This window comes from Chenopodium album, chromosome 23 (genome assembly GCF_948465745.1).
Source record: "Chenopodium album chromosome 23, dcCheAlbu1.1, whole genome shotgun sequence".
Classification (NCBI taxonomy): domain Eukaryota; kingdom Viridiplantae; phylum Streptophyta; class Magnoliopsida; order Caryophyllales; family Amaranthaceae; genus Chenopodium; species Chenopodium album.
Genome location: NC_137856.1, coordinates 7,028,383 through 7,172,561, shown reverse-complemented (window position 1 = coordinate 7,172,561; position 144,179 = coordinate 7,028,383). Strand labels below are relative to the sequence as shown.

Sequence of the window (144,179 nt, the reverse complement as noted above, 5' to 3'; positions counted from 1 at the left end):
AGTTTTTATTGTCGAATTAAGCCTTATTAACCAAAATTTGGTGAAATTCGAAGCTAATTTCATAATTAAAGGTATGCTTTGATGTTTTTAATGTTCTTTCTTTTGTTTGTTTTTTTTTTTTTTGAAATTTGGTGGTTCTGGTGGCTCGTTGGTGGTTTTAGGGTCAGTTTAAGGGTGGGTCGAGGGAGGTGGTGGTGGGTGCCGCCAAGGCTAAGGTTAGGGTTAGGGTTTGGGTGGTGAGAGAAGGTTCGTTTAGGTCTGGGTTAGGTGTTTGGGTGTTTTAGGTCGGGTCTGGGTTTGGGGGGTTTGGATCTGTGTTTGGGTCTGGGTAAGTCGGGTCTGGGTTAGGGGTTTGGGTCCGGGTAACTCGGGTCTGGGTTAGGGGTTTGGGTCTGGGTAAGTCGGGTCTGGGTTAGGGGTTTGGGTCTAGCTTAGGTTTGGTTTTGTGGTGTGGGTTAATTTAGTGGGTGGCGGTGGTGGTGGGTTGTAGTGGCGGTGGTGGCGGGTTGTAGTGGCGGTGGTGGCAGTGGGTTAGGGTTTGAGAAGGTTGGTTTGGTTGGGGTTGACAGCCTTTGTGGGTGGTTGGAGGTGGTGATTCGTCGTGCCGGTGGTGGCACGGCGTATTTTTTTAATTTCCCGAAAATAGTTTCCGACGGAATTCGCAGGTACCAGAAATTGTCTTCCGACAAAAAATTCCGTCGGAAACTCCGTCGGAATAGTGTTTCCGACGGCATTTTCGTCGGAAAAGGTGGTTTTTCCTACAACGGCTTTTCCGACAACTTTTTCCGACGGATTTTAAGGTGTTTTCGACGGAATTTTTCCGTCGGAAATGGGCCTTTTTCTAGTAGTGATACATACATACATACATACATACATACATACATATACATACATACATACATACATACATATATATACATACATACATACATATATATAAATACATAATATATATACATATACATATACATATACATATACATAAGTTGCAACATTTTGATTTTGAAATTATTTATATCCTTTCCTTTGACTAGTTTGATGATTGCTAAGCTAACATATAGATAGTTAAATTGTGGGATCTTGTTAGATTTGTCTCTATTTTAGTATCAAATGCTTATGATTTATAAGTATTGGTAATTAAATATATTAACAATTGAAATAATGTATTGACATGTATGAAAAAGAAAAGTGTTGCAAGTATTATAAAATGGAGAAAGTATATATTAGTATATCGATTGTATAGAGATGAATTGAAAAAGACTTCAACGATTATGTTCCATCTTGTTGAAGGTTAAAGGTTTTGATAATGATGAATATAAATCATCAAATTTCAACTAATGAGAGTTCTCTAAGTGTTGTGATTAGAACAGGTCAAATCTAAATTAAGAAGACATGAAGAGGTTCCAAGGAAAGGTTAAAGAATATAGAAGGAGAGTTCTCTAACAAGAACTAATTGAGTTCCCTAATAGGAACTTGAAAATAGCAAGTTAAGAACTTCAATTTGGCCTGCGTTAGAGGCAGCAAGTTTCACAAGAACTTGGCCTACAAAGTTCCAGTTGAGAACTAGAAGTAAAGTGACAGCAGGACTTAGTCATGGATTGTGTGAAGCCCAAGTATGTTGGCTTACAAGATATTGGCGAAGCAGGTTTTTATCTCTTAGATTAGCTGTAAATATGATTGTTAAGTTTATGTGTGAAAATCTATTAGAAACGTGACAAAAGGGCTTGGCAAGCTTAAAATAGGAAAGGTTAAAAAGATAAGTTTTTAAGAAAAGATTTTCTAAAGTGCTTTATTTCTTAAAAACTCAATGTCAAAAGATATTATCCTTTTCATTACTTATCTTTGATAAGTTTAACTTTTCTAAAATAGATTTTCTTTGAAATAGATTTACTTAAAACCATGTTTTGTGATTTTGGAAAAATAACTTAATTATCTTTTTAAAACCCTACTTTCTATATGAGCTAGTCTTATATAAATCGTAGTCATCACATTTCATATTTTTCAGTGAGTTTATGTATGAAGGAATCGTAGTGTGCATATTTGTGTAAGTTTGCCTAGTATATCACTTTGTCATGTTTGTTTCAGGCTTCATGCATAGCTTACCTTTCATATACTAGGGTCAATTTATTATATCAGTTGGGTTATTGGATGTGTGTGTGTGTGTATGTGTGTGTGTGTGTGTGTGTGTGAGTGAGTGAGAGAGAGATTTACTTCTTTGCATACTGAGTCGTAGGCTTCTAGGTTAAAGCTGAGAGTTAGAGTTCTCAAGGAGTACGAGTAAATCTTACTTAGGACTTAGGTTAGGTAGATTAGGGACCTACTGTGTAGCAAATTCAGTCTGAAACTTGTGAGTAAAGGTCTGAGTATAATAATATAAGTTGTAACTTGTGTGTTTACCCTATATTATATATAGTAGATTGATTTGGTTCTGGAAATCCGTAAGAGAGTCGAGGTTTTACTTCTAGTTGGACCTTGAAAGGTATCCTCGTAAAACTTTGTGTGCATTGCAAGTTCCTTTACCTTCTGTTTTACATTCCGCAAAATAAGTCATTAGGAACTCACATACAATTCGATCACCCGCTTCTTGTAGTGTTCGTCTCAACTAATAATTGGTATCTTGTTCGTATTAACTAAGCTAACATATAGATAGTTATAATGTGGGATCTTGTTAGATTTGTCTCTATTTTAGTATCAAATGATTATGATTTATAAGTATTGGTAATTAAATATATTAATAATTGAAATATTGCATTGACAACTATGAAAAAGAAATGTGTTGCAAGTACTATAAAATGAAGGAAGTATATATTAGTATGTAGATTGTGTCGAGATGAATTGAACAAGGCTTCAACGATTATGTTTCAACTAATTTAATTTTTATTCACAAAAACCAATTAAAAGCAAGTATTGTTTGTAAAAAGTGAAAACCATCAAACGTCAGCCAAGGAATGTACTTTGTATTCTCATCTTGCTAGTACTTGTAGTAAGGGACTGTTCTGATTGACTGAAATGAGCTAAACTGAACTGAACTGAAATTATTAAAGCTGAACAGAATTGAATTGAACTGAACTTAATATTTTATGAAAGAAGAAAATTAAGATAAGAACTGAACTGAATTGAATTGAATTGATTGGAGCTGAACTGAATTGAATTGAAAATAAGCTGAAGAGAACAGACCCTAAGTTAAGACACAATAAAGTATTTTCTAAGCTTTATACGAAGTATTTAGCTTTCAATTTACGGACTTTTTTCACTTTATTACCCGAAAACAGCATGAGCTTTTAATAGCTAACCTTCCTTTACGCGCATCCATCTCCTTGAAGTTGGTTCCAAATAAATGGTTCAATAGTGTACTTTTCCCTACAATACCAAACACAAGTTACAGTTAGCAAGGTACTTGTGATCGAGGAATTCCTAGTTTATCACTCAGATAAACATATTTTGTTTGTCAAATGCCAAAATTGTAAATAAATCAACAACTTTGTCAACTCAACATGATATAGCTGTAAATAAATCAACAATTGTAGGTCTCATATTTGATAAAAAGTTGTTAATTTATTTACATTTTAACCATTTGATAAACATATTTTGTTGATCAAGAAGATAAATTTGTATTTTCTCCTAAATATCCAATAAAAAAGAGACAGACAATGGACAAAATTTATTGAATTTTGTAAAAATTTTGTATTCAAAATGGTCGTTATAATAAGCACAAAAAATGCTTCATAAAAAATACTCCGTAAATGCAAATATATAAGCTAGTACAGTAATAAAAACAAAAAACGTACCACTGTTTTGTGGGCCGAAAATGGAGACTATTACATATGACCGCCCGCATGTTGCCCAGTTCACTTCTTTTCCAAAACTTTCGATTCCATTCACATTGAATGTACCATCTCCACCGATTAGCTCTATTATAATTTCAACATTTATACCAAATTGTGTTTCACTATCTTTAATTAACGTCTAACATAGAATGTCTTATATCTAGTAGTAGTATGAAATTTTTTATACGAAGTAGCATATTGAGGCGGGCAAATATAAAGCATTAACAAAGTTGTGGAAAATTGGTATTACGGAGCAACAAATAAAAATCTCAATTTTAACCTTTGTCTTTTTTGTACTCCCAACTATGTGGTGGTGCATTTCTTAAAACAGACTACTTTAACACGTGTTGATCTGTAAGTGGTCCAAAATAAACAAAAAATTAAACTAAATTAAAACTAATCTATACCCTCCTATCCAGCCCCAAGCCCCCAACACCATTCCTCCACCATGTTACCCCAAAAATCCAACCCTCCACCATGAAAACTCCCCGATCGCCCTAAATCCCCCAACTCAAAACTACCCTAACAAACCACCATCTTGAAACCAACCCAAGCCCCCTGCACCATCAAAACCAGCGGGTGCTTGGTTTAGGAAAGAGAGAGAGATAGAAATTCCTACTACAAATAAGGGGAGGGTGATTTTCGAGGTGGGGAAAGTGAAGGGGTGATTTTATGTGGGGCTGGGATGGAGGGATTGAGTATTGGAAATAGGGAGGGATCTATTTTAATTTTTTGGACCAATAAATGTACAACACATGACATTTACAAATTAACATTCTTATGTAGTAATTGCAGTTCATCTAGGTTTATAGAAAGAAAACGCATCCCTAAAATTGTAAATATAGCAAAAAAAAAAAAAAAAAAAAAAAAAAAGTCAAACAACCTGATCACGTACGATCCCATCTAAATATAATCCAATTGGGAGTCTAATTAATCACATAGTTAAGCATGCAAGAAAACAAGTACTTATGAGAATATATTACAAGAAAACAGTAAAGATAAGAGTAAAGATCAACATACGACAAGTGGCTGTAGTTGAGTTGTTCATGGCTTCCTCCTTAAACAATTCAGAAAAACTCTAAGAATGAAGAGAGAGATAAATACAATGCTCTCTATAAACTTGATCAAAGAGAGTGGATAATGGAGGGTTGGAGGAGATCGACTCCTCACTATAATTGACCAAGTCAATGATGATGCAGTCGTCGCAAACTCGCAAGTCTTTTACTACTTATGTCGACTAGTATCACCATACTACAAAATTATGCGTCTTCTTATGTGCGTATCATCCATGTCGTTTGCACCAAGGGGCCTTGCTTTGACGTTGTATCATGGTATCCATTAATTCTAATCTAGTAGGGCCGTCGTATCCCTTTTTTTTTTTTTTTTTTTCCGTATGCTTAACAATAATAATGTTAATAATGGTAATAATAATCTAGTAGGGCCGTCATATCCCTTAACTTATTGACTGTTCAATAGTGAATATTGAATAAATGAATAGTAAGAGAGATTTGTTATGAAACATCTAGATATGGATGACTATTATCTCATGTATCATCAGGAATATTCTAGAATTTGAACTTATTCAATGATGGAACCCTAGATAAAATACATGTATATATATCCCATACTATATGGAATAATATACAGAACGTAACAAATTTCTCCCATCTCTCTATATTTTCTCTTCCATATTTAGCACGTTATCAGCACCAGCTCTAGCTAAAAATCAAGACCAAGGTTTAACCTTAGACAACGATCATTTGTTAAAGACCTTGAAAGGTACGCCTACAATGTTATTCCATCATATTATTGTAGATAAATAAATTAACTTATTTCTGGTATTCCATCAAATTATTGTAGGTAAATAAGTTTGCATATAAGAATTTCTTTCAAAAAAAAAAAAAAAAAAAAAAAGTTTACATATAAGAATAAGAATACATACCCATTAGTCAAAAAGAGTAATTCAATCGCAATCATATTTGATTAGAGTAATATACTATATATTATGTACGTAGTATTATGCGCATAGTTGTTTAATATAAGGCGTCATTTATGATGTAAGATAGAGTTGAATTGTACAGATTAGATTTAGTTCTTGATAGTTGTGCTCTCGACAAATACAAGTTCATGCCCCAGATTTGCGAAATTCGTTTATCTAATGGCATGAACCGTAAATACCAAGCAAATACAAGCCCCTTAATTAGTTCAACGAAATTGACAGCTCACCAACTACTCCGTTAACTTGCAAATTGGATGGCAACTTCACGCCAAGTTAACCCTTGTTAACTATGGTTGGTTACTATACAATATACTGTAGCAAATTTTGAAATCACCATGCAAAACATTATTGCCCTGAGCTATTATAGCGATTTCCCTTTGTAGCGATTTTCAACCTATAAGAGAATGGAAATGGTACTTCCCTTCGTAGCGATTTTCAAGCTATAGTATTCTGAGTTGATTTATATTGTAAGATGATTAAAGTTACTCAATATAAATTAAGGGATGAGTGGTAAACCGGCGGTAGCAATTAGCAAGTTTCAAGTAAGTTTAACTTCCTATCTCCTTTATTGAATATAATATGGTTTGATGTATAATAAGTTTATTTATGTAAAATTACTCGATTCAACTTGTAGGCAGATCAGTGTTGAACTATATATGGATACGATTATGGATGAAGCGATAATAGAGGAAGTGTTGTTACTTCTGTTGGTGGAATTAGTTTGGGTGATGATAATCACTACTAGAAAAGTGTCGTTTTCCGACGGAAAATATTCCTTGAAACACCCTATTTTCCGTCGGAAATAGGGTTTCCGACGGAATTCTGTCGGAATATGTCGTCGGAAAACCCTTTGTAGGAAAAATGGCATTTTCCGACGAAATTTCCGTCGGAAACACATTTCCGACGAAATTTCCGACGGAAATCATGCATCGGAAGACAAATTGGGGCCCGGAAACGTCCGTCGTAAATTTCCGACGGAAAACAAATCCGTCGGAAAATTCCGACGGATTTTCTGTCGGAAACTTCTGCCAAAAAAAATAAAAAAAAACCCACCCCACCCTACCACACACCACCACCTACCACCACTTCCAACCCCCACTGCCACCCCACAAGCCAAAAATAAAAATAAAAACCCACCCCACACCACCACCCACCACCACGTCCAACCCTAACCCACCCACCACCACGACCCTAACCCAATTAACCAGATCTACCACCACCTTAACCCATTTAACCCATAAAACCCACCACATCCGACCACCGACACCACCGATCCTATCCCAGACCCAACCACATACCACCACCGACCTTATCCCACCACCATACACAACCACCGACACCATCAACACAACAAAATCGTAAATTAACCCACAAAAAACGATAATTGACCCACAAAAAACGAAAAGCACCCAAAAAAACGAAAATTTACACAACAAAATCAACACAAAAACTCAAAGAATACCTTAATTCGACATAATAAACCTCGAAATTGGGTTTAGAAGGCCAAATTCGACCACAAAAACTCTAGATCTAGAGTTATTGTGGTCGAATTTGGCCTAAAAACCTTTGTTTTCTTCGTGAGAAGAGAGAAAGGGCGAAATTTGGCCACAAAAATTGGTTGATGTTGATGCCGGCGATGGTGTGTTGATGTTGGTGTTGTTCGTTGTTCGTGGTGTTGTTGTTGGTGTTGTGCGTGGGAGGTAAAGAGGGGAAAGAAGAGGAGAGAGAAGGGGGAAGGAGAAGACGAACAGGAGAGAGAAGGGGGAAGGAGAAGACGAACAGCGAAGAGGGGGAGAACGAAGAGGAAAGAGAAGAGGAGAGAGGAAGGAGAAGAGAAGAGGAGAGAGGAAGGAGAAGTGGAAAGAGAAAGTGAAGGGGGAAAAAAGAAGGAGTGGAGGCGGAAGGTGTTATTAGGGTTTTAAAAAAAAATTTCTTTTTTTTTTAATTTGTTCCTACGGAAAATTCCGTCGGAAAGTTCCGACGGATTAAAAATCCGTCGGAAATTGTACTTTCCGACGGAATTTCCGTCGGAAAAGTCATATATTCCGACGGATTTATTTTCCGTCGGAAATTTCCGACGGATTTCCGACAGAATTATTTAATTCGTCGGAAATATCCGACGGAAAAAAAACCCGTCGGAAATTTCGTTTTTTCCGACGGAATAATGGGTCCGTCGGAAGCAGTCCGTCGGTATTAAGCTGTTTTCTTGTAGTGAATAACCCTAAATTCATATGTTTCGAATCGATTCCTGTCAGTACTGAGCCTGACAGTAACACGGTTGATTCTGTTGTTGGTGAGTCGTTGTTGCAAATCCCTGATCGTGCTGTGAGAGAAATTTCAAGTAGTAACCCTGTTGTATACTCATCTCCGATCTAGACAATTGAGACTATTGTCTCTAACAACCGGGTTAATGTTGTTACCGTTGTAGAACCACCGAGGGTGGGTATGGTTTTTGGATCCTAGCAGGATATTGTGATATATTATATACAATACGCCGAGCAAAAAGGATTCAGGGTTACTTACGTTCAAGGAAATTTTTCAAAGAAAACTAAGGAGCGTAGGGGGTCAAGATGGCGATGTGAATGCTGGGGTGCACCTAACATGAGGGCGCTAAGAGAGGCTAAGAAGAGGGCTAAAGCGATGGAAGTGTCCGGGTATGGTTGTAAGGTGAATGAGGTTATAGGACAAAATGAGCTAAAGAAGGGGAAGAGGTCCTCCAAAAGGTGTCAATATTGCGCTACGATATATGCTAGTATTAACGAGGAAAGTGAATGGGTTATAAAAGAAGTGAACAATGAAAATAAGAATCATAATCCTACCCCGAGCAAATCTAAGCTGGTGAAGGAGTATAAAATGAAGAATTACGCTTCTTCTATTCGAAAGCAGTTAGAAAACTTATGCGAACAGGGTGTACTTGTATCTCAAATTCATGGAGGTTTATCTCAACAGAGGGTGGTACCGAGTGTGAAGGAAATTCAACATGAGATGTATAAGGCGAGGAGGCTTCAAATGGAAGGCGGTGACGCTGCAGAAATGATGTGTTACTGTTAATATGCAAGCCAATAATTCAAACTTTTATCACGCTCACCGTTTGGATGCACAAGGTCACCTGAAGGACATCATCTAGGTCGATGCACGGAGTCGGAGCTGCGTATGAAGATTTTGGGGATGTTGTGTGCTTCAACGCTACTTATCTAACAAATGAATATGAACTTCCATTTGCAAACTTTGTTGGGGTGAACCATCACGGTCAGTCGATTATACTCAGCTGTGCTCGTGTTTCTCGTGAACATTGCGACACATAGTCTTGGGTATTCCGTCAGTGGGTACAATGTATGAGGAACAAGGCTCCATTGGCCATACTTACAGACCAAGCAACAGCAACGAGGAAGCCATTAGCTGAAATTGTACCAAACTCCCGCCATCAATGGTGTATATGGCACATTACGAAGAAGTTCCCAGAGAAGCTTTGAAAATGCACCTGTAAGTTATTGGTCACCGTTAGGGATGGCAATGGGTCGAATTCCGATCGGATTTTGCAAAATCCGACTCCGACCCTACAAGCTGTCGGATTTTTTATTTGCCTTCGCCTCCGACTCCGACATCTAACTCCGAGAATTCAACTCCGATCTGACTTAAATTTCTATCCTTTCTCTGCCCCGATCCAACTCCGACTCCGACTTTAAAAGTAATTTTGACCCAATTATCAATAGCAACCAATATATAATCAACTTTAAAGACCAATAAATTCATAAATTGAATGATAAACAATATATAAGTACATGAAAAAGTAAGAGTCGGATCGGATAAGTCGGATTCTAAGTAGACTCCAACTCCGACCCTCCTTTGCCTCATAGTCGGATTTTTTAAACGGAGTCGGATTCGGATACTTGTTTCTCGGATTTGGTTTGGATTTTGTTTTCTTCAGATCGGATCGGACTAGGGGCGGATTCGGACTAGTTTGTCATCCCTAGTCACCGTTGTTTCATATCTTTGACATGATTAAATAATCCTACATTTTCGCAATTATGTAGAAATAAAGATATACGTACACTATCTTACTATTTACAATTTACTGTCTGTGCACAATACGTGGCAAGTACCAGAAATTTAAGAGGTCGTTGAAAGCTGTTATATACGAGAGCTTTACTGTGGAAGAATTTGAGAAAGATTGGCTGGCAATTATCAAGCACTACAAGTTGGAAGAGAATGAACAATTTGATGATCTTTTCTAGGAGAGGCATATGTCGGGCTGGCAAAAACTGACCCGAACCAAAAACTCGACTCGAAAAAAGCGGGTTAGGGTTGAGAATTTCGACTCAAAAACTTCAATGGGTTGACACGAACTCGAACCCAAAATTAAATGGGTTAGGTTAAGTTTGAAAATCTCAACCCGAAAACAACCCACTTAACCCGAATTAAATTTCAGGTCAAAATCAGGTCAGGTCAACCCGAACCCGACCTGATAACCCGAACTATTTTAAGTAAAAAAAAAAAAATTGTAAAATGCTTTAAAAGTGTAAATTAGCCCATCCCAAATTCCTAAGAGGCTTCCACATATAAAATGAAAACCCTAAATTCTCATTTTCTACACTCATTTTCCTTCAGCCGTTTTACCCACTTCTCTCTCTTTAATTTTCTCTCTCCTCAAAAACGACACTGTAGCTTAATAAAGGGACACTCAAAAACCCTAAAATCACTTCACCATTGTTGAATCAGAGTTCTTCAAGTCTTCACAATTATTGAATTTGACTACAATTGTTATCTTCTCACTCTCATACTGTATTTTTCTTGCTTACTGTTCTTAATTTATGAGTTTATAAGAATTAATTTTGTTATTTTAAAAGTATATACAAATTGATTTATGCAAATTTATGCTGGTTTATGTAATTATACGAAATGATTTATGGATTTATGCGAATTTACGCTAGTTTATGTAACTATACGAATTGATTTACGCAAATTTATGCAAATTCATGCTGGTTTATGCAATTATACGAATTGATTTATGGATTTATGCGAATTTATGCTAGTTTTATGTAATTGTATGAATTTATTTATGGATTATACGAATTGATTTTGTTATTTTCATGCTAGTTGTTGATTTTATGTAATTATACTAATTGATGTAAGCATTTTACTAATTATACGAATTGAATTATTGATTTTGTTCTGGATTATATGAATTGATTTTTTTTGTTTATTTACAAGTATCCAATTTTTTGGATGATAAAGGAAGTAATTCTAGTTAAAGTAATTTGGCAGGAAGTAATTACATTCAACTGTACAATATTCAAGAACTTTTTTCCGGAGAGGAGGAAGAAATTGATTCAACAATGGATGGTAAGGGAAAGAGAAAAAGCCACAAAGCTTCCCCTAAAAAACCTCGTGTGCTTCTAACTGGTAAGAAATGCCAACGTTGCCTTTCTTCTGATGTTTGATTTGGGAGTTGTTTCAGTTTTTGGAAGAGCTTGATGAAAATGGTAATTTGATTTGCAAATGTAAAAAGTGTGGTGTATGCTTTAATGGTGATAGTAAGAATGGAAAAGGAAATCTTCATCGTCATCTTAAAAATTGTAAACAAAGGTCATTTAGGGATGTTCGTCAAATGATTTTAGAGAAAACATCTTCTAGTTGTAGAATGCATAAATTTGATGCTACCTATTTTTGTGAATTGTTGTGTCTTGCTATTGTTGAGCATGATCTGCCTTTTCAATTTAGTTGAAGTATAAGGGTGTTAGGAGATTATTTTCTTATCTGAATCCTAATTTCAAACTTGTCACAAGAAACACCATTAAATCTGATGTGCTTAAGAATTAAGATGCATAAAAAGGAAAAAGAGCAATTGAAAAGATTCAAAATTTCTCTTACATTGCCCCCCTCATACCAGTATTCATTTATGTGATCATGTGTATGAGTTGTTAAAGGAATAGGGTATTCAAATAAACATATTTTCAATTACATTAGATAATGCTTCTTCATTTAATGTTGTTGCTCAAAATCTTAAAGGGGAACTTGATTTGATTTGTGGTGGGGAATTTTTTCATATAAGGTGTTGTGCTCCCCCTTATAATGGTATTAATTTGATTCATTTATCTTAAAATCTTAAAATCTTACATTGCTTCCCTCATACCAGTATAGATTTGATTCATTTATCTAGTTGTTCAAGATGGTTTAAAAGAGATTAATGGGGCTGTGTGTGAGATTAGAGAGAGTGTTAAATATTGTAAGAGTTCTCAAGCTAGAAACACAGATTCTTAAGTTGTGTAGTACATGTTGAACTTCAATCAACTCGATCTTTACAACAAGATGTTCCCACTAGATGGAACTCCACGTACATGATGCTTGATAGTGCTTTGTATTTCAAAAAAGCTTTAATTCACTTTCAAAAAGTCGATGCCAACTATGTTCATTGTCCTTCCATGGAAAAATGGGGTAGAGTAGAGAAAATATGCAAGTTTTTGAAAGTTTTTCATGACGTCACACTAGCCTTTCCGGAACCAAATATCCTACTTCCAATCTTTACTTTTCTAATATTTTAAAGGTTAGACTGTTGTTAAAAACTGAAAAGAGAAGTTCAGATCTTTTTATGCAAAAAATGGCTAACAAGTTACTTGACAAATTTGGAAAGTATTAGGTTGATTTTAGTAAATTTATGGTTGTTGCTGTGGTGTTGAATCCATGATATAAGATTCAATGTGTCCAATGGGGTTACAAGATGATCTATGGGGTTGGTGTTGAATATGAGCTTGAGTTCTCTAAAGTTAGCGTTCTATAAGGGAATCATACCATTCTTATGTTGCATCTCATTCTTCATTAAGCAATGTAAATCTCAAATCTACTGATTCTGAGGTTGTGAAGGAACCTTGTGATGATTTTATGAAGGTAAATACTTCTTCCCTTATCTGTTTTATTGTATCATGAAATCTGACTTTACTTATTTTGATTTTCTTATAATCTGATTTGTAAATTTTGAGATTAATATTTATAATTTGATTTTAATATAAATTATGAGATCAATATTCTGATTTTTTTAGTTATGATCTGACTTTTATATATAATTTGATTTTGCATAGTGTGGCTGATTTCTATAATCTGATCCATACAATCTGATTTTTATAAGTTGATTATAATCTGATTTTTTTTAAAGTTAATTATAATCTGATTATAATCTAATTTATATAATTTGATTATAATCTGTTTTATATAATCTTATTATAATCTGATTTATATAATCAGATTTATATAATCTGATTATAATCTGATTTATATAATCTGATTATATAATAATATAATTTGATATTTATGATTTGGTTTTTATAGGATTTTGATGATTTTTCTGCTGAGCAATCATCTGTGGCTATGAAATCAAAGATGGATACGTATTATGATCGAGGAGCCACTTATGCCTCGATCCAGCAACATTGATATTTTAGTTTATTTGAGAACTTGTTCAGTTCGTTACTGTAAGGAGGGTGTTCCTCTCGTAGGGGATCTTCTCCTCTAATACCCATTAGCCCTTTAAAAAAGCCTAGGACTTTACACTTGTTAAGGTGTAGTAGGATTTGAATTCCTAACTTTTTGGGGGACCTTGAATTAGAATTGATTCTGTCATTACGCTTTTTTATAAGAAACAAGTAGAAGTCGCCAATGAGTTCTAGGAAAACTCATAAATCTTGTTCATGCCTTTCTTCCATGTGGAGTTCATGGAATAATTAGCACGAATCGTAAGTTTACCCATGCCAAAATTGGTCTACATGAACTAGAAATGAGTTCAGGAGTGAGGGTACTAAAATAACGTTCCCTTTAGGGGGGAATAGCTATCCTAGCCCTAGTGCGGCCTCTACTAGCTCTTCTCTTTTTACAATTTCATCACCAAACAATATATGCAACGCGATACCTAAAACTAAGTTAGTTGATTTTATTTACACACATCAATTCATGTAGGAATTACATTGCAAAGTCGTTATTCTTTATTTAATCAAATTCGTGAATAGGTTAAAAAATAAACAATATTCGCCTTGGCTTAAGTAATCAACCAACAATTAATTATTCAATTCTAATCTTATTTAATGCAAGATACTATGTGGAATTGATTAATTAATCCTTTTAAGTTGATCAAGGAACACTAATTAATTAATTAAAGTTTTTTTAAACAATAAAGTAAAAGTGATTTATCTAAGTGCTCAGGAATTTACCACATCTCTTTGCTAGATTTCTGTTTAGAACACTTATGGACTCTTTCTTGTTCGGGAACCTCCACCGTAGTAAAAAAAATATCAAAGGGGTGAGTGCTTAGGATAAGAGGGGTTAGGTAACACAAGTTCACAAGTTTTCTGCCAGAGTTTAGGGTTAATTTCTGTGTGTTTAAGCCTCGGGTTAAGCCTCTATTTATAGGGAATGGATATGATTAGATTTTTGAACATTCTGCCGCAGCAGTTGTCGCGTGCAATTGGATGAGTTGCGCGCGGCAACCCAGTGCAAGTGATTTGGTTGCGCTGCTGTAGTCAGTGCAAATAATTGTCTTGCGCCCGTCTTTATAGAAAGATTCGAGTTTCCAATTTTTTGAAATTCTGAATCTTCTGCGAGCGTAACTCTGTTAGTTGTGCTGTGTGTCATGCACAATGGAATTAGTTGCGCGCGCCACCACAACGCGACTCCTTGAGATGCGCGTATTATTTTCTACGGCAATATTTATTTTAACCTAGGCGCTCTTAAATCCGTCATTATTGGGTTTTAAGCACGGGCTTAAGCCTAATTATGATCGGATTTAGTTAATTGGACTTTATTTGGCTGTGTTCTTGGTTTGGGCTAGTCTTTTGTGTTTTGTGGTTTAACCAGTTATCCATAAGCATTCTTCACTTCGATCCAACACGAAGATGGTTTTATTCATCGTGATTGCACTTCCTGTCGGGACAGGAGGCCAAAAGTAGATGTCTATAGTTAGCCCCCCAATTTGATTGAGTCTGGAATAGACGAGGATCAAAGTAGTCAAGGAAATAAATCCGAGACTCATTCTGTGAAGTTCTCAAAGAGTAGAGAATCTTTCAGAAATGTTAAGGATATAGAAACGATCCTCGATTCGCTAAGTGTATGAAGCAAGTAGCTATTAAGGCCAGAAAAAAGTTATTTCTAGCCTTAACTCGCTAAAGAATCTAGATTGATCCTTTGCTTTTGTAGATTGCTTTTACAAGTAAAGGTGTTCTAGGTGATGTCAAATCAAGAGAAGAGATCGGTTTAAAAAAGGAGCAAAGGGGATGATTTTCTCTAAATCATGTCATCGTTGGTCAAAAGTCCTTCGATATGTCATTGAAACTTTAGCTTGACTTTAACAAAGTAAAAAGATGAGAAAAAAGGTGTTTTTGGCAGTTGAGCCTAAACGTTTCGGCATTCGAGTGTAAATGTTTCGGCATTCGAGCCTAAATGTTTCGGCATTCGAGCCGGATGTCTAGAAGATAGAAATACATGTCTCAGGACTGGAGGAACATATCCAAATCCAGTGAGAGAGAACAAATTTAGCAACTCTCTCAGCAGTTTTGTCCACAAGATGAGTACACGTATCTCAAGACTAGGGGCACGTGACTACATAGATGTGATATCGTCTCGTCGTTCTTTATACAGGGGTGATAAGTGATATTTATGTCACTCGTAGGGGTAGTATTTAGGTTATTTTCGTGTTTATTTTCCTTATTTTTCCTTTTATTCTCTTGTTTTCTCTTTAATAAAGTTTCTAGTTTATTTTGGTAAATTTGGTGTGTTTTAGTTTATTTTCTTCATTTTATTAGTTTTAGTCCATTTTCCTATTTTATTTTATTTATTTCTATTTTATTTATTTTATTTTATTTGTCTTGGTTTTATTTTATTTCGTCCTTTTTTTATTTTCATTTTTATTTATTTCTATTTTATTTATCTTATTTTATGTCTCGATTCTCCAACTTGTATTTTTGTTTTTGTGTAAGTATGTTTTCGGGTTGAAGCACGGATTTCAAAGTCAAGTGGTTTGCATTGGATGTTCGAGACCCGAGTCAATCAAGTCAAGCTGCTGCCCATAAACCTTCACCACACCCTACCTTATCCTCCACCACAAGCCACGCACACACACACCACTCACTGTCCCCTGCTTCTCCCCTGCTCCACACACATCGCAGCCTTCACGCGCAAACTCCCCTGTTTCAACCAGCCACCACCAGCTCCACCACACTGCCCTGCTCCTTGCTTCACCCCGCAACACCACACACACACCACAGCATCAACCACCTCCAATCATCACCAGAAATTACCACCGAAACCACCACACAACACCACCAACAGCAACACCAATTACAACCAGCAGCAACCCCTGCTCCAATTCACACACCTTGCGCAACCCCAACAACCACCAACAATCACAACCACAACTCACAATCAACCAGCCGTACACAGCCACCACAATTACCTTCCCCCGCACCACCTCAACAACAACAAAACGACCACCAACAATTAGCAGCTTCAATCAACGCAACTCCAATTGCGACTACCCAGACCTTCGCGGCCGCGCAACTCTGTCAGAAGGCGCACAAATTGAGTCCAAAATCAGAGTCGAGGCAGAAGCTATCGTGCACCTCTGTGTGACGTCTGTGCGGGCGCGCAATTATGGGTTAATCACGAGCTTCTCACGCGAGTTTTAATGAAAATTTAACGGCCTTGATTGATTGAAGCTGATCGACGGTGATGATTGATGATGGTGAATGGCGGTTGAATGGTGGTGATGGTGATGAATGGAGATCAGGGAGCCGAAGAGAAGGAATGAGGGTCTGATGGTTCGTGATTTTTGGGGGAATTGGTGGGTTTTATTTTTATTTTCTTTTTCTTTTATTTTTATTTCTTTTCCTTTTCCTTTTCTTATTTTCTTTTCTCTTTTTTTTTTATTTTCTCTTTTATTTTCTTTTTATTTCCTTTTCTTTCTTTATTTATTTTCTTCTTTTATTTTTCTATTTTTCCTAGTTTTATGAAGTTAGTATAAATACCCATTTTTGGGGTAATTAGGGGAAGAACATTATTATCCATTATTCTACTCTCTAATTAGTTTTAGGGGAGCTTCTCTTTCTAGGTTTAGATTAGAATTAGAGTAGTTTAGAGAGAGAAAGTGAGGGTTTTTTCCATTGATGAACTTGGATATTGAAGAAGGAGCTTGATTGAATCTTTGCAAATATTCATCTTTAATTAATGAGCAATCTCTTACTCTCTTTCTTTGTTTTTGTATTTAGTTTTATTTGCTTATTTTGATTTTCCTTCATTGCTTGTTGATCATGTTGATTCTTGATTATTTGTTGATTAATCTTGTTATTGTCATGATTAGTGAGTAATATCCCCATTGAGGGGATGGTTGTAGTGTAGTTGGATCTTGAGCATGTTCTAGGTTTAGAGTTGATTTATTTGTGATTAAAGTCTTTATATGCTTGATATTCTTTAATCTACTTGCAAAATGCATGTTGTTAGTTGATTAAAGGTGAATCTTTGCTAACAAGGAACGGAAGTTGACTTAGTTAAGGTTCATTGTTATCGATTGTTATTTGATAGTACCTCCTAGTATATGGTTCTAATGTGGAAGCATAGAGGCTATGTTAGGAGAAGCCAATTGACCCCGGAAGGCGGCTAGATTGGACCCTTTATTTCGATATTTAAGCATGTTTAGTTCATAATTAATTCAACTTCCATGCTTTTGTTTATGTTCAAGTGAATGCTATACCTAAACCATTTCCCTTAATGTTTTATTTCTTGTTTTAGCATTTTTAGACTTTAGTTGTTTATCTCCTATTCCGGACTAGCTTAATTGTCGATAACATTTGGTGGTGTTTAACCGTTCTCTGTGGTTCGACCCCTATGCTTGCCTTATACTCGTATTAGGTTTGTTTAGGTTGTATAAATTGTATTTGATCTAGGTGTAGTCGTTTGACGACGCGATTATTCCCTTGTCAAGGGGGTGGACGAACACCCTAACTGTTCGGTAAGCTAGTAAGCTTAGTAACTACCGTATTTATTTCCAATCAAGAAGTGCCTGTTCTTGATGGTTCGGCGCGCTTGTTGACTCGTGAGCTAACCCCTAAAGTAATCCTCTACCTTTCAGTTTCAAGAGGTAGATCTCGCAAAGCTTGGGCTGAAGTGAAATTTTACGCAACACCTACGCCATACAATTTTACGCTGTACGATACGCCTTGCATTTTTACACTGCATGATGACGCCTTCCTTTTTGCTTTGGATGTGAAAAAAGAAGAAAAGTCGGACATTTAAAACGTCAGCACAGTAAAATGACAAACCTGTCTATGGGAGCTTTTACGTAAAGCACCACTACGGAACGTCTTAAGACACATTTACGAAAAACGTTCAAAACGTATGCTTAGGAAGGCACAACCACACTAAAATGCGCCCTCAAAGAAGACTAGGGATATATGTTGGATATGAATCTCCATCGATAATAAAGTACTTAGAGCCTATTATGGGAGATTTATTTACGGCTCGTTTTGCATATTGCCATTTTAATGAATAAGTTTTTCCAACATTAGGGGAGAAAACAAACAGCTGGAAATGGAGATTATTTGGAATGAATTATCATTATCTTGCCTTGATCCTCTTACTAAACAATGTGAATAGGAAGTCCAAAAGATAATTCATTTACAATACTTAGCAAATTAATTGCCAGACTCATTTACTGACCAAAAGAAAGTGACAAAGTCACATATACCAGCTGAAAATGATACTATTAAGATTAATGTCCCAGAAGGACAAGGCCAAGTTGCAAATGATTTTAAAGCACACCTGAAGCGTGGTAGACCCATCGGTTCCAAAGATATAAATCCTCGAAAAAGAAAAGGAGCAACAATTGACAATGGCCAGACCGAGGAAGTTATTAACTTTGACGGATCTCCTGAAGATACCTTAGACATGATGGAAAAGGATATCCAGGTACCTGGCAATGAAGAAATTTCAACAAATTTTATCATGCTTGGAATTACATGGAACCAAAACCAAATCGACGCCGATAATGTTTTTGCAAGAAATGTAACATTAGATGTCATGAATGATGATGAGGATCATGAGCCAAAATCCATTGATGAATGTGGATAAAGAAGCAATTGGCCAAAAAAGAAAGAAGCAATTGAAACTAAATTAAAATCTCTCAAAAAATAGAGGAGTATTCGGACCTGTAATCCGTACACTTGAAGGTGTGATACTAGTGGGATATAAATGGGTCTTTGTACGAAAGAGAAATGAAAATTAAATGGTGATGTTGTAAGATATAAAGCCCGATTAGTTGCACAAGGATTCTCATAATGACCCGGTATTGATTATGAGGAGACATACTCTTCTATGGTGGATGCAACTACTTTAAGTTTTCTAATTAGTCTGGCAATAAGAGAAGGACTTGATTTACGCTTAGTGGATGTAGTCACAACGTACTTATATGGCCACTAGATAATGACATTAACATGAAACTCCCAAATGGATTTAAACAGCCAGAAGCAGCAAATTCAGGTTCTCAAGAACAATACTCAATAATATTGAATAGATTTCTATATGGATTGAAACACTTAGGGCGCTTGTGGTAAAAGCGACTAAGTGAGTACTTGTTGGAAAAAAGGGTATAAGAATGACCTTATATGCCCATGCATTTTTATAAAGAGATTTGTATCGGGATATGTCATAATTGCAGTATATGTTGGTGATTTGAATATTATTGGAACTCCCAAAGAGATTTCAATAACAATGGGGTGCTCAAAGAAAGAATTTGAAATGAAAGATCTTGGAAAAATTAAGTTTTGCTTAGGGTTACAAATTGAACATCTAAAGAATAGAATCCTTGTGCACCAGTCAACATACATAGAAAAGGTTGTTAAAAGATTTTTCATGGATCGGATACATCACATCCATTGAGTAGCCTTGTGGTTGATAGAGCACTTGATGTAGAAAATGATCCCTTTCGACCTCGGGAGAATGGCGAAGAAATTCTTGGTCCTGAAATACCATATTTAAGTGCTATATGGGCATTAATGTTTCTTACTAGTCATACACGACCTAACATATCATTTTCATTAAATTTGTTAGCAAGATTTAGCTCATGCCCCACCCGAAGGCATTGGAATGGGTTTGTTTTTCTCTAATAAATCAAAGAAGGTTTAATTGGTTTTTCAAATACAGAGTACATGTCTGACCCTCATAATGATAGATCACAAACTGGATATGTATTTTTGTGTGGAGGTACTCCTATTTCTTGGCGTTCTATAAAACAAATAGTTGCAGCTACTTCTTCTAACCATGTAGAAATTTTGGTAATCCATGAGGCTAGTCGTGAATGTGTATGGTTAAGGTATGTAATTCAACATATACAAACAAATTGTGGCATAAACTTCGAGAAAGAAGTTCCAACAATTTTATATGAGGATAATGTAGCATGCATCGCCCAACTTAAGGAAGGGTATATCAAAGGTGATTGAACAAAACACATTTTACCAAAATTCTTCTACACTCATGATCTCTAGAAGAATGGTGATAAAAAAGTCCTTAAGATTTGCTCGAGTGAAAACTTGGCAGATTTGTTTACTAAGGCGCTCCCAACAGCCACATTCAAAAAGTTAGCTTACGACATTGGATTGCGTCGTCTAAAAGATCTCAAGTGATGTAGTTATGAGGGGAGTTAATGTGCGCTGCACTCTTTATTCCTTAACCATGGCTTTTTCCCACTGGGTTTTCCTGATAAGGTTTTTAACGAGGCAGCATCTTATGCGCATTATAATATGTTCTTTTGTACGGGTTTTTCTAGTAAATTTTAGCTATTGTTTTATTTAATGTTTAGTCACTCATTCAAGGGGGAGTGTTATGAAATATCTAGATGTAGATGACTATTATTCCATATGTACCATCTAGAACATTCTAAAGTTAGGTATTTAATCTTATCCGATGATGAAATCCTAGATAATATACTGTAGACACCTAAAAATGTCTCCCCAAAACCAAACCCGATGATGAACAACCTTTCACCGCCATTATAGGTCGGGTTGAGTATGTAATCTTTGGAGTGCTTAAATCCATGTTCCATTCAATATATTTCATAAATCTATCCAATTCATAGCCCATTTTCTCAAACCATAACTTATTTTCCTCTTTTCGTGCCTTTAAGCCCAAATAATTCATTTCGTGTCCTTTAAAATCATTCATTTCGTGTCCTTTTTATAAAAACGTTTAGACCAGTTTATTTTGGTCCATAATCTGGGTCCAATGATTAAATATTTGGATGGGACTTTAAAAGAGCTTTCCAATGATATATTATAAGCCCAAATCCAAGTTGTAACGAATAAGTTATGGCCAAAACACTAAACTGGATCTAAACCGAACCTAAGCCCACCTTACCTACGACCCAATGATCATGTGGAGGGTCCAAAGGATTTAATCCCACTCCTAATCCAATTAGGATTAATTGGAAGCTTCTATAAGCTTCTAAAAGATCTTAATTATTCTTTTTGAAAAGATAAGATTAAAGAGTTTGAAATAGAATAAAACTCCTTTAGTAATTTAATTCGAATTGAAAGACGTTCAAAGATTGACAGATATTATTTTCGTTCCTCACTGTTTTTATCTGATTCTTAAATAATTGGATAGCTCTTGAAATTATCTTTCCAATTATATATTATAATATTAATTCCGAGCTATAACGAAAAAGATATGAGCTAAATACGAAACTCTATCAAAAACCGACACCGTTCCCCTATTTCGGCCATATCTTTTATTCTACAAAAGATTTTAATCTGATTCTAATTGGGTTAGAAAGTAGATTTCAAGAGATTTTCAAAAATATCTTATTCATCTTATTTCAATTTCTGGATCAAAAGATATGATAAACGCAAAAACTGCTGTCTATCGCAAGAGTTTTATCCGATTCGAATTCTTATCTTTTCTTGATTCGACCCCTCTTTTTTCCCTATAAATAGAGGTCATATCTCCCCTTTTTCAATCATCAACAAGCTTGATCACCAAATCATTCTCTCTTCCTCTCTTCTACACTAAAAATCATCCTTTCTCCCTACACCAAAAATATTCTCTCCTCTCTCTCTACGTACACCAAAAATCATTCTCCTGCTCTAGCCTAAATTCTAGCCACCCTATTCTCTCATTTTATATCCCTTAAGCACTCTAAGGAGTCCATACAATACCCGAAGTTCTATAGTTAAACCAAGGCGTGAAAGGTAGAATTAACTGAGGGTTTGGACCAAATCAACTCAACCTTTTATTTAATTTAATTTCCATTTGATTTATTATTTATTGAAGTTACTAACAGTTTATTCATGATGTAGCAATTCAAGGAAACGTGAAAAGTGAGTAATTAATCACTTAATTACTCTTGTTATTATTTCTTGTTGCTATTATCATGATTAGGGTTTATTATTATTTGATTTGATTAACGATATTATTGTTGAATTGCTTCCAATATTAATGTTTGTTCTATTATTATTATGATCACCATATTGCATGTTAAAGAGAATATGTAATTGAATATCACGCCTGATAAGATATTTTGGACAACCGGTTTAGGTTCCTTTTTAATCTTGTTGTTTAATCAAGTGATCACCAATATTTTAGAATAATGTGTGCATTAATATTTAACCAATTTAGCATAATTAATAGTTTGGAGCGAATTAAATATTTTGTTTGTATGCCTTTGAGATCGCATGAATACTTTTCACAATAAGAATCGAGTAGAGGCCAATACGGGCGAATGTGACTCAATGACTCACTTCGTACAATCATCCCCGATCCTCCTTTCGTGGTTCCGAACCATATGGAGTTAGTAATCTCATGGATTATGAATGGGGTGTAACCTTCACGGGTCAATCGTTGTTGCCTTCGTTGTCCCTTTTCGTGGTTGCCTTAAATGATCCGTGAACGGTTTACAAGTTCCTTAAAAACTTGTTAGCGGCTCCCTACTTTCCTTGTCCCTAATCGTATATGTCAATTCCCACTTCCTATGAGTGCCAAGCATATTCTTAACATGCTTTAACGTAGGCGCACTTCAAACGACGCCTACATATACATGTATATATATCCCGCACTAGATGGAATAATATACAGAACGTAACAAATTTCCCTCATCTCTCTATATTTTCTCTCCCATATTTAACAAGATTATCTTTTTTATATGTTTTTTCATGCAATCAATGGTCCTAATTTACCTACAAATAATCAAGGGTATAATGTCCATTCTTATAACGGCTATTTCACCAAATGCCACTGAGAAATTTAAAAATTCACGAAATGCCATCGTACTTTTCAGAATTCACTAAATGCCACTCAGTTCTTAAGTAATTCACCGAGTGCTATTTATGACTAACGGTTGTTAACTCCGTTAGTCATTAGGGCATAATCATGACACAAGTGGACACGTGTCAGTCGGTTATTGGTTTAAAAATATAAATAAAAATAAAATTAAAAAAACTCTAAATCCTAACCCAACCCATTCCCACCACCTTAACCACCTACCAAATCCAATCATCAGCCCAAAGCCAACCGCCGAAACTCCTTGACCACCTGCTGGAACCCTCTAACCTTCCGTCGGAACCCATCGGAACCCCCTCACCTCCCGCTGGAACCCCTTGTCCCCATTAAAACCGTCGACTCCACTTAATTTCCCTTTCCTCCTCCCGAAAAACCACCACAACCACCACATTGTTTCACGCAGTACCCAAAACTCTACCTACTCGATTCCAGCACCCACATGCTGACCCATAAAACTCCGTTTAACCGATGACCCCTGCGCTGATCCCCACCCCAGCCCCCACAACCACCTCACGCACCAACACGATGCATCACCATAGCCATCGAAACCGACCATGGAAACCCATAATAGAACCTGACTATTGAAACCTTTCACCCTCAAATGGTCGAAATCGACCATGGAAATCTAGAATGGTCGATTTCTATTGCCGATTTCGTCGTTTCAAGGGTGGAGGATAGGAAGAGGGGTTTTGCGCGGTGGTTAGAAAACGTCGGGTGTTTAAATCAAAGCTCATGTTGGTGGTATTTGGGGTCGGGGAAGGTTGTGTGGGCGGTTTTGGGGGTCGGCGATGGGTCAGGTGGGATGCTAAAGGGGCGATCGGCCGTTTTTAGGTGGTTAAGGGGGTGGGTGGCCGTTTTCTGGCGAGATAAGGGGAGGGTCTAGGTTTGGCGGTGGTGGGAAGGTGGCTGGGAAAATATTGGGATTTATTTTTTTTATATATATATATTTTTTATTATTTTTTATAAATTAAAATAAATAGACCAATCATATCATGACATGTGTCAAAATTAAGCCCAAATGACTAACGGAGTTAACGACCGTTAGTCAATAATGGCACTCAGTGAATTATTTAAGAACTGAGTGGCATTTGGTGAATTTTTAAATTTCTCAGTGGCATTTGGTGAAATAGCCGTTCTTATAACTACTACATTTTTATTGTTATCATCGCAAAAATATCCAAATAACAAGGGTAGAGTGTAGATTTAAAATTGCAAATGATCAGATCTTCAGATGTGATTGAAAAAGAGTACAATGCACGAACAACTACAAAATGTTGTAGCTATTTAGAATTTTCTAATTTGTTGTAGCTATTTTAAAATCATCTAAATTGAAGGTTGTAATTAATAATGACGTGGTCTTTACATAGAGGATACTATTTAATTAATCCTCAAATTAACAAATCAACACACGGATAAAGTAATTTAATAGGCATACAATACAACAATAACAACAAAAGGTTTTGTGTGAGACCGGACACACGTGAGACCGGGTTCAATAACAAAAGTCCAATAAAAAGGCGCGGGCTAACTAAACCCGATCGCGAGGCTCGCAACACCAAAAACATGATAGTGGACTCACATGAATAAGCCTTAGTGTGAAAAATAGGTACACAATGATAATTAAAAAAGTACAGTACATATTACGGAATATGTAAATGCATAGTCTTACACTCTTATGTATATTTGTTTCATGGAATTATTTTCTATATATAGGAGTACTTCGTATTATGAATATGAATATGAATTTACTCAACAATATGTACCAATACCATTCCTCGACTACCCAAGGAATTACTGCAGATTTCCAAATCTTCCATTGTGATGATAAACAACCTTTGACTATAGAGAAGTTTAAAATTAGGGAAATCAGGTTGAGCATTCTAATTATTACTAAAAATAGGACCACCACCTAATATAGTTAATGTCACGTTTGTCACGACCTGTACTATATTAAGAGATAATTTAGCACGTCTTCGGCGTCTCTGAACCTTCTGAGGATTTAAGGAAATAAATCATGATAACTTGTTAGTAGTTAAATATAAAGACAAGAGTTAACAAACATATAAGTTTATGAAAAATAAGATTGTAGATGATCTAGTACAAGGAAATAAAATCACACCTCCCGTTTATGCTCAGTAGCCTCGGCAATAGCACCAACAATAAATGGATTTGTCTCCTTTAGGAATTTCTCCCAAAGTAATAAGCATTGCAACGGAGTTATAACTGTTTCTGATAATGGAATCTACATATATATACAAAAAGATATAATTATAACGTTGTTAGGGTTTAAGCTCCATACTTTTACTTTTAATATATATGGATTATATTAGATCTGGTGTATTTAATGTTTTGTTTCCTAATTTATGACAATCTATTATCTCTCCTTTATTTTTACTCTATTTTTCTCTCTCCTCCCTCTTACGATATCCGTATCATTGTTGAAAATCATCAAATTATATTGAGATAGGAATGTATTAGATAAAACCCGTGCGATACACGATTTATTTGAATTTTTAAACTAAAACCAATTATGTTAATACTTCGTATTAAACATATACAATCATGTGCTTCAATTCATTCATATCGTTTTCCTTTGTTTTTATACAAAGAGTAAGCTAGAAACCTAACCTTATTCCAGCTGGTTGATGTTAGAGCCTGAACCTTCTCCCAGCACTTATCATGGAATAAAGCAACTAAATATTTTTCAAGGTCCTCAAATTTATCATCCAATAAAGCAACTAAATATTTTTCAAGGTCCTCAAATTTATCATCCAACTGAATTGCAGCCAGAGCAGATAAGAGTTTAAGACACTACAAAAATATTTGGATCATAAGAAGAAAAAAAAAAATTAGTACGTTTAACAATTTCCAAAAGATTGAGAAACTACCAAGTAAATTTCACCAAATTTCATTTACATACCGCATAATGAGCAATTTTTGTAATTGATTCAATATTTGTATTCTCAGTCCATTCCCGTTGAACATGACCCTCCAAGCTGAATAAACTTATGAATCTAAAACACAAAATAAAGAATTAAAAAATATAATACACTCTACCTCCGCCCAAAAACACTAGTAAAACTATAAGTTTAAAAATATACAAATTTATTGATATCTCACTTGATAAATTAGATTTACTTTTCCTGTAAATTTTGAGTTTTTCTAAACTATAACCTTGAGGTCGTTAAGTCTCTTTTCCTAAATTACAAGTTGCGTCTTCCAACTTAAGTTGTACAGTATTGTTTAATTAACTGTTCCCTCTAACGTTAACTCAACGTTAGTAATTGTTAAAATAAAAAAGGGGGGGGGGTGGGTGGGGAATAATAAGAAATGGAGGAGAAAAAAGAAGTACATGAGAGCTTGAGAATTATATGAAAAAAAATATGCTTATTGTAATTCCTCTTACATCACTCTAAAAGTCTAACTCAATCAATTTGGATATGAAATTTCTCTCCAAAGTGGCGTAATTAACAATTAACACAACTATTGACATTAGGTTAACATTAAAGGGTACGGTTAAATAAACATCTTAATTTGGAAGACATGCACATTTTATAATTTTGAAAATACATGTGCATACCTTAAAAAAAACTCATCAACCACATAAACATAGCTTTTAGAAAAACCCTAAAAATATTTAAATGAAATTAGCTGAGTTGAATATAGGTCGAGGTGAACTGACCGTACCTAATTTTAGATAAATAAATAAATAAATAAATAAATAAATTACCTAGCTTTCATAAGGCTCGAGATGTTTTGCGCGTGTTCCCTAGCTTTTGCCTCAACCACACTTCTTGCATAATCCTCTAGCTTTGCGCGCATGTTTTTTTGCATTTGTTCATCCAAATCAAACTGAATAAAAACTTCTGCAAGCCCAGTCTCTGCATGATGTATCTCACGTTGAAGAATTTCTTTTATTGATGGCCAGGCTTTATCATTTGTAGTATCCAACAAAACCCTACTAACGGGTCCTATGAGAGCCACACTTAACCTCGCCTACAACATCATATGTAGGACCACTTTGTTAGACACTAATCAAATACTCCCTCCGTCCCATGATATAGTTTTTGTTTGTGTTTTCTCACGATATTTAAGAAATAGGAGGAGAAAGTGAATAAAAGGTGTTAAATTTCGAAACAATATGAAATGGGCCTGGGCAACCCGAACAAGGAGGAGGAGAGTTGGGTCCACAAACAAGGCTTTGAAGCTTCCATACTAAAACCAATTGGCAATAGTAGGAGTTACTCCTCTACCTTATAAAGTGGAACCACCTCTCCTCTTTCTCCAATGTGGGACACTCATAAGTGGGCTACAATGGGATTCAACACTCCCCCTCACTTATGAGTGTCCTTAGAACTAGAGCACACCAGAAGGTACAATATAAATCCTCTTTGGGAATGAACATCCAATAGAGGCCCCTTAACCAGTGGCTTGACAAATACCCAGTTATAAATGGCCCAACAAACCTGGGCTCTGATACCATGTTAAATTTCAAAACAATATGAAATGGGCCTGAGCAACCCGAACAAGGAGGAGGAGAGTTGGGTCCACAAACAAGGCTTTGAAGCTTCCATACTAAAACCAATTGGCAATAGTAGGAGTTACTCCTCTACCTTATAAAGTGGAACCACCTCTCCTCTTTCTCCAATGTGGGACACTCATAAGTGGGCTACAATGGGATTCAACAAAAGGAACGAAAAAAAAGTACAAAGCATGTTCAAAATTCAAAACTAAATTAGGAAGTACAATGCATAAACTTAAGAAGGTGATGGTATAATGATATTTACATACTATCCAAAAGTTCCCAAAATAGGAAAACAGGAACTATATTATGGGACGAAGGAAGCACATGATCTTATTATACGTATCTATTATCTCAAAGCAAATGAGTATTGTATACAAAAACACGTACCTCATAAAGTGAAGTAACTTCAGCCAATTTGGAAAGGCGGACAGTAGCCATATAATCATAGATATCACTGACAAGCTTGGACCTTGCTCTTGATACATTACTGTTTGCGTGCCATTGTTCAACAAATGGATCTGTTGAAGCAAGATACAAAATAAATTTTGATGTGAGTTTGTGTGAAACTTTTCCGTTTGGATTGTATTCAATAAATTATAGACGGGGGTTACAAGGTATTTGATGTTGATGCTGTTGGACTGGACGAGGAGGAGCTTGCTGCTGTGCTTGGCCCAATGTAGCTGCATTGGGCTGTTGCTGCGACTGTGTGGGCGTCGGGGAGTTGCAATGAGATTGAGCATCAAAACATTGGGCCAGATTTTCAAAAAAGACTGCATACCATGTTATTAATTAAATCATGTAAGACTTAGCTTCTTAATAGATCTAATGGAGTAATTAGTTTACTTCATCAAAATTTTAGATATTGGATATTTTAAATATTTCAAGATATTACGCTTTATTCAGAAAATCATAAAATACGATCATACGAAGCTCATAAAGTTAATATTCCATTTTGTAGCTATCAAGTAAAGGTTAACCTGTACATCCTTCTGCAAAATGTGTCACACAGATATCTTTGCATCTATTGAAAGCAGCAGAAAATCCTTGTTCTTGTTTTAGAGATTCGTTGAAGAGCTCCTTAAACCTCTTCACTGAATTTAAACGTAGATGCCGCAAACTGGATTCAACAGCTGGTTCAACAAGCTAATGTAGAAAAAAAAAAAAAGGAGTATTATTATCAGTACAAAATCCTTTATTTCTAAATGGGAGAACAAATAATCTCATGATATATATGATGACCAATTTAATTAGGAGAAATTGATATATGCAATTACACAACTTTCAACTCCCCAAAATAAAATAAAAATTATACAGTATTTATTTATAATTGATATTAAGCTTGTTAAAGTGTGTTGATGTAATTGTGTCATTTACTTTATAGATATGTGAGTAATTTAATGTGCCATATTGCCCATATACCATGTGGTTGTGTGCAGTGTGCTCATGCATCTAATTTTATGTTACTACAAACAACGCCACTAATTTTTTTTTTTTTTTTTTTTTTTTAAAAAAAAAAAACACTATAAGAAAGATTCTCAAATTAACAATTGTAACAAAGATAGAAGGTTTTACTATACTTCTATCAAATCATGTTCTAATTTCTTCTTTGTCTTGGTTCGGATATCCCCATCATAATCTGCAACCTCTAAATCATACCTGAAAAACGAAAAATTCATATACTTATATAATTTAAGCATCTCCGATCCAAATTGTCATGATACATAAGATTTCAAACTAATTTTCATTATAACTAATTTGTGTTCCAATAATTAGCTATATGCTAGTTATTCAAATAAATGAGCCAGGAGAATACTTTCACAAAAAATAAAAAAAAGAGAGAGAATGAGCCAATGATATATCATTAGGGATTTTTGCAATTTTTTCCCAAGCAGTTATTTTGTCAACAAATTTGATAGAGTATAAAACATATTCCTGGGCCTCAATTATCAGCTTAACCTTTTGGTTGAGTTGGTCCACTAACATGGTATCGGAGCCCACCCCCCCCCCCCCCACTTTCAAGTAGAATATTAAGCGCAGGGTATGAGGAGGGCACATGCTGCATCCACACTTCTAGCCCAACAAGTTCTTGTGTGAGGGGGAGTGATAGAGTATAAAACATATTCCTGGGCCTCAACTATCAGCTTAAGCTTTTGGTTGAGTTGGTCCGCTAACACAATCTAATTAATTCCATAATTTAGCTGGAACAGACAAGCTAGTAGATATAGACTTTTAAATATTTTAAGTATTATTGTTCCTAAGGACCCTAACTACAACTATTGAAGATGCTCTCACTAATTAATTTTGGGGTTTTTCTAAGCTATTCCCTTAAGGTATTCGAGTTTCTAAGATGTACCCATGCTTTTTCATGTTTCTAAGTCGTGCCCTTCAACTCCTTATCAATACTAAAATGTACCCATATAATTAGTTGTTTAAAAATTATTCGAGAGTGTAATTTTGTGGCTTCAGTTTTCATTATTAGGGTTGCGGTGGCTAAGATTTATTTCTCCTACCATTTCCTTACCTTTTATCATATTTCTATTAAATTTATAGTTAACTTTAGGTTACGTGGAAGTCTCAAGGAGGGTACCATTAATTAATGGTAGTGAGTTGAGGGGTACAACTTAGAAACTTGAAATAGCATAGATACACCTTAGAAACTCGAATACCTTAGGGGTATAGCTTAGAAAAACCCTTAATTTTATAATAGTTCAATGTAAAGAATTTTGCATGTTTGTCTCATCTTCCTTGTTTCAATTATTTTGTCTTGTTAGCTTATACGGAAATAAAATATATCCGACTTTTTTTTTTTTTTTTTTTTTTTTTTTTTTTTTTTTTTAAAGTTGTTAATATTTGGTTTATAACTTCTCTGTCATTTAGGGTTTTAATCGACAAGGTTGTTGTTGGGTTTTGTATTGTGTGGAGAGTGGTTCAAGAGTATGGAGGCATAAGGGAGATGCAAATGAACTGCTTGTTGGAAGAAGTTCGACCGAACAAGAACAATGGAGTTTGGGGAGTTCGGTCGAACCTTTGAAGCAGTAGCAACATCATTTTCATTTCTAGCAAAGGTGTGGTCAAACCAAGGGAGGTCCGACCGAACCACCTCAAGTTCGACTGAACACAAGGTAGGTTCGGTCGAACCCCTGCTGCTCTGTTCGACGGTTCGATTTTAGTCGATGTAAGCTGCATTTTAATCTTAGCCATTGATTACTCTTGTACTCTTAGACTATATAAACTCATGTATGTCATTTATTAGGGTATGATGTTAGATTTAAGAGAGAGAAAAAGCCTCTTGAGATTAGTTCATCTTTTTAGGGTTTAAGAGAGTGAATTAAGAGAGGTGTGAGCTTTCATGGTGTATTGAGAGCTTGTAATCATCATCATCAAGTTACTTCATCGTGGATTGGTGGGTTTTCTCCCGGCATTGGGTTTTCATGGTAAATTTGTTCTTGTTTTTCGTCTTACTTGATTTTGTTCTTTGATTATTGTTAATTGTCGTTAATCGTAAACTTAGCTAGCACATACATAATCCTTTCAGTTTTTAGCCAGTTGTCTGCCTTTGCCTCATTCTTTTTGTTTGTCGGCAGCAGCAAAACTGGTTATCATAAATTCGATGTCAGTCGCATCATATAATCATATCTTGTCTGTTTTCAAGATACAGTCTTCTGTAGCATCTCAACTAGATAGTATGCTTGCCAGCTTTTGGTGGAGATCGTCTGGTTCTCGGAAGGGTTTGGCGTTGCGCTCGGCTTCTCTACTTCACTTACCCAAAGGTTTGGGGGGTTTGGGTTTGCGCAACATTTCCATCTTTAATTCTGTCCTCCTTGCAGGTATAGAGTGGAGGATGTTTTGAAATCCTCAACTTTTGGTTTCTAAGCTCGTATTTCTCGCCCCTCATGGGGTTGTCGTGGGTTATAGATGGCTCTTTCGGCTGTTGCTTCAGGTGTATGTTGGAAAGTGGCTAAAGGTAATAGGGTCCGCATTACAGCAGGCGAGGGGTCTAGTGTTATTCAAGGATAGTTTATCTTAGTTGGATCTTCTGACTCATGTGTTTGATAAGATTGATCCGCATTCTAACAGGTGGGACTCACTACTAGAATTCGGTCAAGTTGCGACCGTTTTTTTACGACCGTCAATAAAACAATCGCAAAACTAGAAATCTGCGACCATTTTAAAGGCAATCGCAATTTTGCGACCGTATATTACCATTTACACCGTCACAAGTATATTTGAATAATTCTTTTTTAATAAATACATGTGAAAATTAATTAAAAATAATAATAAAGTAGTTGCGACCAACTAAAACAATCGCATATTACGACCGTTTTTACACACGGTCGCAAACAGTCGCTAGTTGCAACCGTTTTCAACAGTTGTAAGTAGTATTTTTCTTTTTTTTTTTTTAAAAAAAAAAGGGGATAAAAGGCCACTAACCCTAGCCTTAATTCCTTTTTAACTCTTTCAGCAGCCGCTTTTTCTCTCTTTTCTCTTTCTCTCTCCTCTCTCTCTTCTCACGTTAGTCTATCTTCATCTTCCGTTCTTTCCTTCTCTCCATTCCTCTTCTCCTCCATCATTCCTCCTCTCCTCCTTCATTATCTGAATTTTATCGCCGGAAATCAAACACACTTCAAAGAAATAGATCAAAATTCGCCCAAACATTCAACCGGCACCAACCATCACTACCATGACCACCACCGTCAAGCTTGAGCCCACCACCACGATCTCCACCGTCACAATCTTATGGCTAAACAAGTTAACGGTTTTAAGGTCAAATTTGACCATGAAAAGTCTAGATCTAGACTTTTAATAGTCGAATTTGGCCTTATTAAATCAAATTTGAGGTGAAATTCGAAGTCAACTCGAGGTTAAGGTATGTTATCATATTTATACTTGTTTGTCTGATTTTTTATTTGAATTTGTTTTGATTTTTTCTTCGAATTTCAGTATTCGAATGTTGGTTTTTGTTCATTTTGGGATTCATATTCGTTTTCATTTTATTTGTTAATGTTTGGGTTTGATTTTTGTAATTTTCGAGTTTGTTTTTCGTTTTTAATTTGGTTTTTATTTTTTTGGTTTATTTTTGGTGGAATTTAGGTTATATTTTTATGGTTGCTTAAAAACAAAAGGTTATATTTTTATGGGTTTTTTTTTTTAATTTTTATAATTTTGATTTTCGTTTTGAATTTTGGTTTATTTGTGGGTTTAATTTTTTGGTTTTTTGGGGTAAGGTTGGAGGTGGTGGCGTAAGTGGGGGGTAGTAGTGATTAAGGGTGGGAGGTTGGCGGTAATGGGTGGGGGGGAGGGAGAGGTGGCTTAGGTAATGCTCTTGGCGGTAGGAACATGGGGTGCAGGATGTGAACAGGGGGTGCAGTTGAGGGTGCGTATGGCCTGGGTTTTGTTTGTTTCCAGTTTTCTTATTTTCTTTTCTTATTTTTTTTTTAAAATATGTAGTGATCGCCTAATGTAGTCGCAAATGGCTAATATTGCGACCACTACTATACTGGTCGTAATTAATTATATTTGCGACCGTTATTATAAAGGTTGTTGAAAATAGAGGAAACGGTCGCAAAAATATTGCGATCGTCAACCAGTTGCAATTATGACTTTTTGCGACCAAGTGAATCACGATAACCACTTTACGACCGTTGACAGCCACAATTACATTTAGCGACTGTTTTTGCTATTTTTTGCGACCGTTTATGACGGTCGTAAAAACATTAATTTTTAGTAGTGACTCCTCGAGGAGTCCATTGGTTTTTTTGATTGCCCAACTTCCGTTAGGAACCTTAGTTTAGATCATCCGCAGGAACTTATTGATGATTTTATGTATTGGAAATTCTCTAAGTATGTCTCCTTTTCTTTAAAGTCTGCCTATGCTCTTTTATTGCAGCAGACTATTAGGTGTCCTCCTTTGGGGTCCTTGCCTGATCCCTATTGGAGGAAATTTTGGGCGCTTCCCCTTCTTCAAAAATGGAAGATCTTTGGCTGAAAATTATTCAGGCCGGTGTTCTGGTAGCCTCAGTTCTAGCTATTCGCGACATTTCTATGGATTCAGTTTGCTGCTTCTGCCAGAGGGAGCAGGAGACGGTCGACCATTCGTTTCGAGACTGTGATTTCATTGCTCCTTTGTGGGTTCGCAACTCGTTTCATTTCAATATCCAGGGTCTTTTTCATCTTCCTTTTCTCCAATTGGTTTTTGTTATGGTTTCTTTATTAGCAGCTGCTAAGGACATGGAGAACCTGGCGCAGTTTTTCTCCCTTCTTTGGGCTATTTGATTGTCCTGTAATAATGTACGTTTCCAGCAACATGTTGTCTTTCTTGATGATGTTTTACTTCTTGCTTCTGGTGCAGGGGATGCAAGCTCATTCAGGATTCTCACCTTCACTCCTCTGCTTTGGGTCCTTAACCCTAGGCCAGCTGATTCGGGGTTTGCTGCCAAGCTTGCTGGGGACCTCACATCGGGGTTTGATATTTATTTGATTTGTGATGGGTCTTGGTCATCCCCCGATAACTCGGCAGATGTTGGTTAGATTTTTCGTGATTATGACGCTCCTTTACTCCGTGGGGGAGGGGCACGTGCTTCCCGAGGGTCTTTTTTACACTGGTTAGCAGGAAAGGCTCGTGCACGAGGGTCTTTTTTTGGCTTTTTAAATTTTCGCTTGTGCTTTTCTTTTTTTGCTCTCACTGTCAAAAAAAAAAAAATGGTACATTGATACTTACATCTATGACTACATTGCTTCTTTAAATATAAACCCCAAAATTAAATAAACTCAAAGGTTACATAAATAGTGTACATGTTAGACTATGAAATGAATCGTAACTAGGATGCTTCCCGACCCCCTGGTTATTGTATGGACCTTTTGATATAGACAATTGTACTAGAGTTTGTAATGTTTAGTTTACGCTAATTAAGTGCCTTTTTTACCAAAAAAAAAAAAAATTTGAATAAAAATTAAAAGTGTACAAAACCATAACATATTCAGACAAGTATAATTTTTGAGGGAAATATAGACACTAACTCGCATAAACAATGAACGATGATTGAATTGAGCTTTTCTCCAAATTTAGAGGCAAGGCCAGATTGTGAGGCTACTTTGAGTTCAAGCCAATCCTGAAAAAATGGTAACAGAAAGGCCAACGAAATTTAAGCAGAGTAGTAGACCAACAAGAAAATCGAAAGTGGGGATGTTGAGTATTTGGGTTTTTATACCTGATTTTGGGTAAACTTCCTATATTTTTCATCAGCAATTTCTTGACACCGAATATTAGACACCATGACCTGAAATTTTAAATTATTTGTACAATAACAATTACATTAATAAGTTCAACAAAAAGAATCAAATCTCGTTCACATTACTAGTTTAATTTGTTTAGCATTCATGATTACTTTGACTGCAGGAAGATTAAGGTCCTTGTTCTCCTTAATAGTTTTCCAAATATGTTGCATACTGAGAGGAAGAGATGAAGCTGGTACAACTTTATCACGGTCTTCGACAAATCCTCCGGGAGCTATTGAGTGTTTGATTTGTTGCCTCAAACTATCAACCTTGATATGCCCATTATTTACATGAACTCAATTAGACAGCTTTAATTAATAATTTTAATTAAGAAAATCAAAATACTGTACTCAACCAATAAATAATGCCACACCTTTTCTTTGAATTTCTTTGTTTCATGTTCATAGTGAGAAAGAGCAACGACTTTAATCTACAAGCAAGTCAAAGTTAATGTGTGAACAATGATACAAAAAGTCAATTTATAACACTTGATAAAAAAAAAATTAAAAAAGAAGAGTTGTATAAGTATCAAAGAAGAGTTGTATAATTATCGATCTTTTAGGAAAAATTAGAAATAATAATCCCAACTTTCATCAATTTTGCTATAATAATCCCAACTTTGGATTATTCTAGAATAATCCGAACTTTGGGAGTTATTCTTTTTCTACAATCCCTAACCGGTCAACAAAAGTCAATGACCTATTATATCAGGTCATTTGACACATGTCAAGTCCTAATTGGTCCAAATATTAAAAAAAAAAAAAAAAAACCAGCCAACCTCCCCTCCCCCCCCCCCCCCCCAAAAAAAAAAAAAAAAAAAAAAAAAAAAAAAAAGAGTAGTTGTATAAGTATCAAAGAAGAGTTGTATAATTTTTTTTTTTTTTGACGGGAAGAGTTGTATAATTTAGCTAAATAAAATGAAAGGTTTTTGTTCAAAAAAAATAAATAAATAAAAAATGAAAGGTTTACTTACTTACCTCAAAAAGCTGACTTAAAGGAATATGTTCTTGGGTTGGTGCCTTGGAAACCGAATCCCATATCTTGCAAAATTTTTAAAAAATTATAAATAAATAATGTAAAATATAATGTCATACATTAGTAAATTTCTTTTTTTTTTTTTTTTCACATTACCTTTTGAATATTTTCTTCAATAACCGGTTTAATTGTTTCAAAAGGTGTCATCTGATATGAAAAGCCAAAAAAAAAAAAAAAAATTGCTCAAAATTGCAAAGTTGTCAATAATACCTCAGCTCATATATATAATTAAATACACACTTGCGTTATATGTAAAAAGACAAACTCACCGTTGTCATATCACGTATTACAAAAATTAGAGTGATCCTACGAGCCTTGAACAATCGCCTCATGACCTTAACACCATCAAACGGCAAACGTAATGATTTTATCATGTTTAGAACCTTGAAAAACATTACTTAAGGAATACTCCATTCTAATTAAAGAACTACATACATAATTAATTAATAAAAATTTTGACAATTACCACCTTCTATTATGTCTATTTTAGCAATTACTACCTTGTATTTTTTTTTAAAAAAAAAATTACCACCTTTGTTGACCCTTATGAGGTTTTGATGATGATACTAAGAATTGAGCAAACTTCCTTTTAATAAGGATTTTCTAGTGTTGTGATGTTGGCAGGTTCAGTAAGCGTAGAGGGGTGAAGTAGGAACTGGAACAAAGAAACTTTAGAAGATCCATGAGGACAAGTAAAGAACAGAAGAAGAGTTTCAGCAATGGAACTTCCCGAAGTTTCTGACTAGGAACTTCAAACGGGTTGTAACGACCTGGTTCTGGTGTAATGCTGGGGCAAGCCTCAATAATCAAGGATCAACGCAAAGATCAAGATATCAACCGAAGAAGATGGACTTCATAACTTATAGTTGTATAAAAGATAAGTTTGTTTTCGTAAGATGATGTAAACATATAAATGACTGTTATGCCTGGAACTTATTAGAAATCAGATAGAGCTTGGCAAACTAACTAATTCGTAAAAGATAAATATGAGTTTTATAAAAAAGTACTTAATTGATTTTATCTAAAATCAGGTTTAACTTGGTTTTATCTTTTTTTATAAAATCTTATCTTTTAACAAAAACGAATTTGATTAAATTTGGTTTTTATAAAAACGAATTTAAATCTGTTTGGACTCGGTTTTATAGAAGATAAGATCAGATTTGTGTTTGATCTATCTTGTTTGCGAAAACCCTAGTTTGAGAAGCTGAGGAACTCCTATAAATATATAAGTATTTCAGCTTAGCAAAGTGAGAGTTTTAAGCGTGAAAACCACTTAGTGCTTAAGAGTAAGTTTGCCAAAGGTTTAAGCTTTATCATTTTGATTTCGGGTTTCATGTGTAGCTTTCCATTTATGTGTTAGAGTGTGTCTTTGAGTTGTAATTGGTTTTGGGGTGAGATCGTGAATTCTCTTAAATTCACACAAGTGTATGAGTTTGAATTCTCTAAAATTCGAGTGAAGACTGTGAGTGCACAAAGAGTGAAAGGTACCTGAGAAGTGTCTTGGGTCACCTGGAAAGTGTCCTGGGTAAGGGGAGAAAAGGGTCCTGAGAAGTGTCTTAGGTCTGGTAGGAAGTGTCCTATCATAGAGTCAAGTGTCTGTGGTGGAACTTGCAAGCAAAGGTCTGTGTAATAGGTTGTACTAGGAGAGTTGCCTATTATAGTGAAATTTGTTTATAAGTCCCAATAGGGCCGAGGTTTTACTTCCAATTAGGCACTGGATGGTTTCCTCGTAAAACTTGATGTGTGCTTTAAGTTTTCTTTACGTTTTTATTGTTTAATTCCGCTTAAGTTCCTCGATTGGAACTTACTACTATTCACCCCCCCCTCTCGTAGTAGTTCATCTAAATTAACAACCTTCTATTTTCAAAAACATCAAAAGTTACCACCTTTTTGCCCTCCAATTATCACTTTCTGTAATGTCCATTTTAGCAATTACCACCTTCTACTTTTTTTTTGGAAAATTACCACCTTCTATTTTCAAAAACATCAAAAGTTACCACCTTAAGAGGCAGAGAAAGCACCTGAAACACAGTCTCTAGTAAAGGATTACATGCTGCATTTCTACGTCCAATGTCATTGTACCACCTAAATTTAAAGATTTAGATCAGTGGAAATAATCATGTATGTAATTAAGGAAATACAACAATAATAATAATAAAAGTAAGTATTTCACAAACTTACATGTTTATAAGCACTATATCGGAAACTGCAAGAGCAAAGAGAGCACTTTGTTTCTCAAAAGCAGTATCATCCTAGTAAATGCAAGAGAATGAGCATACTTGAGGAAAATAGGTTGTTACATGAATTTATGCCAAGAGCATCAAAGTGATTCAAAATCGATGAATGATACAACGGTGACGGCGATCCGGTTACCTCTCTTTATTGACTGTCGGCACCCTCCACATCCATTGCTATAGTTAAGGGCTGCTCCATGCCATCACATGATCTTGCTAGCCAAATACCTTTGGTGGTCGCAGATCTGACAAGAAGAACAAACTTATATATTTTACTTTTTCGCTGTATATATAGGTACTTTACTATTATTGCTTATATGGGCATGAATCGCATGATTATATTACTAGTCAACAAACTCAGATTATACATGTACTCCCTCTGTCCCTTATTCACATGGGAAAAAAGTGGAAGGGGATGAGAATCGAGTTAGGAATGAGAAATGTGAGAGAAATAGGGAGAAAAGGAAAATAATGAGCCCAAAATGACGTCACGTGGTAATTGGGGGGCAAGAAGGTGGTAACTTTTGATGTTTTTAAAATTAGAAGGTACTAGTCAACAAACTCAGATTATATATGTACTCCCTCTGTCCCTTATTCACATGCTTATGTTTCTTTATTATGTTTTAAAGTTTTTTTTAAATTTTTTTTTAAAGTTTTTTTTAATTAAATATTTTTTTTAATAAATTAAATTATTAAATAATTAGATAATGGGACCCACTAACGGCAAAGTTGACAGAATGCTAACGGAAGTACTGATATCTATAGTTTAGTCATTTTTGAGGTGCCAATTTAAAATATAATTTTAGATGGGTAATAAAATTCACTTACTCCCATTTTCGAGGTACCAAAATCCAAATTTTCCTATTTTTAATTATATTTTACTAATTGTTAAAGCAATATTTTGAAAGTATATCCGTTGTGTGTATATATATATATATATATATACATATATATATATATATATACATATATATATATATATATACATATATATATACATATATAATATGTATATATATATATACATATTATATATGTATGTATATATACATATTATATATGTATATATATATGTATATATATATATATATATATATATATATGTATATATATATATATGTATATATGTATATATGTATATATATATATATATATATATATATATATATATATATATGTATATATATATATATATATACATATATATATATACATATATATACATATACATACACATATACATACATATATATACATACATACATATATACCACTACTAGAAATAGGCCTATTTCCGACGGATTGATTCCGACGGATACCTAATTCCGTCGGAAACATAGGAAATTACGACGGATTTTTATTCCGTCGGACATTTACGACGAATTATTAGGATCCGTTGGAAATCCGTCGGAGATTTCCGACGTAAAATAAATCCGTCGGAATATATAAGCTTTCCGACGGAAAATTCCGTCGGAAATGTAATTTTCCGACGGAATTAAAGTCCGTCGGAAATTTCCGATGGAATATTCCGTCGGAAAATATTTTTAAAAAAAAAATTCAAACTCTAAAAGCAGCCCTCCTTTTATTTCACCCCTTAGCCGTTTTATTTCACTTCCCCCTTTTCATTCTCTCTCCTTTCTTTTGCTGTTTCTCTCTCATCTATGGCTTCCTCATCTTCTCCCCCTTCTTTCTCACCCACGACCCTCTCCTTCGTGTACTTCCTCTCCTTCGTTCTTCCTCTACGAGCCTCTCCTTCGTACTTCCTCTCCGACCCTACGTCCTCTCCTTCGTATTTTTGATTTTATACGGTTTTAAGGTTAAATTCGACAATCAAAACTCTAGATCTAGAGTTTTTATTGTCGAATTAAGCCTTATTAACCAAAATTTGGTGAAATTCGAAGCTAATTTCATAATTAAAGGTATGCTTTGATGTTTTTAATGTTCTTTCTTTTGTTTGTTTTTTTTTTTTTTTGAAATTTGGTGGTTCTGGTGGCTCGTTGGTGGTTTTAGGGTCAGTTTAAGGGTGGGTCGAGGGAGGTGGTGGTGGGTGCCGCCAAGGCTAAGGTTAGGGTTAGGGTTTGGGTGGTGAGAGAAGGTTCGTTTAGGTCTGGGTTAGGTGTTTGGGTGTTTTAGGTCGGGTCTGGGTTTGGGGGGTTTGGATCTGTGTTTGGGTCTGGGTAAGTCGGGTCTGGGTTAGGGGTTTGGGTCCGGGTAACTCGGGTCTGGGTTAGGGGTTTGGGTCTGGGTAAGTCGGGTCTGGGTTAGGGGTTTGGGTCTAGCTTAGGTTTGGTTTTGTGGTGTGGGTTAATTTAGTGGGTGGCGGTGGTGGTGGGTTGTAGTGGCGGTGGTGGCGGGTTGTAGTGGCGGTGGTGGCAGTGGGTTAGGGTTTGAGAAGGTTGGTTTGGTTGGGGTTGACAGCCTTTGTGGGTGGTTGGAGGTGGTGATTCGTCGTGCCGGTGGTGGCACGGCGTATTTTTTTAATTTCCCGAAAATAGTTTCCGACGGAATTCGCAGGTACCAGAAATTGTCTTCCGACAAAAAATTCCGTCGGAAACTCCGTCGGAATAGTGTTTCCGACGGCATTTTCGTCGGAAAAGGTGGTTTTTCCTACAACGGCTTTTCCGACAACTTTTTCCGACGGATTTTAAGGTGTTTTCGACGGAATTTTTCCGTCGGAAATGGGCCTTTTTCTAGTAGTGATACATACATACATACATACATACATACATATACATACATACATACATACATACATATATATACATACATACATACATATATATAAATACATAATATATATACATATACATATACATATACATATACATAAGTTGCAACATTTTGATTTTGAAATTATTTATATCCTTTCCTTTGACTAGTTTGATGATTGCTAAGCTAACATATAGATAGTTAAATTGTGGGATCTTGTTAGATTTGTCTCTATTTTAGTATCAAATGCTTATGATTTATAAGTATTGGTAATTAAATATATTAACAATTGAAATAATGTATTGACATGTATGAAAAAGAAAAGTGTTGCAAGTATTATAAAATGGAGAAAGTATATATTAGTATATCGATTGTATAGAGATGAATTGAAAAAGACTTCAACGATTATGTTCCATCTTGTTGAAGGTTAAAGGTTTTGATAATGATGAATATAAATCATCAAATTTCAACTAATGAGAGTTCTCTAAGTGTTGTGATTAGAACAGGTCAAATCTAAATTAAGAAGACATGAAGAGGTTCCAAGGAAAGGTTAAAGAATATAGAAGGAGAGTTCTCTAACAAGAACTAATTGAGTTCCCTAATAGGAACTTGAAAATAGCAAGTTAAGAACTTCAATTTGGCCTGCGTTAGAGGCAGCAAGTTTCACAAGAACTTGGCCTACAAAGTTCCAGTTGAGAACTAGAAGTAAAGTGACAGCAGGACTTAGTCATGGATTGTGTGAAGCCCAAGTATGTTGGCTTACAAGATATTGGCGAAGCAGGTTTTTATCTCTTAGATTAGCTGTAAATATGATTGTTAAGTTTATGTGTGAAAATCTATTAGAAACGTGACAAAAGGGCTTGGCAAGCTTAAAATAGGAAAGGTTAAAAAGATAAGTTTTTAAGAAAAGATTTTCTAAAGTGCTTTATTTCTTAAAAACTCAATGTCAAAAGATATTATCCTTTTCATTACTTATCTTTGATAAGTTTAACTTTTCTAAAATAGATTTTCTTTGAAATAGATTTACTTAAAACCATGTTTTGTGATTTTGGAAAAATAACTTAATTATCTTTTTAAAACCCTACTTTCTATATGAGCTAGTCTTATATAAATCGTAGTCATCACATTTCATATTTTTCAGTGAGTTTATGTATGAAGGAATCGTAGTGTGCATATTTGTGTAAGTTTGCCTAGTATATCACTTTGTCATGTTTGTTTCAGGCTTCATGCATAGCTTACCTTTCATATACTAGGGTCAATTTATTATATCAGTTGGGTTATTGGATGTGTGTGTGTGTGTATGTGTGTGTGTGTGTGTGTGTGTGAGTGAGTGAGAGAGAGATTTACTTCTTTGCATACTGAGTCGTAGGCTTCTAGGTTAAAGCTGAGAGTTAGAGTTCTCAAGGAGTACGAGTAAATCTTACTTAGGACTTAGGTTAGGTAGATTAGGGACCTACTGTGTAGCAAATTCAGTCTGAAACTTGTGAGTAAAGGTCTGAGTATAATAATATAAGTTGTAACTTGTGTGTTTACCCTATATTATATATAGTAGATTGATTTGGTTCTGGAAATCCGTAAGAGAGTCGAGGTTTTACTTCTAGTTGGACCTTGAAAGGTATCCTCGTAAAACTTTGTGTGCATTGCAAGTTCCTTTACCTTCTGTTTTACATTCCGCAAAATAAGTCATTAGGAACTCACATACAATTCGATCACCCGCTTCTTGTAGTGTTCGTCTCAACTAATAATTGGTATCTTGTTCGTATTAACTAAGCTAACATATAGATAGTTATAATGTGGGATCTTGTTAGATTTGTCTCTATTTTAGTATCAAATGATTATGATTTATAAGTATTGGTAATTAAATATATTAATAATTGAAATATTGCATTGACAACTATGAAAAAGAAATGTGTTGCAAGTACTATAAAATGAAGGAAGTATATATTAGTATGTAGATTGTGTCGAGATGAATTGAACAAGGCTTCAACGATTATGTTTCAACTAATTTAATTTTTATTCACAAAAACCAATTAAAAGCAAGTATTGTTTGTAAAAAGTGAAAACCATCAAACGTCAGCCAAGGAATGTACTTTGTATTCTCATCTTGCTAGTACTTGTAGTAAGGGACTGTTCTGATTGACTGAAATGAGCTAAACTGAACTGAACTGAAATTATTAAAGCTGAACAGAATTGAATTGAACTGAACTTAATATTTTATGAAAGAAGAAAATTAAGATAAGAACTGAACTGAATTGAATTGAATTGATTGGAGCTGAACTGAATTGAATTGAAAATAAGCTGAAGAGAACAGACCCTAAGTTAAGACACAATAAAGTATTTTCTAAGCTTTATACGAAGTATTTAGCTTTCAATTTACGGACTTTTTTCACTTTATTACCCGAAAACAGCATGAGCTTTTAATAGCTAACCTTCCTTTACGCGCATCCATCTCCTTGAAGTTGGTTCCAAATAAATGGTTCAATAGTGTACTTTTCCCTACAATACCAAACACAAGTTACAGTTAGCAAGGTACTTGTGATCGAGGAATTCCTAGTTTATCACTCAGATAAACATATTTTGTTTGTCAAATGCCAAAATTGTAAATAAATCAACAACTTTGTCAACTCAACATGATATAGCTGTAAATAAATCAACAATTGTAGGTCTCATATTTGATAAAAAGTTGTTAATTTATTTACATTTTAACCATTTGATAAACATATTTTGTTGATCAAGAAGATAAATTTGTATTTTCTCCTAAATATCCAATAAAAAAGAGACAGACAATGGACAAAATTTATTGAATTTTGTAAAAATTTTGTATTCAAAATGGTCGTTATAATAAGCACAAAAAATGCTTCATAAAAAATACTCCGTAAATGCAAATATATAAGCTAGTACAGTAATAAAAACAAAAAACGTACCACTGTTTTGTGGGCCGAAAATGGAGACTATTACATATGACCGCCCGCATGTTGCCCAGTTCACTTCTTTTCCAAAACTTTCGATTCCATTCACATTGAATGTACCATCTCCACCGATTAGCTCTATTATAATTTCAACATTTATACCAAATTGTGTTTCACTATCTTTAATTAACGTCTAACATAGAATGTCTTATATCTAGTAGTAGTATGAAATTTTTTATACGAAGTAGCATATTGAGGCGGGCAAATATAAAGCATTAACAAAGTTGTGGAAAATTGGTATTACGGAGCAACAAATAAAAATCTCAATTTTAACCTTTGTCTTTTTTGTACTCCCAACTATGTGGTGGTGCATTTCTTAAAACAGACTACTTTAACACGTGTTGATCTGTAAGTGGTCCAAAATAAACAAAAAATTAAACTAAATTAAAACTAATCTATACCCTCCTATCCAGCCCCAAGCCCCCAACACCATTCCTCCACCATGTTACCCCAAAAATCCAACCCTCCACCATGAAAACTCCCCGATCGCCCTAAATCCCCCAACTCAAAACTACCCTAACAAACCACCATCTTGAAACCAACCCAAGCCCCCTGCACCATCAAAACCAGCGGGTGCTTGGTTTAGGAAAGAGAGAGAGATAGAAATTCCTACTACAAATAAGGGGAGGGTGATTTTCGAGGTGGGGAAAGTGAAGGGGTGATTTTATGTGGGGCTGGGATGGAGGGATTGAGTATTGGAAATAGGGAGGGATCTATTTTAATTTTTTGGACCAATAAATGTACAACACATGACATTTACAAATTAACATTCTTATGTAGTAATTGCAGTTCATCTAGGTTTATAGAAAGAAAACGCATCCCTAAAATTGTAATTATAGCAAAAAAATAAAAAAAAAAAAAAAAAAAGTCAAACAACCTGATCACGTACGATCCCATCTAAATATAATCCAATTGGGAGTCTAATTAATCACATAGTTAAGCATGCAAGAAAACAAGTACTTATGAGAATATATTACAAGAAAACAGTAAAGATAAGAGTAAAGATCAACATACGACAAGTGGCTGTAGTTGAGTTGTTCATGGCTTCCTCCTTAAACAATTCAGAAAAACTCTAAGAATGAAGAGAGAGATAAATACAATGCTCTCTATAAACTTGATCAAAGAGAGTGGATAATGGAGGGTTGGAGGAGATCGACTCCTCACTATAATTGACCAAGTCAATGATGATGCAGTCGTCGCAAACTCGCAAGTCTTTTACTACTTATGTCGACTAGTATCACCATACTACAAAATTATGCGTCTTCTTATGTGCGTATCATCCATGTCGTTTGCACCAAGGGGCCTTGCTTTGACGTTGTATCATGGTATCCATTAATTCTAATCTAGTAGGGCCGTCGTATCCCTTTTTTTTTTTTTTTTTTTCCGTATGCTTAACAATAATAATGTTAATAATGGTAATAATAATCTAGTAGGGCCGTCATATCCCTTAACTTATTGACTGTTCAATAGTGAATATTGAATAAATGAATAGTAAGAGAGATTTGTTATGAAACATCTAGATATGGATGACTATTATCTCATGTATCATCAGGAATATTCTAGAATTTGAACTTATTCAATGATGGAACCCTAGATAAAATACATGTATATATATCCCATACTATATGGAATAATATACAGAACGTAACAAATTTCTCCCATCTCTCTATATTTTCTCTTCCATATTTAGCACGTTATCAGCACCAGCTCTAGCTAAAAATCAAGACCAAGGTTTAACCTTAGACAACGATCATTTGTTAAAGACCTTGAAAGGTACGCCTACAATGTTATTCCATCATATTATTGTAGATAAATAAATTAACTTATTTCTGGTATTCCATCAAATTATTGTAGGTAAATAAGTTTGCATATAAGAATTTCTTTCAAAAAAAAAAAAAAAAAAAAAAAGTTTACATATAAGAATAAGAATACATACCCATTAGTCAAAAAGAGTAATTCAATCGCAATCATATTTGATTAGAGTAATATACTATATATTATGTACGTAGTATTATGCGCATAGTTGTTTAATATAAGGCGTCATTTATGATGTAAGATAGAGTTGAATTGTACAGATTAGATTTAGTTCTTGATAGTTGTGCTCTCGACAAATACAAGTTCATGCCCCAGATTTGCGAAATTCGTTTATCTAATGGCATGAACCGTAAATACCAAGCAAATACAAGCCCCTTAATTAGTTCAACGAAATTGACAGCTCACCAACTACTCCGTTAACTTGCAAATTGGATGGCAACTTCACGCCAAGTTAACCCTTGTTAACTATGGTTGGTTACTATACAATATACTGTAGCAAATTTTGAAATCACCATGCAAAACATTATTGCCCTGAGCTATTATAGCGATTTCCCTTTGTAGCGATTTTCAACCTATAAGAGAATGGAAATGGTACTTCCCTTCGTAGCGATTTTCAAGCTATAGTATTCTGAGTTGATTTATATTGTAAGATGATTAAAGTTACTCAATATAAATTAAGGGATGAGTGGTAAACCGGCGGTAGCAATTAGCAAGTTTCAAGTAAGTTTAACTTCCTATCTCCTTTATTGAATATAATATGGTTTGATGTATAATAAGTTTATTTATGTAAAATTACTCGATTCAACTTGTAGGCAGATCAGTGTTGAACTATATATGGATACGATTATGGATGAAGCGATAATAGAGGAAGTGTTGTTACTTCTGTTGGTGGAATTAGTTTGGGTGATGATAATCACTACTAGAAAAGTGTCGTTTTCCGACGGAAAATATTCCTTGAAACACCCTATTTTCCGTCGGAAATAGGGTTTCCGACGGAATTCTGTCGGAATATGTCGTCGGAAAACCCTTTGTAGGAAAAATGGCATTTTCCGACGAAATTTCCGTCGGAAACACATTTCCGACGAAATTTCCGACGGAAATCATGCATCGGAAGACAAATTGGGGCCCGGAAACGTCCGTCGTAAATTTCCGACGGAAAACAAATCCGTCGGAAAATTCCGACGGATTTTCTGTCGGAAACTTCTGCCAAAAAAAATAAAAAAAAACCCACCCCACCCTACCACACACCACCACCTACCACCACTTCCAACCCCCACTGCCACCCCACAAGCCAAAAATAAAAATAAAAACCCACCCCACACCACCACCCACCACCACGTCCAACCCTAACCCACCCACCACCACGACCCTAACCCAATTAACCAGATCTACCACCACCTTAACCCATTTAACCCATAAAACCCACCACATCCGACCACCGACACCACCGATCCTATCCCAGACCCAACCACATACCACCACCGACCTTATCCCACCACCATACACAACCACCGACACCATCAACACAACAAAATCGTAAATTAACCCACAAAAAACGATAATTGACCCACAAAAAACGAAAAGCACCCAAAAAAACGAAAATTTACACAACAAAATCAACACAAAAACTCAAAGAATACCTTAATTCGACATAATAAACCTCGAAATTGGGTTTAGAAGGCCAAATTCGACCACAAAAACTCTAGATCTAGAGTTATTGTGGTCGAATTTGGCCTAAAAACCTTTGTTTTCTTCGTGAGAAGAGAGAAAGGGCGAAATTTGGCCACAAAAATTGGTTGATGTTGATGCCGGCGATGGTGTGTTGATGTTGGTGTTGTTCGTTGTTCGTGGTGTTGTTGTTGGTGTTGTGCGTGGGAGGTAAAGAGGGGAAAGAAGAGGAGAGAGAAGGGGGAAGGAGAAGACGAACAGGAGAGAGAAGGGGGAAGGAGAAGACGAACAGCGAAAAGGGGGAGAACGAAGAGGAAAGAGAAGAGGAGAGAGGAAGGAGAAGAGAAGAGGAGAGAGGAAGGAGAAGTGGAAAGAGAAAGTGAAGGGGGAAAAAAGAAGGAGTGGAGGCGGAAGGTGTTATTAGGGTTTTAAAAAAAAATTTCTTTTTTTTTTAATTTGTTCCTACGGAAAATTCCGTCGGAAAGTTCCGACGGATTAAAAATCCGTCGGAAATTGTACTTTCCGACGGAATTTCCGTCGGAAAAGTCATATATTCCGACGGATTTATTTTCCGTCGGAAATTTCCGACGGATTTCCGACAGAATTATTTAATTCGTCGGAAATATCCGACGGAAAAAAAACCCGTCGGAAATTTCGTTTTTTCCGACGGAATAATGGGTCCGTCGGAAGCAGTCCGTCGGTATTAAGCTGTTTTCTTGTAGTGAATAACCCTAAATTCATATGTTTCGAATCGATTCCTGTCAGTACTGAGCCTGACAGTAACACGGTTGATTCTGTTGTTGGTGAGTCGTTGTTGCAAATCCCTGATCGTGCTGTGAGAGAAATTTCAAGTAGTAACCCTGTTGTATACTCATCTCCGATCTAGACAATTGAGACTATTGTCTCTAACAACCGGGTTAATGTTGTTACCGTTGTAGAACCACCGAGGGTGGGTATGGTTTTTGGATCCTAGCAGGATATTGTGATATATTATATACAATACGCCGAGCAAAAAGGATTCAGGGTTACTTACGTTCAAGGAAATTTTTCAAAGAAAACTAAGGAGCGTAGGGGGTCAAGATGGCGATGTGAATGCTGGGGTGCACCTAACATGAGGGCGCTAAGAGAGGCTAAGAAGAGGGCTAAAGCGATGGAAGTGTCCGGGTATGGTTGTAAGGTGAATGAGGTTATAGGACAAAATGAGCTAAAGAAGGGGAAGAGGTCCTCCAAAAGGTGTCAATATTGCGCTACGATATATGCTAGTATTAACGAGGAAAGTGAATGGGTTATAAAAGAAGTGAACAATGAAAATAAGAATCATAATCCTACCCCGAGCAAATCTAAGCTGGTGAAGGAGTATAAAATGAAGAATTACGCTTCTTCTATTCGAAAGCAGTTAGAAAACTTATGCGAACAGGGTGTACTTGTATCTCAAATTCATGGAGGTTTATCTCAACAGAGGGTGGTACCGAGTGTGAAGGAAATTCAACATGAGATGTATAAGGCGAGGAGGCTTCAAATGGAAGGCGGTGACGCTGCAGAAATGATGTGTTACTGTTAATATGCAAGCCAATAATTCAAACTTTTATCACGCTCACCGTTTGGATGCACAAGGTCACCTGAAGGACATCATCTAGGTCGATGCACGGAGTCGGAGCTGCGTATGAAGATTTTGGGGATGTTGTGTGCTTCAACGCTACTTATCTAACAAATGAATATGAACTTCCATTTGCAAACTTTGTTGGGGTGAACCATCACGGTCAGTCGATTATACTCAGCTGTGCTCGTGTTTCTCGTGAACATTGCGACACATAGTCTTGGGTATTCCGTCAGTGGGTACAATGTATGAGGAACAAGGCTCCATTGGCCATACTTACAGACCAAGCAACAGCAACGAGGAAGCCATTAGCTGAAATTGTACCAAACTCCCGCCATCAATGGTGTATATGGCACATTACGAAGAAGTTCCCAGAGAAGCTTTGAAAATGCACCTGTAAGTTATTGGTCACCGTTAGGGATGGCAATGGGTCGAATTCCGATCGGATTTTGCAAAATCCGACTCCGACCCTACAAGCTGTCGGATTTTTTATTTGCCTTCGCCTCCGACTCCGACATCTAACTCCGAGAATTCAACTCCGATCTGACTTAAATTTCTATCCTTTCTCTGCCCCGATCCAACTCCGACTCCGACTTTAAAAGTAATTTTGACCCAATTATCAATAGCAACCAATATATAATCAACTTTAAAGACCAATAAATTCATAAATTGAATGATAAACAATATATAAGTACATGAAAAAGTAAGAGTCGGATCGGATAAGTCGGATTCTAAGTAGACTCCAACTCCGACCCTCCTTTGCCTCATAGTCGGATTTTTTAAACGGAGTCGGATTCGGATACTTGTTTCTCGGATTTGGTTTGGATTTTGTTTTCTTCAGATCGGATCGGACTAGGGGCGGATTCGGACTAGTTTGTCATCCCTAGTCACCGTTGTTTCATATCTTTGACATGATTAAATAATCCTACATTTTCGCAATTATGTAGAAATAAAGATATACGTACACTATCTTACTATTTACAATTTACTGTCTGTGCACAATACGTGGCAAGTACCAGAAATTTAAGAGGTCGTTGAAAGCTGTTATATACGAGAGCTTTACTGTGGAAGAATTTGAGAAAGATTGGCTGGCAATTATCAAGCACTACAAGTTGGAAGAGAATGAACAATTTGATGATCTTTTCTAGGAGAGGCATATGTCGGGCTGGCAAAAACTGACCCGAACCGAAAACTCGACTCGAAAAAAGCGGGTTAGGGTTGAGAATTTCGACTCAAAAACTTCAATGGGTTGACACGAACTCGAACCCAAAATTAAATGGGTTAGGTTAAGTTTGAAAATCTCAACCCGAAAACAACCCACTTAACCCGAATTAAATTTCAGGTCAAAATCAGGTCAGGTCAACCCGAACCCGACCTGATAACCCGAACTATTTTAAGTAAAAAAAAAAAAATTGTAAAATGCTTTAAAAGTGTAAATTAGCCCATCCCAAATTCCTAAGAGGCTTCCACATATAAAATGAAAACCCTAAATTCTCATTTTCTACACTCATTTTCCTTCAGCCGTTTTACCCACTTCTCTCTCTTTAATTTTCTCTCTCCTCAAAAACGACACTGTAGCTTAATAAAGGGACACTCAAAAACCCTAAAATCACTTCACCATTGTTGAATCAGAGTTCTTCAAGTCTTCACAATTATTGAATTTGACTACAATTGTTATCTTCTCACTCTCATACTGTATTTTTCTTGCTTACTGTTCTTAATTTATGAGTTTATAAGAATTAATTTTGTTATTTTAAAAGTATATACAAATTGATTTATGCAAATTTATGCTGGTTTATGTAATTATACGAAATGATTTATGGATTTATGCGAATTTACGCTAGTTTATGTAACTATACGAATTGATTTACGCAAATTTATGCAAATTCATGCTGGTTTATGCAATTATACGAATTGATTTATGGATTTATGCGAATTTATGCTAGTTTTATGTAATTGTATGAATTTATTTATGGATTATACGAATTGATTTTGTTATTTTCATGCTAGTTGTTGATTTTATGTAATTATACTAATTGATGTAAGCATTTTACTAATTATACGAATTGAATTATTGATTTTGTTCTGGATTATATGAATTGATTTTTTTTGTTTATTTACAAGTATCCAATTTTTTGGATGATAAAGGAAGTAATTCTAGTTAAAGTAATTTGGCAGGAAGTAATTACATTCAACTGTACAATATTCAAGAACTTTTTTCCGGAGAGGAGGAAGAAATTGATTCAACAATGGATGGTAAGGGAAAGAGAAAAAGCCACAAAGCTTCCCCTAAAAAACCTCGTGTGCTTCTAACTGGTAAGAAATGCCAACGTTGCCTTTCTTCTGATGTTTGATTTGGGAGTTGTTTCAGTTTTTGGAAGAGCTTGATGAAAATGGTAATTTGATTTGCAAATGTAAAAAGTGTGGTGTATGCTTTAATGGTGATAGTAAGAATGGAAAAGGAAATCTTCATCGTCATCTTAAAAATTGTAAACAAAGGTCATTTAGGGATGTTCGTCAAATGATTTTAGAGAAAACATCTTCTAGTTGTAGAATGCATAAATTTGATGCTACCTATTTTTGTGAATTGTTGTGTCTTGCTATTGTTGAGCATGATCTGCCTTTTCAATTTAGTTGAAGTATAAGGGTGTTAGGAGATTATTTTCTTATCTGAATCCTAATTTCAAACTTGTCACAAGAAACACCATTAAATCTGATGTGCTTAAGAATTAAGATGCATAAAAAGGAAAAAGAGCAATTGAAAAGATTCAAAATTTCTCTTACATTGCCCCCCTCATACCAGTATTCATTTATGTGATCATGTGTATGAGTTGTTAAAGGAATAGGGTATTCAAATAAACATATTTTCAATTACATTAGATAATGCTTCTTCATTTAATGTTGTTGCTCAAAATCTTAAAGGGGAACTTGATTTGATTTGTGGTGGGGAATTTTTTCATATAAGGTGTTGTGCTCCCCCTTATAATGGTATTAATTTGATTCATTTATCTTAAAATCTTAAAATCTTACATTGCTTCCCTCATACCAGTATAGATTTGATTCATTTATCTAGTTGTTCAAGATGGTTTAAAAGAGATTAATGGGGCTGTGTGTGAGATTAGAGAGAGTGTTAAATATTGTAAGAGTTCTCAAGCTAGAAACACAGATTCTTAAGTTGTGTAGTACATGTTGAACTTCAATCAACTCGATCTTTACAACAAGATGTTCCCACTAGATGGAACTCCACGTACATGATGCTTGATAGTGCTTTGTATTTCAAAAAAGCTTTAATTCACTTTCAAAAAGTCGATGCCAACTATGTTCATTGTCCTTCCATGGAAAAATGGGGTAGAGTAGAGAAAATATGCAAGTTTTTGAAAGTTTTTCATGACGTCACACTAGCCTTTCCGGAACCAAATATCCTACTTCCAATCTTTACTTTTCTAATATTTTAAAGGTTAGACTGTTGTTAAAAACTGAAAAGAGAAGTTCAGATCTTTTTATGCAAAAAATGGCTAACAAGTTACTTGACAAATTTGGAAAGTATTAGGTTGATTTTAGTAAATTTATGGTTGTTGCTGTGGTGTTGAATCCATGATATAAGATTCAATGTGTCCAATGGGGTTACAAGATGATCTATGGGGTTGGTGTTGAATATGAGCTTGAGTTCTCTAAAGTTAGCGTTCTATAAGGGAATCATACCATTCTTATGTTGCATCTCATTCTTCATTAAGCAATGTAAATCTCAAATCTACTGATTCTGAGGTTGTGAAGGAACCTTGTGATGATTTTATGAAGGTAAATACTTCTTCCCTTATCTGTTTTATTGTATCATGAAATCTGACTTTACTTATTTTGATTTTCTTATAATCTGATTTGTAAATTTTGAGATTAATATTTATAATTTGATTTTAATATAAATTATGAGATCAATATTCTGATTTTTTTAGTTATGATCTGACTTTTATATATAATTTGATTTTGCATAGTGTGGCTGATTTCTATAATCTGATCCATACAATCTGATTTTTATAAGTTGATTATAATCTGATTTTTTTTAAAGTTAATTATAATCTGATTATAATCTAATTTATATAATTTGATTATAATCTGTTTTATATAATCTTATTATAATCTGATTTATATAATCAGATTTATATAATCTGATTATAATCTGATTTATATAATCTGATTATATAATAATATAATTTGATATTTATGATTTGGTTTTTATAGGATTTTGATGATTTTTCTGCTGAGCAATCATCTGTGGCTATGAAATCAAAGATGGATACGTATTATGATCGAGGAGCCACTTATGCCTCGATCCAGCAACATTGATATTTTAGTTTATTTGAGAACTTGTTCAGTTCGTTACTGTAAGGAGGGTGTTCCTCTCGTAGGGGATCTTCTCCTCTAATACCCATTAGCCCTTTAAAAAAGCCTAGGACTTTACACTTGTTAAGGTGTAGTAGGATTTGAATTCCTAACTTTTTGGGGGACCTTGAATTAGAATTGATTCTGTCATTACGCTTTTTTATAAGAAACAAGTAGAAGTCGCCAATGAGTTCTAGGAAAACTCATAAATCTTGTTCATGCCTTTCTTCCATGTGGAGTTCATGGAATAATTAGCACGAATCGTAAGTTTACCCATGCCAAAATTGGTCTACATGAACTAGAAATGAGTTCAGGAGTGAGGGTACTAAAATAACGTTCCCTTTAGGGGGGAATAGCTATCCTAGCCCTAGTGCGGCCTCTACTAGCTCTTCTCTTTTTACAATTTCATCACCAAACAATATATGCAACGCGATACCTAAAACTAAGTTAGTTGATTTTATTTACACACATCAATTCATGTAGGAATTACATTGCAAAGTCGTTATTCTTTATTTAATCAAATTCGTGAATAGGTTAAAAAATAAACAATATTCGCCTTGGCTTAAGTAATCAACCAACAATTAATTATTCAATTCTAATCTTATTTAATGCAAGATACTATGTGGAATTGATTAATTAATCCTTTTAAGTTGATCAAGGAACACTAATTAATTAATTAAAGTTTTTTTAAACAATAAAGTAAAAGTGATTTATCTAAGTGCTCAGGAATTTACCACATCTCTTTGCTAGATTTCTGTTTAGAACACTTATGGACTCTTTCTTGTTCGGGAACCTCCACCGTAGTAAAAAAAATATCAAAGGGGTGAGTGCTTAGGATAAGAGGGGTTAGGTAACACAAGTTCACAAGTTTTCTGCCAGAGTTTAGGGTTAATTTCTGTGTGTTTAAGCCTCGGGTTAAGCCTCTATTTATAGGGAATGGATATGATTAGATTTTTGAACATTCTGCCGCAGCAGTTGTCGCGTGCAATTGGATGAGTTGCGCGCGGCAACCCAGTGCAAGTGATTTGGTTGCGCTGCTGTAGTCAGTGCAAATAATTGTCTTGCGCCCGTCTTTATAGAAAGATTCGAGTTTCCAATTTTTTGAAATTCTGAATCTTCTGCGAGCGTAACTCTGTTAGTTGTGCTGTGTGTCATGCACAATGGAATTAGTTGCGCGCGCCACCACAACGCGACTCCTTGAGATGCGCGCATTATTTTCTACGGCAATATTTATTTTAACCTAGGCGCTCTTAAATCCGTCATTATTGGGTTTTAAGCACGGGCTTAAGCCTAATTATGATCGGATTTAGTTAATTGGACTTTATTTGGCTGTGTTCTTGGTTTGGGCTAGTCTTTTGTGTTTTGTGGTTTAACCAGTTATCCATAAGCATTCTTCACTTCGATCCAACACGAAGATGGTTTTATTCATCGTGATTGCACTTCCTGTCGGGACAGGAGGCCAAAAGTAGATGTCTATAGTTAGCCCCCCAATTTGATTGAGTCTGGAATAGACGAGGATCAAAGTAGTCAAGGAAATAAATCCGAGACTCATTCTGTGAAGTTCTCAAAGAGTAGAGAATCTTTCAGAAATGTTAAGGATATAGAAACGATCCTCGATTCGCTAAGTGTATGAAGCAAGTAGCTATTAAGGCCAGAAAAAAGTTATTTCTAGCCTTAACTCGCTAAAGAATCTAGATTGATCCTTTGCTTTTGTAGATTGCTTTTACAAGTAAAGGTGTTCTAGGTGATGTCAAATCAAGAGAAGAGATCGGTTTAAAAAAGGAGCAAAGGGGATGATTTTCTCTAAATCATGTCATCGTTGGTCAAAAGTCCTTCGATATGTCATTGAAACTTTAGCTTGACTTTAACAAAGTAAAAAGATGAGAAAAAAGGTGTTTTTGGCAGTTGAGCCTAAACGTTTCGGCATTCGAGTGTAAATGTTTCGGCATTCGAGCCTAAATGTTTCGGCATTCGAGCCGGATGTCTAGAAGATAGAAATACATGTCTCAGGACTGGAGGAACATATCCAAATCCAGTGAGAGAGAACAAATTTAGCAACTCTCTCAGCAGTTTTGTCCACAAGATGAGTACACGTATCTCAAGACTAGGGGCACGTGACTACATAGATGTGATATCGTCTCGTCGTTCTTTATACAGGGGTGATAAGTGATATTTATGTCACTCGTAGGGGTAGTATTTAGGTTATTTTCGTGTTTATTTTCCTTATTTTTCCTTTTATTCTCTTGTTTTCTCTTTAATAAAGTTTCTAGTTTATTTTGGTAAATTTGGTGTGTTTTAGTTTATTTTCTTCATTTTATTAGTTTTAGTCCATTTTCCTATTTTATTTTATTTATTTCTATTTTATTTATTTTATTTTATTTGTCTTGGTTTTATTTTATTTCGTCCTTTTTTTATTTTCATTTTTATTTATTTCTATTTTATTTATCTTATTTTATGTCTCGATTCTCCAACTTGTATTTTTGTTTTTGTGTAAGTATGTTTTCGGGTTGAAGCACGGATTTCAAAGTCAAGTGGTTTGCATTGGATGTTCGAGACCCGAGTCAATCAAGTCAAGCTGCTGCCCATAAACCTTCACCACACCCTACCTTATCCTCCACCACAAGCCACGCACACACACACCACTCACTGTCCCCTGCTTCTCCCCTGCTCCACACACATCGCAGCCTTCACGCGCAAACTCCCCTGTTTCAACCAGCCACCACCAGCTCCACCACACTGCCCTGCTCCTTGCTTCACCCCGCAACACCACACACACACCACAGCATCAACCACCTCCAATCATCACCAGAAATTACCACCGAAACCACCACACAACACCACCAACAGCAACACCAATTACAACCAGCAGCAACCCCTGCTCCAATTCACACACCTTGCGCAACCCCAACAACCACCAACAATCACAACCACAACTCACAATCAACCAGCCGTACACAGCCACCACAATTACCTTCCCCCGCACCACCTCAACAACAACAAAACGACCACCAACAATTAGCAGCTTCAATCAACGCAACTCCAATTGCGACTACCCAGACCTTCGCGGCCGCGCAACTCTGTCAGAAGGCGCACAAATTGAGTCCAAAATCAGAGTCGAGGCAGAAGCTATCGTGCACCTCTGTGTGACGTCTGTGCGGGCGCGCAATTATGGGTTAATCACGAGCTTCTCACGCGAGTTTTAATGAAAATTTAACGGCCTTGATTGATTGAAGCTGATCGATGGTGATGATTGATGATGGTGAATGGCGGTTGAATGGTGGTGATGGTGATGAATGGAGATCAGGGAGCCGAAGAGAAGGAATGAGGGTCTGATGGTTCGTGATTTTTGGGGGAATTGGTGGGTTTTATTTTTATTTTCTTTTTCTTTTATTTTTATTTCTTTTCCTTTTCCTTTTCTTATTTTCTTTTCTCTTTTTTTTTTATTTTCTCTTTTATTTTCTTTTTATTTCCTTTTCTTTCTTTATTTATTTTCTTCTTTTATTTTTCTATTTTTCCTAGTTTTATGAAGTTAGTATAAATACCCATTTTTGGGGTAATTAGGGGAAGAACATTATTATCCATTATTCTACTCTCTAATTAGTTTTAGGGGAGCTTCTCTTTCTAGGTTTAGATTAGAATTAGAGTAGTTTAGAGAGAGAAAGTGAGGGTTTTTTCCATTGATGAACTTGGATATTGAAGAAGGAGCTTGATTGAATCTTTGCAAATATTCATCTTTAATTAATGAGCAATCTCTTACTCTCTTTCTTTGTTTTTGTATTTAGTTTTATTTGCTTATTTTGATTTTCCTTCATTGCTTGTTGATCATGTTGATTCTTGATTATTTGTTGATTAATCTTGTTATTGTCATGATTAGTGAGTAATATCCCCATTGAGGGGATGGTTGTAGTGTAGTTGGATCTTGAGCATGTTCTAGGTTTAGAGTTGATTTATTTGTGATTAAAGTCTTTATATGCTTGATATTCTTTAATCTACTTGCAAAATGCATGTTGTTAGTTGATTAAAGGTGAATCTTTGCTAACAAGGAACGGAAGTTGACTTAGTTAAGGTTCATTGTTATCGATTGTTATTTGATAGTACCTCCTAGTATATGGTTCTAATGTGGAAGCATAGAGGCTATGTTAGGAGAAGCCAATTGACCCCGGAAGGCGGCTAGATTGGACCCTTTATTTCGATATTTAAGCATGTTTAGTTCATAATTAATTCAACTTCCATGCTTTTGTTTATGTTCAAGTGAATGCTATACCTAAACCATTTCCCTTAATGTTTTATTTCTTGTTTTAGCATTTTTAGACTTTAGTTGTTTATCTCCTATTCCGGACTAGCTTAATTGTCGATAACATTTGGTGGTGTTTAACCGTTCTCTGTGGTTCGACCCCTATGCTTGCCTTATACTCGTATTAGGTTTGTTTAGGTTGTATAAATTGTATTTGATCTAGGTGTAGTCGTTTGACGACGCGATTATTCCCTTGTCAAGGGGGTGGACGAACACCCTAACTGTTCGGTAAGCTAGTAAGCTTAGTAACTACCGTATTTATTTCCAATCAAGAAGTGCCTGTTCTTGATGGTTCGGCGCGCTTGTTGACTCGTGAGCTAACCCCTAAAGTAATCCTCTACCTTTCAGTTTCAAGAGGTAGATCTCGCAAAGCTTGGGCTGAAGTGAAATTTTACGCAACACCTACGCCATACAATTTTACGCTGTACGATACGCCTTGCATTTTTACACTGCATGATGACGCCTTCCTTTTTGCTTTGGATGTGAAAAAAGAAGAAAAGTCGGACATTTAAAACGTCAGCACAGTAAAATGACAAACCTGTCTATGGGAGCTTTTACGTAAAGCACCACTACGGAACGTCTTAAGACACATTTACGAAAAACGTTCAAAACGTATGCTTAGGAAGGCACAACCACACTAAAATGCGCCCTCAAAGAAGACTAGGGATATATGTTGGATATGAATCTCCATCGATAATAAAGTACTTAGAGCCTATTATGGGAGATTTATTTACGGCTCGTTTTGCATATTGCCATTTTAATGAATAAGTTTTTCCAACATTAGGGGAGAAAACAAACAGCTGGAAATGGAGATTATTTGGAATGAATTATCATTATCTTGCCTTGATCCTCTTACTAAACAATGTGAATAGGAAGTCCAAAAGATAATTCATTTACAATACTTAGCAAATTAATTGCCAGACTCATTTACTGACCAAAAGAAAGTGACAAAGTCACATATACCAGCTGAAAATGATACTATTAAGATTAATGTCCCAGAAGGACAAGGCCAAGTTGCAAATGATTTTAAAGCACACCTGAAGCGTGGTAGACCCATCGGTTCCAAAGATATAAATCCTCAAAAAAGAAAAGGAGCAACAATTGACAATGGCCAGACCGAGGAAGTTATTAACTTTGACGGATCTCCTGAAGATACCTTAGACATGATGGAAAAGGATATCCAGGTACCTGGCAATGAAGAAATTTCAACAAATTTTATCATGCTTGGAATTACATGGAACCAAAACCAAATCGACGCCGATAATGTTTTTGCAAGAAATGTAACATTAGATGTCATGAATGATGATGAGGATCATGAGCCAAAATCCATTGATGAATGTGGATAAAGAAGCAATTGGCCAAAAAAGAAAGAAGCAATTGAAACTAAATTAAAATCTCTCAAAAAATAGAGGAGTATTCGGACCTGTAATCCGTACACTTGAAGGTGTGATACTAGTGGGATATAAATGGGTCTTTGTACGAAAGAGAAATGAAAATTAAATGGTGATGTTGTAAGATATAAAGCCCGATTAGTTGCACAAGGATTCTCATAATGACCCGGTATTGATTATGAGGAGACATACTCTTCTATGGTGGATGCAACTACTTTAAGTTTTCTAATTAGTCTGGCAATAAGAGAAGGACTTGATTTACGCTTAGTGGATGTAGTCACAACGTACTTATATGGCCACTAGATAATGACATTAACATGAAACTCCCAAATGGATTTAAACAGCCAGAAGCAGCAAATTCAGGTTCTCAAGAACAATACTCAATAATATTGAATAGATTTCTATATGGATTGAAACAATTAGGGCGCTTGTGGTAAAAGCGACTAAGTGAGTACTTGTTGGAAAAAAGGGTATAAGAATGACCTTATATGCCCATGCATTTTTATAAAGAGATTTGTATCGGGATATGTCATAATTGCAGTATATGTTGGTGATTTGAATATTATTGGAACTCCCAAAGAGATTTCAATAACAATGGGGTGCTCAAAGAAAGAATTTGAAATGAAAGATCTTGGAAAAATTAAGTTTTGCTTAGGGTTACAAATTGAACATCTAAAGAATAGAATCCTTGTGCACCAGTCAACATACATAGAAAAGGTTGTTAAAAGATTTTTCATGGATCGGATACATCACATCCATTGAGTAGCCTTGTGGTTGATAGAGCACTTGATGTAGAAAATGATCCCTTTCGACCTCGGGAGAATGGCGAAGAAATTCTTGGTCCTGAAATACCATATTTAAGTGCTATATGGGCATTAATGTTTCTTACTAGTCATACACGACCTAACATATCATTTTCATTAAATTTGTTAGCAAGATTTAGCTCATGCCCCACCCGAAGGCATTGGAATGGGTTTGTTTTTCTCTAATAAATCAAAGAAGGTTTAATTGGTTTTTCAAATACAGAGTACATGTCTGACCCTCATAATGATAGATCACAAACTGGATATGTATTTTTGTGTGGAGGTACTCCTATTTCTTGGCGTTCTATAAAACAAATAATTGCAGCTACTTCTTCTAACCATGTAGAAATTTTGGTAATCCATGAGGCTAGTCGTGAATGTGTATGGTTAAGGTATGTAATTCAACATATACAAACAAATTGTGGCATAAACTTCGAGAAAGAAGTTCCAACAATTTTATATGAGGATAATGTAGCATGCATCGCCCAACTTAAGGAAGGGTATATCAAAGGTGATTGAACAAAACACATTTTACCAAAATTCTTCTACACTCATGATCTCTAGAAGAATGGTGATAAAAAAGTCCTTAAGATTTGCTCGAGTGAAAACTTGGCAGATTTGTTTACTAAGGCGCTCCCAACAGCCACATTCAAAAAGTTAGCTTACGACATTGGATTGCGTCGTCTAAAAGATCTCAAGTGATGTAGTTATGAGGGGAGTTAATGTGCGCTGCACTCTTTATTCCTTAACCATGGCTTTTTCCCACTGGGTTTTCCTGATAAGGTTTTTAACGAGGCAGCATCTTATGCGCATTATAATATGTTCTTTTGTACGGGTTTTTCTAGTAAATTTTAGCTATTGTTTTATTTAATGTTTAGTCACTCATTCAAGGGGGAGTGTTATGAAATATCTAGATGTAGATGACTATTATTCCATATGTACCATCTAGAACATTCTAAAGTTAGGTATTTAATCTTATCCGATGATGAAATCCTAGATAATATACTGTAGACACCTAAAAATGTCTCCCCAAAACCAAACCCGATGATGAACAACCTTTCACCGCCATTATAGGTCGGGTTGAGTATGTAATCTTTGGAGTGCTTAAATCCATGTTCCATTCAATATATTTCATAAATCTATCCAATTCATAGCCCATTTTCTCAAACCATAACTTATTTTCCTCTTTTCGTGCCTTTAAGCCCAAATAATTCATTTCGTGTCCTTTAAAATCATTCATTTCGTGTCCTTTTTATAAAAACGTTTAGACCAGTTTATTTTGGTCCATAATCTGGGTCCAATGATTAAATATTTGGATGGGACTTTAAAAGAGCTTTCCAATGATATATTATAAGCCCAAATCCAAGTTGTAACGAATAAGTTATGGCCAAAACACTAAACTGGATCTAAACCGAACCTAAGCCCACCTTACCTACGACCCAATGATCATGTGGAGGGTCCAAAGGATTTAATCCCACTCCTAATCCAATTAGGATTAATTGGAAGCTTCTATAAGCTTCTAAAAGATCTTAATTATTCTTTTTGAAAAGATAAGATTAAAGAGTTTGAAATAGAATAAAACTCCTTTAGTAATTTAATTCGAATTGAAAGACGTTCAAAGATTGACAGATATTATTTTCGTTCCTCACTGTTTTTATCTGATTCTTAAATAATTGGATAGCTCTTGAAATTATCTTTCCAATTATATATTATAATATTAATTCCGAGCTATAACGAAAAAGATATGAGCTAAATACGAAACTCTATCAAAAACCGACACCGTTCCCCTATTTCGGCCATATCTTTTATTCTACAAAAGATTTTAATCTGATTCTAATTGGGTTAGAAAGTAGATTTCAAGAGCTTTTCAAAAATATCTTATTCATCTTATTTCAATTTCTGGATCAAAAGATATGATAAACGCAAAAACTGCTGTCTATCGCAAGAGTTTTATCCGATTCGAATTCTTATCTTTTCTTGATTCGACCCCTCTTTTTTCCCTATAAATAGAGGTCATATCTCCCCTTTTTCAATCATCAACAAGCTTGATCACCAAATCATTCTCTCTTCCTCTCTTCTACACTAAAAATCATCCTTTCTCCCTACACCAAAAATATTCTCTCCTCTCTCTCTACGTACACCAAAAATCATTCTCCTGCTCTAGCCTAAATTCTAGCCACCCTATTCTCTCATTTTATATCCCTTAAGCACTCTAAGGAGTCCATACAATACCCGAAGTTCTATAGTTAAACCAAGGCGTGAAAGGTAGAATTAACTGAGGGTTTGGACCAAATCAACTCAACCTTTTATTTAATTTAATTTCCATTTGATTTATTATTTATTGAAGTTACTAACAGTTTATTCATGATGTAGCAATTCAAGGAAACGTGAAAAGTGAGTAATTAATCACTTAATTACTCTTGTTATTATTTCTTGTTGCTATTATCATGATTAGGGTTTATTATTATTTGATTTGATTAACGATATTATTGTTGAATTGCTTCCAATATTAATGTTTGTTCTATTATTATTATGATCACCATATTGCATGTTAAAGAGAATATGTAATTGAATATCACGCCTGATAAGATATTTTGGACAACCGGTTTAGGTTCCTTTTTAATCTTGTTGTTTAATCAAGTGATCACCAATATTTTAGAATAATGTGTGCATTAATATTTAACCAATTTAGCATAATTAATAGTTTGGAGCGAATTAAATATTTTGTTTGTATGCCTTTGAGATCGCATGAATACTTTTCACAATAAGAATCGAGTAGAGGCCAATACGGGCGAATGTGACTCAATGACTCACTTCGTACAATCATCCCCGATCCTCCTTTCGTGGTTCCGAACCATATGGAGTTAGTAATCTCATGGATTATGAATGGGGTGTAACCTTCACGGGTCAATCGTTGTTGCCTTCGTTGTCCCTTTTCGTGGTTGCCTTAAATGATCCGTGAACGGTTTACAAGTTCCTTAAAAACTTGTTAGCGGCTCCCTACTTTCCTTGTCCCTAATCGTATATGTCAATTCCCACTTCCTATGAGTGCCAAGCATATTCTTAACATGCTTTAACGTAGGCGCACTTCAAACGACGCCTACATATACATGTATATATATCCCGCACTAGATGGAATAATATACAGAACGTAACAAATTTCCCTCATCTCTCTATATTTTCTCTCCCATATTTAACAAGATTATCTTTTTTATATGTTTTTTCATGCAATCAATGGTCCTAATTTACCTACAAATAATCAAGGGTATAATGTCCATTCTTATAACGGCTATTTCACCAAATGCCACTGAGAAATTTAAAAATTCACGAAATGCCATCGTACTTTTCAGAATTCACTAAATGCCACTCAGTTCTTAAGTAATTCACCGAGTGCTATTTATGACTAACGGCTGTTAACTCCGTTAGTCATTAGGGCATAATCATGACACAAGTGGACACGTGTCAGTCGGTTATTGGTTTAAAAATATAAATAAAAATAAAATTAAAAAAACTCTAAATCCTAACCCAACCCATTCCCACCACCTTAACCACCTACCAAATCCAATCATCAGCCCAAAGCCAACCGCCGAAACTCCTTGACCACCTGCTGGAACCCTCTAACCTTCCGTCGGAACCCATCGGAACCCCCTCACCTCCCGCTGGAACCCCTTGTCCCCATTAAAACCGTCGACTCCACTTAATTTCCCTTTCCTCCTCCCGAAAAACCACCACAACCACCACATTGTTTCACGCAGTACCCAAAACTCTACCTACTCGATTCCAGCACCCACATGCTGACCCATAAAACTCCGTTTAACCGATGACCCCTGCGCTGATCCCCACCCCAGCCCCCACAACCACCTCACGCACCAACACGATGCATCACCATAGCCATCGAAACCGACCATGGAAACCCATAATAGAACCTGACTATTGAAACCTTTCACCCTCAAATGGTCGAAATCGACCATGGAAATCTAGAATGGTCGATTTCTATTGCCGATTTCGTCGTTTCAAGGGTGGAGGATAGGAAGAGGGGTTTTGCGCGGTGGTTAGAAAACGTCGGGTGTTTAAATCAAAGCTCATGTTGGTGGTATTTGGGGTCGGGGAAGGTTGTGTGGGCGGTTTTGGGGGTCGGCGATGGGTCAGGTGGGATGCTAAAGGGGCGATCGGCCGTTTTTAGGTGGTTAAGGGGGTGGGTGGCCGTTTTCTGGCGAGATAAGGGGAGGGTCTAGGTTTGGCGGTGGTGGGAAGGTGGCTGGGAAAATATTGGGATTTATTTTTTTTATATATATATATTTTTTATTATTTTTTATAAATTAAAATAAATAGACCAATCATATCATGACATGTGTCAAAATTAAGCCCAAATGACTAACGGAGTTAACGACCGTTAGTCAATAATGGCACTCAGTGAATTATTTAAGAACTGAGTGGCATTTGGTGAATTTTTAAATTTCTCAGTGGCATTTGGTGAAATAGCCGTTCTTATAACTACTACATTTTTATTGTTATCATCGCAAAAATATCCAAATAACAAGGGTAGAGTGTAGATTTAAAATTGCAAATGATCAGATCTTCAGATGTGATTGAAAAAGAGTACAATGCACGAACAACTACAAAATGTTGTAGCTATTTAGAATTTTCTAATTTGTTGTAGCTATTTTAAAATCATCTAAATTGAAGGTTGTAATTAATAATGACGTGGTCTTTACATAGAGGATACTATTTAATTAATCCTCAAATTAACAAATCAACACACGGATAAAGTAATTTAATAGGCATACAATACAACAATAACAATAAAAGGTTTTGTGTGAGACCGGACACACGTGAGACCGGGTTCAATAACAAAAGTCCAATAAAAAGGCGCGGGCTAACTAAACCCGATCGCGAGGCTCGCAACACCAAAAACATGATAGTGGACTCACATGAATAAGCCTTAGTGTGAAAAATAGGTACACAATGATAATTAAAAAAGTACAGTACATATTACGGAATATGTAAATGCATAGTCTTACACTCTTATGTATATTTGTTTCATGGAATTATTTTCTATATATAGGAGTACTTCGTATTATGAATATGAATATGAATTTACTCAACAATATGTACCAATACCATTCCTCGACTACCCAAGGAATTACTGCAGATTTCCAAATCTTCCATTGTGATGATAAACAACCTTTGACTATAGAGAAGTTTAAAATTAGGGAAATCAGGTTGAGCATTCTAATTATTACTAAAAATAGGACCACCACCTAATATAGTTAATGTCACGTTTGTCACGACCTGTACTATATTAAGAGATAATTTAGCACGTCTTCGGCGTCTCTGAACCTTCTGAGGATTTAAGGAAATAAATCATGATAACTTGTTAGTAGTTAAATATAAAGACAAGAGTTAACAAACATATAAGTTTATGAAAAATAAGATTGTAGATGATCTAGTACAAGGAAATAAAATCACACCTCCCGTTTATGCTCAGTAGCCTCGGCAATAGCACCAACAATAAATGGATTTGTCTCCTTTAGGAATTTCTCCCAAAGTAATAAGCATTGCAACGGAGTTATAACTGTTTCTGATAATGGAATCTACATATATATACAAAAAGATATAATTATAACGTTGTTAGGGTTTAAGCTCCATACTTTTACTTTTAATATATATGGATTATATTAGATCTGGTGTATTTAATGTTTTGTTTCCTAATTTATGACAATCTATTATCTCTCCTTTATTTTTACTCTATTTTTCTCTCTCCTCCCTCTTACGATATCCGTATCATTGTTGAAAATCATCAAATTATATTGAGATAGGAATGTATTAGATAAAACCCGTGCGATACACGATTTATTTGAATTTTTAAACTAAAACCAATTATGTTAATACTTCGTATTAAACATATACAATCATGTGCTTCAATTCATTCATATCGTTTTCCTTTGTTTTTATACAAAGAGTAAGCTAGAAACCTAACCTTATTCCAGCTGGTTGATGTTAGAGCCTGAACCTTCTCCCAGCACTTATCATGGAATAAAGCAACTAAATATTTTTCAAGGTCCTCAAATTTATCATCCAATAAAGCAACTAAATATTTTTCAAGGTCCTCAAATTTATCATCCAACTGAATTGCAGCCAGAGCAGATAAGAGTTTAAGACACTACAAAAATATTTGGATCATAAGAAGAAAAAAAAAAAATTAGTACGTTTAACAATTTCCAAAAGATTGAGAAACTACCAAGTAAATTTCACCAAATTTCATTTACATACCGCATAATGAGCAATTTTTGTAATTGATTCAATATTTGTATTCTCAGTCCATTCCCGTTGAACATGACCCTCCAAGCTGAATAAACTTATGAATCTAAAACACAAAATAAAGAATTAAAAAATATAATACACTCTACCTCCGCCCAAAAACACTAGTAAAACTATAAGTTTAAAAATATACAAATTTATTGATATCTCACTTGATAAATTAGATTTACTTTTCCTGTAAATTTTGAGTTTTTCTAAACTATAACCTTGAGGTCGTTAAGTTTCTTTTCCTAAATTACAAGTTGCGTCTTCCAACTTAAGTTGTACAGTATTGTTTAATTAACTGTTCCCTCTAACGTTAACTCAGCGTTAGTAATTGTTAAAATAAAAAAGGGGGGGGGGGTGGGTGGGGAATAATAAGAAATGGAGGAGAAAAAAGAAGTACATGAGAGCTTGAGAATTATATGAAAAAAAATATGCTTATTGTAATTCCTCTTACATCACTCTAAAAGTCTAACTCAATCAATTTGGATATGAAATTTCTCTCCAAAGTGGCGTAATTAACAATTAACACAACTATTGACATTAGGTTAACATTAAAGGGTACGGTTAAATAAACATCTTAATTTGGAAGACATGCACATTTTATAATTTTGAAAATACATGTGCATACCTTAAAAAAAACTCATCAACCACATAAACATAGCTTTTAGAAAAACCCTAAAAATATTTAAATGAAATTAGCTGAGTTGAATATAGGTCGAGGTGAACTGACCGTACCTAATTTTAGATAAATAAATAAATAAATAAATAAATTACCTAGCTTTCATAAGGCTCGAGATGTTTTGCGCGTGTTCCCTAGCTTTTGCCTCAACCACACTTCTTGCATAATCCTCTAGCTTTGCGCGCATGTTTTTTTGCATTTGTTCATCCAAATCAAACTGAATAAAAACTTCTGCAAGCCAGTCTCTGCATGATGTATCTCACGTTGAAGAATTTCTTTTATTGATGGCCAGGCTTTATCATTTGTAGTATCCAACAAAACCCTACTAACGGGTCCTATGAGAGCCACACTTAACCTCGCCTACAACATCATATGTAAGACCACTTTGTTAGACACTAATCAAATACTCCCTCCGTCCCATGATATAGTTTTTGTTTGTGTTTTCTCACGATATTTAAAAAATAGGAGGAGAAAGTGAATAAAAGGTGTTAAATTTCGAAACAATATGAAATGGGCCTGGGCAACCCGAACAAGGAGGAGGAGAGTTGGGTCCACAAACAAGGCTTTGAAGCTTCCATACTAAAACCAATTGGCAATAGTAGGAGTTACTCCTCTACCTTATAAAGTGGAACCACCTCTCCTCTTTCTCCAATGTGGGACACTCATAAGTGGGCTACAATGGGATTCAACACTCCCCCTCACTTATGAGTGTCCTTAGAACTAGAGCACACCAGAAGGTACAATATAAATTCTCTTTGGGAATGAACATCCAATAGAGGCCCCTTAACCAGTGGCTTGACAAATACCCAGTTATAAATGGCCCAACAAACCTGGGCTCTGATACCATGTTAAATTTCGAAACAATATGAAATGGGCCTGGGCAACCCGAACAAGGAGGAGGAGAGTTGGGTCCACAAACAAGGCTTTGAAGCTTCCATACTAAAACCAATTGGCAATAGTAGGAGTTACTCCTCTACCTTATAAAGTGGAACCACCTCTCCTCTTTCTCCAATGTGGGACACTCATAAGTGGGCTACAATGGGATTCAACAAAAGGAACGAAAAAAAAGTACAAAGCATGTTCAAAATTCAAAACTAAATTAGGAAGTACAATGCATAAACTTAAGAAGGTGATGGTATAATGATATTTACATACTATCCAAAAGTTCCCAAAATAGGAAAACAGGAACTATATTATGGGACGAAGGAAGCACATGATCTTATTATACGTATCTATTATCTCAAAGCAAATGAGTATCGTATACAAAAACACGTACCTCATAAAGTGAAGTAACTTCAGCCAATTTGGAAAGACGGACAGTAGCCATATAATCATAGATATCACTGACAAGCTTGGACCTTGCTCTTGATACATTACTGTTTGCGTGCCATTGTTCAACAAATGGATCTGTTGAAGCAAGATACAAAATAAATTTTGATGTGAGTTTGTGTGAAACTTTTCCGTTTGGATTGTATTCAATAAATTATAGACGGGGGTTACAAGGTATTTGATGTTGATGCTGTTGGACTGGACGAGGAGGAGCTTGCTGCTGTGCTTGGCCCAATGTAGCTGCATTGGGCTGTTGCTGCGACTGTGTGGGCGTCGGGGAGTTGCAATGAGATTGAGCATCAAAACATTGGGCCAGATTTTCAAAAAAGACTGCATACCATGTTATTAATTAAATCATGTAAGACTTAGCTTCTTAATAGATCTAATGGAGTAATTAGTTTACTTCATCAAAATTTTAGATATTGGATATTTTAAATATTTCAAGATATTACGCTTTATTCAGAAAATCATAAAATACGATCATACGAAGCTCATAAAGTTAATATTCCATTTTGTAGCTATCAAGTAAAGGTTAACCTGTACATCCTTCTGCAAAATGTGTCACACAGATATCTTTGCATCTATTGAAAGCAGCAGAAAATCCTTGTTCTTGTTTTAGAGATTCGTTGAAGAGCTCCTTAAACCTCTTCACTGAATTTAAACGTAGATGCCGCAAACTGGATTCAACAGCTGGTTCAACAAGCTAATGTAGAAAAAAAAAAAAAAAGGAGTATTATTATCAGTACAAAATCCTTTATTTCTAAATGGGAGAACAAATAATCTCATGATATATATGATGACCAATTTAATTAGGAGAAATTGATATATGCAATTACACAACTTTCAACTCCCCAAAATAAAATAAAATAAAAATTATACAGTATTTATTTATAATTGATATTAAGCTTGTTAAAGTGTGTTGATGTAATTGTGTCATTTACTTTATAGATATGTGAGTAATTTAATGTGCCATATTGCCCATATACCATGTGGTTGTGTGCAGTGTGCTCATGCATCTAATTTTATGTTACTACAAACAACGCCACTAATTTTTTTTTTTTTTTTTTTTTTTTTTAAAAAAAAACACTATAAGAAAGATTCTCAAATTAACAATTGTAACAAAGATAGAAGGTTTTACTATACTTCTATCAAATCATGTTCTAATTTCTTCTTTGTCTTGGTTCGGATATCCCCATCATAATCTGCAACCTCTAAATCATACCTGAAAAACGAAAAATTCATATACTTATATAATTTAAGCATCTCCGATCCAAATTGTCATGATACATAAGATTTCAAACTAATTTTCATTATAACTAATTTGTGTTCCAATAATTAGCTATATGCTAGTTATTCAAATAAATGAGCCAGGAGAATACTTTCACAAAAAATAAAAAAAAGAGAGAGAATGAGCCAATGATATATCATTAGGGATTTTTGCAATTTTTTCCCAAGCAGTTATTTTGTCAACAAATTTGATAGAGTATAAAACATATTCCTGGGCCTCAATTATCAGCTTAACCTTTTGGTTGAGTTGGTCCACTAACATGGTATCGGAGCCCACCCCCCCCCCCCCCACTTTCAAGTAGAATATTAAGCGCAGGGTATGAGGAGGGCACATGCTGTATCCACACTTCTAGCCCAACAAGTTCTTGTGTGAGGGGGAGTGATAGAGTATAAAACATATTCCTGGGCCTCAACTATCAGCTTAAGCTTTTGGTTGAGTTGGTCCGCTAACACAATCTAATTAATTCCATATTTTAGCTGGAACAGACAAGCTAGTAGATATAGACTTTTAAATATTTTAAGTATTATTGTTCCTAAGGACCCTAACTACAACTATTGAAGATGCTCTCACTAATTAATTTTGGGGTTTTTCTAAGCTATTCCCTTAAGGTATTCGAATTTCTAAGATGTACCCATGCTTTTTCATGTTTCTAAGTCGTGCCCTTCAGCTCCTTATCAATACTAAAATGTACCCATATAATTAGTTGTTTAAAAATTATTCGAGAGTGTAATTTTGTGGCTTCAGTTTTCATTATTAGGGTTGCGGTGGCTAAGATTTATTTCTCCTACCATTTCCTTACCTTTTATCATATTTCTATTAAATTTATAGTTAACTTTAGGTTACGTGGAAGTCTCAAGGAGGGTACCATTAATTAATGGTAGTGAGTTGAGGGGTACAACTTAGAAACTTGAAATAGCATGGATACACCTTAGAAACTCGAATACCTTAGGGGTATAGCTTAGAAAAACCCTTAATTTTATAATAGTTTTTTTTTTTTTTTGGTGTTTAGAGAGCCACAAGGGCGGGGATGAAAATCGATCCCAGGATCTCCTGAAATCGGGAGGGAAGCTCTAACCACTTGAGCTATCCCTCACTCTCTTAATTTTATAATTTTATAATAGTTCAATGTAAAGAATTTGCATGTTTGTCTCATCTTCCTTGTTTCAATTATTTTGTCTTGTTAGCTTATACGGAAATAAAATATATCCGACTTTTTTTTTTTTTTTTTTTTTTTTTTTGTAAAGTTGTTAATATTTGGTTTATAACTTCTCTGTCATTTAGGGTTTTAATCGACAAGGTTGTTGTTGGGTTTTGTATTGTGTGGAGAGTGGTTCAAGAGTATGGAGGCATAAGGGAGATGCAAATGAACTGCTTGTTGGAAGAAGTTCGACCGAACAAGAACAATGGAGTTTGGGGAGTTCGGTCGAACCTTTGAAGCAGTAGCAACATCATTTTCATTTCTAGCAAAGGTGTGGTCAAACCAAGGGAGGTCCGACCGAACCACCTCAAGTTTGACTGAACACAAGGTAGGTTCGGTCGAACCCCTGCTGCTCTGTTCGACGGTTCGATTTTAGTCGATGTAAGCTGCATTTTAATCTTAGCCATTGATTACTCTTGTACTCTTAGACTATATAAACTCATGTATGTCATTTATTAGGGTATGATGTTAGATTTAAGAGAGAGAAAAAGCCTCTTGAGATTAGTTCATCTTTTTAGGGTTTAAGAGAGTGAATTAAGAGAGGTGTGAGCTTTCATGGTGTATTGAGAGCTTGTAATCATCATCATCAAGTTACTTCATCGTGGATTGGTGGGTTTTCTCCCGGCATTGGGTTTTCATGGTAAATTTGTTCTTGTTTTTCGTCTTACTTGATTTTGTTCTTTGATTATTGTTAATTGTCGTTAATCGTAAACTTAGCTAGCACATACGTAACTCTTTCAGTTTTTAGCCAGTTGTCTGCCTTTGCCTCATTCTCTTTGTTTGTCGGCAGCAGCAAAACTGGTTATCATAAATTCGATGTCAGTCGCATCATATAATCATATCTTGTCTGTTTTCAAGATATAGTCTTCTGTAGCATCTCAACTAGATAGTATGCTTGTCAGCTTTTGGTGGAGATCGTCTGGTTCTCGGAAGGGTTTGGCGTTGCGCTCGGCTTCTCTACTTCACTTACCCAAAGGTTTGGGGGGTTTGGGTTTGCGCAACATTTCCATCTTTAATTCTGTCCTCCTTGCAGGTATAGAGTGGAGGATGTTTTGAAATCCTCAACTTTTGGTTTCTAAGCTCGTATTTCTCGCCCCTCATGGGGTTGTCGTGGGTTATAGATGGCTCTTTCGGCTGTTGCTTCAGGTGTATGTTGGAAAGTGGCTAAAGGTAATAGGGTCCGCATTACAGCAGGCGAGGGGTCTAGTGTTATTCAAGGATAGTTTATCTTAGTTGGATCTTCTGACTCATGTGTTTGATAAGATTGATCCGCATTCTAACAGGTGGGACTCACTACTAGAATTCGGTCAAGTTGCGACCGTTTTTTTACGACCGTCAATAAAACAATCGCAAAACTAGAAATCTGCGACCATTTTAAAGGCAATCGCAATTTTGCGACCGTATTTTACCATTTACACCGTCACAAGTATATTTGAATAATTCTTTTTTAATAAATACATGTGAAAATTAATTAAAAATAATAATAAAGTAGTTGCGACCAACTAAAACAATCGCATATTACGACCGTTTTTACACACGGTCGCAAACAGTCGCTAGTTGCAACCGTTTTCAACAGTTGTAAGTAGTATTTTTCTTTTTTTTTTTTTTAAAAAAAAGGGGATAAAAGGCCACTAACCCTAGCCTTAATTCCTTTTTAACTCTTTCAGCAGCCGCTTTTTCTCTCTTTTCTCTTTCTCTCTCCTCTCTCTCTTCTCACGTTAGTCTATCTTCATCTTCCGTTCTTTCCTTCTCTCCATTCCTCTTCTCCTCCATCATTCCTCCTCTCCTCCTTCATTATCTGAATTTTATCGCCGGAAATCAAACACACTTCAAAGAAATAGATCAAAATTCGCCCAAACATTCAACCGGCACCAACCATCACTACCATGACCACCACCGTCAAGCTTGAGCCCACCACCACGATCTCCACCGTCACAATCTTATGGCTAAACAAGTTAACGGTTTTAAGGTCAAATTTGACCATGAAAAGTCTAGATCTAGACTTTTAATAGTCGAATTTGGCCTTATTAAATCAAATTTGAGGTGAAATTCGAAGTCAACTCGAGGTTTAGGTATGTTATCATATTTATACTTGTTTGTCTGATTTTTTATTTGAATTTGTTTTGATTTTTTCTTCGAAATTTCAGTATTCGAATGTTGGTTTTTGTTCATTTTGGGATTCATATTCGTTTTCATTTTATTTGTTAATGTTTGGGTTTGATTTTTGTTATTTTCGGGTTTGTTTTTCGTTTTTAATTTGGTTTTTATTTTTTTGGTTTATTTTTGGTGGAATTTAGGTTATATTTTTATGGTTGCTTAAAAACAAAAGGTTATATTTTTATGGGTTTTTTTTTTTAATTTTTATAATTTTGATTTTCGTTTTGAATTTTGGTTTATTTGTGGGTTTAATTTTTTGGTTTTTTGGGGTAAGGTTGGAGGTGGTGGCGTAAGTGGGGGGTAGTAGTGATTAAGGGTGGGAGGTTGGCAGTAATGGGTGGGGGGGGGGGGGAGGGAGAGGTGGCTTAGGTAATGCTCTTGGCGGTAGGAACATGGGGTGCAGGATGTGAACAGGGGGTGCAGTTGAGGGTGCGTTTGGCCTGGGTTTTGTTTGTTTCCAGTTTTCTTTTTTTCTTTTCTTATTTTTTTTTAAAATATGTAGTGATCGCCTAATGTAGTCGCAAATGGCTAATATTGCGACCACTACTATACTGGTCGTAATTAATTATATTTGCGACCGTTATTATAAAGGTTGTTGAAAATAGAGGAAACGGTCGCAAAAATATTGCGATCGTCAACCAGTTGCAATTATGACTTTTTGCGACCAAGTGAATCACGATAACCACTTTACGACCGTTGACAGCCACAATTACATTTAGCGACTGTTTTTGCTATTTTTTGCGGCCGTTTATGACGGTCGTAAAAACATTAATTTTTAGTAATGACTCCTCGAGGAGTCCATTGGTTTTTTTGATTGCCCAACTTCCGTTAGGAACCTTAGTTTAGATCATCCGCAGGAACTTATTGATGTTTTTATGTATTGGAAATTCTCTAAGTATGTCTCCTTTTCTTTAAAGTCTGCCTATGCTCTTTTATTGCAGCAGACTATTAGGTGTCCTCCTTTGGGGTCCTTGCCTGATCCCTATTGGAGGAAATTTTGGGCGCTTCCCCTTCTTCAAAAATGGAAGATCTTTGGCTGAAAATTATTCAGGCCGGTGTTCTGGTAGCCTCAGTTCTAGCTATTCGCGACATTTCTATGGATTCAGTTTGCTGCTTCTGCCAGAGGGAGCAGGAGACGGTCGACCATTCGTTTCGAGACTGTGATTTCATTGCTCCTTTGTGGGTTCGCAACTCGTTTCATTTCAATATCCAGGGTCTTTTTCATCTTCCTTTTCTCCAATTGGTTTTTGTTATGGTTTCTTTATTAGCAGCTGCTAAGGACATGGAGAACCTGGCGCAGTTTTTCTCCCTTCTTTGGGCTATTTGATTGTCCTGTAATAATGTACGTTTCCAGCAACATATTGTCTTTCTTGATGATGTTTTACTTCTTGCTTCTGGTGCAGGGGATGCAAGCTCATTCAGGATTCTCACCTTCACTCCTCTGCTTTGGGTCCTTAACCCTAGGCCAGCTGATTCGGGGTTTGCTGCCAAGCTTGCTGGGGACCTCACATCGGGGTTTGATATTTATTTGATTTGTGATGGGTCTTGGTCATCCCCCGATAACTCGGCAGGTGTTGGTTAGATTTTTCGTGATTATGACGCTCCTTTACTCCGTGGGGGAGGGGCACGTGCTTCTCTCTCTTCTTCAACCTTACAGTATGAGTTACTGGCTTGTTTCTAGGGGTTACGCAATGATTTTTGTCGTGGTTTTCGTAGGATTCTTATTAACTCGGACTCTGAGCATCTATGTCTGATGTTGGCTCAACAACAGAGGGACGAGGTTTCTTTATACTGGTTACTTTGAGATATCCGAGTTCTTTTGTCTACCGCTACCGCTTGTAAAATTCTTAAAGTTCCTCGGAAAGGGGTATCTCCTGCACACTGGTTAGCAGGAAAGGCTCGTGCACGAGGGTCTTTTTTTGGCTTTTTAAATTTTCGCTTGTGCTTTTCTTTTTTTGCTCTCACTGTCAAAAAAAAAAAAAAAATGGTACATTGATACTTACATCTATGACTACATTGCTTCTTTAAATATAAACCCCAAAATTAAATAAACTCAAAGGTTACATAAATAGTGTACATGTTAGACTATGAAATGAATCGTAACTAGGATGCTTCCCGACCCCCTGGTTATTGTATGGACCTTTTGATATAGACAATTGTACTAGAGTTTGTAATGTTTAGTTTACGCTAATTAAGTGCCTTTTTTACCAAAAAAAAAAAAAAAAAAAATTGAATAAAAATTAAAAGTGTACAAAACCATAACATATTCAGACAAGTATAATTTTTGAGGGAAATATAGACACTAACTCGCATAAGCAATGAACGATGATTGAATTGAGCTTTTCTCCAAATTTAGAGGCAAGGCCAGATTGTGAGGCTACTTTGAGTTCAAGCCAATCCTGAAAAAATGGTAACAGAAAGGCCAACGAAATTTAAGCAGAGTAGTACACCAACAAGAAAATCGAAAGTGGGGACGTTGAGTATTTGTGTTTGGGTTTTTATACCTGATTTTGGGTAAACTTCCTATATTTTTCATCAGCAATTTCTTGACACCGAATATTAGACACCATGACCTGAAATTTTAAATTATTTGTACAATAACAATTACATTAATAAGTTCAACAAAAAGAATCAAATCTCGTTCACATTACTAGTTTAATTTGTTTAGCATTCATGATTACTTTGACTGCAGGAAGATTAAGGTCCTTGTTCTCCTTAATAGTTTTCCAAATATGTTGCATACTGAGAGGAAGAGATGAAGCTGGTACAACTTTATCACGGTCTTCGACAAATCCTCCGGGAGCTATTGAGTGTTTGATTTGTTGCCTCAAACTATCAACCTTGATATGCCCATTATTTACATGAACTCAATTAGACAGCTTTAATTAATAATTTTAATTAAGAAAATCAAAATACTGTACTCAACCAATAAATAATGCCACACCTTTTCTTTGAATTTCTTTGTTTCATGTTCATAGTGAGAAAGAGCAACGACTTTAATCTACAAGCAAGTCAAAGTTAATGTGTGAACAATGATACAAAAAGTCAATTTATAACACTTGATAAAAAAAAAAATTAAAAAAGAAGAGTTGTATAAGTATCAAAGAAGAGTTGTATAATTATCGATCTTTTAGGAAAAATTAGAAATAATAATCCCAACTTTCATCAATTTTGCTATAATAATCCCAACTTTGGATTATTCTAGAATAATCCGAACTTTGGAAGTTATTCTTTTTCTACAATCCCTAACCGGTCAACAAAAGTCAATGACCTATTATATCAGGTCATTTGACACATGTCAAGTCCTAATTGGTCCAAATATTAAAAAAAAAAAAAAAAAAAAAAAAAAAGAAGAGTTGTATAAGTATCAAAGAAGAGTTGTATAATTTTTTTTTTTTGACGGGAAGAGTTGTATAATTTAGCTAAATAAAATGAAAGGTTTTTGTTCAAAAAAAATAAATAAATAAAAAATGAAAGGTTTACTTACTTACCTCAAAAAGCTGACTTAAAGGAATATGTTCTTGGGTTGGTGCCTTGGAAACCGAATCCCATATCTTGCAAAATTTTTAAAAAATTATAAATAAATAATGTAAAATATAATGTCATACATTAGTAAATTTCTTTTTTTTTTTTTTTCACATTACCTTTTGAATATTTTCTTCAATAACCGGTTTAATTGTTTCAAAAGGTGTCATCTGATATGAAAAGCCCAAAAAAAAAAAAAAAAAAGTTGCTCAAAATTGCAATGTTGTCAATAATACCTCAGCTCATATATATAATTAAATACACACTTGCGTTATATGTAAAAAGACAAACTCACCGTTGTCATATCACGTATTACAAAAATTAGAGTGATCCTACGAGCCTTGAACAATCGCCTCATGACCTTAACACCATCAAACGGCAAACGTAATGATTTTATCATGTTTAGAACCTTGAAAAACATTACTTAAGGAATAATCCATTCTAATTAAAGAACTACATACATAATTGATTAATAAAAATTTTGACAATTACCACCTTCTATTATGTCTATTTTAGCAATTACTACCTTGTATTTTTTTCATATTTTTTTTTAAAAAAAAATTACCACCTTTGTTGACCCTTATGAGGTTTTGATGATGATACTAAGAATTGAGCAAACTTCCTTTTAATAAGGATTTTCAAGTGTTGTGATGTTGGCAGGTTCAGTAAGCGTAGAGGGGTGAAGTAGGAACTGGAACAAAGAAACTTTAGAAGATCCATGAGGACAAGTAAAGAACAGAAGAAGAGTTCCAGCAATGGAACTTCCCGAAGTTTCTGACTAGGAACTTCAAACGGGTTGTAACGACCTGGTTCTGGTGTAATGCTGGGGCAAGCCTCAATAATCAAGGATCAACGCAAAGATCAAGATATCAACCGAAGAAGATGGACTTCATAACTTATAGTTGTATAAAAGATAAGTTTGTTTTCGTAAGATGATGTAAACATATAAATGACTGTTATGCCTGGAATTTATTAGAAATCAGATAGAGCTTGGCAAACTAACTAATTCGTAAAAGATAAATATGAGTTTTATAAAAAAGTACTTAATTGATTTTATCTAAAATCAGGTTTAACTTGGTTTTATCATTTTTTATAAAATCTTATCTTTTAACAAAAACGAATTTGATTAAATTTGGTTTTTATAAAAACGAATTTAAATCTGTTTGGATTCGGTTTTATAGAAGATAAGATCAGATTTGTGTTTGATCTATCTTGTTTGCGAAAACCCTAGTTTGAGAAGCTGAGGAACTCCTATAAATATATAAGTATTTCAGCTTAGCAAAGTGAGAGTTTTAAGCGTGAAAACCACTTAGTGCTTAAGAGTAAGTTTGCCAAAGGTTTAAGCTTTATCATTTTGATTTCGGGTTTCATGTGTAGCTTTCCATTTATGTGTTAGAGTGTGTCTTTGAGTTGTAATTGGTTTTGGGGTGAGATCGTGAATTCTCTTAAATTCACACAAGTGTATGAGTTTGAATTCTCTAAAATTCGAGTGAAGACTGTGAGTGCACAGAGAGTGAAAGGTACCTGAGAAGTGTCTTGGGTCACCTGGGAAGTGTCCTGGGTAAGGGGAGAAAAGGGTCCTGAGAAGTGTCTTAGGTCTGGTAGGAAGTGTCCTATCATAGAGTCAAGTGTCTGTGGTGGAACTTGCAAGCAAAGGTCTGTGTAATAGGTTGTATTAGGAGAGTTGCCTATTATAGTGAAATTTGTTTATAAGTCCCAATAGGGCCGAGGTTTTACTTCCAGTTAGGCACTGGATGGTTTCCTCGTAAAACTTGATGTGTGCTTTAAGTTTTCTTTACGTTTTTATTGTTTAATTCCGCTTAAGTTCCTCGATTGGAACTTACTACTATTCACCCCCCCTCTCTCGTAGTAGTTCATCTAAATTAACAACCTTCTATTTTCAAAAACATCAAAAGTTACCACCTTTTTGCCCTCCAATTATCACTTTCTGTTATGTCCATTTTAGCAATTACCACCTTCTACTTTTTTTTTGGAAAATTACCACCTTCTATTTTCAAAAACATCAAAAGTTACCACCTTAAGAGGCAGAGAAAGCACCTGAAACACAGTCTCTAGTAAAGGATTACATGCTGCATTTCTACGTCCAATGTCATTGTACCACCTAAATTTAAAGATTTAGATCAGTGGAAATAATCATGTATGTAATTAAGGAAATACAACAATAATAATAATAATAAAAGTAAGTATTTCACAAACTTACATGTTTATAAGCACTATATCGGAAACTGCAAGAGCAAAGAGAGCACTTTGTTTCTCAAAAGCAGTATCATCCTAGTAAATGCAAGAGAATGAGCATACTTGAGGAAAATAGGTTGTTACATGAATTTATGCCAAGAGCATCAAAGTGATTCAAAATCGATGAATGATACAACGGTGACGGCGATCCGGTTACCTCTCTTTCTTGACTGTCGGCACCCTCCACATCCATTGCTATAGTTAAGGGCTGCTCCATGCCATCACATGATCTTGCTAGCCAAATACCTTTGGTGGTCGCAGATCTGACAAGAAGAACAAACTTATATATTTTACTTTTTCGCTGTATATATAGGTACTTTACTATTATTGCTTATATGGGCATGAATCGCATGATTATATTACTAGTCAACAAACTCAGATTATACATGTACTCCCTCTGTCCCTTATTCACATGGGAAAAAAGTGGAAGGGGATGAGAATCGAGTTAGGAATGAGAAATGTGAGAGAAATAGGGAGAAAAGGAAAATAATGAGCCCAAAATGACGTCACGTGGTAATTGGGGGGCAAGAAGGTGGTAACTTTTGATGTTTTTAAAATTAGAAGGTACTAGTCAACAAACTCAGATTATATATGTACTCCCTCTGTCCCTTATTCACATGCTTATGTTTCTTTATTATGTTTTAAAGTTTTTTTTTAAATTTTTTTTTAAAGTTTTTTTTAATTAAATATTTTTTTTTAATAAATTAAATTATTAAATAATTAGATAATGGGACCCACTAACGGCAAAGTTGACAGAATGCTAACGGAAGTACTGATATCTATAGTTTAGTCATTTTTGAGGTACCAATTTAAAATATAATTTTAGATGGGTAATAAAATTCAATTACTCCCATTTTCGAGGTACCAAAATCCAAATTTTCCTATTTTTAATTATATTTTAATAATTGTTAAAGCAATATTTTGAAAGTATATCCGTTGTGTGTGTATATATATATATATATATGTATATATATATATATACATATATATATATATATATATATACATATATATATATATATATATATATATATATATATATATACATATATATATATATACATATATATATATACATATATAATATGTATATATATATACATATACATATACATATATATACACATACATATACATATACATACACATATATATATATATATATATATATATATATATATATATATATATATATATATATATATATATATATATATATACATACATATATATATATATATATATATATATATATATATATATATATACATATCATACATATACATATACATATATATACACATACATATACATATACATACACATATACATACATATATATACATACATACATATATACCACTACTAGAAATAGGCCTATTTCTGACGGATTGATTCCGACGGATACCTAATTCCGTCGGAAACATAGGAAATTACGACGGATTTTTATTCCGTCGGACATTTATGACGGATTATTAGGATCCGTTGGAAATCCGTCGGAGATTTCCGACGTAAAATAAATCCGTCGGAATATATAAGCTTTCCGACGGAAAATTCCGTCGGAAATGTAATTTTCCGACGGAATTAAAGTCCGTCGGAAATTTCCGATGGAATATTCCGTCGGAAAATATTTTAAAAAAAAAATTCAAACCCTAAAAGCAGCCCTCCTTTTATTTCACCCCTTAGCCGTTTTATTTCACTTCCCCCTTTTCATTCTCTCTCCTTTCTTTTTCTGTTTCTCTCTCATCTATGGCTTCCTCATCTTCTCCCCCTTCTTTCTCACCCACGACCCTCTCCTTCGTGTACTTCCTCTCCTTCGTTCTTCCTCTACGAGCCTCTCCTTCGTACTTCCTCTCCGACCCTACGTCCTCTCCTTCGTATTTTTGATTTTATAAGGTTTTAAGGTTAAATTCGACAATCAAAACTCTAGATCTAGAGTTTTTATTGTCGAATTAAGCTTTATTAACCAAAATTTGGTTAAATTCGAAGCTAATTTCATAATTAAAGGTATGCTTTGATGTTTTTAATGTTCTTTTGTTTGTTTTTTTTTTTTTTTTGAAATTTGGTGGTTCTGGTGGCTCGTTGGTGGTTTTAGGGTCAGTTTAAGGGTGGGTCGAGAGAGGTGGTGGTGGGTGCCGCCAAGGCTAAGGTTAGGGTTAGGGTTTGGGTGGTGAGAGAAGGTTCGTTTAGGTCTGGGTTAGGTGTTTGGGTGTTTTAGGTCGGGTCTGGGTTTGGGGGGTTTGGATCTGTGTTTGGGTCTGGGCAAGTCAGGTCTGGGTTAGGGGTTTGGGTCCGGGTAAGTTGGGTCTGGGTTAGGGGTTTGGGTCTGGCTTAGGTTTGGTTTTGTGGTGTGGGTTAATTTAGTGGGTGGCGGTGGTGGTGGGTTGTAGTGGCGGTGGTGGCGGGTTGTAGTGGCGGTGGTGGCAGTGGGTTAGGGTTTGAGAAGGTTGGTTTGGTTGGGGTTGACAGCCTTTGTGGGTGGTTGGAGGTGGTGATACGCCGTGCCGGTGGTGGCACGGCGTATTTTTTTAATTTCCCGAAAATAGTTTCCGACGGAATTCGCAGGTACCAGAAATTGTCTTCCGACAAAAAATTCCGTCGGAAACTCCGTCGGAATAGTGTTTCCGACGGCATTTTCGTCGGAAAAGGTGGTTTTTCCTACAACGGCTTTTCCGACAACTTTTTTCGACGGATTTTAAGGTGTTTTCGACGGAATTTTTCCGTCGGAAATGGGCCTTTTTCTAGTAGTGATACATACATACATACATACATACATATATATTCATACATACATACATACATACATATTTATAAATACATAATATATATACATATACATATACATATACATATACATATACATAAGTTGCAACATTTTGATTTTGAAATTATTTATATCCTTCCCTTTGACTAGTTTGATGATTGCTAAGCTAACATATAGATAGTTAAAATGTGGGATCTTGTTAGATTTGTCTCTATTTTAGTATCAAATGCTTATGATTTATAAGTATTGGTAATTAAATATATTAACAATTGAAATAATGTATTGACATGTATGAAAAAGAAAAGTGTTGCAAGTATTATAAAATGGAGAAAGTATATATTAGTATATCGATTGTATAGAGATGAATTGAAAAAGACTTCAACGATTATGTTCCATCTTGTTGAAGGTTAAAGGTTTTGATAATGATGAATATAAATCATCAAATTTCAACTAATGAGAGTTCTCTAAGTGTTGTGATTAGAACAGGTCAAATCTAAATTAAGAAGACATGAAGAGGTTCCAAGGAAAGGTTAAAGAATATAGAAGGAGAGTTCTCTAACAAGAACTAATTGAGTTCCCTAATAGGAACTTGAAAATAGCAAGTTAAGAACTTCAATTTGGCCTGCGTTAGAGGCAGCAAGTTTCACAAGAACTTGGCCTACAAAGTTCCAGTTGAGAACTAGAAGTAAAGTGACAGCAGGACTTAGTCATGGATTGTGTGAAGCCCAAGTATGTTGGCTTACAAGATATTGGCGAAGCAGGTTTTTATCTCTTACATTAGCTGTAAATATGATTGTTAAGTTTATGTGTGAAAATCTATTAGAAACGTGACAAAAGGGCTTGGCAAGCTTAAAATAGGAAAGGTTAAAAAGATAAGTTTTTAAGAAAAGATTTTCTAAAGTGCTTTATTTCTTAAAAACTAAATGTCAAAAGATATTATCCTTTTCATTACTTATCTTTGATAAGTTTAACTTTTCTAAAATAGATTTTCTTTGAAATAGATTTACTTAAAACCATGTTTTGTGATTTTGGAAAAATAACTTAATTATCTTTTGAAAACCCTACTTTCTATATGAGCTAGTCTTATATAAATCGTAGTCATCACATTTCATATTTTTCAGTGAGTTTATGTATGAAGGAATCGTAGTGTGCATATTTGTGTAAGTTTTCCTAGTATATCACTTTGTCATGTTTGTTTCAGGCTTCATGCATAGCTTACCTTTCATATACTAGGGTCAATTTATTATATCAGTTGGGTTATTGGATGTGTGTGTGTGTATGTGTGTGTGTGTGTGTGTGTGTGTGAGTGAGAGAGAGATTTACTTCTTTGCATACTGAGTCGTAGGCTTCTAGGTTAAAGCTGAGAGTTAGAGTTCTCAAGGAGTACGAGTAAATCTTACTTAGGACTTAGGTTAGGTAGATTAGGGACCTACTGTGTAGCAAATTCAGTCTGAAACTTGTGAGTAAAGGTCTGAGTATAATAATATAAGTTGTAACTTGTGTGTTTACCCTATATTATATATAGTAGATTGATTTGGTTCTGGAAATCCGTAAGAGAGTCGAGGTTTTACTTCTAGTTGGACCTTGAAAGGTATCCTCGTAAAACTTTGTGTGCATTGCAAGTTCCTTTACCTTCTGTTTTACATTCCGCAAAATAAGTCATTAGGAACTCACATACAATTCGATCACCCGCTTCTTGTAGTGTTCGTCTCAACTAATAATTGGTATCTTGTTCGTATTAACTAAGCTAACATATAGATAGTTATAATGTGGGATCTTGTTAGATTTGTCTCTATTTTAGTATCAAATGATTATGATTTATAAGTATTGGTAATTAAATATATTAATAATTGAAATATTGCATTGACAACTATGAAAAAGAAATGTGTTGCAAGTACTATAAAATGAAGGAAGTATATATTAGTATGTAGATTGTGTCGAGATGAATTGAACAAGGCTTCAACGATTATGTTTCAACTAATTTAATTTTTATTCACAAAAACCAATTAAAAGCAAGTATTGTTTGTAAAAAGTGAAAACCATCAAACGTCAGCCAAGGAATGTACTTTGTATTCTCATCTTGCTAGTACTTGTAGTAAGGGACTGTTCTGATTGACTGAAATGAGCTAAACTGAACTGAACTGAACTGAAATTATTAAAGCTGAACAGAATTGAATTGAACTGAACTTAATATTTTATGAAAGAAGAAAATTAAGATAAGAACTGAACTGAATTGAATTGAATTGATTGGAGCTGAACTGAATTGAATTGAAAATAAGCTGAAGAGAACAGACCCTAAGTTAAGACACAATAAAGTATTTTCTAAGCTTTATACGAAGTATTTAGCTTTCAATTTACGGACTTTTTTCACTTTATTACCCGAAAACAGCATGAGCTTTTAATAGCTAACCTTCCTTTACGCGCATCCATCTCCTTGAAGTTGGTTCCAAATAAATGGTTCAATAGTGTACTTTTCCCTACAATACCAAACACAAGTTACAGTTAGCAAGGTACTTGTGATCGAGGAATTCCTAGTTTATCACTCAGATAAACATATTTTGTTTGTCAAATGCCAAAATTGTAAATAAATCAACAACTTTGTCAACTCAGCATGATATAGTTGTAAATAAATCAAAAAATTGTTGGTCTCATACTTGATAAAAAGTTGTTGATTTATTTACATTTTAATCATTTGATAAACATATTTTGTTTATCATGGAGATAAATTTGTATTTTCTCCTAAATATCCAATAAAAAAGAGACAGACAATGGACAAAATTTATTAAATTTTTTAAAAATTTTGTATTCAAAATGGTCGTTATAATAAGCACAAAAAATGCTTCATAAAAAATACTCCGTAAATGCAAATATATAAGCTAGTACAGTAATAAAAACAAAAAACGTACCACTGTTTTGTGGGCCGAAAATGGAGACTATTACATATGACCGCCCGCATGTTGCCCAGTTCACTTCTTTTCCAAAACTTTCGATTCCATTCACATTGAATGTACCATCTCCACCGATTAGCTCTATTATAATTTCAACATTTATACCAAATTGTGTTTCACTATCTTTAATTAACGTCTAACATAGAATGTCTTATATCTAGTAGTAGTATGAAATTTTTTATACGAAGTAGCATATTGAGGCGGGCAAATATAAAGCATTAACAAAGTTGTGGAAAATTGGTATTACGGAGCAACAAATAAAAATCTCAATTTTAACCTTTGTCTTTTTTGTACTCCCAACTATGTGGTGGTGCATTTCTTAAAACAGACTACTTTAACACGTGTTGATCTGTAAGTGGTCCAAAATAAACAAAAAATTAAACTAAATTAAAACTAATCTATACCCTCCTATCCAGCCCCAAGCCCCCAACACCATTCCTCCACCATGTTACCCCAAAAATCCAACCCTCCACCATGAAACTGCCCGATCGCCCTAAATCCCCCAACTCAAAACTACCCTAAACAAACCACCATCTTGAAACCAACCCAAGCACCCTGCACCCTCAAAACCAGCGGGTGTTGGTTTAGGAAAGAGAGAGAGATAGAAATTCCTACCACAAATAAAGGGAGGGTGATTTTCGAGGTGGGGAAAGTGAAGGGGTGATTTTCTGTGGGGCTGTGTTGGAGGAGTTGAGTATTAGAAATAGGGAGGGATCTATTAATAAATGTACAATACATAATATTTACAAATTAACATTTTTATGTAGTAACTGCAGTTCATCTAGGTCTATAGAAAGAAAATGCATCCCTAAAATTATAATTATACCAAAAAAAAAAAAAAAAAAAAAAAAAAAAACGAGTCGAACAACCTGATCACGTACGATCCCATCTAAATATAATCCAATTGGGAGTCTAATTAATCACATAGTTAAGAATGCAAGAAAACAAGTACTTATGAGAATATATTACAAGAAAACAGTAAAGATAAGAGTAAAGATCAACATACGACAAGTGGCTGTAGTTGAGTTGTTCATGGCTATTATTCTCCTCCTTAAACAATTCAGAAAAACTCTAAGAATGAAGAGAGATAAATACAATGCTCTCTATAAACTTGATCAAAGAGAGTGGATAATGGAGGGTTGGAGGAGATCGACTCCTCACTATAATTGACCAAGTCAATGATGATGCAGTCGTCGCAAACTCGCAAGTCTTTTACTACTTATGTCGACTAGTATCACCATACTACAAAATTATGCGTCTTCTTATGTGCGTATCATCCATGTCGTTTGCACCAAGGGGCCTTGCTTTGACGTTGTATCATGGTATCCATTAGTTCTAATCTAGTAGGGCCGTCGTATCCCTTTTTTTTTCCGTATGCTTAATAATAATAATAATAATAATAAAGGATCTTCTCCATTGACACAAATACGGCAATCTGACTTTGTTTTGGGACGGGTTGTGGCTGATGCTGCTCATCGGAAGCGGGTTAAGTATGAAGCTCGTTGTCTGGCAATTGGATATGGTTTCATTCCCTTCTCCTTTTCTTCGCTTGGGGAATTAGAGAAGGAGGCTGTTGCGTTGTTGAAGCGGATTCAGAGGTTCTCGAAGACACAAGACATTGGGGTTCGTGCTGCAGCTCATATTTTCACTAGGGTAGGCTTTGCTATTGCTAGAGGAGTGGGGACTCAGATTGTATTTCGGCTTCCCACTAATTTATTGTAGGTTGTATGACGTTTGTTTTTGAGATATAATAATAATAATAATAAGACGAATTCCGTCGGCTTCTGGTGCTACACGTTAAGGCGAATTCCACGGCGGCGGATTCCTTTCCAAACAAAAAAATTTCAATAAAGATACAAATTCGCCGCCTCTTCAATTTCAAATGGTTTCTAGCGGCATATTCGAGGCGGTTTGCGTGGTTTATGTGTGGCTTCCACGTCTTCAACAGGTTGTGTTAGACTTAATGATTTTGATGATGACACAACCTCACTTACTTACATACTAATAAAGGCTTGATTGTTTAAGTGTGTGATCAGTGCAAGGACTAGGAGAATTAAGTGTTGAAGCAAAGATACCATGAGGAACACGAAGGCCAGAAAACAAAGTTATCCAAAAATAAGAGTTCCCTCACAGGAACTGGTGCTTCAGAAATGAAGACTTGAGAAGAAAAGGTTCCCTCAGGGAACAGAAGCTTCAGAGAAGAAGCATCACCAGAGAAGAGAAGTTCCTTCCAAGGAACAGAAGCCTCGGAGTAGAAGCTTCATCAGAGAAACATGAAGACTAAATATTTTATATATTTTAGGATTTATGTAAGTATAAGGAAGTTAGTTACACTCGAAAATTCAGTATGGAATTGGTCTAAGAAGATAAAATTGTGCATGCTAGTTTTTAGGAAAACAGTTGCTTTCTAAAATGTTTATCTTTTGAAAGGATTTTATTTCTTTCTGAATTTCGAAAATATCTTGTGCAAAAAGATTTTATTTTTTTATTTTCGAAAATATCTTCTGGAAAAATAAAATCACCATGTTTTCCAAAACTTGCGCTCTACTCTCCCATGTTCTTCTTCTAGACATGGTCTTGTACATTGAGGAGTTCATGGTTCCTTAATTTTAGGGACATGATCTTCTTAGTGGGTATGAGTAGTGGCGTAATGTCTTGCTGCACAATTAAGTTTTTCCAAACGTGTTTTGTGACCTATAAATAGCACTTGAATTCTGTTGGAAAAACACACCCTTGCTCACATAAGTTTTAATCTTTTATTCGAGTTAAGAGTCCAATTCCATACAAGTCTATTTGAGTGTTCTTAATGTTCTTATACTAGAGTTAAATTCTTTCTTTTGAGTTGTAATTTGGGGAATGGGGAAGTTTGAGTGAACTTCTGTATTGTGAGAAAGAGAAGTGAGAAAGAGAAGAGAAAGAGCAGAGAGAAGTGAGAAGAGAGAAAAAGAAGAGAAGGAGTAACAAGTTGGGTGACTTGTTCCTCGGGGCTTCAAGTTTGCTGAGGAACTTGAAGTAAGAGTCTTTAGTTTGTAATAGGATTTACTGCCCTATTCTAGTGAAGATTCTTTTCCTAAAATCCCAAGTGGTCGTGGTTTTTCCCCTTGATTAGGGCCAAGGAGTTTTCCACGTAAAAATCTCTCGTGCACTTTTGTTCCTTCAGTTTATCTTTCTGTTCCTTTAGCTTACTTAGTTTTAATTCCGCAAAAAGTTTAGCTAATTTCTCATACTACAATTCAACCCCCCCTTCTTGTAGTATTCATTAAAACAACAATTGGTATCAGAGCCTAACTTCTAAGAGAATCAGGAAACCCTGAAGAAGAAAGGTCTTGGAGAAAATGAATACTCACGAAAAGCTCGAGGAAGGATACTCAACTCAGAGACCTCCTATGTTCAACGGGAAGTTCTATACCTACTGGAAGAACCGTATGGAGATCTTTATCAAGGCGGAGAACTACCAAGTTTGGAGGGTCATTGAAGTTGGTGATTTCGAAGTCACCAAAACAAATGCTCAGAATGAGGTAATCCCTAAGCCTATGACTAAATTGTAGTTGCCAGTGTTAATAATTTTGAAATATTTTTTTTTCTAAAAATTGCACTACTGTTGCAACTAACACGGTTGTCGCTACTTTTTTTTTTTTTAATTTATTAAGAAAGAATTAAAGAAAACCCTTAGTATAATAAAGTTGTTGCCACCTAAAAAAAAAAGAACTATAACTCCTTATTGTAGTGCAGTTTATAGCTATTTCTCTTTATATACTCTTCTCTTTACTGCTCTTCATAAAAAAAAAATATCAAATTTATCGCTATTTTCGTGCGCTGAATCTCTATTGTAGTGCAGTTTACGTTCTTCACTGATCATCAATTTAAGGTTTGTTTTCTAATTCATAAGCTTAATTTTGGTTTTGATATATTAGGTTTTTACTCATGCTTTTGATTAGTGAAATCGTGGTGCTAGAATTTCGTTTTGTCGAGATTGGGTTCAATTATGTGTGCTTAATTAAGGCTTATTTGGATCCTTTTCTGAAATTTCAATCGAGCTACTTTAGTTTTTCTTGGTAACGAATAATTGAATCATGCGTGGCTGGTTTTTTGCGCAATTGGACTAACCTTATTTCGTGAAATTTGCTTAATGATTATGCAAATTGTGAGTAAATTTTGCTTAATTGAGGGGCCGAATTGCTTAATTGTTGCTGGTTGTTGACGGTGGTGTTGGTGAGGGGCTGCTGTGGTGATTTTGGTTTGGTTTGGGTGGCTGCTGGTGTTGGTGAGGGTGAGTAGGGGCTGTTGCGAGGTGAATTGGAGCAGGGGATAGTTGGGTTGTTGTTGCGGCTGCGCGTGAAGGTGGTGGTGCGGCTGGAATTGGGTGATGGTGGTAGAGTTGAGGTGTGATTGCGTGGCTGGTTTGGGCTGTGGTGGTGCGGCTGCTATTTCTGTAGCAGTTGGGGTTGCTCTGGTGGATGATGGATGAAATTGGTGGGCTGAGAAGTGCGTGGCTAATTAGTTTTAGGAGATGCTGGCGGTTTTGGCGGTGGTTGGTGCTGGTTTGTGTGGTGTTGTTGGTGGTAAGGCTGGAATGCGTGGTGGTTGATGGCTTGATGCGTGAGTGAAGGAGAGGGAGCAGGGGATGTTGATTGGTTTTGGTGGGCTGATGTGGTTGGTAGTTGCAGCATGGTTTTGGTGGGCTGCTGTGTGTGAGAGGGAGTAGGGGAATTGGTGTGGTGGTGGTTAAGAAGGTGGGGTGATGGATAAGAGGTGGGCAACAGCCATCAAAGTAAAGAATTGCACACACTTTCACTCGTCCCCGATCTCCGAACTCACTTGACATGAAACCAGGGACCCTAAACACAAAACCGAGGAGAAATCAAGACAAATAAAAATGAAATAAATAAATTAGGAATAAAATAAAGTGAAATAGAAAAAGAGAAATAACACTAAACTAATAAAAATTAAATAAAACTATACAAGTAAATAAAATCAAATAAATAACAAAATAAATAAATTTGGAATAAAATAAAGTGAAATAGTAACTGTTTTTCTGCAATTTTCCCAATTTTATTTGGGAATTTGGGAATATATTTTGATTTTTGTCAACTATAACTAAACCCTTAACAATCTGAATATTGGCCCTGCTGCTAATTCTTTTGTAAATATGAATTTGTTGGATGAAATTTTGTAATTGGTTTGCGAATTATGGTGGGTATTTCATTGCTAAATCTGTTGTGTGTGACAGATAAGTGATAAGTCATGCTGACAATCTTTGTATGCAAGGCTATAAATCATACAATTTGTAATTTGTGTTCATGGTCCTTTGCTTTAGTTTTCTATGTAATTGTATATGAATCTGACTTGAATTTACTCATAATTAATGGTCCTACACCATAGATTTGAGTGTGAGATCGAAAATGAAATGTCCACCTTTGATTGTAGTGCTTCACATAGTCAAATTATATCATCAGCAAAACAGACGGGGCATCAGTTTAAATATGTGTTTCTCAGATAATAATTTATCATATCAAGTGATTTTAGCGTTCTTTCCTTCCTTAACTTTTCCAAAGCAGGTAAGATTTCCTGATCAAGAAGCTTATCAATCTCGTCAACTTTACTTTGCTTGAAAAGTCTTTTCAAAGCAGAATCTTTCTTAATTTCATACATCCTTGTCCCAGCAGCCTCTTCAAGCATAGACAATATTTCAGGAGGCTTCATGTTTAAAACTTTTGTAATACGCCCTTGCATAATAAGAAAATGTGGATTATTCACATTGAGCTGCACTGAATGGAAGAGGTTTTGTACCCTACTAGGTTGGGCAAGATGCCCATTAATCAGATACTTATTCCTGCCGCCAACCACAATCTGCAAAATTTGACTATAAGCATATAGCTCCTTGTAATTTTGATTCCCAAAAGCAATCTTAATAGCTCATGACGTTATGAATCTTATGAGCAGTCGAAAAAGGTTAATAAATTACTTGAAAGCTAGGTTCAGACTGATTAATGATACAAACAAAATGCCACCAGAATAAATAGGACCTATTGGTTGATTTGGCTAGATTATAAAATGTCAAAGTGTTCATACTTGGCTAGATTATAAAATGTCAAAGTGTTCATACCCATATCAAATGTCAAGAATCAACCACCTATGCTTGAACTAAAATAAAAAGTTCGATTGACATACTCAAACATACAGAAAAAAAAAAACACAAATTTAACTTAAAACTGACCTAAAAACGAAAACTTTTAGAAAAATAATAACCTGGGAAAGTGATCAATTTACACTCCACTAAAGTTGGTATTTTTGATTTTTTATCCAGTGTTTAATTCTTGAAAATCCAAGGCCTATCTTTTTACATGAATGAGACTAATGAGGAATTTGGAAAATACTTAGAGAAGAGGGACAGCTGGAAAAATGTGTAGTAATCTTTCATTTGTGAGTATAAACTTAGGTTACAGCTTATTGGAGTATTGATTCACGAGTTGCCCATGGTTTTCGTCATGCCAATATTATAGTGTATCTTAATGAGATAGATAGTTAAACTTTGGTAGTTAATTGAGCTTTGGCTTACTATAATGTGCTGTTGTGTAATATCCAGCACATGCAGCCATATCAGGTTGTAAATTAGAAATAAAATTATTTATGTATAATATGCTATGTTGAGTTAAAATTATAAGCTTTACATGTTAATTATGTGCAGCGTACATATACTTGGAGAACTGAGTTCGATGCTAAGGCTAGGAGAGAATTTGACAAAAAAGATGGGGACCGACTTAGGGGCGCATTGAACCAAGTTTACAAAATGCCTCTCCATAAGGAAGTTAGTTTCATGACTAACATTGTTCGAGCTGAATTCATAAATAAGCGTAAGCATCCTGATTTTCTGAAACGTTCTAACCAAGCAAGAGATAATCGGTTATCTGACCCTGGCCATCGCCAAGGTAGCGTATCTACTCCTCAAGTGGTTAAAAAAATGGTAAGTGTATGATTTTAATAGCTAACTTGTGATTTTATATAAGATTGAAGCAAGTAGAAATTTTTTAGCCACTAAGAGATGACAATAACTAGTCTTTATTACAATTGCTTTGTAGTCTATGTCCCCTATTTTTTGTTGTATTTTTTTTGTGCTAACAACTTCTTCTAATACAAGGCAAAGAAAAAGGATGGAATTTTACCAACTGCTGCTGAAGTTTATGAGCACTCATTCTGTTTGTGTGGGCAATGATGAAGTTGAATTGATGGGTGACAAGTCTCAAAAAGTCATGGTATGAGTATACTTCTATATTTTGCTAAGATTCCAAAAAAAAAATATGGTAGTTAATGTTTGGAGATATTATAAATTGTTTATTTGTTTGTGTGATTGAGTTGGAGGATGAGAATGATTTGCCGGCATTAATCATATGATTAATGTGGTATGGCACAATGTGAATTGAGACAAGTTTATTTTGAAGCCATACCCTAAAGGAGGGGATTCTTCAATTTACAAAAGAGACTCTGCCGAAATTTTTACTAATAACTGCTTACATAAATTATTTTGCTATAAGTGTTACCCTTTTTATTTTTTTTAAAAAAAAACAACTATAATAAAAATACCCATGATCCTCTGTACCTTTGTAATCTAGAACATCTATTAAGAGGTAACTCTGACTGTACTTGTATTCATGTTCTTGCATCATTGATGGGAAATACTCTATTAGCTACTCTAAAGCAATTAAATTAAATTGTGTTTCAGAAGTCCAAACAAGTTTTTATCCCGGACGATGTCCCGAGTCATTGCTTGTATTTTTATTATAGTTGTTTTTTTAAAAAAAAAATGTATTTAGTTTATTTAAGTTTTAACATTTGAGATCATAGTTACTAATACATATCTTAATGCAGGGAGTATATATGGAAAAACTTGAGGAATATACGAACAAAGGAATTGAGATAAACCCCGACAAAGTCTACTAGGAGGTTGTAGGTGGGCAAAAGAAAGGAAAAGTCTACGGTTTAGGGAGTGCTTCACGAATGTATTACAAGAGTGATCCTACTTCTCAATCTACTGCATCATCTTCCACTCCTTCCATGATTTCTCAATTAAGTTCTCAAGTTGAAGAACTAAAGAAGATGGCGGAAGAAAACCTTAACAAGGTAGAAGAAAGCCAAAAAATAGCGGCAGAGAGCTTAAAATGTGCTAAGGAATTCGTCGAAAATCATGAGATCGAAAAAGCTACATGGAAAAAGGAAAAATAATTAGTCTTATAAGTTAAATATTGTTTTTTAATACATTGATACAAAATTGATTGATATTTTGGATATTTGAATAAAATTAACATTTTGGTTATTTGAATTTATGCGTGGGTACCTTTTTTGCTTTGTGATTAATATTGGTTGTCGCTTAATTATGGTCTCAAATATTGATAGTTAGTCGCAAATATTTAGCGACTGCAAATTTGGTTTAGAGACTAATTGGTTAGTTGCAAAATCATTAGTCTCAGTAGTCGCTAATCTGTCACAAATAATTAGTTTTGTAGTCGCAAAAATTTGGCCTCGTATGTAGTTGCTAATCCGTCGCAAAAAACATTAGTCTCAATAGTCGCAAATCCGTCACAATAAAACTAGTCTCCGTAGTCGCAAAAGTTTAGTCTCGTAGTCGCAAAAATTTGGTCTTGCAGTCGCTAATTCGTCGCAAAAGTAGTCTTCAAATATTGATCTCTGTAGTTGCTAATCCGTCGCAAATATATTACGACGGACAATAATTTAGTTGCTAAAATTTCAAAATTAGTCGCTAAATGGTAGTTGCAAAGGCGTTGCAAATCTGTCGCTAAATTTGTGACTGTTCAAAAATTAGTCGCAAAAATGGATTTGCGATGAGGTCTTTGGCAACGAACCAAAGTAGTTGCAAATCCGTCGCAAATCCATTTTTGCGACTGATTTGCGACTACTTTGGCCGTCGCCAATTACCCTTTTTCTTGTAGTGCGATGTGTGTTGTGTTATCGGATGGGTGTTCCATTGTTCTTTATCTCGACACCGTGCTCTGCTTGTTCGAGAGTTTTTGCTGGGGATATTTTCGGTGATCATGTGGTGTCTTGTGCTAGTTCGGGATACACTTGTTGATGTTTGCTATCGATCGGGGATTTCAGCAAGAAAGGAGGTGGACATAGGGTTGTCTAGAGCGAATGACGAGGCCCTCAGACCTGCTGATGTGTTACTTAATTCATGGGATCATGGTCGCGATGTGTGTGTTGACTTGACAGGGTCTTCTCCATTAACACAAACAGGGCTTTTTGACTTTGTTCCGGGACGGGTTGTAGCTGATGGGGCTCAACCGAAGCGGGTTAAGTATGAAGCTCGTTGTCTGGAGATTGGATATGGTTTCATTCCCTTCTCCTTTTCTTCACTTGGGGAATTAGAGAAGGAGGCTGTTGCATTGCTGAAGCGGATTCAGAGGTTCTCGATGAAGCAAGACATTGGGGCTCGTGTTGCAGCTCATATTTTCACTAGGGTAGGCTTTGCTATAGCTAGAGGAGTGGGGGCCCAGATTGTATCTCGGCTTCCTACTAATTTATTGTAGGTTGTATGACGTTTGTTTTTTAAGATATAATAATAATAATTGTTCCAGGTGTAGATCGAAGGGTTCTGCTGGGTGAACTGGGTCTCGTCATTTACCTACACAAGGCAGCACACATAAACTGCCCTCGAGGGTGGCTCAAGGAACCCCCCTCTGAAGCTTAAGTTAGAGAGTGTTTAGGGAGAGAAAGTGTACTTAGAAATATGTAGAAAGTGTAATAACTTGAGTGTCTCACCTCCTTTCTGTTGTACTTTGCCCTATATTTATAGGCGTACCTTCTCCTTCATGGAGAGTTCAACCTTGTCGGGCTGGTGAGCCCTCCTTTGATTGTTTTCTCGGCAATGAGTGAGCACCCTAGGGGTTGGGCGATAGTTCAACGGGAGCTATCTTATACAACTAGCCCCTCAAGAGGTGGTATGAGGTCACTCATGTCGACTCATTATTTGTAGGAACGTTCTTCTTAACTGAGCCAAGCTGAAAGTAATAGCTCAGCATAAGCTATCCCTTACAACTAGCCCCTCAAGAGATGGCGTGAGGTTCCATTCATGCCAGTTGTTCTGAGCGTATAGTCTTATCGGCCATGACTCAACGGGTCATCTGACTGAATTCACCTGCAAACACCTAGCCCCTCAAGTCTCTAGGGTGTTTAGGCGCCCTAGAGACTTGGGAGGTCAGGTTCTGTTGTTGTTGAGTCTGTTGCGATATTGTTTGTATGGTGACGTTGGTTCCAGACTTAAGAAATGACGAGCTTGCAGAGAGGATTTTCGATCACTCTCGCTGAAGTATGAGAAATGACGAGCTTGAAGAGAGGATTTTTTATCACTCCCGCTGAAGTCTGAGAAATGACGAGCTTGTAGAGAGGATTTTTTATCACTCCCGCTGAAGTCTGAGAAATGACGAACTTGCAAAGAGGAATTTCGATCACTCCCGCTGAAGTGCTCTCTTCTCTCTTTCTTTTTTTTCTTTTTTTCTTTTTTTTAGGCGGGATTCGTATTTGCATGAGTAGGACACATGTTGGCAATCCGGGCTATCGGTTTGATTTTACTGAAGTGACATGGCATTTTGGCTTTGCCCTGTGTTTAACTGCCCATTTACTCCGTACTAATTTCACTATCCCCCTTTTTCACTTATTTCTTTCATGCCTCCAATTTTTTCATCTTCCCTCTTCATTATTTTGCTATTTCAAAATTTTCGCTCTTTGCTCTTCCTCTTTCAAGCGTTCGTGATCCTCCATTGTTGTGACAAGTTCTTGCTTCTTCATCTTTGTCCTTGTCTTAATTTTCACTTTACTTGCTTTTCCCTCCTTAATTCTTGCTCCTTCGCTAACTTTCTTCTTCTTTGTTAATTGCAGGTTCGAACTTTCGTCTTGCTTGGGCTTTTGTCTTCGCCATTATATTAAAGTGTATGTTTCCTTTTTATTATTACTTATTAATTATCAATACAATCTAAAATAATCTATTTTCGTTTTGATTTAGATGTGCAATGTGGCGATGTAGATAATGAAGTCGTATTTGTAGACTTGTTGGTGTGATTCGTTTAAAGCGTGTGATTGAAGGGAGATAAGGGATCAAGATCAAGCATACAATCTAGTTTGGACTTTAAGTAACATTATTTGAGGGGAGGACTTTATGTAACTTGTTAAATATGTTTTATACTCTGCTTTGATGTATATAATAAGTTGATAACTATGTTTTGGACTTAAAAAAAGGTCAATAGTTTGTCCAAAAATAGGCCCTTTAATAGGTCTAGAAACAAGTTCAAAACAGGTCTAGAAACATGTTCAAAACAGGTCTAAATTAGGGCTTTTTAAAGGAAAAAAACAAACCGATCCAAACAGGTCCAAACCTAGACCGGACCTAATTTTTCAGGTCTGGACCGGACCCGAACCGACAAGTGCAGGTCCAATATTGGTACATGTAACCTGGTCCAAACTGGTCCAGATCTAATCCAGTTCAGGTCTGGATCTGGACCGCTGTTCACCCCTAGTTGTGTAGTACCTTTTTCAATTATTGAATATATAAAAAGTTCTTCCTTCCACTCTCTCATCTCTTTATTTATAATTTTAATATCTATTAGTAAGAAGGAGATAAAATGAGCACCTTAAACATACGCACTCTTAATAATAATGAGGATGGTGATGATCGACTCTTTCAAGGAAAAGCTCAAGTATTCAAATATTATATATAGAATACAAAATTTGACTTCACTTATACATAACAAGGAAATAAGATGAAATAGGAAAATATGCATAGTCAAAGATATCAATGGAGTCATAGCTCATCAATCAAGGATTTGATTAGTCCAACCAAGAAGTCAACAATCAATTAAAGATCTTATAAAATCAATCAGGACGATAGATACCAATCAATTAAAGCTAAATCAGGAAACAATTAACTTGATTAAAGAAATGTTATTCGCGCACACAATGGTCTCAACTGAGTACGACCTGTAAGGACTTAACTACCTACACTTTGCTGAGCCTTTCTTAGAAAGGCAACTTCACTTCAAAGCTCGGACAATTTTGATGATGCGTAATGAATGCTTAGGCAACCAGCACAATTACGTCCCATGGTCGAAAGAGCGAATCAAGGAAATATCAATCAACTAAAGTCAACATTTCCTAAAAGATGAAGATACCAATTAATATTGTTTGTATTGCCAAAACAATGAAGATTCTTCAATAATTACCTATATTTTATTTTACACTACTAAAATTCGGGGATATTACGACCGTTTTCTTGCGACAGGCTAAAAAACGGTCGCAATTTATATTATTTGCGACCGTTTATTAGCCTGTCGTAATTTTAATTAATTGCGACCGTTTGTTATGAAATTGCGACCGTTGTAACGGTCGTTAATATTATTAGAATTTATTTTTTTTTTTTAAAATAATTACGACCGTTCTAAACAGTCGTAGAGACGGTCGTAAAATATAAATTTTCTTTTTATTTTTGTTTTGTTTCGCTGAATCTACCCTAAAAGAAAGTCAGGCTTTCTTATTTTCTGGAGAAGTTTGAAGCAGAGAAGAACGGGGAAGAGGGAGAACGAACGGTCGCTGCTCCGCCGTCGTTCTCACTGACCACCATACTCCGGCCACCGACACTACAGGTATGCCGTTCGTTTTTTTTTTGTTTTTGATTTTATTAGTTTAGTTAATTAGTTCGAAAAGCCTAATTTTGGGTCTCAATTAGTTCGAAAATCGAACTGAAGCCGTCGTCGCTGCTCCGAAGGTGCTCCCACCGGTGACTTGACTCCGGCCGTCGATGCTACACAGGTAAGTCATTTTAATTTTGATTTTTTTCTTTAAATTTTATTAGGGTCGTTAATTTGTGCGAAAACCCTAACTTAGGGTCGCAAAGCAACACCACGCACGCCCACCGTTGCCGGATTCCCCTACTGCTCTTCCCTCCTTTGTTTTCCAACGGCGGTACTCAGGTAATTTATTACTAGATATCCGTGTTCCCGTAATTGAACAAATGATGTTGAACACAAAGCAATGAAATGGAGATGAGAATATACTGTATGTGAAATTTAGTTGTTGGAGAATAGGATGAATTTTTTAGATGGCATTGAGTTACTTCTGTTATTAAAAAAAAGAAAGAAAATACCATAGAGTTGTAAGAGACCTAGGAGTCAGATATTGGGAATCGATTTTGAAGATTAATGGTTCTTTTGTTTTGGATAATAATGAATAAAATCAAAATTGATTGTAAAACCATTTGCAGCTTCTATTGATTGGGAACACTTTTTCGATTTTAGATTAAGGGTCTGGATTGAGCAACCTTTGATTATTAATTTATTAAAGGAGTTATTAGTATGGCTGCATTAGTTCTAGAAAATTTTGGTTCTATTTTCTACTATTCTGGAAAAGCTGGAAAAAAAAATGAGAATTGCAAAGCTCCTGATTCTGATTGCTTTAATTTGTGATGTTGGGACAAGTGCGTGGATATCACTATTGAAATATCCATACTTGGCATCTTTCTACATTTATGTGAATATGTGATAATCTACTGATGAGTAATTGTAGACTGTTGTGCATACCATATGGACTATCACAAGTATGTAGTGTAAATTTACGTTTTTTTTGTGCTCATAGGAATTGACTTGATAATATGTGTGTGTAATGTGATTTTAGTCTTTGTACTCATGTAATTTGATATATATGTGTGAATTGTGTTGTAGTGGAAAACCCTAAAATTTGGGTAACAAAATTTCTCCTTCGCAGGCCTACCGTCGCCGGTGTCCTCTTCTGTCTTAGCCTCCTCCGTTAGCTGTCCACCCTACTCCAGGTAATTCATGCAGTTTGTTTGTTTTTTTTTTTTTTTTTTTTTAATTTAGTTGATTTGGGCAAAAACCATAAATTTGGGTCACAAATCAACTCCTTCGCAGGCCTATCGTCGCCGGTTTCCTCTTTTATCCTACCCTCCTCCGTTTTCCGTCCATTAAACTCAGGTAAGTGGCTGATTTTTTTTTTTTTTTTTTTTTTGATGAAATTTAGTTCTTTTATGCCAAAACTTTGAATTTAGTGGATGGTTTTGTGTATTTTCACATGTAAAATTACATTGGCCATTTCAATTAGTTTTCAACATTTAAATTAGTTTTTTCCATTTAAAATTGGTGGATGGTTTTGTACATTTTCAATTGTAAAACTCTAAAGTACCTTGGCCATTTAAATTAGTTTTCCGCATTTTCACATATAAATGTATGTAGTGGGTAAAAAATTTAAGTATATTTGGATGTATTTTGATTGGAATAGACATTTTGTTGGTATGAACTCATGTGTTAGCTAATTTATGTTTCCGTTTAATAAAAGGATTCTTATAGAATTGTTTTAGCTTATTGAAATTATTTACATGATGATAATCCTTGATTAAAATGGAGAAATGTGAAGTGGTGACAAATGTATTATTAATTTCCACGGCCTCTTTTTTTTTTAATTATTACTTAAAAATATATGTGTTTATATGAGGGGTTTGTGATAATTTTGATGAGTAAAAAGTTGAAAGCTTGTGAAATCGACATATATATGGTTAAACATCTTAATAAAGAATAATATTTATAACATCAACTTTCCCGTTCAAGTCACGATAAGGACCTTTGGATATCATTTTGATTCTAATTGTATCTTATGCCATTATGATAATGAATACAAGTTCAGTGTGTATGATTAATGTGATGTGTTTTTCATAGTGTTGTAGATTTTGTAACCATGAAAAGGAAAGAGCGTTGGTGGATGTATGATAGATACGATGGCCGTAATACCCGTAAACTTAGGCAAGAGTTTGTGGATGGTGTTGAACAATTCATACGGTTCTGTGAAGCTCATCCTGAGAGCCCGGGCGTAGATGAAGTAAGATGCCCTTGTCTGTTATGTAAGAATAGACGTCTTCATGATGCAAACACAGTAAAACTCCATTTGTTCAAAAAGGGGTTTACACCTGATTACTATGACTGGGTTTCTCATGGTGAAGGGTTTCCTACATCAAGTGTAGAGCAACCAAATACGTACCGTGAGATGGTTCTCGATGCTCTTGGGAGTAATCATGAACCATCGGGTGACGATAGTACTAGTGGTTCCGAGGAAGAGCCAAATGCTCAAGCAAAAGCATTTCAAGAGCTTTTAATGGCTGCCGAGCAACCACTGTATGAAGGTAGCTCCATGTCTGTGCTAGAAATGGCATCTCGAATTGTATCTTTGAAATCGGAATACAATTTGCCCCATAGGTGTGTTGATGGGTTTGCATCATTACTCAATGAAGCAATTCCCGACAATAATAAGATGGGAAAAACATTCTACGATACAAAGAAGATTCTTAATGGACTTGAGCTTCCACATGAGAAGATTCACGCATGCCCTAAGGGTTGTATGTTATTTTGGAAAGCTGATGCTGAGTTGGATAAGTGCAGAGTGTGCGATAGGGACAGATACAAGAGGACTTCAAAGAGGTCATTGGTTCCCATAAAAGAACTCATCTATTTTCCCATCACTCCAAGGCTACAACGGTTGTTTGCAACAAAGAACGTTGCGGAGGAAATGACCTGGCATTCCAAAAATCCTAGAGTCCAAGGCACAATGGCGCATCCTAGTGATAGTGAAGCTTGGAAGCACTTGGATAGATCCTTCCCCGATTTTGCATCTGAACCTAGAAATGTGAGACTTGGTATGTGTACTGATGGGTTTGCTCCTAATGGCAAGTTTGGGGGTCAGTACTCATGTTGGCCCATCATTCTTACCCCTTATAACTTGCCTCCATCGATGTGCATGAAAAAACCATTTATGTTCCTTTCTTTGCTCGTTCCTGGTCCTAAAAATCCGAAGGGGAACTTGGATGTGTATATGCAACCGTTAATTGAAGAATTGAAACAACTGTGGGACGTTGGTGCAACAACTTATGACATTTCACAAAGGAGAAACTTCAATTTGCGTGCAGCAATCTTGTGGACTATAAGTGATTTCCCAGCCTATGGTATGCTTTCTGGATGGGCAACATCCGGTAAAAAAGCTTGTCCATATTGCTTGGACAAATCAAAAGCTTTTTGGCTTGAACATGGTGGTAAAATGTCATGGTTTGATTGTCACCGCCAATTTCTTCCTCCCGAACATCCTTTCCGAAACAACAAAGTTGCTTTTTGTAAGAATAAGGTTGAAAATGGGACACCGCCACACATAATGTCCGGCGACGAGCTATGGCAACAAGTTCAACACTTGGCTAAGGCAACAGATGGACCTGAAGCACTCGCAAGCTTGAAAAAGAAGAAACTAGGGTGGTTTAAACAAAGTATTCTTTGGGAGCTACCGTACTGGAAGACTCTTCTCCTCCGCCACAACCTCGATGTCATGCATATTGAAAAGAATTTCTTTGACCAGCTAATTCACACAGTGATGGATGTGAAAAAACATACTTCAGACACAGTAGCAGCTAGATATGACATTGCCAAATATTGCAAACGACCACAACTACATGTGATGGAGGATGCAAGAGGGAAAGACACTTTGCCTAAAGCCCCATTCTCACTAGACAAGGCTCAAAAGAAAGTGTTATGCGAGTGGGTAAAGAACCTGAAATTTCCCGATGGTTATGCATCTAATTTGAGTAGATGTGTAGATTTACAATCATGTAAGCTTCATGGTTTAAAGAGCCACGATTGTCATGTCTTCATGGAGAGGTTGTTGCCAGTTGCTTTTAGGGAATTGCTCCCGGTCCATGTTTGGAAAGCTATTACTGAGATTAGTCTTTTCTTCCGTGACCTTTGTTGTTCCACCATCAAATTGAATGATATGGAAAGATTGGAACACAACATTGCAGAAATTCTTTGTAAGTTGGAGAAGATATTTCCACCGGCGTTCTTCAACTCTGATGATGTAGTCCTCCTCGATGCCCCTCCAGATGAGTCCAGTTTCGAATCTACTGATAGTGAGGACGAGGATGAGGATGATGGATTTTGGGATGACGATAGTGATGATGATCTTAGTGCTGATGGGGAGGGTGATTCAAATGAGATTTAGGAGATTGATTGTAGCTTTGTTTTAACTTTTTAATTATTTAATCTTAATGGAGTTACATTTATTTTAAAAGACCATCCAGGTTTTAATTTGTTATACTTGTGTATTCTTGATATTGTGCAAAGCCAATGTTATGTGTGATGTTACCTTATAGATCTCAATAACATATTTATATGATCTTTAATGATGTGCATAATGTTTGTCATACTATAGGTTGTCATGGCTGGTGGCGGTCGTCGGATTTTGGGACATGTCACCCCGAGAGAATTGTTTCCATCGACAAGCCATGCGAATACGGAAACTTCTCAAGAAGTTACCCCAGAGTCACGTGTAGATGGTACTAGGACTGGGACATCTACCCAGGTTCCTGAGACGCAAGACGATGACTCTACCATGGGTGAGGTAGCTACCCCCGCTGCGAGACGGACTTTGCACCCTACAGGGTTATGGTAAGTTAATCATGATTAGCTTAATTTGCATTCGAATTTGATCAATGTCGGTTAGATTTGTATTTTATGTATGTAATGACTTCATTTGTTTGCTTATTGGTACTAAGGTTCGATGATAACACCGTAAGCACCTCCATTACGGAGATTTTTCAAGCACATTGGCGCAAACCATGGCTTAACTATGATGAGGCTGACGAGGGTACTAAGACCCATTGGTGGAACCAGTTTACGGTATTATATAACCCCCAAGTTTAATTTACTTATCTAACTTTGGTGTGTGTTGGTTACTTATTACAATAAATTATTACTAATAATATTTTTGTTGTTTCTTAAAAAAATTTGCAGAAACTATACCTTTGGAATGCTGATCTTGACACCCTTGTGAAGAAGGAGTATGAAAAGAAGGCACATAAGAGGTTGAAAGAGATGGCATACAATGCTTCAGTCAGAAACAAGTCAGTTCCAAAATGGATGGGGCAGACTACGTTTCAGCAAATGATGGAGAAAAGAAACAAGAAAGATTTTCAGGAGAGGTCAGAAAAAGCTAAGAAGAACAGGAGGGGCGGCTCCCTGTCTAATCCAATTGAGCCGTTACACTTCCAAGGTTCTATCTCTGCATCAAAGCATGCAAATAAAATGGTAATACTTAATTGGAACTGACAATGATAAATTTAAGTAGTTGCATACATTAAGCATTAAAAGAGTTATTTGATTTGTGCAGGCTCAGAAAGCCGGTGGAGTGCTTCCAAGTGCCCCTGAGGTCTTCCTAAAGACCCATTTCAAGGAAGTTCCTGGAAAAGGAACAATTGCGGCAAACAAGAGGGCACAAGAAATCTCGGTAACACATCTAACTTTGGAAATTAATGAAATAATTTTTTTTAGGAAGAAAGCAAAACATAATAACCTTTACTTGTACATGCATGGAAATGTCTATGATTAACCAATTTGAACCCATAAACATGTTTAATATGCTTTATATGAGATGTTTGATTGATAAAATCTTAGTTTATATCAAAAACAAAGAAAATGGGTAAGTTAGAAAGGCCATTTAAGCCATTTTAGCCTAGTTATGATCCTATAGCCTTGTATATGCATGAAAATGTCTATGATTAACCAATTTGAACCTATAAACAAGTTAACTATGCTGTATATGAGATGTTTGATTGATAAAATCTTAGTTTATATCAAAAACAAAGAAAATGGGTAAGTTAGAAGGTCATTTAAGCCATTTTAGCCTAGTTATGACCCTATAGCGTTCTATATGCATAAAAATGTCTATGATTAAGCAATTTGAACCTATAAACATGTTTAATATGCTTTATATGAGATGTTTGATTGATAAAATCTTAGTTTATATCAAAAACAAAGAAAATGGGTAAGTTAGAAGGCCGTTTAAGCCATTTTAGCCTAGTTATGACCCTATAGCCTTGTATATGCATGAAAATGTCTATGATTAAGCAATTTGAACCTATAAACAAGTTTACTATGCTGTATATGAGATGTTTGATTGATAAAATCTTAGTTTATAACAAAAACAAAGAAAATGGGTAAGTTAGAAGGCCATTTAAGCCATTTTTGCCTAGTTATGACCCTATAGCCTTGTATATGCATGGAAATGTCTATGATTAAGAAATTTGAACCTATAAACAAGTTTACTATGCTGTATATGAGATGTTTGATTGATAAAATCTTAGTTTATAACAAAAACAAAGAAAATGGGTAAGTTAGAAGGCCATTTAAGCCATTTTAGCCTAGTTATGTCCCTATAGCCTTGTGTATGCATGGAAATGTCTATTATTAACCAATTTGAACCCATAAACATGTTTAATATGCTTTATATGAGATGTTTGATTGATAAAATCTTAGTTTATATCAAAAACAAAGAAAATGGGTAAGTTAGAAGGCCATTTAAGCCATTTTAGCCTAGTTATGACCCTATAGCATTCTATATGCATGGAAATGTCTATTATTAACCAATTTGAACCCATTAACATGTTTAATATGTTGAATGTGATTTGTCTTGATTACAGGATGCCTACCAAAAGAAGCTTGACGAGTCTTCCACTCAAGGGTCACAACCGGACCCTAACCAGCTATACTGGGAGGTTGTTGGTGGTAGGAAAAAGGGTGTAGTGAAGGGCCTAGGTGCAAGCGCTAGTTTGTTTTACAGCCCCTCTTCTGAGAAAAGCTCGCAATCGTATAATCCTTCTATAGCTGCACAGTTGGAGGAACGGGTGCAAGCCGAGGTTGCCGAGCGAATAGAGGAGGCGAAAGTGCAGATGCAAACACAGATGGAGGCACAGTTTGCTACGCAGTTGCAGGAAGCATTGAAGAAGGAGCGGGAGGAGGCGGCAATTGAGAGTAAGCGAATGATGGAGACGATGTTACAGAACTTGTTCTCTAATTGTTCAGGTGGTCCTTCATTTCAGCTCCGTAGGGAAGATGACCCGGACATGAGTGGTGGTGGGGTTGGTCAACAGGCTCCAGTGTCGTAGTTTATCTGTTCATATAGCTCTTATTTTAGTATTGTTCATATAGGCCTTAGCTTTTTTTTGGGGATATAGGCCTTAGTTTTTTTTTGGGATATAGGCCTTAGCTTCTTTTTGGGGGGAACATAGTCCTTAAGTTAGTATATTATATTGTGCATATTGGCCTTATCTATTTTTGAAAGAACATAGGCCATTACTAATTCATATAGGCCTAACTTAGATTTTAGTTTACCTTATAAAACTATGACTAACTAATTACTATTATTATTAACTTGAGCATTGTTATTGTAAATATTTTAATCTTATTAGTATGAATTATGCGTTTTAATTAAATTATTTTTAAATTTATGAAATATGAAAACAGGTTATAGGTTCAGGTTAGGATGGCAACGTAAATTCAAACGGCATTAAAATAATGATTTTTGGTGTAATAATAACAGAAATTGCGACCGTCATCCGCCTGTCGCAAATACCAAATTTTGCGACAACCACCTGCATGTCGCAAATACCTTATATTGCGACCGTCACCAACCGGTCGCAAATACCTATCATTGCGACCGCCAACAGCATGTCGCAAACAACTTATATTGCGACCGTCACCAACCGGTCGCAAATACGGATCATTGCGACCGCCACAAGCATGTCGCAACCACCAAATATTGCGACCGTTCTACCGGTCGCAAAATGCAAAAAATTGCGACCGCCTCTACCCCCTGTCGCAATATTACAAACTTGCGACCGCTTTTTAACCGGTCGCTGAAAATACAAAACACGGTCGCAAAATTAATTGCGACCGCCATAATGTCGCAAAAATGTTTTTTTGCGACCATCAAAATAACGACCGCCGTCTAGCGACCGTTGGCGGTCGCAATGTTGATTTGCGACGGTTTTTCCCCATTTTTGCGACCGGCTACGGCGGTCGCAGTTTTACGTTTTTTTAGTAGTGTTACAAGTTATTATAATAATGAAATTTTTGGGTGAGATGGACTCATCATGAGTCCGCCACCATGAACAACAATCACAACACCATTCCCATTCACACTCCCAACCTTCTTCTTTGCGTTCTTCAATTTTCCCTTCTCTTATTCGCTGACGTCATATACGCCGTCAAATTCGAATCATATATTGACATTAATGCAGTGGTCGAAATAAGGGATAACAGAGAAAATTACGCCAAAATTGGATTTGAGCCTAAATTCAGATTTGTGGGAAAAGAATTGAAGATGATTGCCAAATTCTAGGGTTTTTGATTGGGGGTTGATAGATGATAGGACGGTTGTGAGGTATCCACATAGTTTGTGACTGGGAGAAATTGTGGATTCCTCGACCTCCATTGTTGCAGAATTAGAAGGTTGAATTGAATGAAATTATGGAGAAGAAGTAATCAAAAGAGAGATGAAGAGAGATGTAAAAATAAATAAGCCCCCAAAAATATTAATGCTAGGTACTATATTATTATTGTTTCGTACTCCCTCCGTTTTATTTTTTTATTTTTTTTTAGCATCACTTCCCTTTTATTGATGTTTATTTTTTTTATTTACATCACTTCTATATATAATAACTTTATACTATGTTTTATTATTTCTTTCTCCTACTTTAAACCCCACTCAAATAATTTATCATTTTTTTTCTTAATCATGGGCCCCACTACTCTATCTCACACACTTTCACTTTCATGGTCCTCACATTACTTTCACCGTAATCAATTATTCATCTACACACATAATTATATTATACCAAATTCATTCTCCTAAAACTCCGTGCATTTGCAAGTCATGCAAATAAAAAAAAACAGAGGGAGTATTAGATTATTACAGTGTTGTTTGGTTTAAGATTATTATTGTCAGGTATTAGATTATTATTTGGTACTCCTTCTGTCCCCTATTGATGGTCACTTTTGCCATTTTTGGTGACTCAAAATGTTAGTCACATTTGCTTTTTTCAAGTAACATTAATATTATTTTTTTACCAAAATTCTCTAACATTTGCAAAAATATTTGTGCAAATTTAACTTTTCCATGTAAATTTTACTTTCCCATGTACTTTAATTACTTTCTCTCTCTACTTTTTTGCATACCCAATGTAAATTTACTTTTTCAATGTTTAGCAAAAGTGACCATCAATAAGGGACGGAGGGAGTAGCTAATAATTTCCATAATTATGTATTTGTCACTCAAAGCACATCTCATCTACCATACCTACTATACCTGACATATTAGAATACAATTGTCAGATATTAGAATCTTATTGTCAGACATATTGGACTCACGGTGAGTCCGGTCTAACGTAAAATCTTCTCTTATAATAAGTAAGATGCTTTTAGTAATATTATAGCTTTAGAATTCATTCATACATTGTCTAATACAATCTACAACTGTCTTTTTTTTTTTTTTTTTTTTTTTTTTTTTTAAAACTATAATCTCTTATATTATTTCGTCCTTACTCACAAATGCTTCCATTACTTTGATCTTTGTTCTTTGACTTATTATCATTGTTATAATTCTATCATTTTATTGCTCTTAACTCGTTCATTTGGACATTGTGTTTATTTTTTTGGCAGAATTAATTGCTAAACTCGTTAAAACCTTTAACAAATTTCTAGAAACCTCTTTATAAGATTTGTCCAAAACACATAGTCACCATCGATCAATCGTCATTGTTTTAATTTGACTATATTGCATTATTAAATTAAAATATGCATGGCTGCTCATATATCCCTTTTGAAAAATTGTTGAGGCAGTACATAGCCAAATATTGGTGTTTGCGTTCTGGTTCAGTGCATTTTTTACCCAAATCGTTAAAATTGTTTTAATTTGACTATTTTGTATCGTTAAATTCAGATATGGCTGCTCATTGTTTTGATTTGACTATTTTGCTTAATATCCTTTCCCATTCTGTAACAAATAATGGTGTTAATCTAAGGAGACTAGCTGGTTTGTGAAAACCAAAAAAAATTAAAAAATCTAGAAACTATACATTAAGACAAGACCAACAAGTAACAAGTCTTGCATGATTTTACATTAAGACCATTTTAACAAGAAGTTTTTTTAAAAAAAATAAAAATGAAATGACAAAAGAATTTTACGGTGCACATATTTTGTAATCCGTACTAAATGTGTAAAAAAATTTGATTGAAATTCAATATACCTAGTGTAAAAAAATTTGATTGAAACTCAATATCAATGCCTATTTTTTTTTTGTACAAAACTAGGGCAGGTTACGTGTGATGCTCGCACCATAATTAGCCATGTACGAAAATCATAGTTAAGAATGAATTGGGAATTAAATTGAGATAAGTAGCAAATTTACTTAACTACCCTTACTAACTTTTCTCCTCTATCCTCTCTCCTCTTCCTTCCCTTTCATTAAGGGTAAAGTTGTCTTTCACCTTTTAATTTTTTATCCCCAAGCATTACACTTGCCCCCCTTGTTATAGAAATAGAGGGATAAGCCCCTATTTTGTCCCCATCCCTTTTATATGAGATAACTCGTATCCCCTCAAACAAACAAGGGATAATGAGACATGAGGGATTTTTAATCCTTATCCCATTAATAATCCCACAAACAAACATGCTATTATGACATAAGGTGTACACTTTAATATCTATATAAAAAAATCAATTTTTTCTAACTTTTTTTTTTTAATCGTATCCCTTATTCCTTATGAGCTATATCAAATAATATACATGTGTTTTTTAGATGCATCACTTTCATTTTTAGTTGATAACGGTATGTTTTTCTAGTAAATTCAAAGAGATGCATCTAAAATCCGATGAAAATATTACTTATATCAGCCAGGGAATGCATGTATACTTATTTATCTATAGGTAACTATACATGCAATTGATGAATAATATGTACTGTAACGGTCTGACTATTTATTTGAATTAATAGTTCGTGAACAAAGCTAAATTTGTCTTGAACACCTATGTACGAAGCATATGATGTCCAAGGTTGTTTGTTAGCTAGATTAACCTATAAATACTGGGAAACTTGTCCGATCCATAATTTATAAAACATCTACTAGCTATAAAAAAACCAAAAGATTAGTAGTACGAAAGAGAGAAAATGAGCACCTTAAACACACGCATTCTTAATAGTGAGGATGGTAGTGATGATCTGCTCTTTCAAGGGCAAGCTCAAATATACAACCACCTGTTTAGTTTCGCCAAATCTCTAGCGATAAAATCAGCAGTAGAGCTCCGCATAGCTGATATCATACACTCAAATGGCCAAGCAATGAGTGTATCACACATAGCTTCAAAATTAGAGTGTACATCTCCTCATGTGTCGTGCCTTGCACGTCTCATGCACTTCTTAGTATGCACCAAATTCTTCACCGTTGAATATAATCAAACATCAAAAGATAAAGAGAGGCTTTATATGGTCTTACTCCTTCATCTAGATTGCTTTTACATGACTAGGAGTCTAGCCTTGCACCTATGTTTCTCATGTTCACTCACCCGTCGATGATGGCCTCATGGCATGAAATTGGTCGTTCTATTAAAGAAGGCGGGATCGCTTTCAACAAAGTCCATGGCCAAAGTATTTGGGAGAAAGCATCCAATAATGCTGAATTCAATAAGCTTTATAATACAGGTTTAGCTTCCCTTACCAAGACTATATTGGATGCTATTTGTGTGGGTATAAGGAAGGGTTTAGTAAGCTTCAAGGAACCCTAGTGGATGTTGGTGGTGGTATTGGCCAAGCTGTGGCAAGGATTGTAGAGGCTCACCCACATATTGAAGGAATTAATTTTGATCTTCCTCATGTTGTTGAAACTGCCCCACCATTTCCTAATATCACACATGTTGGTGGCGACATGTTCAAGGAGATCCCTTGTGCTGATTCTGTTATCATCATGGTACATTACTTATTTTATAGCATGGACTCCTAATTGTTTTTTAGTGTTAAATAAAGAGAATGAAAGATCAAAATGCATGTGATGAGAAAAATAAACAGAATTCGTAATTCAAAAACTAAATTAATCAATTTGCATGCATCTATATGATAAAACACAAAGTTTTTTATGTGACTGGTCACACTGTGTGGCCGAGGTTACTTATTTAGAGGTTATCGACCGAGTAACCCCTAACCTAGTAACTCCGACTAGGTAACTCCTAAATAAGTAACTCCTGATTGATTAACCCCTAACTGAGTAACCCATATCTTTATGTAACCCCTGACCGACTGGATAACCCCTGAATAAGTAACCCTGGCCACACGGTGTGATCAGCCACACATAAATGTGCTGATGTTGAAATTAAATTTTGAGTGATAATAATTATGTTTGCAATTTTAGTCCCTTTCAACTAACTCTACCATATGTAACATGCATAATAATTATTATTTAATTTGTTACATTCTTAATGCAGTCAGTTTTGCATGATTGGGGAGACGATGATTGCCTTAAGATTTTGAAGAATTGCCAAAAGGCAGTATCAAAATCCAAAGGGAAGGTGATTATAGTAGGCGTAGTTCTACATCGGGAGGAGGGTAAAGGGCTTTATGAGGAATCAAAGTTAGGGTGCGATTTAGCGATGATGGCATTTTGTGGTGGCAAAGAGAGGACCCATCATGAATGGAACAAACTGTTAACAGATGCTGGCTTTGCTCGTCACAACTTCATCACAATCCCTGCTTTTGTTTCAATTATTGAGGCTTTTCCTAAACAAAATTAATTGTTTATATATATAATTATGTTGTTGATATATACTTCATGTTATCTTTCTCTCATATTGCTACCTAAGTTCCTTTGTATACTCCCTCACCCCTACCTCTCTATGGATATCAAGGGTTTTTAGGATATAGTTTAATATGTTTATTAAATAAATAAATGTGTACCCAATTTATGAGGGACATAGGATTTTATTTAAATATGATAGATTTATTTTAGGATAGTTGCATTAAGAATAGGATTTTACATGTAACAAACAAAAATATATAAGGAGTATATTGTGTTTTTATTGCAATTAGGAAAATCCTAGTTAATGTATAGCTAGGATTAATATACCTGTATAATGGGCTTATGCTGTTATTTTATTGGTGCGTGACTGTGATCATTATAACATTTATAAGGGAGAGATGAAATGAAAGGGTTGTTTTTTTCTGGTTCATGGATTATACTCGTAAGTTGCTATTTTCCATACAAGATTAGCTGTATATGTAGAATGACTACCATATTTTATAAACGGTCAATTTAAGACATTAGTGTTGTTCATCATATGTTAATTGTAAAATTTATGGCATTCATATGCCATGTCTATAAATCGTTGCTGAGCTACATTATGTTTGGATAACAATAGTGAAGGGAAAGGATGGGGATAAACATGTTGGATATCATAGATATGTTTGAACGCAAATATGCTTGTCGAAATTCCAGTGTGGGTTGGTGTTCTTCTAACAATAATTGCGTGTATCAATGTACTTGTATGTTTTCTTAAGTATTGGGTGTACCTTGATATTAAACGATTAAACGAGATGTAATTTGTTACGATAATTAGTTTATGCTCTACTACTTCAATACGTATTTACATATCCCTACATTCTTTGTTCTACAGTTTAATTCATTTATGTGCTCTACAGTTCAATTCGTTAGTCATGAGATTAAATTAATGTACTGTGTTGTGTTACTCTAATATTTTATGCCATGCACGTGAGCACATGATTTTAAAAAACTACATTTTCCTTCATCTTTTTCGCATGTTTCTCACTCATTTTCTTTACTCATTATAAAAACCACAAAAACTTTCTCTTCTCAAAATCGTGCAGCCCTAACCTAAAATCTTTCTCTCCTCAAAATTTTTGACTAAATTTCTTCCTTCTTATATCACAAGTAGATATGAATAACACAAATTTTTAAAAAAGGCCGGTGTACAATATTTAGTGTATGGCACGCGGCCCAATTTGAGGAATTATTGTCCTCTTCTAATCTTCTCACGTGCCAGGGATTTTTTTTACTCGTACTTTTTTATTTGCCTCTTTGATTTTGTCCTCTCCTCCAAAAACACTTTCTGATTTTTTTTTCTCTCTTTTCTTTTCTTTTCTACATTTTGGTCTTTAGATAATTATAATCTCTTTATTCCCTCTCTCTCTCTCTCCTCTTCATTGCTTTTTCATCACCTCTTCTCCTTGTTTTTGTTCTTTCTAATGTTACAGTAATTTTTTTAAGTAGAATCAACTAAATTGGTGGATAAAAAATCTTTGAAGAAGAAAAAAGTTATAGTGAAGATGTGTCCTATTGAAGATTGTAATGATGTTCAGCGTTTTGTAATGAAGGTTTGATAACTTTTTTTTTGTTGTATTATAATGGATTAACTTGTGTATATTTAAGGGTAACTTATGCTTCGTATGTGTTTGTTTAAGGATAACTTTTTTTAGATTGAGGGTGACTTTTGTGAGTTTAAGGGTAACTTTTTGTAAATAAAAGAGTAACTTATATGTGTTTAAGGGTAGTTTATGTATGTTTAAGGATAACTTTTTTTAGATTGAGGGTGACTTTTGTGAGTTTAAGGGTAACTTTTTGTAAATAAAAGGGTAACTTATATGTATTTAAGGGTAGTTTATGTGTGTTTAAGGATAACTTTTTTTAGATTGAGGGTGACTTTTGTGAGTTTAAGGGTAACTTTTTGTAAATGAAAGGGTAACTTGTGTGTGTTTAAGGATAGTTTATGTATGTTTAAGGATAACTTTTTTTAGATAGAGGGTGACTTTTGTGAGTTTAAGGGTAACTTTTTGTATATAAAAGGGTAACTTTTGAGTGTTATTGTGTTTTTATTCTATTTTTTAAATAAAAAATTTAATGTAAACAAAAGTTAAATATAAGCAGGAAATTAACAATTTGTTTAAAGCGACAAAAACCTCAGTCAATTGGAGCGAAAATGTGAAAGATGAATGATGATAAACTACTCTTGAATTATAACGTATTGTGATTTGATTTAAATTTGTAACAAATCCACCAGACTTACGCTAAGATTTGGCTCAATTAATAGTTGAGATAGCAGCTTTGAGGTTGGATTAAATCATAATTTTTGGGAAAATCTCAACAAATTTCTGGTTGGAGATAGAAAGCTAAGATAAAAAAAAAATTAATCAAAAAAAAAAAGTAAATTTGTTTTCTCTTTATTTTGGGCACTTTAGAGTGCAGAGTCTGCAGACAATATGGCTACAAATGGCATGTGATAATTATTGATGGACAGTATTTTTATTGTGCACCGAGGGTATACAAAAGGAATTGTAGGAATAATGTTTTGTGTTTACAGTATGATCTTGATTGTTTCATACATGAGCCAACAAAATATATATTCTATTTTCTAATTGGAATTCAATGTGTCACCAGATAGTAAATGGGAGAGAATTATTCGAGCTCAGTGTAATAATTTATGGAGTTTTATCAGCTTCAATGAATGTCGGGATAGCAGAGAAGAGAAAGATTTTGGGGTGTTTTTTTAGAGAATAAAGGAAATTGGAGGGGAACGAGGTAAAAAAAAAAATTAAAAAAAAAAAAAAAGGAAAAGGGGCGTTTTTAATGGTTAGAATCTGATGTCAAGTTCCTTCTTCACAATAAAAGTGTCTTATAAGGTCATTTTCACCACTTTTAACATATATAAAAGATCTTTCTTCAAAAAATATTGAACATATAAGTACCTTTCTAACAAATTTTTCTCTTTTAATTTCTTAAGTATAAATCACTAATATTAGTTGAAATAAATTAAGTGAATAGTGCAAAAACTAGAAAAATTTCACTTAAAAAAACCCGAAGGGAGTTTAAGTCCAACACCATAGGAAAAGTATGTTTCTTGATCTTTCCGCACTATATATATAATGAGCCGGGCTCCATGAAAGGGTTCAGAGCACAATATAGAGCCATGCCAAAAGTCGTCACCTTTACCGCAAGGAGTAGAATGCCGAAGGCGGGGCTTGCGTATTGCACAACTCTGCTTTCAAGTTTAGTCAATTGAGGAGACTAGTAGTATACACATGCACATTAATTGAACACACCCGCGCAACGGTGCAAGTCTGTTCCATACTTAAGTTTAGTCAATGAGGAGACTAGTATACTTGGAGTCTTGGACTCAAGAACTACCAAAGGGTGAAACTTGTTTGTAGAATATTTGGCTGAAACAATCTTTACACTTAGACTCAAGAAATACCAACGAATGAAACTTGTTTATTTAAGAATTAAAGCACCATGCAATGCAACTCGATCAATGGAATACAAAAATTAAATCACGTGAGAATCTATATTTTATTAAAAAAAAAAAAGCGTTCCTAAAACTGAATACATATATACCATATCACCTTTCTCGTGTATTGTATGCCACATCATCATCAAGTATTATAAACATGTTTTAATGTCAATAAAAAAAATTATTACAATGTTTGAACACAAGAACCAATATAATAAGAAATGAATTAATGATTCTACCATCTTTGCTAGTACCTCTTGATTATGTGTTATATTCAATTATTATATAATACGAGTAAATACTTTGTATAAAACATCAATTTGAGAGCACATATTTAGTTTTATATTATTATTGTTCGCTTTTTAAAATTACACAGTTTATATTTTATAGCTTAAATGATATTTATAGATATTCAAAGTAAAATCCGATGCATCGTCCAGGCCACACACTAGTATATTCTTAAAATTGGATCTTCAACAAAATTTAAATGTATTAAACCTTGTTCTTGATACCAATATTGATATGATTATGCTAATCTAGAGTGTTGAGTTTAAAATCAATCAGACTTAAACTAAACGTTTTGATCAAATTAAGTTGGGCGAATAAGCCACCTTCTCTCATAAGTTTTATCACAATACTTCAAACTTTATTAATTTCAATCACACACACCAATAAGCCCATGATATAGGCATATTAATCCTAGCTAGAGTAGCTACATTAACTAGGATTCCTAATTGCGATAAAACAAATTATTATTATTCTTTTTTTTTTTTTTTATCACATGTAAAATCTTACTCTTAAGGAATAAGCAAAACCATGCAACTTTCCTAAAATCTAACATATTAAAAGAAACTCCTACGTCCCTTATAAAACGGGCTCACAGTACATTTATTTGATAATACAAAGTGACATATAGGGGGTACACAAAGTGACAAAGGAACTTTGGTAGCAATACTAGAGAAAATAAAAATAGCATGACATCAAAAATTGAAGCAATTAATTTTATAGAGGAAAAGCCTCAATAATTGAATTAAAAGCAGGGATTGTGATAATGTTGTGACGAGCAAAGCCAGCATCTTTTAATAGTTTGTTCCATTCATGTTGCGTCCTCTCTTTGCCACCACAACTTGTCATCATCAATAAATCGCACCCTAACTTTGTTTCTTCATAAGGCCCTTTACCCTCCGGATATAGAACTATGTCTACTATGATCACCTTCCCTTTGCTTTTTGATACCGCCTTTTGGCAATTCTTTAATATCTTAAGGCAATCTTCGTCTTCCCAATCGTGCAAAACTGACTGCATTAATAATGTAACACATAAAATAATTAGGAAAACTTTTCTATACACCCGGTTTTCAGTAATTTACTGTACATCGGGTGCACTTTTGTCGAATTTAGTGTCACTTTTGTCAAATTTAACAATAAAGCATACATAACTCATATATATGTCAAGTAACTTTTGTGCGTTTTAGTGTAACTTTTGTGCATTTTATTTTCACTTTATAACGGATGTTCAGTAATTTACTAAACATCCGTTTTATTTAAAAGTTTGTGAAATAATAATTATGCAAGGTAAATAAAACTGAAAGGGGGCAGTAATTTCAAACTTAATTATCATCACTCGAAATTTAATGTACCTTGATGAGAACGGTATTAGCACAAGGGATCTCTTTGAACATGTCGCCACCAACATGGGTGATATTAGGAAATACTGGGGCGGTTTCAACAACATGAGGAAGATCAAAATTGATTCCTTCAATATGTGGGTGAGCCTCTACAATCTTTGCCACAGCTCGGCCAATACCACCACCAACATCCACTAGGGTTCCTTGAAGCTTACTAAACCCTTCCTTGTACCCATACAAAATAGCATCCAACATAGTTTTGGTAACGGAAGCCATTCCTGTATTGAAAAGCTTATTGAACTCAGTGTCCTTGGACGCTTTCTCCCAAATACTTTCACCATGGACTTTGTCAAACGCGATCCCACCTTCGTTGATAGAACGACCAATTTCTTGCCATGGGGCCATCAACGACGGGTGGGTGAAAGTGAGAAACATAGGTGCAAGGCTGAACTCATAATCATGTAAAAGCCATCTAGATGTAGGAGTAAGACCGTACAAAGCCTCTCTTTCATCTTTTGATGACGATGATGTTTGATTATATTCAACTGTAAAGATTTTGTTCCACACTAAGAACTGCATGAGACGTGCAAGGCGCGGTACATCAGGAGATGTGGACTCTAGTTTTGAAGCTATGTGTGATAAAGACATTGGTTTGCCATGCGAGTTTATGATATCAGCTATGCGGAGTTCCACTGCTGATTTTATCGCAAGCGATTGGGCAAAACTAAACAGGTGGTTGAATATTTGAGCTTGCCCTTGAAAGAGCTTATCATCACCATTCTCATTAGTAAGAATGTGTGTGTTTAAGGTGCTCATTTTTTCTCTCTTTCTTACTTCTAGTCTTTTGGTTTTTTTTTTAAAGCTAGTAGATGTATTTACGAATTATGAACAAGTTTCTAAGTTATTTATAGGACAATCCCACTAACAAACAAATACCCTGGGACATTAGATGGGAGTTCAAGACAAATATATACTAACTCCGTTTTTATTTAGTTGCAGCACATCCCTTTGGCACGCATGTAAGGAAAATATTAGTCTAGGTAAACGAATAAATTAAATTACAAAATTTTAACACATATAAGAAGAAAGGGATAAGTTGTTACGGTTTAAATTTCATAGCTTTAATCACATCATCGATAAGCGTGATAAAATGTGTATTGCAAGTGTAAAAAAACAGAGGAAGTATATGTTAACAACTATCAAATACGAGTACGTAAGACTATGTGTATACTATATACTTTCTCCGTTTCTTTTTAGTTATATCAATTTTCTAAAGCAAAAGATTAAATTAATTTCATCACTTTCCTTTTTACTCCGTATATAATAAACTCTATGTATCTCTCTTCTATTACATAGGTCCATTGTCCGCAATTTACAATGTTATGTTATGCAACTAAAAAAAAGGAGGAAATATAAGGAATCAGGTACATGATAAAAAAAATTTTAATAAAAAAAGCTACATGATAAAAATAACTATTCAAAAAAATTATTAAGGTGCACACCTATATAAGATTATAAGGTACATGTAACATGATCAATTGGTTTTTTTGTTTTTTATTTTTATTTTTTATTACAAAATTTGGAAGTACAAATCTGAATTATATAAGGTACATGACTAAAAAAAAAAAGGTACATGAGTAACATGACCTTAAAATTATAAGGTATATATCACATTAATTAAACTGAAAAAAAAAGTGAATTTGAAATTAAAATAATTTAGGGTTGGGATTCAAGGAAAGGGTTTTAAAAAAGAGAAGTGCATTTATTTTGAACTAAGTGTACAAATTTGATTTTTCAACCTACTAATATTCTCTAATTTTCTAGAAACCGGAAATTTATGCACATTATGTCCAAAATTGTGCACATCAAGTTTCAGTCAAATATTTTTGCACATTTATTTAGTACAAAATATGTGCACATAAAATTCTTGCTATCATTCTTTTTTAAAAAACTTCATGTTAAAATCGTTTTAATGAATAGTTATGCAGGTACTTGTTAGAATCGTTTTAACGAATAGTAGCTTAATTTCAACTTATTATACTAGTTTATAAGCTGAGTCTATACAAACAAGCTAGTCTCCTTGAATTCACACCATCACAGTATTTGTTACAGGATGGGAAAAGATATTAAGCAAAATATGAATGGTCTTAAAAACAGCCCAATTATAAGGAAAAAAAAAAGGTTAATGGATTATGATTTAGCGTATATTCCAATTATTAACATGTTCAAAAACATCATATAACTAATATATAAAGCTAAACTTTTAGCCAGACCACAAGAAAGTGACACTTGGCGTTCTAAGTTTTCGCCAAGTGTCACGCCACCTAGGATAAAATTATATAGAATTCAATTTGTAGGATAAAAAAGTTAGTATAGAATTATATTTTCTATCAAATTTGGATAGAATTTTAAGATAAAATTGTTAATTTAGAGTTTTATTTTCGAAAAAGTACCAATATTTCACGTACAAATTAAATTATAATTTCATTCAAAAAATAATTAGATTACAACTCTCATACATTATCATATAAATTTAATTTTTGGATCATAATATTTTTTTGGGTGAAGGAATTAGTTCAAAATGTATCACATTCATTATCTATAATATATTTTAATCAATTAAAATAATATACATCACAATTTAATTTTATTTTATTACTGTGTGTAGACCTGTCGATCGAGTTGGGTCACGAGTCATGTCGGACAGGGTCATTATTTCAGGTTAGGGGTCAAGAAATGTTTTTCACCAATATTATTATAGTTAGTCATTACATGTCTAATACATAGTTTAAATTGTCTCAAAAATATTATTATAGTTAGTCATTACATGTCTAATACATAGTAGACATGTAATGACTAACTATAATAATATTGGTGAAAAACATTTTTTGACCCCTAACCTGAAATAATGACCCTGTCCGACATGACTCGTGACCCAACCCGATCGACAGGTCTACACACAGTAATAAAATTAAATTAGATTGTGATGTATATTATTTTAATTGATTAAAATATATTATAGATAATGGATGTGATACATTTTGAACTAATTCCTTCACCCAAAAAAATATTATGATCCAAAAATTAAATTTATATGATAATGTATGAGAGTTGTAATCTAATTATTTTTTGAATGAAATTATAATTCAATTTGTACGTGAAATATTGGTACTTTCTCGAAAATAAACTCTAAATTAACAATTTTATCTTAAAATTCTATCCAAATTTGATAGAAAATATAATTCTATACTAACTTTTTTATCCTACAAATTGAATTCTATATAATTTTATCCTAGGTGGCGTGACACTTGGCGAAAACTTAGAACGCCAAGTGTCACTTTCTCGTGGTCTGGCTAAAAGTTTAGCTTTATATATTAGTTATATGATGTTTTTGAACATGTTAATAATTGGAATATACGCTAAATCATAATCCATTAACCTTTTTTTTTTCCTTATAATTGGGCTGTTTTTAAGACCATTCATATTTTGCTTAATATCTTTTCCCATTCTGTAACAAATACTGTGATGGTGTGAATTCAAGGAGACTAGCTTGTTTGTATAGACTCAGCTTATAAACTAGTATAATAAGTTGAAATTAAGCTACTATTCGTTAAAACGATTCTAACAAGTACCTGCATAACTATTCATTAAAACGATTTTAACATGAAGTTTTTTAAAAAAGAATGATAGCAAGAATTTTATGTGCACATATTTTGTACTAAATAAATGTGCAAAAATATTTGACTGAAACTTGATGTGCACAATTTTGTACATAATGTGCATAAATTTCCGGTTTCTAGAAAATTAGAGAATATTAGTAGGTTGAAAAATCAAATTTGCACACTTAGTTCAAAATAAATGCACTTCTCTTTTTTAAAACCCTTTCCTTGAATCCCAACCCTAAATTATTTTAATTTCAAATTCACTTTTTTTTTTCAGTTTAATTAATGTGATATATACCTTATAATTTTAAGGTCATGTTACTCATGTACTTTTTTTTTTAGTCATGTACCTTATATAATTCAGATTTGTACTTCCAAATTTTGTAATAAAAAATAAAAATAAAAAACAAAAAAACCAATCGATCATGTTACATGTACCTTATAATCTTATATAGGTGTGCACCTTAATAATTTTTTTGAATAGTTATTTTTATCATGTAGCTTTTTTTATTAAAATAATTTTTATCATGTACCTGATTCCTTATATTTCCTCCTTTTTTTTAGTTGCATAACATAACATTGTAAATTGCGGACAATGGACCTATGTAATAGAAGAGAGATACATAGAGTTTATTATATACGGAGTAAAAAGGAAAGTGATGCAATTAATTTAATCTTTTGCTTTAGAAAATTGATATAACTAAAAAGAAACGGAGAAAGTATATAGTATACACATAGTCTTACGTACTCGTATTTTATAGTTGTTAACATATACTTCCTCTGTTTTTTTACACTTGCAATACACATTTTATCACGCTTATCGATGATGTGATTAAAGTTATGAAATTTAAACCGTAACAACTTATCCCTTTCTTCTTATAAGTGTTAAAATTTTGTCTTGAACTCCCATCTAATGTCCCAGGGTATTTGTTTGTTAGTGGGATTGTCCTATAAATAACTTAGAAACTTGTTCATAATTCGTAAATACATCTACTAGCTTTAAAAAAAAAAACCAAAAGACTAGAAGTAAGAAAGAGAGAAAAAATGAGCACCTTAAACACACACATTCTTACTAATGAGAATGGTGATGATAAGCTCTTTCAAGGGCAAGCTCAAATATTCAACCACCTGTTTAGTTTTGCCCAATCGCTTGCGATAAAATCAGCAGTGGAACTCCGCATAGCTGATATCATAAACTCGCATGGCAAACCAATGTCTTTATCACACATAGCTTCAAAACTAGAGTCCACATCTCCTGATGTACCGCGCCTTGCACGTCTCATGCAGTTCTTAGTGTGGAACAAAATCTTTACAGTTGAATATAATCAAACATCATCGTCATCAAAAGATGAAAGAGAGGCTTTGTATGGTCTTACTCCTACATCTAGATGGCTTTTACATGATTATGAATTTAGCCTTGCAACTATGTTTCTCACTTTCACCCACCCGTCAATGATGGCCCCATGGCATGAAATTGGTCGTTCTATCAACGAAGGTGGGATTGCATTTGACAAAGTCCATGGGGAAGGTATTTGGGAGAAAGCATCCAAGGATCCCGAGTTCAATAAGTTTTTCAATACAGGAATGGCTTCCGTTACCAAGACTATATTGAATGCTATTTTGTGTGGGTATAAGGAAGGGTTTAGTAAGCTTCAAGGAACCTTAGTGGATGTTGGTGGCGGTATCGGCCGAGCCGTGGCAAAGATTGTAGATGCTCACCCACATATTGAAGGAATCAATTTTGATCTTCCTCATGTTGTTGAAACTGCCCCAGTATTTCCTAATATCACCCATGTTGGTGGCGATATGTTCAAAGAGATACCTTGTGCTAATACCATCATCATCATGGTACATTTTTTTTTAAAGCATGGACTCCTAAGTTAATAATTCTTTTTTTAGTACTAATGAATAGAAAGATAGAAATGCATGTGATGAGGAGATAGATAATATAAAGAGATATGATAACTTAAAGAAAACATGATATTTATTGCAAATAATATGAAACATCCAATTTTGACAAATGTGGTAAATAAGAAGAAACGGAAGTAGTAATTCAACATCTTTATTAATACTAGGGTATCCTACGCGCGCGATGCGCGCGAAAAAGTTAGCTCTTACATAAAAGTTGTATTAGCGAGTAGTTACACCTTTGGTTTGGGTGGTAGATTTGGTAGTTTTAATACATACTATTTGGTTATGTGCCTATATAGTGGTTTTGTAGAAATATAAAAAAGCCACCAAAATCTTAAATGATAATTATTTTTTAAAACCCTCAAAAGTTTGACAGTGTTATTTCAAAATTATTATTAAATAATATTTAATTGATTTGCATCCCTTCGTATCTTAATCTAGTTTAGAACTCTTAATTGATTTGCATGATTCAATAATATTTTACGTATTTTTCTTCAAACGAATTTTTTGTGAGCTTGGTCATACGGAGTAATAATATGTGAAATGTTCGTTGTAGCTAAAAACTTAATAATGTAAGTTCAATGTTCTACGACCATCTAATATCTATATCTATATCTAATAATAAAGCAATAACCACTTAGTTATATTTTTCCTCTAAAATTCTCTCCATATTTAATACATTTTTTTTCCTATCATCGATTTCCTTCGATTTTAGGATTTTAAAGTTATTTATACCTCTTGATAACGTCTGCTCAAATATCATTATTTAATATGAATGTCATTTAAATTCCACGTTGTTTATGTGCGTACCATCAAATTATGTACAATTAAAAAGCTAATAAACAATAACAACATTTGTAATAATTAAAGGACAACAAAATTGTAAATAAGAAGAGCAACCACAAAGGAGTAAAAATAAATCATCTCGTGGTAATAAATAAAGTCTTCGTACATACAATATTTTTTTTCCTTTTTAAATAATAATAATAACATATGAAGTACAAAACATTATTATTTTTTTTATTTAAAAAAAGGCATTACAAGTTTTTGTTAAAAAAAACTTTGTATTAATTGATGGTATGTTTAATGAAAAAAAAAACCTAATTAAATATATTAATGAGAGTAAACATATTAATGAGGGTAAAAAAGTAAATATACAATTTTGTACACAATTTTGTACATATTTTTGAGGGTATATTTGGTAGCACATTATTCCTAAGAGTTATTTTCTACTTTTTATAAGGTAGGGAAATCCGCATGCTTATATCTTTGATGAAATTGACAATTATTAATTAATTTAAGTTTGAAATTGTTGCCCCCTTTCAACTTCACCATGCATAATAATTATATTATCCTTTATATAATTCTTAATGCAGTCAGTTTTGCATAATTGGGGAGACGAAGATTGTCTTAAGATTTTGAAGAACTGCCAAAAGGCGGTATCAAAAACCAAAGGGAAGGTGATTATAGTAGACATGGTTCTACATCTAGAGGGTAAAGGGCTTTATGAGGAAGCAAAGTTAGACTGCGATTTATTGATGATGGCATATTGTGGTGGCAAAGAGAGGACCCAACATGAATGGAACAAACTCTTAGAATATGCTGGCTTTGCTCGTCACAACTTCATTTCAATCCCTGCTTTTGTTTCAATTATTGAGGCTTTTCCTAAACAAAATTAATTGATTCTATGATTCAATTGTTGGTGTCATGCTATCTTTCTCTTGTATTGCAATCACCTAAGTTCTTTTGTATACCCCCCTATATAAATATGGATATCAAGGGTTTTTAGGATATTTTTTTTGAATATTTTTTATTGAATAAATGTGAGCCCCATTTATAAGGGACATAGGGTTTTATTAGCACTGTGAAAACGGTTTGACAGTTCGGTTTCGGTTCGGTTTGAAATCGGTTCGGTATTCAATCGGGTCGGTTTGGAATCGGTTTAATTGTCTCACGGGTCAGTTTTGGTTCGGTTTAAATAGTTATCGGTTCGATTCGGTTTCGGTTTATTCTTAAGCGGTTTTAATTCGGTTCGGGTTGTAAACAGTCCGGGTAGTAAACGGTTCGGTGCAGACGGGTTGCGGTTTGTTAATGGTGCGGTGTAAACGGTTTTTATCCCGGTTCAAACAGTTTCGGGTTAGAAATAGTTCGGTTCTTTTTTGGTTCAGTTTATAACTGGTTCGGTTCTTTTTCGGTTCAGTCTTTAACTGGTTCGGTTCTTTTTCAGTTCAGTTTATAACTGATTCGGTTCTTCGATGGTTTAACCACTTTAACGTTATTCATATCGGTTCCATTTCAAGTTTACTAAATTACGGTTCGGGTCGGTTTTCGGTTTCAAAAAATAAATTGTTTATCGAGTTGTTTGGATTCGGGCAGTTAAATGGTTTTGGTTTGAAATTTGATAGTATTTGCTAACCTTTTGTGTTCACAAGTTTTATATAAAGTCGCGAATCATTTCATATTTACTATTTAGGCATCATATTCTAAACAAATTCTCATTGATTTTATAAATACATATTATGTTCTGTTTCAAGTTTAGTCATACTGATCTTACTAGTTTATTACGAAGTAGATTATAAGAGTTAGTGTATTAATGTATTATTGTGTTTACAATTAGGTTATTATATGCTTCTTATTTAATAATTTATATCCATGACTAGAGGCAGTAGTGTTGCTAATAGTTTGAGGCAGGGCCTGAGCCTGCTTGTTTTGCTCTTGTTTGTGAACACTGATTATCCTTAATGAATGATTTGCCTTGCTATTTTAAAAAAAATATTCTAAGATTTCTAATATTTAATCCATTTAATTATATTCCCGTCAAAAAAAAATCCATTTAATTATATAAAAAAGTTTGTAAACGGTTCGATTTAAAAGCGGTTTGGTTCATAAACGGTTCGGTTTATAACCAGTTCGGTTTACAAACAGTTTGGTTTTTAAATGGATCGGTGCAAATGGGTAGCAGTGTAACACCCCAATAATTCTCTCTTTAAACCTGTGAGGACCCTGAACAATATTCAAGAGAATTACTGGCGTGCTACCGCCACGTGTTCAAACGTTAAGGCTTTATCAGAAAATAGCAGCGGAAAAACTAAATCAGTTATAAATAAGTTTCAAAACCAACGAATGAAACCAAATTAAGTCATACAACTTGGAACCATTAAGGCCCTTATTCAAAACCCAATAAAAGTAGTAAGTGATTAAATTCAATGTTCAAATAAATTCAAACCCAAAAGAAATAGTGTCGAATAAAATCGAATTAATATAAATTCAAACTTGCAAAAGAAATAAAATGCAAACAACCAACTCTCTACTCAAGATCCCACAACCCTGATGAATGCTGCATGTGTAAGAACCTGTGGTAATTCTGCTCCCCAATATTACAAGTGTAAAAATTGGATCGTCACAGGGTCATTGAAAGGCGAAGGCCATGACCAAAGAAAGACACACAAAGCACGCAATCAGCAAAGCTGAGTACATACAAGCTGCAAAATAAATTAAGAAATCCATAACATGCTACTAATAATCAATCATCATGCATCATTAAATTATAGACTCAACACACGACTCAACTATTTATATTACTAAGACTCCATTAATTAATAATAGGTAAATCATTATTTTTATTCATTGGATTACGCAATAGACAAGGTTGTCCAACCCATGCTCCATTTGGAACATCAATAAAAGAAAAACCCCATGCCTCCTTTCGGAAACATCAATAAACATCCAACGATCACGGGCGCGACTCCGTGACCGTAGTTAGTATGAGATCTCACCTAACTCCTAGTTTTGAAAAATATTTGAAATAAGAGACTCGTAGATCAGACGGCCTCGAGAAAAGTACACGGCTAATACCCCATGTACCCCAACCCCTGATTGTCATTACTCCAGAAGTGCACCAATCCAGAGTTTTATTGCCCATCCATCTTGCACTTTACGTGATTTACAGGTTTAGACTTGGTGATGACTCATATGCATAACAATACAATCAATCCAATATCAATTCAATCAAAAACAACTTTTCAATTTCAATTCTTGATTTATTAGTGGCAAGCAACATTTATTATTTATTCCTTTACTACCTCGGTGTATAAACACCTTGAGTGCATAAGGCACCCCAAAACCTCAACCTCGTCTTAGAAGACTTAAATTCTTCCTTTACTCATCCTGCTTGCATAATCATGAATGAGTAATAAATTAATCATTACACCAATCATATACCTTTGCCTCTAAGCGCACCTTGCATAATCAGAGCACAAATAATACTTGCAATATAAAATAGTGCACGTCATACGAAATTCACAATGTATAATCAAACAATTTAACTTAGTCATCCCTATACATGATACTAAGTTCTCGATCCGTCGTCCTTAAACATGCACCTAAAAGAAAGGTTTTGTAACTTGTACGTACCTTGAGCAAACGAATTAGTATGCCACTTTACTAACTAGAAATCACCTTCAATAAACTCCTCTCCTAAGCCAAATAATAACATCTCAATCAATACCCAATCAATCAAATTTACAGCAATACTAACTTACTTTAAAACCTTCAAAATCCAAATCAAACAACACTTTAAAACCTTCCCTTTAGTTAAAATTAAAAGCTTATATATAGTTCTTTAAATTTTTCTTCATAAAAACCTTAAAATACACTCTTATACATGAAATTACAGCAAGTTCAAAGTCTAATAAAAATCTGAAAATTATATAAAAACCCCTAAAAATCTTCCTTTTTAATGGGTGATTAGACCCTCTTTATAAAACATCAAAAGTAGTACTTAGAAACTATTTTCAACACTTAAAACTTCAGTAAAAACATATATTTATGCTTAATTAACTTTAAACATAATTAATTTTATTAATCAAACTCAAGGATAATATTTTAAGTATAAAAAAACTTCGTTAAAATCAAAAACTGCCCGAAAATCATATTTAGAGGCTGAATTTGGCCACGAGAGGGTGGTCCTCACTACCAAAGGTAGTGAGTCTTTCTTAAAACGTTGTTTCCACATGGAAAACACTACTTTTTCATCAAAATCGGATGAGTTCAGAATCTGATCGGGATTAAAACGGGATTAATATTAACGAACGAAAATCTAAAAATTAAAACACGAATCTATGTGTTCAAAATAATCTGGAATTAAGTTAAACTAATCAGTAGTTATAATCACCAAAATTTCAAAACATCATTACTATAAAAGCCCTAAATCAATTGTTCATAAAAACCCTAAAATCATGATTTTCAATAAATTGAAACCCTAGGTTTATAATTCATAAAATATGAAATTTATAACATAAATATAATCTGAAATTTATAATCTTTATACCATTAAAATATAATTTGATACTAAAAATATAATCTTTATACTAAAATCAAAACCCAAAACAATTAAATTAACATTAAGCAAAATAATGAAACAAAGGAGGATGAAAATAAGACTAACCTTTTTGTGTGGGAAATTTTTGGAGATTCATGGGATATTTATAGGAGAGAATTATTGTAGGGTAAAAAGAAAGATTGGGCGTCATAAAAATAATGGGTCGATTAAGTAAACAAATGGGTTAGGCTTGTGTGATTGGACATAAATTGTAGAATAAAGGTGCATAAAATAATTTGTTCAAATAATTTTCGACCCAGATTAATAATTTGAAACTTTTGAAATTAAATTATGAAAAATAACAAATAAATATTATAAATAAAATAAATTTTCATTTATAAAATATTTAAAAATACGGGGGATTACAAGCAGTTTGCTAACGGTTCGGTGTAAGCGGTTTTTTTGCCAGTTTAAACGGTTTCGGGTTGGAACCGGTTTCGGGTTAGATACGGTTCGGTTCTTTTTCGGTTTGGTTTTCTTTCAGTTCGGTTTATATTTGGTTCGGTTTGTTAACGGGTTCGGTTCTTATACGGTTTAACATTATTCGGGTCGATTCGGTTTTGGGTTTACTAAAATACGGTTCGGGTCGGTTTTTAAAAAATCGATTTTTAATCGGTTCGGTTCTCATTTGGGTCGGTCGGTTTCGGGCATTTAAACGGTTTCGGTTTGAAATTTGACAGCACTAGGTTTTATTTATATATGATAGATTTTAAGAACGTTGCATGGTTTTGCTTATTCCTTAACTTAAGAATAGGATTTTACATGTGACAAAAAATAGTGTTTTGAGGTAATGATATTAATGTTTTCCCCGAGTTTTTAGAGAGCCACGTAGGATCTAATTTTCTCAGCGCGCCATGTAGGATTATAAATCTTAGTATTAGCCAATTAAATAAGAGATTATTAATTTCTTTTAAAATTAAATAATTCAAATGCCACGTAAACAAAATTGGCGAATGAGATTTTTAAGTTTAAATTAATTAAATATTAAATATTATCTTTTAATATTAGGAATTTTATCTAAATATATAACAAATTTTAGCTCATAAATACAAAAAAAAAAAAAAAAAAAAAAAAAAAAAAAAAAAATCAAAGAAACCATGCATCGCACGGGCTTCATCTAGTACTTATTGTATACCCGAGTTATTTAAAAGCTTGTGACCTTATTATGTGATAGAGAGCCGGAAATAGTATGTTTTATTATGTTGATTAAACCAAAAGTACATGAAGGGTAACATATGAGATACATGAATGAGCATGAGTCATCTTCATCATGCCACATCAACACTTCATATAAAAAATTTGAAGGTAAGGAGATTCAAACCGCAAACCGCTTAAAAAAAATTGACTTATTAACCATCTAAGACAATTATTAAGCATGTTACAAACATAAAAAAAAATGAAATACATAAGTATAAACCACATAGTTAAGTTATTTTTTAAAAACAAAAACACACATTCATTCAAATAAAAAGTCAGATAGGCGTTGTACGTGCATTGCTATTTCATTCTTGTGTTACAATTGACAATGACAATTTCAAAATATACAATCCTAAAAAAAAAAAATTAAATAAATTCAATTGTACAACTGCAAAATACAAAATCCATTAAAAAACAAATGCTCCCATTGTACAATTACAAAAATAGCAACTCGGGGCGACGCCCGGATTACTCACTAGTTTGAATGTTTAAAGCCGTGCAATAATACGATTACTATACTTAATATATACAAATAGATTAAAAAAAAAGGTTTATTATTCAAAACTACAATTGTTAAGAGCATAGCCAATGGATGCCCAAGCTAATTGTGGTCATCATATTTTTTATTACTTTCTCTCTCTTCTACCTCATTTATGCCCAACTCCCATGCCCATACACTCACATTGGTTGCCCTCCAAATTTTTGGGCATTGATTCTCCTTTCCTTCCATTCCCACGTGAGCCTTCATCAATTAAAAAAATAAATAAATAAATAAGACCTCCTCTCTTTGTTGGACAAGTGGCGAAATACCACTAAATGCCCACATTCAACAAATGGTCATGGCCATGACCTGTTCAAGAACCATTTCTCACCAAAAGGACAACTTTTTTATTTTTTAAGCTTTTTTTATTTTTCTCTCTCTTCATACCCACCTAAAATGGGCAACCATTGACTGTACTCCTAGAAAATATGATACACGTAACGACTAGCCAGGCCCAATGGTAACGGGTAAAGGTTTGAATGAAGTGATTTGTTTAAATTAAGTGGGCTTTGAGATTTAAAGTGAACTGCTCACATTAATGATTATAGCATGTGAAGGGAAGAAATAAAGAAAAGAACAGAAAGTCCACATGATTGTTAATAACATACGGAGTAATGTAAATCGTACTCTCGTTGTCTTCGTACTTTCCAGTTTCCACTAGCTGACTAGCTCCACTTAAATTCCATTCACACTACACGTGATCTTTAGAGTGAAAACCACTTTTTATTAATGACATTTTTTAGAAGTGATCAACTAAGGCTTAGGGCATGTTCACATTTAATAAATTGAGCTGAGCTGAACTGAACTGAATTAATTGGAGCTGAACTGAACTGAACTGAACTGAATATTTTATGAGAGAAAAAAATTAGGAACTGAACTGAACTTATTGGAGCTGAATTGAACTGATTTGAGCTGAACTGAACTGAAATTAAGTAAATGTGAACAGGCCCTTAATCCGATCTAATCCAAAAAATGAGCAACTTTGGGCAAGCATATATATACTTTTTTAGTTAAAACTTGAAGCCAATCTTAAAATTCACTACTTTCATTGTTTTCAAAATTCATCAAATATCATTAATGTTTAGAAAATTCACCAAAATGCCCTTAACACCCTCAAATAATCCACTAACCATTAATTTAAACAAAAAAGGGCTAATGTGGGATACTCATCTCAATACTCATTCTTACTTAGCTTTTACACTCATTTAATGTAAGACAACATTTCTATTCACATGTGAGTTTGTTTATGGGGTCAACACTTCCCTTTACATGTGAATTTTTCATAGTATTTGCCTAGATTACAACTCAACTCCACCTATGCTATGATATCATGTTAAAATTAGGTCATAATATTTCTTTGTATATTTCGCCGATAATAAACAGCTACATTAATAGGGCTGAGCAAAACTATCCGAAAAATCGAAAACCCGTTCCATTACCGTTCCGAAAATTAGGGTACCCGATTTGATAACCATAACGGTTCAGGTACCCGTTCCGACAATTTGTTATCGGATATGGTTTTTGGGTATCATTTTAAAATAATGGTTACCCGTTCCGATCCGATAAGCAATTTTTTATTTATTTTTTTCCTACTTAAATCTACTTTTTCAATATTTAAAATCTTACTTTACTTCACAATCACTATATAATATCAATGATTAGTAGTATTATTAATATTTGGTCAAGATCATGTTGTATTATTGTTAATTAGTATTAAAAAAATATCATGATAACTAATTTATCAAGTTAAATTATCACTATTGGATACCTTATGGGGTACTCGATAACCGAGTCGAACATTCGGGTACCCGAAGTCCGGGTTGTAGGACTTTAGATACTCTAAGCAGAAATTCATAATCATATTCATAAGCATCTAATAACCAAGATCATTGCATAACACAGAATGAACAAGTAAAAATAACTTTGAAGCGTGATTTCACGTGCAATCGAGGAAGAACAATGGGAGATAAAGAACCCCAAGCATGATTCCTCTACTTGGTCCATGAGCACAAGTTAAACCTCCATTAATGCTAGTTAGTTGTGATTGAACGCTTCAATCAACCTTCAACAGAGAAGAGAGACACGAACTAACCACGAACCACCAAGGGTGGCCGGCCGTACGGACGTGAAGGGGAGGAGAGAGAGCCGTGAATAAGGAGAGAGAAAAGGGTAATTAGGGTTTGGGAAACTCGGTTGCCTTATGTCACAATTCACTGTATGTTAATTGTGACTTAATTCAACCTTAGGCATGAATTTTATTTAAAGATCATATCTCTAAATAAGAGTCCATGTCAAGCCCAAACTTCTAAGCCTAATCAAACCACTCTAGCCCAACACTCCATGTGGTATGTCATGATCTCATGAGGCTCATTAATGGGTCTCTCACTTGTTTAACCCAATACCCTTGTTGTGTGACCACATAGGATCCACTCTATTGGGCTTTGGACTATTTTACTAGCCCAAAGATCATTTGTCATATCTAGCACCAAACAATTACAATCTACAAGACACGTCTTAAAACATACTTCCTCCGTTTTCTTTTACTTGCAACACTTCCCTAAAAAGGAAATGTCACAATACTTGCAACACACTATAAAAGGAAAGTTACTTTAGGGAAAAACTATACTATATCCCCTATTTAAAGCACATGACCCGCTAAATTACATTCCTAACAACCACTCATCCTATTTTAAAGTTTATTATATCATGTAAACCCCACCTTTCTTAATTACCGCGCTAAAAGGTGTGTTGAATCCAAAAGAAATCGGAGGAAGTATATATCTCCATTTTTGTATGCGTAAAAATTAAAAAAATTCGATATTAATAAAATTTATAATGAGACAATTCAACATTACTCTTTGGAATTTTGATCCACCCAAAAGCAAAGTAGAAATAGGACTATACTTTTACTCTGTAACACCCCAATAATTCTCACTTCAAACCTATGAGTACCCTGAACAAAATCCAACAAAATTACTGACATGCTTCGAGTGTTCACAAGTTAACACTAATTCAAAATTTAGCATAGGAAAAACTAACTCAGTAAAAAAAAAAAAGTTTCAAAACCAACGATCAAAACTAAATTAAATCTTACAACTTGGAACCATTAAGGCCCTTATTCAAAACCCAGTAAAAGTGGTAAATAAAACAACTAGAGTTTAAATCAATTCAAAAGTAAGAAATAACATAAACTGTGAATGGTAACCAACACTCCACTCAAAATCCTACCACCTTGATGCAAGTTCTGAATATATAAAAGCCCGTGGTTAATCTGCTCCTCAATATTACAAGTGTAAAAATTGGATCATTATATTACAGGGTCATTAAAGGCGAAGGCCATGACCATTGAAAGACACACAAAAGCACGCAATCAGCAACGCTGAGTACATACAAGCTATGAAATATAACAAGAAATTACTAATAATCAATCATCAAATACAATTTAATTATAGACTCAAACACATGACTCAACTATTTACATTACTAAGACTTCACTAATTAATAATAAATAAATAATTTCATTTTATTCATTGGATTAAGCAATAGACAAGGTTGTCCTTCCATGCTCCATTTGAAACATCAATAAAAGAAAAAACCCATGCCTCTTTTCGGAAACATTAATAAATATCCAATGGCCACAAGCGCGACTCCGTGACCATAACTAGTATGAGATCTCATCTAACTCCTTATAATTTTAAAAAGTATTTGAAACAAGAGACTCGTAAATCAGACGGCCTCTAGAAAAGTGCACGGCTTATACCCCGTGTACCCAACCCCTGATTGTAATTACTCTAGATGTGCACCAATCCAGAGTTTTATTGCTCATCCATCTTGCTATTTACGTGACAAGTTTAGACTTGGTAATAACTCGTATGCAAACAATACAATCAATCAAATATCAAATTCCTTGATTTATTAGTGACAAGCAATATTTATTATTGAATCCTTTAATTACCTCGGTGTATAAAGACCTTATGTGCATCAGGCACCTCAAATCATTAACCCCGTCTTATAAGACTTTAATTCTTCCTTTACTCATTCCATTTCTATAATCATGAACGAGTAATAAAATAATTCATTCCACATATTCACGTACCTTTGTCTCTAAGCTTATCTTGCAAATTAACGTATGAATAATAATAATAAGATAAATAAATAATACACAATCCTCATACTTGAATAAAAACCAATTGCAACAATCAAATCAAGAATTGATCAGAGCACTCACATCAGTGAGCATTTATTTGCTCATGAGCAAAAATGGTGAGCAAATTTGTTAGAAATGGTTCCCCATTAATGAGCATATTGAAAAATGCTCATGACCATTTCTGATTTTGCTCATCCTATGAGCAAAATTGAGGATGAATAGTAACTACGTGGGGCCCAGCAACTCTCCAATGTGGCGCCTTTTTTTTTGTTTCTCTCACCTTTCAAAACGGTGCGTTTTGGGAAACTGACTGAACAACTTTCCCGAAAACGGTGCGTTTTGAAGGGAGAAAAGCAAAAAAATAAAAAATAAAGATGCAGCTGCTGACAGGGCGCATCAGTCAAGCCTGTGAGGATATCCATTTTTTTCCTCTATAAATCAGCAACAGTTATAATTTTTTTCCTCTATAAATAGAAATCCATTTTGACACATTTTCAATATTATTAATTAATATTTAATATTTGTATTATGTTAAATAATGGTATAGTTGTAATTAGTAGCACTAAAACTTCATTAACCAAAATATATTTAATAATAATATGGTGATGTGTAAGAGAGAGAAATGTTGGTGGGGTATGTGAAAAAGTAGGAGAGAGAATGATGAGCATTTTTTTTTTTTGCTCACTGTGGAATAGAATTTGCTCACCAAAAATGCTCATGGGTTTTAAGAGAGAGAAAGTGGCTAGAGAGAGAATGAGCATTTTTTTTGCTCACTAGTATGAGTGATCTCACAATTAATGCCATACAATTTCAACCAATCCACAAGTTCTTCCCAACATAATTCTAAGTTTTCAAATCCTTAAACATGCTCCTAAAGTCAAGGTTTCCATATCCTTGTACGTATCTCGAGTAAACGAATTAGTATGCCACTTTATTAACTAGAAATCACCTTCTATTAGAGGTGTCAAAAGCTGACCCGACCCGAAATACCGACCCTAACCCGTTTATTAACCGACCCGTCTAAACCCGAAAAAATGGTGACCCGAACCTGACCTAACCCGACCTGAAACCAACCCTAAACCCAAGTTGAATTGACCCAAGTATTTGAGACCCGAACCCGAACATGAACCGACCTGGAGACGACCCAACCCGAATGTAACCCGTAAATTATTGACTTGAACCGAACCTGACTCGAACCCGAGAATGACCCAAACTCGTTTTAATCCGTCAAATTCAACCCGAATTCCACCCGTCTTAAATTCAACCCGACCCAAATTTAACCTGACCTGTTACTAGCCCGACTCAAATTTCAACCCGACCCGAAATTAACCCGACTTGTTATTAACCCAACCCAAATTCAACCCGACTTGTTATTGACCCGACTTGTTATTGAATCAACATGTATAGGTCGTTATCTCATGTTAGTATTCGAACGGAAATTGAATCCTAACTCTATTCTTCAATATTTCACTTAACTACATAATGTCTAGCCGTTCCAATGACCCGACTTGGAAATGACCCGACCTAATTATAACCCGCAAATTATTGACTTGAACCGAACCCAACTCGAACCCGAGAATGACCCGACTTGGAAATGACCAGACTTGATTAAATTATAACCCAAAAATTATTGACTTGAACCAAACCCGACTTAAACCCAAGAATGACCCAACCTGAATGTAACCCGAAAATTATTGACCTGAACCAAACCCGACTCGAACTCGATAACGACCCTAACTAGTTTAAACACGTAAAAACCTGAATTTAACCCGACTTATTTTTCACCCGACCCGAATGTAACCCGACCTTTTATTGACCCGACCTAAACCCGACCCAAACCCGAAAAGATGTATGATCCGACGGGACCATGTATATCACACGAATGTGTGGCTAATATGTGTACAAGGGTTATCACACAACTATGTAGTACAAGGTACACGACCACGTATACCATACAACCGTGTAGTATTAACTAGATATAGGTACATGACCATGTATCAGATTGTTATACAATAAGTCTTCAACCAAAGGAGAGCAAACTTCTCTGGTTGCATTACTAACACCAAAAACTAGGGTACGGTGCTCAATTATATTCATCGACTTATTAACTAATGTTAACATAGTAAACCACTCTAACACAGAGGGACTTTTGGGTGAGAGGTTGAAGTCACGTAAACTTAAATATGTTCAAATAGAGTTGTGTTTAGCTATTTTGTTGTGTAAAATTTCTGAAGATGATTCCATGAATATATAAAACAGTAAAGTAATATTAAAGGATACAATTAACCTCCCCAACAAAGATATTACCCAGAATAAAGAAAAAAATTTAACACATATAAATAAGACTAACTATGGGAGTTACAATGAAGGTTACAAATTTAAGGAAAAAAAGATTCATTAGGTTTGCTGGCGTGACAACGCAACCGCGCTCGACTGGGCCTAATTCCAACTCGCTTGTGTACCCAATTGCACAAACAAAGTAATTAAATTACACTTGCACTCATGGCCGATCAGGCGAAGCTTACTCGACAGGGCCAACTACCCTTACCTCTCTTAGAATCAACAATCAAAACTTCTAGTCTATCAATCCTTACTATGACTGACTTGTAAAATCAATGCATTTATTAGATAAAAGTTCAGTGTGAAATTTTCTCGTTGTCACGCATCCGCGCCCGACTGGGCCTGATTCCAACTCGCTTGTGCACCGACAAACAAATGAATTAAATTACACTTGCACTCATGGCCGATCAAGCGGAGCTCCGTCGACAAGGCCAATTCAACTACATACCCAATCTAGTTTGAAACATGGAGGTATTTAAAAGAAAAAATAATACCAAAATCTTCGAGTCTGGTATTTATCATAAGCATAATGTAAATCTCTTATCGATGATCAATTGGAGGCAAGTTTGGGACTGGGTAATTCCAACTCCAATAGCGTCAATTTAAGTTATTAGTTGTTACGATTAAACAGCTTTGCAATTAGACCATATATAGGGTGGTATACTGGTATGACCATACTAGTCCGACTTTAAGTGTTCATTGATTGTCGCATGCTTTTCGTTGGCAATGCGCTACTCTTTCAACCACTTCTATTTTGAAGAAATTAAATTGTTATGTATAGGTAAAACAAGCTTAAGTTATGTTGATGGATAAAGTCATGAAATTAGCTTTATAATCAAATTATTCCTTCTGTCCCATAATACATGAGATGTTGGACTTTTTTTTCACTATTCATGCATTAGGTTTGATCATAAATTTTTACTAACATAATAAAAATATATTTTATCATAAAATATGTTGTTAGATAGGTTTAAATATAAAGTTCTATAATATAATTTTTAAAATAATTTTCATTAATATTTAATATATAAAAATAAAGTCAAACTAGTGCATTGACATGTGTGTAATGTTTGACTATGTCATGTATATGGGACAGAGGGACTACGAAGTATACCCTACTTTTTCTTAGCTATACAATTTAATTTGCTTTTCATCATGACCAAATAAAATGTAAAGATATACATATTAGTAGTAAAGTAAAAAAGGATGGCAAGAAAAAGAAAAAAAAAATAGTACTGTCTTACAATGATCTTATAATTTATCACTGATGCTATATTATTATATATATATTACACCCAAGTGTATGGCTCGCAAACACTGAACCAAAAAAATCTGTAAGGGTTGAGGTCGGTCTAGTCAGAATTTCCTTACCATTAAAAAAATTGTTATTATACTTATAATTGTGGATGTTACTGAAAAATCACACTTTATTTAAGGTTGTTAACCTATAAAATTTACAAAAAGAACATACAAAAGCAAAGTATTTTAGGGATCAATAAGACACCTCACAAATTTAATCAATCACAATTTTTATATATATTTTAAAATACTAGGGCGACTAACGCACACGATGTGCATGTCATAGCTAACCATGTTTAAAAAATTCAATCTATTTGATCTTATGATACAACTTTAGTTGTTGACAGCATTAATGAGCGTAAATATGTAAACAAATATTTTTAGGTGTATAAATGTTCGCCCACTATAATTAAGATTTTTTTTAAAAAAAAAATAGAGGTAATTAACATTAATAAGGAATAATAAGTAAATAAACATTAGACTTTAGAGAGTAATGGTCCAAACACTATTTATAAGAGTTATTTTAAGGAAAATTTGACTTTTACCACCACTAAAAAACACGACTTAGATTTTTCTTATCCATCTAAAATTTTATTTTATTTATTACCACCAATAATAATAATAATAATAAAAAAACTAATTCCGTTAGTGTTCCGTTTGTTTGAAGAGCCACACGGGCGGATGATGAGAATCGATTCCAAGATCTCTTGGAACCGGGAGGGGAGCTCAAACCACTTGAGCTATCCCTCGCCCTCTAAGTGTTCCGTTTGTGGTTAGCCATTTAATTTATTTCCTTGAATTTTGTGCCATAAATGTTTTGTTAAGGTTTTAGAAGGTAGTTTTGGCTCTCAAGCATCCAAATTGAGCTCGAGATTGGCAAGAAAATAACAACTGCCTCGTTTTGAGTCACAAAAAATATATCGTTTTTGCGCCACTATTTTTTTTGCCGTGAAATTTTCGGGTAAGGTTTTATGAGTCGTTTTGTCCTTTAAGATTCAAATTGAACTCTGAAACGACAAGAAAAAACGTAAATGCCTCATTTTGCTTTTCTTTTGATGTTTAGGTTCTTGGTTAACAAGCGTCCAAAGGCGTTAGGTGAAGTTTTAATTTTTTTTTTTATAAAATTGCACTTCCTCCATTTTTTTCTAGTTGGCATCGTTGACTGTTACACCATTTACACATTACATTTTGATTTGCTTTTATGAATAATAGATACGATAAAACATACAAGTAATTATGTGGGGTTTCGTTTGAATCGTTTTGATGTATATTTTATTAATATCTACTGTTATAATTTTACAATGGTGATAATTAGAGATACTAATCGTTAAAAACATGTGTTTGCAAGCGTGATAACATAAATGTCTCAATTTAAAATAAAAACAAATGAGGTATTAATTTTGAAATGCATATTTGTACTTCCTTCGTTTTTTATTAGATGTATCACTTTTTATATATGGAAATTTCAATTTTTAAGATGCACCATTTTCCCCTTTAGTCTATAACTTCTCTCTATCTCTTTCATATCATATCTCAAATGGGCTTCTTTATTTTGTTATTCTATATCTCTCTCTACTCTAAAATTGAGTCCACAATTTTAAAAGTGCTGACGCCCTAAACGCTCATTAGATTTTACCAAAAAAATGAGGGTTCTTAATAGAGGTGTCAATTCAGATGATCGGATCAGATCGAGTCAATTTAATAAAGTTGAATCATACTTTATTTTTTTATTTTTTTTTGGTGAAGAATCGCATATTTTAAAATTAATTTCAAATCAAGACGGGTCGGGTGTGGTTTTGACACTTCTAGTTCTTTACATGTTTGAGAATAAGATCAAGAAAACCGACAAACTCAACGCGATCCAACTCATTATTATAGTTGAGTTTATGTGTTTTATGCCGATTAACTCGAAGTGTTTAAGAGTGTGTGTTGACACTCGTCTTCATAGTCCACTAATTATACTCTCCAAGTCCCATCCATAAACTCCTTTCACTTTTCTCTCTCTCCTCTTCCTTCTCTTTCTTCCCCAACTCTCTTTCTCTCTCCTCCAAAAGTAGTTAAGCAACAAGCCCATCAACAATGGCAGAATCCACAAAATACCAATTAGTCCCAAACAACAACACCATTACTACAGATTTCAAAGGCTATTTTTCTCTCTTCAAATCCAGAAAAACCTCTGCTTTTGTTTATGGAGTTGTCTTTGTTTTCATTGCTTTCACTGTTTTCTTAGCCTTTTCTCCTTCTTCTTCTACCAATACTTCTTCTACTACTTGGTTCTTAAATTATTTTACTCTTAATTCTACTTCTCCTCCTAATTTTTCTGATCAATCTCCCAGATCTGATTTTCCCTCTAATTTTTCTACTGAAATTAATTCTTCTAGATCTCAAAATTTTGATTCATTTCAATCACCCTTTTCAAATTTTACAGATAATTTGACAGATACCCAACTTCCTCCTGATAAAGTTCAAAACTTTAATCCTAATCACACTGATATTCTTCCCCAAATTACCCCAAATTTGCCTCAAATCCCCCCTGAAATCTCTCCAATTTTACCAAAACAAGATGAAAACATAAACCCCAGTAATAATACTGATTACCCAGAAAAGCAAACTGATCAGAGTAGTGCAATTCTTCCTCAAATCTCACCAAAAATTTCCCCTGTTTCTGAAAAACAGAGTAATCAGAGTACTAGTGTAGTACCATCTCCCCCTCAAATCCCTCCAATTACACCAAATTCGAGTATTGCAACGATAACGAATTCGACTAGTGCGAAAGGAAGTGGGGAAGAAGTGAAAGATTTCCCAACTTCATTGCCAAAGAAAGAGGATAATAGTAGTATCAGCAGCAATCACAATGAAAACGGTGTCGTTTCAGGGGAAGTTCAGAAACAGGGGAATGAAAAGAAGAATTTGGTTGCATCATTAGTTGGTTGTGATTTGTATGATGGTGGATGGGTTAGAGATGAATCATACCCTCTATATAAACCCGGATCATGTAAACTAATTGATGAACAATTTAATTGTTTTCTTAATGGTAGACCTGATAATGATTATCTAAAGCTTAAATGGAAACCTAAAGGTTGCACATTGCCAAGGTAATTTTTTTGCTTAATTATTACATTTAATTTAATTATTGCCTTCTTTATTTTGGTACATTTTTAAGTAGATTAATTATTTATTTACCTTTTTTGCTTCATATGATACGATTTTATTTGGTATTACATTGAATAAGTTTTTTCTATAAATGTTTTGAATGTGTGATATGACTGTATGAGTATGATCTTTGTCAAATTTGGGGTTTTAGTTGTTAGTTTCAGATTTAATTTTAAAAAATGATGCTAGATCATAAATTAAGGTTAATGGGAATAGGGTATTTTTTATTTGGGTAGTTTTGGATCTGTTTGATTTACTTGAATTTTATATGGTAACTCAAATAAATTAATGTCTATGAAATTATCAGTAATTATGATTTTGGAGACTTAAATTTGCACAACTGATTATGAGAGAAAAATCTCATTGTTGTCATATATTCTGATTGATATATATGAGCTTTTTTTTTTGAGAAGAATATATATGAGCTTTTGTATATCTTGTTCCTGAAAATTCGATCTACCTTGATTTTTGGAGGATTAAATTTACAGCAGTTTTAGACTTTTGACTAATGTTAAAAATTCAATTTATTTTGACTAGAGTTCAATAGTCTATTGTTTTTCATTTAATTTCAATTTAAATTGGATATATGTTTGTTTGGATTGAGTTTAGTAAACTTGCTGAAGTATTCAAACTACTTGACCATATCTTTCTTTTTCAATTGAAAATTTGAAATTACTTGTTCACCGACGCTTTATGGATGAATATATTTTGTACAGATTGGATGGTAGGAAAATGTTGAGATTATTGAGGGGAAAGCGACTAGTTTTTGTTGGAGATTCGCTAAATCGAAATATGTGGGAATCCTTGGTTTGCATTCTTAAGAACTCGGCTAAAAATCCAAAGAACGTTTATGAAGCGTCTGGCAGGCATTACTTCCGGAATGAAGCTTCTTATACTTTTGTATTCAAAGTAAGTTTTGTACCTTTAGTGTTAGCTAATCTCTATGTTTTGAGTTTTGTGATTGTTGAACTAATTCGGCTTACTTTTGGTGCTTGAGTAGGATTATAATTGTACCGTGGAGTTCTTTGTAGCTCCTTTCTTAGTCCAAGAATGGGAAGTCAAAGACAAGAATGGAACGACCAAGGAAACTCTTCGACTTGATCTTGTGGTTAATGACTCTAAACATTTTAAGAGTGCAGACATCGTAATTTTTAATACCGGGCATTGGTGGACGCATGAGAAGACATCAAAGGGGTACCTAAATTGCTCTTTTTCTTATTACTGTTTAATTATATATCGTCTCTTTGGACTTGGGGCTAAATGTGTTTGATTTTGAATGGCAGGGAAGATTATTACCAAGAAGGAAGCAATGTCTACAAACAATTGGATGTTCAGGAAGCGTTTCGAAAAGCTATAACAACTTGGGGTAGATGGGTTGACAACAATGTTGATCCCCAAAAGACGCATGTCTTCTTTCGCGGCTATTCCAGTACACATTTCAGGTTTGTTTGAACCCACATTCACAGTATGCAATGTACTCTTGTTCTTGGATCTGTTTGATGGTATTGCCGCTCATTTTATCCATGATGGTAATGTTTGACAGAATTGGCAAGCACTTTACCCCTTTCTATTACTATGGATTATGTACACTTTCAAGTTAGGCCATTTGTATATTCATAAACATGTTATATTATGATCATAGGTATACTACCAACATTGCTCATATCAGCATTCTGATCAATAGGTTTACTACCAACATTGGCCATGATAAACATTCTAATCGATATGATTTTTAAAAAAAAAGTGATCATTATATAGAATCATGAGTATATAACTATAGTAGACTCTTATGACACATAACATGTTAGTCAAATAAAGAAAAACCAGTAGGGAATACCCCTAGGTCAAATTCTTATGGGTTGAAACTTAGACAATTAAAAGTGTCTAGACTTGATGATTTATTGAAAGGGAGAGATTGTTATATACTCCTGGGTGCACCGTACACCCATGAATTTTTGTTCTCATTTTGATGATTGTTTTTCATTTGATCATCAAATGAAGAGCAAAAACTAATTTTGGGTTAGTTGGGTGTACGGTGCACCTGATTGTATAAAACAAATTCCAATTGAGAGGGTTACTTCTTGATTGGGTTTTGCCTCATTTAGGTCTTGTAATCAGCAACTGAAAAGAAAAAAATTAATAAAGTCTCACCTTAATTACCAATATTCACTAGTTAAAATTTAGTCAGTGTAAATCTGTATTAAAATTAGTCCATTTGAGTAGGTGAGGAGAACAAGCTAGTATTTCAATTATATTGAAGTTCGGAAACTTAGTTTGATATAATTCATATGAATTTTGTGATGAAATTTTCCAATGGTACATCAATGTCACGTCTTATCAAATTGCGATGTATTTTTTCCCCATATAAAACTTGAAAAGCAAAAGCTAACCAACTATGTTTCCTCTTTCTGTTTGCAGAGGTGGGCAATGGAATTCTGGGGGGCAATGCGATAGCGAGACCCAACCCATTACAAATGACACTTACCTAGAAAAATACCCGTGGAAAATGAAGGTTTTTGAGACGGTAATGAGGGGCATGAAAACCCCTATATCCTACCTAAATATCACAAAATTGACAGATTACAGGAAAGATGCACACCCATCAGTCTACCGGAAGCAACGGCTCTCCACAGAAGAGAAGAAAACACCATTGAAATTTCAAGACTGCAGTCATTGGTGCCTTCCGGGAGTTCCTGACTCGTGGAACGAGCTTCTCTATGCAGAAATGGTAAGGCGGCGATACCAAGAACAACAGCAAAAGAACAGAACATAAGGCAGTACATTACAAACCTGCCTACGTTTTCATCCCTTCAGGGATCACGATTAATTTGCACGAACGTTAAATCCAAGAGTTTTGCCTGTGATTATTTCCAATTCAGGTGAATACTTTCATTTTTTATCCTGTTTTAATAGATAAATTATTTATGAAATACAAAGATGAGAGAAGTAAATAGGTCTCCTTGTACTACTACTAGCTCTTTGTTAGGGAAATTGCTATATTCAGTCTCAAAAGCATCTGTTACACTCCCTCTGTAAAATTCACGATTTTGTGTTCGCGCTAGGTGGAGTGTAAGAAGTGATTTTGGGAGTGGAAATAGAATTTCCCTTTATGAAAGTATTTGGCCAATTTGTGTCGGTGATTTAAAAGATGCAGTTGGCAATTTTGGTGACGTTGACAAACCGTGTAATTTATTGTTATCTCCAAAAGCATAGAATATACATCTGTACATTATGATTATTTTAGTTTGTTCACTATTAGTAAAGTGTTTCAAGTGTAGTACGTAGTATTTTTTTTCATTCTCTTTCGTTATTGGCAATTTTCTGTTATACACCCGAGTGTACTGTATTGTACATTTGTACATACCCTCTAGCCTTTAGGCTTACGGTTGATTGTCGCTTTCTTGCTTGTGGTTGACGTTGATCGTGAAATTTTTTATTCTATTGGTTCAACTATTGAGTGTGAATTGTGATAGATTGGCAAAAGAATGTTATGGGCAGGCAATATGTGATGTAACGTTTTCAGATTTTGGCTTTAATCATGTTGTAGTTGTACAGATAGTTCAAGGCATTTATTACTGAGTTTAGAATATCAGGATATGAGCAAATATGTACTGTGTTTGAACATGATTGTGATTTTTTTTCTTCTTTGTTTTGACTTTTGCCTTTATGTTTGGTATATTTCAAGTTGATTGGCGCAATCAATCTCTCATTAAATTTGATTCTTCCATTAAAGTTTTGTTCTACGGAGTATTTATATTTTGTCGGTATGAAAGGTAGAAACCAAAAAAAAGAAAGGTTTAGCCGACATGTTTTATACGGGTTGTTTGGCATTGTTATGGTTTTCTGTTTTTTGGTTTTTTGTTTTCAAATCATATGATATATGTGAAAATAGTATAGTGTACCTGGGTGCACCATGCACGTAGTGCACTCCGAAAGAATATTAGACATATTTTAAAGAACATGGGTAAAAAATAAAAAATAAAAAATAAAAAAAAAAAAAAAAAGAGAGAGAGAGAACATATTAGTGTTTGAAAAAGAACGTGTATATTAGTGTTTGAAAAAGAACATGTTTGTGTTTGACAAAGAACATACCTATATATGTTTGATAATATGTTCGTATGTACTTATGTTCTTTAACATATGTTGATTAAACATGATTTTTGGGTTTCAATAATGCAAAATATGTTCTTTTAATTTTGGCTCTTTTTTTTTTTTTTTTTTTGAAAGATGGCTCAGCTCGTATGTTCTTTAAGGTAACGAGTTCTTTAACTTATGTTCTTTTAACACATGTTATTTTGAATTTTGAAAATGAAACCTTGTATTATATATATATATATATATATATATATATATATATATATATATATATATATATATATATATATATATATATATATATATATATATATATATATATATATGTGCGCGCGCGCGTGTGTACTACCTCCGTATAAAGTACTACCTCCGTTTCACATTATGTACAACAATTAGGGCATGTTCACATTTTAATTTCATTTCAGTTCAGCTCCAATCAGTTAAGTTCAGTTCAGTTCAACTCCAATCAGTTAAGTTCAGTTCAGTTCAGCTCCAATCAGTTCAGTTCAGTTCAATTCAGCTCCTAATTTCCTTCTCTCATAAAATATTTATTTTCAGCTCAGTTCAGTTCAGCTCCAATCAATTTAGTTCAGCTTAATTCAGTAAATGTAAACAGATCTTTAGGTATTTTTTTAATGAGATATAAAAAAATTCAGTTGTTACACATAATATGAAACATATGTAGTCATAATTATTACTCCATATTAAATTTGTTGAATTCATCTACTAAAGATTTCCAGATGGACAAATAAACAATAGAGAGAAGGGTTCTATTGGAAATTTATATCTCTTATGTTGGGTGATGATTAACTAAATAATTGACTAGTTTGGTGCAACTAGACAATTAACACTTTTGAATTTTTTATCATTAGTTCATTATCATTCGTCTTTAGATCCTAAGTGTGTCTTTCTATATAAGTAGTACTCCTAAGTATATTTTTTCTTCCTTGAGAATTGTAATTTTTGAAAATGAGGCTCATATACTATGTACTCTTTTTGATAGAGTACCATTTTTTTCTCACACTTTTTGTTTTGATATTTATTTCATTTCAGTTCATTTCAATTTAGTTCACCTATATTGTGGGATATCTCATTTCAACTCTAAGATATGCCACCTAGGTATAAGGAGAGTAAAAATACCATTGTTTTAAACAATTTACTATCTTATCTTAAAAAGTAAAAATAGGATCCATTTTTGACTTACATTTTATGCCTACCTTATAAAAAGTGGGAAAATACTCTTATGAATAGTGTTAGGACATTTTTAACCCTGAAAATGTTTAATTACCTTTATACCCCCATTAATGTTGTATGAGTAGTTTGTGAATAATCAATGTATTTATTTTATTGCTAATTTGTTATTATTGATCAATTTCACAACATGGG

At 34.6% G+C, this 144,179-nt stretch overlaps 8 protein-coding genes and 1 pseudogene across 8 annotated transcripts in view; 4 read left to right on the top strand and 5 right to left on the bottom strand.

The window, feature by feature from the left end:
• The window catches only part of LOC145606615 (protein ROOT HAIR DEFECTIVE 3 homolog 1-like), a 10,548-nt gene extending 5,597 nt beyond the window's left edge, over positions 1-4,951 (bottom strand). The window contains exons 1-3 of the mRNA XM_081662406.1: positions 4,848-4,951; positions 3,789-3,911; positions 3,294-3,360 (exon numbers count right to left, since the gene is read on the bottom strand). Of these exons, the coding sequence (XP_081518532.1) occupies positions 3,294-3,360; positions 3,789-3,911; positions 4,848-4,875 (218 nt within the window). The 5' untranslated portion in view covers positions 4,876-4,951. The remainder of the gene's footprint in view (positions 1-3,293; positions 3,361-3,788; positions 3,912-4,847) is intronic.
• A 19,769-nt stretch (positions 4,952-24,720) lies between these two features.
• On the bottom strand, positions 24,721-44,994 carry LOC145606711 (protein ROOT HAIR DEFECTIVE 3 homolog 1-like). The gene is made up of 22 exons (XM_081662536.1): positions 44,892-44,994; positions 43,833-43,955; positions 43,338-43,404; positions 38,339-38,444; positions 38,147-38,217; positions 37,987-38,050; positions 36,235-36,300; positions 36,062-36,112; positions 35,908-35,970; positions 35,304-35,360; positions 35,041-35,199; positions 34,864-34,932; positions 34,673-34,764; positions 29,233-29,311; positions 28,633-28,798; positions 28,267-28,425; positions 28,043-28,173; positions 26,861-27,126; positions 26,051-26,144; positions 25,759-25,941; positions 25,250-25,372; positions 24,721-25,121 (listed from the first exon to the last, which is right to left on the bottom strand). Coding segments are annotated over exons 5-22 (1,935 nt in total). The 5' UTR covers positions 38,149-38,217; positions 38,339-38,444; positions 43,338-43,404; positions 43,833-43,955; positions 44,892-44,994; the 3' UTR covers positions 24,721-25,010.
• A 19,770-nt stretch (positions 44,995-64,764) lies between these two features.
• Positions 64,765-71,723, bottom strand: LOC145606950 (protein ROOT HAIR DEFECTIVE 3 homolog 1-like). The gene is made up of 10 exons (XM_081662763.1): positions 71,593-71,723; positions 69,280-69,358; positions 68,674-68,839; positions 68,308-68,466; positions 68,084-68,214; positions 66,903-67,024; positions 66,096-66,189; positions 65,803-65,985; positions 65,294-65,416; positions 64,765-65,165 (listed from the first exon to the last, which is right to left on the bottom strand). The coding sequence occupies exons 1-10, from the start codon at positions 71,721-71,723 to the stop codon at positions 65,055-65,057; spliced, it is 1,299 nt and encodes a 432-aa protein (XP_081518889.1). The 3' UTR covers positions 64,765-65,054.
• A 3,308-nt stretch (positions 71,724-75,031) lies between these two features.
• LOC145608937 (protein ROOT HAIR DEFECTIVE 3 homolog 1-like) lies at positions 75,032-85,476 on the bottom strand. The gene is made up of 13 exons (XM_081664518.1): positions 85,279-85,476; positions 84,231-84,353; positions 83,735-83,801; positions 78,718-78,823; positions 78,526-78,596; positions 78,363-78,426; positions 76,600-76,665; positions 76,424-76,474; positions 76,271-76,333; positions 75,724-75,780; positions 75,461-75,619; positions 75,284-75,352; positions 75,032-75,178 (listed from the first exon to the last, which is right to left on the bottom strand). The coding sequence occupies exons 1-13, from the start codon at positions 85,304-85,306 to the stop codon at positions 75,047-75,049; spliced, it is 1,056 nt and encodes a 351-aa protein (XP_081520644.1). The 5' UTR covers positions 85,307-85,476; the 3' UTR covers positions 75,032-75,046.
• Positions 85,477-97,935: 12,459 nt separating this feature from the next.
• Positions 97,936-104,379, top strand: LOC145609608 (uncharacterized). Its single transcript, XM_081665059.1, has 4 exons — positions 97,936-98,100; positions 98,201-98,263; positions 99,002-99,462; positions 103,795-104,379. The coding sequence occupies exons 3-4, from the start codon at positions 99,457-99,459 to the stop codon at positions 104,257-104,259; spliced, it is 471 nt and encodes a 156-aa protein (XP_081521185.1). The 5' UTR covers positions 97,936-98,100; positions 98,201-98,263; positions 99,002-99,456; the 3' UTR covers positions 104,260-104,379.
• A 3,942-nt stretch (positions 104,380-108,321) lies between these two features.
• LOC145606949 (desmethylxanthohumol 6'-O-methyltransferase pseudogene) lies at positions 108,322-109,934 on the top strand (annotated as a pseudogene).
• A 4,435-nt stretch (positions 109,935-114,369) lies between these two features.
• LOC145609422 ((R,S)-reticuline 7-O-methyltransferase-like) lies at positions 114,370-115,890 on the bottom strand. The gene is made up of 2 exons (XM_081664912.1): positions 115,081-115,890; positions 114,370-114,740 (listed from the first exon to the last, which is right to left on the bottom strand). Exons 1-2 carry the CDS (start codon positions 115,882-115,884, stop codon positions 114,444-114,446), a joined length of 1,101 nt encoding a protein of 366 aa, XP_081521038.1. The 5' UTR covers positions 115,885-115,890; the 3' UTR covers positions 114,370-114,443.
• Positions 115,891-119,774: 3,884 nt separating this feature from the next.
• LOC145606948 ((R,S)-reticuline 7-O-methyltransferase-like) lies at positions 119,775-122,320 on the top strand. The gene is made up of 2 exons (XM_081662762.1): positions 119,775-120,578; positions 122,018-122,320. Exons 1-2 carry the CDS (start codon positions 119,775-119,777, stop codon positions 122,318-122,320), a joined length of 1,107 nt encoding a protein of 368 aa, XP_081518888.1.
• A 15,157-nt stretch (positions 122,321-137,477) lies between these two features.
• Positions 137,478-141,961, top strand: LOC145607799 (protein trichome birefringence-like 1). The gene is made up of 5 exons (XM_081663393.1): positions 137,478-138,640; positions 139,415-139,607; positions 139,699-139,892; positions 139,982-140,140; positions 141,117-141,961. The coding sequence occupies exons 1-5, from the start codon at positions 137,625-137,627 to the stop codon at positions 141,469-141,471; spliced, it is 1,917 nt and encodes a 638-aa protein (XP_081519519.1). The 5' UTR covers positions 137,478-137,624; the 3' UTR covers positions 141,472-141,961.
• The last annotated feature ends 2,218 nt before the right edge of the window (positions 141,962-144,179 follow it).

Bases quoted from the DNA above. Each gene is read 5' to 3' on its own strand.
- LOC145606711 (XM_081662536.1), bottom strand. The intron at 27,127-28,042 runs GTACGTGTTTTT...ATGATGTTGTAG, and splicing joins AAGTTACTTCACTTTATGAG to GCGAGGTTAAGTGTGGCTCT. The intron at 25,122-25,249 runs GTGTGATTTTAT...TTAAATCCTCAG, and splicing joins CTACTGAGCATAAACGGGAG to AAGGTTCAGAGACGCCGAAG.
- LOC145606950 (XM_081662763.1), bottom strand. From the start codon at position 71,723: ATGAGGGGCGAGAAATACGAGCTTAGAAACCAAAAGTTGAGGATTTCA. The intron at 69,359-71,592 runs GTAAGTGAAGTA...TTCGTTTTTCAG, and splicing joins CAAACCCCCCAAACCTTTGG to GTATGATTTAGAGGTTGCAG. The intron at 68,215-68,307 runs GTAACCCCCGTC...TTGCTTCAACAG, and splicing joins GCATCAACATCAAATACCTT to ATCCATTTGTTGAACAATGG.
- LOC145608937 (XM_081664518.1), bottom strand. From the start codon at position 85,306: ATGAACAACTCAACTACAGCCACTTGTC. The intron at 83,802-84,230 runs GTACGTTTTTTG...TTGGTATTGTAG, and splicing joins TTTCGGCCCACAAAACAGTG to GGAAAAGTACACTATTGAAC. The intron at 75,781-76,270 runs GTAAGTAAGTAA...ACTTGCTTGTAG, and splicing joins CTTTAAGTCAGCTTTTTGAG to ATTAAAGTCGTTGCTCTTTC.
- LOC145609422 (XM_081664912.1), bottom strand. From the start codon at position 115,884: ATGAGCACCTTAAACACACACATTCTTACTAATGAGAATGGTGATGAT. The intron at 114,741-115,080 runs GTACATTAAATT...TTATTAATGCAG, and splicing joins CTAATACCGTTCTCATCAAG to TCAGTTTTGCACGATTGGGA.
- LOC145606948 (XM_081662762.1), top strand. From the start codon at position 119,775: ATGAGCACCTTAAACACACACATTCTTACTAATGAGAATGGTGATGAT. The intron at 120,579-122,017 runs GTACATTTTTTT...TTCTTAATGCAG, and splicing joins CTAATACCATCATCATCATG to TCAGTTTTGCATAATTGGGG.
- LOC145607799 (XM_081663393.1), top strand. From the start codon at position 137,625: ATGGCAGAATCCACAAAATACCAATTAGTCCCAAACAACAACACCATT. The intron at 138,641-139,414 runs GTAATTTTTTTG...TATTTTGTACAG, and splicing joins AAAGGTTGCACATTGCCAAG to ATTGGATGGTAGGAAAATGT. The intron at 139,893-139,981 runs GTACCTAAATTG...TTTGAATGGCAG, and splicing joins CATGAGAAGACATCAAAGGG to GGAAGATTATTACCAAGAAG.